Below are 121,063 nucleotides of genomic sequence, written 5' to 3'. Positions count from 1 at the left end.
TAAAGCACTTGGATATCTTTCATGCATGATGTTGTAGTCTAAGTTTTTACACTTCATTTTTATAGTTTGATATCATATGTTAAATCCTTTTATTACATACTTATAAGTATTTAGCTAGAAGATAAATTTGATTAAACATATGTACAAGATTTGGATGAAAAATAAAACAATTAAGGTAGCTAGAGGAAAAAAAAAAAAAAATCTTTTGGTGTAAAAGATTTAATTTCATCAATCTTTGCCTTTGGTCTTACTATCTATCAAGGCTATGGCTTCAAAATTGACTCTCATGTTCTTGCTTTCTTTTCAATATAATATTAGGGTTTGAGATGGATATCCTCCAAACTGCTACACCAAAACTCAGAGAAGATCATGGAAGAAGGGAGATGCTTGATCAATCTACATGCCTGTTGCCCAAGAGTCGATGTAGTCTCATGATCAGATCATCCTCATCAGCCCCAAAGTTGCCGCGCTTGATATTAGGTCGAAGATAATTCAACCATCTTAACCTGCAACTCTTGCGACACCGGCGAAGCCCTACCCAAATCAAAGGCAGTATTCATGTTGTAATATGAGAAAAAGGAGAGAAACCCTGATGATCATAATTAATGAATATTGGAAAGCCAAGATTTATAACATGTGGGTAACAATATTAACATGCCTGATTTTGCAGCGATGTGCTTCCAGTTCTCTTCTCCAAACTCCTTAACATATTTCCTGAGTAAGCTGTCTTCTTCTTGTGTCCAACACCCCTTTCTAAGTGCAGTTGGACAACCCATCGTCTTCCTTTATGGCCTGCTCTCTCTCTTCCTCTCTCTCTCTGATCTTCAGTCACAAAACAATACGGGTATCCATTACCACTACCATATATTTACAAATGCTGACTGTGACAGAGATATTTGTTTTCTTGATTGGGTGAATGTCTGGGTATTTCTCCATTGCCTCTCCCCTCAGTCCCCACACTCTGAATTCGAAAAAGAAAAAGAATATATATATATATATTAAAACAAAGCTAGAAAAAGTTAGTTGAGGAATCGAGAAATTATCATGCAAGGACAATGCAAACCAACGGTGGGAAAGCCTCAGTTTCAGGATCTCGCAGCTATCATCATCTCTACTGTGCTCTTACCAGCAAGTCTTACCACCCAAGTCCAAATCATATTCTCCCACAATTCATCACCCTTTGACCCTATATACATATAAAATGAGAAATTAATTATTCTTTTTGTATTTTAATGCATATAATATGATTAAAAAATATTTATCGTTTTATATATGTACTTTTAATCTAAGATAATAATCCAACATATATTATCTTGGAATTTACACCATACTACTTTTAACACGATAGTATATACAATTTTAATTATCTATAAGGGATTTATGTATATTTTTTATTTTTTTTAAACCCATGCACCAACATATATGTATATATATTTTTTCCCTTACCTTCTGAAGTTATAATTATTATCAGTTTCTGTTAAGCTACAAAATGGTATATAAAATCTTAAAATCTTTTAAATGATTTAATTTTTTTATTTGACAAGAAAAAAGATTTTAATTTCAGTAGGCAAAGTTTCAAAATGGCTAGTCCACCATGTCAGGATTAAATCTCCTCCCAAAGATGCAGCAGATGACGATAGACATGGCCAGACCGGACGGCCCGGCACGGTCCGGCACGACTTTCATTATCGATCCCACAGTTCCCGCTGGCCATGTGGTACATGTGCCCTTTTTTTTATTATCATTATTAATATTATATTTATTTTCTGTGGTATTCAGCCCACAGACCCAGAACGTACGGTGCCCGTGATGAGCCAATAGTGACACTTGAATCGGCGTTTCAGACTCACCCATGTTCCGTGCATGTGTTTTGTATTACTTTCTACATTGAAAGAAACAGGGCATGTACGTGTAATTAAAACTGTTAATTTTATATAAAAATTATACTATTATAAACCGAATGTCATTATAGTCGGTTAACTTATGCATTGGTTTTCTCGTGTTTGATTTTATAATAAAAATTATCAAAACAAAATCAAATATTATTAAAATTAGATAAAAATTTATATAATTTTAAATTATTTATTTTTTAAAAATAACTTATTTATTTTAAATCTGTTTTTTATTTTCTTTATCTTAAATAAAATATCTCAAGTAAATATGGATAGAAAACAAAACAAAAATATGGTAAAGAATAAGTGTCATGTACTTTTCTATGTTAGAAAATAACAGCTTCTATATTAATGTAGTGGTGTTACGCTTATGGTAGTACAATGAAAATGTGAAGTAAGGATAGGCCTCAAGATGGTCAGTGAAATTCTCTGAAATACCATGAAAAACAACAGTAAATGATGGAGTGAGGATGAACTTGCACAGGGGGAACGCTATATAAGTATGTACTTTTTTTAACCTTATAAACGTATTTTAAAGCTGAGAGGATTCATTTGGGTCAAAAGCGAGTAATATATATACGATTGGAAGTAAGTCGTTATAATTGGTATCAAAACCAATCTTCGATCTTGGTATGAGAGTTTGTTTGGCCCCGTAGGGGTGTTCGTCTGTTTAGCCTCACAATCCTATGGGACACAACGTCCTCGTTGTATCTGCATGAGGGTGTTTGTGACATACCCCATATTGGATAGGAAGGAAAGTTCCTAACGCTATATAAGTATGAACATTTCTTAATCCTGTAAACTCGTTTTAAGGCCACGAGGGTCCATTTAGATCCAAAACGGACAATATTTATATGGTTGAAAGGGTTGAAAGGGAGTCATTACATAACCATTTTGTCATTAGAGCTATACCCATATTTTAAAAATATTAAAAACGTTCATTGAAATTACTAATGAGTAATTAAATGATAATTAAAGGGTCAAATATATTAATTATTTTTTCCTTTTCTTAGTATTTTTTAAAACTACAATGTTAATTTTATTTGAATCATGGAAAGTTGAAGAGAGCTACGAGAAAAAAATATTTAAAAAAATTAAAACATCACCACTTAATGAAAATTTTCATACATGTTTTTCTAAAATATTTTCTTATTTCCCATTTTACAGAAAAAATAATTAAGTATTATCATTCTTCTTATATTTGCATCTTCTTCCCAACCCTATAATAGAATCTAATGTTTAATTTTTTTATCAAATAGAAAAAAAATCAAAATATTTTTTTTATTTAATTAAAAATAATTTATTGATATCAATCAATATAACTAAATTAAATTTATTGATATTAATAATAAGTTCACTTTACTTATATAAGTTGATATCAATACATTATTTTTATTCTAATAAAAAAAACTAAATATTTTTATCCTTTTTATTTATTTAAAAAAACAAACTTTTTTTTTTATCATTTTCCTTCCCATGTAACCCTTTAATGACCAAACCTATGCTATAGGTGACATTCTCTTTCTTTTCCCTTTTTAAATTTCTTTAATTTTTTTATTAAATCGTATACCTCACTCTATTTCAAATCCGGATGATTCCAACTTTCAAGTTTCAACTAAGAATAAAAGTTAAAAGTTAAAATTTAAAATTTTTTATTGAGATTAATATCACAAAAAAAAAAAACCAAGATCGTACCAAAGAAAAAAAAAATCATGTTCCCAATTTCCCATGCCTAGTCTTAAAAAGGAAAGAACAATAAAGAAAGAGCATACAAGGATACAACTCACACGGCAGGCCGAAGCATCCACAGACAGCACAGAATTCAAACCATTGAAAGTTTGGTGGCATCCAACTCAACACTGTTGCATTCCATTTCCCAACATTTATTATTATTATTATTATTGGTGTCACCATTAAAGAAATCCAGCGGACAATTTAATAATTATAATGACAATAAATATTGTTTGATCAGAAAACTATTTTTTTTTCAAAAAATAAAAATTGAGTTTTTAAATTTTTTTAAATTTTTTTATTTGTTTTTTAAGAATTATTTTTAAAAATAATACAAATATAAAAAATGATTTAAAATAAAATACTACCCATAAAAAATATTTTTAAAATATATTTTAAAGATTAAAAATATTTTAGATTCTCCAAATAACTTTTGTTTTATAAAATAATAGAAAATAATTTTTAAAATTTGTTCTTAAAAATTGTTTTAATAAGCCATTATTAAACAAATCTTAAAATTTTTCTATTTCTCCTTGTTCTTTAAAATATTTTAAACTGATTACTGTACCTAACTGTTTTAGCTAGTTTTTAATTTTCAACAATACTTCCATTTTTTGTTCTTTTAAAGCTAAATTAGATGTTAATAAAAGAATTAAGATTTTATTTAGCAACCCTTTTTTAATTAGGTTTTCTCTCTTGAGAATGAAATTTTTTTTCTAATTTTAAAATCGATTTGATAATTTTGCAATAAAAATTAATTTTTTGAAAATTTATTCAGAAAATGTTTTTTTTTTTTATTATTTGTAGTCTTTCAAACAATAACTAAAAATATTTTTTTATTATTATTCGTGTAAGCCCATAAAATTATTTTGTATATTTTATGAGGGAATGACACTGCAGCCACATGCGTCTCGAAGTCAACAGCAGTTTTTGTCGGTGTGACACCACCGTCATTGATCACATGCAAAACCCTAGAGTTGAAGACCTCGGTCTCTTCTAAGTTCTAACTAACAAATCCAAAACCAAATTTAATAGAACTGACTCTTCGTTGATGTGACTTCTTCCTAAAAAGACGAATCATAGAAAATATTAAAAATAATAAAATATTATACAGAATTAAATTTTAAAAAAATATAATTTCTTTTAATAAAAATCTATTCATCCCCTTTATTTTGAAATTTAAATCATTTCAATTTAAAAATAAACAATATAACACACTTTATATCATCGATTCGTAATCTAACCTATTTATAATAACAATATGTACAAATGGTGAGACTTATATTAAAAAACTAGCATTGATTTGTTTCTCTTTCTGATGGATTGAACGTTCTCCCATCAATGATATGCAGAAGTTAGGGTTGTACTATATTATTATAATGAAGGTTACCAACTTATTTTTTGTTGACCAATACCACTGATAATTAAGGTTTTCGAAATTATTTTAATTAATTAAAAAAGTAAAATTTATTTACATAACAAATAAATTATATGATAGCCTAATAAGTGTTTATATATATACATGGAGAAAGTTTGGTGGCCACCAGCTAAGTGAATAAAGGTTGTTGCAGTTCGATACTTATCTTTTCAACATGGAAAAGAAATAAAGAATAGATCCAGCGATGGACATTTTTTTTGTCTCCACTGTAAGCTTTGTTTTGAGTACCCCAAAAATTCAGGTGCTAGGCCCCCAGGGCTGCTACTAAAGCCAAGGGAAAGAGAAGGTTTTTTTTTTGGTAAATCTTTTGTGATTTCCACGTCTTGGGAGAAGCACAATAATTTTTGTTGTGAATCAAGAAAAGAGTCAACATATTGCAGACCAAGTTGAGATCTTGCATTGAATATTTAAATTTAATGAAGGAGAATAATATTTTTTTTAAAGAAATAATTAAACTAATAAAAAGTGCACGAATTATATATACAAAGTGAAAAGCAAATGGAAGGAAAAGATAGAAAGTAAAGTTAGAGAAGAAAAAAAAAACACACACACACACACATGGGCCATAATATCAATCCTAGGTTTACTACTATTAATTTTGTAAAACTCCAAAAACTATTAGGAATTGATTAGGTTGCTTCTAATTATGTTGATATCCTTCCTCAACCATCAATCATGTGAAAATGATCATTTTTCGTACAAGTTTCTTTCTATTTGTGAATTCGAGTTTATTTGATATTAATTTTAGAAAACATTTTAAAATTTTCTAATATTTGAAAACAACTCTCTTGATATAAATTTTTAAATGCTATAAATATAAGAAATGTTTTTTAAGACCATATATTACAAAACAAATTCTTAATCATGCAATACAGTTAATATTTGACATCAAATCAAGACTTAGTAACTATAATTATAATATGAAAAATACTAAGTTACAACGATAGTATCTACTAAATTTTAAATTTGGATCATTGAATATATATGCTGTGACTTAAATCATTAAACAAAGATACAAATAAATGAGACTAAAAATATAGAAGTATAAGAAAATGAGATTATGATATAAATTATGAACTTGAAAATATATATATGATATCATTTAATTGATAGTATCTTTTTGAAATATATGATATTAATTGGTAGTATCTTTTTTAAACCTAAAAAAAAAAAAAAAAAGTACCATTCACAACCATAAATGAACCCTTGTACCATTCATTTATTAACACAATCACACACAATAAAAAAAAAGAAGAAAAATAGTAAGTTTTAATCAATATGATTTCTATGTCTACAAAACTAACCAATACGTAAGAATCTATTAATCAAACAAAAATAGAAAGGTTATAATGACTAAGGTTTATTTTCTCTTGTCAATTGCAGTCATACACTAAGATTGATTTACTTCAAATCCACCATCATTTTCATTTTTTCACAACCATTCATTGCATACATTTAAGCATGATCTCATCACATCAATGAGGCATATTCATCTTATTACAAGGTAGTATTTTAGTATATTACATATGATGTCTTATACACTAAGTACATTTTTTTTTGTTAAAACTTTTTTTTTTCTATCCAAAATGTTCGGATACCTAGTCAACTGAGGATGGATTCCCCCCTTAGATATGACAAAGAAAGCTCTCGCTCCAGTACTGGAATCTGGGCCTTATGCTTCCCTACTCAAAGATGTCCGGACGGGTTGTCCGAACACACCATCCGAAACCTAAGTCAGATGTTAAGAAAAATGGAAACCTTTGGGGAGAGAGAGATATAGAGAGTGGGTATGAGAACTTACAGTGTCCCCAAAGGTTTTCATTCTCCTTAATGTCTGACTTAAGCTTCGGAGGGTGTGTCTGAACAACCCGTTCGAACAACTTTGTGCAGGGAAGCATAAGGGCCCAGATTTCAGTACCGGAGCGGGAGCTTTCTCTGTCACGTCTAAGGGAGGAATCTATCATCTGTTGACCAGATATCAACAATCATCATCATCATCTTCAACCAGCAATATCTCCTCTCTATGGCTAGCTCTACCTTCCCCCTCTCCAGATCATGTTTTTGTTTTGAAGACAACTCAAAGTAGTTGATCACCTCCCCATGTGTCAAAGTCATGTCTTGAAAATACACCCTCATTTTGTTGTGTGTTTAGTTGGTGTTTGATGTGCATTTTTATTTTTATTTTTATCATACTATGATCTATGCCTACTATTCATTATTTATTTATATTTTATTAATTTCTTTAAGTCATTTTATATGGTCTTTTTGTTTTAATTAATTATACAAAAATAAACTCAATGCTCCAGTCGGGTTCCCTGTAAAGATAGGTTGAAGGTTACGTGAGCTTTCTATATGCATACATAGGTTGAAATTTTGGTGGCAACGAACTGAATGAGAAAAGATTGTTGCACTCCCGTTCCTAGCTTTCCAATCATGGAAAGGAACCAATCATAACAGACTTCTTGTCTTTACCTCAACAATTTTTTTTTTTACTCTTACTCAAAATAATAATGGATTCTGAAGAAAGAATTCAAAAGAAGATGAGGTGTACGTATCAGAAAATAAAAGAGATTCATACGGGTGTGAGAACTGCATGTAGGGTATATATGGTAATGGAACCATGCGTCCACTGCTGATAAATTGATAATTATGAGTTTCAATTTACATATTTTCTCAAGTTAATTATTTACATTCATGCTTATATTCGTACTTTAAATTATATAATAATTCGTATGTAATATGCAATTTGCATGCAGCATTTGTTTGGTCAACTTGCATGATTTAGAAACATGTTTTATGATTCATATAATTTAGAAATATATACATATATATATTACATTTTTTTGGTATGAAAATTATTGAAATTATTGATTTTTTTAAAAAAAATAAAATTCCTGCTTACATTTCTGTTTTTTTTTTTTTTTTTTTTTTTTTTATACTAATTATCTAAATTATTGAAGAAAAAGGATTTTTTTTATAAAAAAAAATCCCATTTTTGAGGTCTCCAAGTTGGAGGACTTGGGAGTACAAAAGAAGAAAAGCAAGGGAATTATTCAAGGAAAAACCATTCAAAATGTCCATATCAAGATCCAAATCATCCAGCCCTTGAATCATCTCCAACCTGCTGCAGTATCTTTTTGTTCTCCGCTCTCACACTACTTTCCCAATATTCTGCCTCTGACAAAAGTCTCCGATTCTATATCTTCATCTTCCTCATCTCCTCCTCCTCTCCTTCTCATCATTATTATTTGGTTGAACAAGAAGCTTGCACCCAACACAACCATTGGTGAAAGGGTGTTCAAAAGTATTTAAGTCTTTCTAGATCATTATTGTATGTCCAAATTGTGCAGGAGAGGAAAATTACCCAAAAGGACTATTTTGAGCTTTTTACTTTAGCTATAGTAAGAAATTCTAGTTCAATAATCTTCAAACTGTGGATGATTATTCTGATTGATATTTCTTTGCCTTTTGAGATTGTTCAATCTGATTCATACTTTTTTGCCAACTCAAATAAGTGAGCGAAATCAATCCTTAATTTAGATAAACTTGCAATATTAATAGATAATAGATTTTAAGCATGCATATATATATATATATATATATATATATATGATAAAATATCTTCACTATTGGCAATATGCATCAACAGGTCTAATATGTATCCATATGTTAATTGAGAAATTTTTTACGGGAAAAAATTCAATCAATAATGATATTATTAGGAAATTATACATGTAGCAATAATTCAAAAATAGAGTAAAAATAAAACATTAAGTAAAAATAGTTACATGGTAAAAGCCTCAGAATTACGAGAAAACCTCTATGAAATAAGATTGAAAAATTGTCCATTATAAAGATAAAATTGCAACTTTTCTTTTAATCAGAAAGAGAAAATATAAAAAAATTCCAAAAAAATAGAAGACATTTTAGAATGAATAGTGTAGGTGTAGGGGTAGGGCTTCATTTTATAACATAAGAAAGTTCTCCTTTTGTTTCATTGTGATGTGGGATGATTTCAACCTTAATATATGCTTATTAAATATCAAGATCCCTATTATATTTGGATAGTGGATATATATATATATATATTTTACCTTGAAAATTGATTGGAGAAAATGAAAAAAGTGAAAACACTTATTTAATATTTTCAGATTTTTAGTGAATCATTTCTAAAAAGTTGAAAATAAAGAAATGAGTAAAATCATATAAAAGACCTTGTGAAACCTATAAGAAGGAATATGAACATTATAAATATAGATCAAATATTATTTTAGAATTATAATATAAGAATTATAAATTATTACAAATGGATATAGTTATATCATATGTTAATTGATTTTAGTGGATTTATTACAAGTATATTATAATATTTTATTACATGATTTTAAAATAAAAAAAATAAAAATAAATGTAATATAACAATAACAATGTGGCATAATGTGTATAATACATAGATGTAAGCTTTCTATATACATAGGCAGAAAGGTTGGTGGCAACAAACTATATATATATATAGATGTAAGCTTTCTTATACATAGGTAGAAAGGTTGGTGGCAACAAACTAATGAATAGTTAACGTTGTGCAGTCCTATTTCCAACAGTCCAATCATGGAAAGGAACAATTAATAACAGACTTGTTTTCTTCACTTCAATCATCTTCAACCTGCTGAATTATTCTGCCTCTGACAGAAGTCTCCTCCAGAATGTTCATAATTTTCACCTGCAGTTGTGAAGTGTAACTATTTCAAACTTGTATAATTGATATTTTTCTTTGTACTTCAGTTTTTTTCTTTGTGTGTATGTTAGTATTATTATTATTAAATAAGTTTAGGGTGTAAAATGTTATATTTTAATAAATTTAAAGAGTAAAGATTAAGTTTTGAATGTGAGAGAACACGTCAAAGGTTGAAAGGATAAAATATATCTGATCCTTCTTCTTCTTCTTCTTCTTCTTCTTTTTTTTCTGTTACTTTACTCTTGCTGCAATTTTGCTTGAAAACCAATTGTATTTGATTTAAAGAAAATTTTTAGGTTTTCGGGAATAAAAATATGCATTCTATTTTTATTTTAAATACTCTTTTTGATATGAGGGTATGATATAAACCTAAAATGGAAGATACTTTCCATTATTTTGAAATTAAAAAATGAAAACATATTTAATAAATATTAGATTTTAAATTATTGTTTTCTTTTCAAAATTTCGCCCAAAAGTCCAGGAAGAAATTGGGTTTATGAAGTGAGATAAAAGAAATTAGACCAGAAAGAAAAAATAAAAGAAATGAATTATTTAAGCAAAGCAATCTAAAATGTCCACATCATGAAGCAAATCATCCAGCCCCTGAAACAAGTCGTCATCATCTTCTTCGTGTTCAACCTGCTATATCTCTTTGTTTTTCACTCTCAAATCAAGTTCCCTATATTCTCCCTCTAACAAAAGTCTCCTCCAGAATGATACTGTATCTTCTTCTTCCTCATCTCCTTGTTTTTGTTCTGGGCAGGTCTCAAACTCACTTCCCAATGTCTCAGAATGCACGGCTGAAGTACAGGTGTTATGTTTCACCAAGGCTGCACTTTTGTCGGCCTCTGATTGAATCTTCTTGCTCAAGTAAGTGTTCCAATAGTTTTTAATGTCATTGGATGTTCTTCCTGGAATCCTTCCTGCAATTAGAGTCCATCTGAACCCCAACAACCCATTCACAACCTGTTAGAAACATCCCTCTTCCCATCCTTTTATATATATAACTTTCTCTTTCCAAAAACATAAAATAGATTATTTTCTTTAGAAAAAGTGATGATTACTATTTTTTACATGTAAACTAGGGTCAAGGTTCTCGTGATATCACTGAAATAATCAAATTGGAATTCTAAGCTATCTCACCAAATATAAATGGCAACGGTGTGGGTCCGGGACGGGTCGTCCCGTGCCAACCCCGCCCGCCCTGTATATTAAAAACAATTCTTATCCTCACTTGTTTTGGTTTTTTTTTTTCTCTTAATATTTTTTTAAATTACTTTTAAAATTTTTAATTACATTAAAATAAATATATTTTATAAATAATAAAATTATTATATTTTTTATAACTTATTTTATTAAATTTATTATTATTATCTATATATTAAAAATAGTAAAATAAAATTTTAAATTAAATTAATTTTAAAATTAAAATTTAATTTAATTTTAAAATTAAAATTTAATTTAATTTTAAAATTAATTTTAAATATAATCGTAACGGGGCGGGATGGGGTAATACCCGAACCCGTCCTAGGTTTAAAAAAAAATCTCATACCCGTCCCAAACTTATTTATTAAATTTAAACCTCGTCCCATTAAAGATGGGACGGATACCTGAAAAAACCCGCTTCATTGCCATCCCTAACTAACCTCATAAAGTTTATGGGTATATCATCTAACGATTTCAAATTTTTTTCTACTTGAAAACAAGGGTTAATGCTCTTATGTTATTAGTGAAATAATCAATCGAATTTTTTTGGATATCTTACGAAGTATAAATGATGTACTAATCTCATGATATTTATGAGCATATAATTAATCTAAAGATTAATTTTTTTTTTGTTGCTTTAAGAAATATATTTGAAATGGTCGATTTAAAGTGTCAAAACACTTTCCTATACCACACAAAAAATTTCACCCAATTAACATAAATTAATAGTGTGTTTAGAAGCAATTTTAAAAACCGTCTATAGTATTTTTAATATTTAAATAATAAAATTTTAAAGTATTAAAAATATTAAAAACACTTTTTAAAATCACTATCAAACGGGTTCTAAGTTAACAAAATATATAAAGGGAACTTATATGACTAAAAAATTAATAAGAGAACAAAAACAAGTATACATATAGGATGATTACGTGCAACATAACAAATAACTCAAGTTTGCTATATGATGTATCATTACAAGGGTTGCATTTGAAATTAAAATCATTTGAGGTTGTTTCTTTTAACTCTAATGTCTAAGGCTATGTTTGGTTCCCGGAAAGTACAAAGGAAAGAAAAAAAATGTTAAGGAAAATGATTTTCTTATATTTGGTTATCCTATGAAAAATACCAAAGAAAATCAAATATAATTAAAACTAATTAAAAACTTATGTATTTTTAAATTATTTAATCTTTATATCGATGAGTTAAAATAAATAAAATGAGTTTGAAGTAACAAAAATAATAATTTTTCAACTTTTAATCTATTTTTTTATTTTCCTTCACTTTTTCTTTCCTTCTACTTTTCCTTTGTATTTTCTTTCCCTCGCATTTTCCCTCAAATTTTCCGGGAACCAAACATAACCTAAGTCTTTTACTGTAAGTTTGGAGGCTAAAACTAGAAGCAAACTTTGCCTTAGAAATAATAATAGAATGCGGTGTTTACTGGTTTACATGCCTGTTGCCCAAGAGTCTATGGAGTCTGATAATCAGATCATCCTCATCAACTCCAAAGCTGCCGCGTTTGATGTCTGGTCGAAGATAGTTCAACCATCTTAACCTGCAACTCTTCCGGCAACGGCGAAGCCCTGCCATTATCAAGTTCAAGTCTCGTAGCTTTCTTGGTAGGATAAAATCATAAAAGCAAAAGAAAGGAAGAAAAGAAAACCCAGATGATGATGAAGGTGACCACATGCCTGTTTTGGAAGTGATGTGCTTCCAGTTGCCTTGACCATACTTGTCTACATATTCTCTGAGCAAGCGATCTTCTTCTTCACTCCAAGTGCCCTTTCTAAGTGCAGTATTGCCATGGTGATGATCTTCTCTCTCTCTTCTCTTCATTGATGATTCAGTGGCACAGACAGACACCGGCGTATATTGCTAATGTATGGAGAAGGAATTAATCAAAGTTGAACGGGCATGAGACCCTGATCAATGTGTTATCAATTACGAGAGCTGTGAAGAGACAGGGGCATTTATTTCTTAAATAGTATTTCTCAAGATCACAGACTTGTCGGGTCAGGGAGGCAATGATTTGGGGATTTTTATTTTATTTTTAATTTTTCACGTTGAGGTTGGACAAAATAAATAATGCAACAAGCCAACAACCCTTCCGCCCGCCCTATGCCAGAAGTTGCCACCCATTCTAACCCTGGTTTGACCAACTTTAGAATAATTTTTTTTCTCTCTCTTCAATTTATTCATTAATTATGTCCATCTGTCTGGCTTTGGTCAAGCTTTAATCAGGGATTTGATCATCAAAATACTATGGTAGGGATCGGACACCACACCAAATTTACAATTGAGGTCATTCAAATATATATGATTAAATCTGGATTAATAATGAATAAAGATATCAAGAAATAATACTTAAACCAAAAAAATAATACCAAGAACTGGGATTTAAGTACCTTTTGGTCATATGGGAATTTGTGATTAGAGGGCACTTCTTGATACGGTACCTAGAATTATTCTTTTGATATTATGGAAAGTCTAACAATTCACATTTTTTTTTTGGACTTTTTTGATATAGATATGTAAGTGAAAAAAACTTATTAGAAAGAGATTTGCTTGCATTGGGTTATTAAACTCTTCAAAGAAATTCTAACTTATTGAATAGCAATTTTAATTTACTCAAAATAAATAAATAAATAAATTAAGGTTCTATTTTTTAAAACAATTTTTAAGAATAATTTTTGAAAATATTGTTTATTGTTTCATAAAATAAAATTTTGTTTGAGAATTTGAAATATTTTTAATTTGAATTTAATATTTTTAAATATGTTTTAAAAATAATTTTTATATCTAATACTTTATTTTTAATCATTTTACGTGTTTATATAATTATTTCTTAAATTAACTCTTAGAAAGTAATTAAAAGATGTTATCTAAAAATATCTTATTTGCTATTTTAAAAGCAAAAAGATAAAAAATAATTTTTTAATTATGAAACACATTTTTATGATTTTTTTTTATTCTAAAGAATAGAAAACAATTCTTAAAAACAATTGTTAAACAAAGCCTAAGTCACAATATTATTAACTTAATCACTTCTTAATTAAAAATAAAAACTCTCGCAGGCGTATTAGCTTTCTCCTCATATAAAAAAGGTGAAAATGATCATAATCTTTTTTCCTTTTTCCTCATAAATCTAAATATACAATATTTTTAATGACAAAACATATCCACTTTCATTCTCATTCCTTTTTACATGCTTTCTCTTATGGTGTTTTTTTTTTTTTTCTGGCTTTGATTAAGCTTTTAAATATTCAAAGTTGATATGGGGAATGGGACGATGTCATGCAGGCGGAAAGGTAAGTTTCATTGTTATAAGCCCTTGTGCCCTATCGGGCTGTCACAGCCATTGACCTCGCTTTGTTGTTATTCCTCCAAATTGGTCTAACAAAGGTGCATCTCATATTGTTGTCTAGCTATATATCTCTCCCTCTCTCTCATATATCACTAAGTAATGGCAGGAGTGGCTCCCATTTCAAAATGACTCCCTATACTTCACTAGAGACATTTATCACTACAAGCTCCATTTGTCTATCAATTTAAAAAATTTTAAAAAGAAAGAAAAAATTCTTAAGAATTACATCTCAAGAGAACCTTCACGGGTGACTCAAGATGTGATAAAACTCCTATAAAATAATATTTTTGGAATCAAGATAAATTATTATTTTAATAGAATTATTAGTTTATTGATAAATTAATAGTTATTTGTTAATTTAGAAAGAGTATTATTTTTCTATTGTATAGTACTTGTACATATATGACTTATAAACTTAGTACTTGTACATGAATGACTTATAAATTAAAAAATAATGGAATTAGTCCAAATTTAATATATAAAAGTTTAAGACACTTTAAAAAGGAATGAATAATCATTAATTATAGAAGATAAAAAAACTCCTAAATAAAAAAGATATGGCGTAAAACTTAATGCTATTAAAGATAAAAAAAGTTTTAAGTATGTGATGATTCAAAGAAAAAGAATTGAATTAAGAAAAAGTATATAGAAGTTGTAAAAAGCTACTTAATACTCTATTATGAATTTTTGTTTGCTAATTTTTGTGAACCACCAATTATTAATTTATATTTCCTTGGACCCTTAAAGATTTCTAAAAAAAAATTAATGTCTTATATATTTAGTGAGGGTATTAATTTAGTACCCTAAGTTGAAATAAAAAAAATTTAATTAATAATTTAGTCGAGATTATTAATGTATCAAATATTTGTGTATGGAGATTTTGCTAAATATAAAGTTATGTATTTTTCTTCCTTTATTGTAGTGGAATATATTAATTAATGCATGATCAGACTATACTTTTTTCAATGAAACACTCTTAAAATTATTGAAGTTGAAAAAATTCTAAAATTATGATACAAATGCTTACTTAAAAGGAGTCGACCTTTTTGCATGCTTGTAACAAATATTAAAACAATATTTTTTTAAAAAATTGTTTTGACGATTATGTTCTTAATCATGTGTTTAGAAAAAAATAATGCATCGACGTCTATTATTATAAAAGAAAAAGAGGAATTTTATGGTGCTAAACCAGTTTCATACCCCCCTCAAAATTTAAACCTTATGAAGTGTAAAAACACAAGATTCAAATATAAATAAATAAGAAAAAAAAAATACAAAGAAATGGAACATAAATACAAAATAATAACATCATTATGAAAATGCAAAATAAAGACATTTTTATTTTATTTTATCATATGGCATCTTGTAATGGGATGTCACTTTCCCATATCATTGGTTTACATAAAAAGGGCTAAAACATTGATTCCTGTTAGAGCTAGATTGATAATTTGTCAGTAGAAAAGTCAATATGGCTAGACAATATTGTACAACTATAACTTTTGGTATATATTACAAAGGTGCATGTATTACTTCTAATGTCTGCTTTCTAGAGATAACAATCCCATTGAGAATGTACATCAATTCTATCTTGTCCTTGACTGAACGATTTCCAAAATAACGGCTGCCCCACCGGTGGCTTTGCTACCCTACAGCTGTCTTATTGATTCTTCCTGCATGCACTGCCCTTCGAGATGATGCACCACCAGTGGGGATTGACTTGAAATTATAAAATAAATCTAATTTAGAAGCTTTTGAAAAACAAAAATAAAAAATAAAAAATCTCCAAACGAGTTATCCTTCTTTACATATTCACTTATATTATCTTTATTTTTGTGGATTTCATGGGATTGACTAGAGACTTATGTTTGAGAAATAAGGGAGGAAATAGAGAAATTTCCTATCTTATATAATTTATTTTTGATATAAAATATTGATAACACTAATTAAGAGGAATATTTATATTTCCATGCTGACTAATTGCCTTGGGATGGACTTTATCTTGAGGGCTACTTCTTTGATTTCATTCACAATACTTTTGGTTTAGCCTGGACTTGTACCAAGGCCATGGCATCAAAATGAATCTTGTATATGCTCTTGCTTTTTGTTTAGTGATTAGGGTTTTAAATATCAAAATGTACTTTTCTGAACAACTTTCCTTTCTTTTGTAGGATTTTGTTTGGTAATTTTTTTCTATTTTTAAAAATAAAAAATAAGAATTATCATCAAAAAGGTAATTTTTGATTTAAAAATGATGAGAAAGCTCTTGAACCAAGTTCTGACAAGATAACACAAATTGGCAAGCAGTGATCTTCCAAGGCTCCAACCGTTGTTCAAACTACTAGAGAACCAAGCCAAGGAGTTTAGTTATAGGTTATTATTATACAGAACCTTCCAGGACCCTAGCAGAGAGACACCAACAACTTTGCCACTTGCTATGGGGCACAGATTCCATCTTCACCATTCCCAAAGCCTGTGGTTCCAGATGATGACCATCTAGAATTGACCCTTGAAAACTGTTTGGTTGTTGAGAAAAATTACAGGAAAGACAATGTTACTAAAAGCACAGCAGCTTCTTTCAGATCTTTAAATCGAGTCCGAAGCCTACCCAAAATTTAATAAGTTGGGATCAAGCTAAGAATCTTTTACATAGCCCAACCCACAGCCCAAACCAAGTTTCCCCTGCCTCGCCCACAAATCATGTTTTTAAAATCCCCTCATAACCATCGTCTTATATTTTACCTCATATACATCATAATTATGTATATGCATATACGATTTTGATGTAATTATGTGATTAAATACATTTTTATTGTTATAAGTTAATTTCATGTGTATGGTTTAATATGCTATTTCATATGCATGATTAAGAAAAAGTATTATAATTCCAATTTCTAATGAAATTAATGAGGTGTTTTAGATAACTACACATTGAAGGTAGAGTGAAGAAAGGAAGAAATAATTAGAAGTTTGAAAGAATTCAAGCTTTAATTAGATAAATTCACTTTATAATGCTTAGAAGCTTTCTAGTGTAAGAGAACTCTTTATACCTTGATGTTCCACAAATTTAGGATTCTCTATGGACTACAACATACAAGTTATGTACAAAACTTCTCAAGAATTTGATGATTCTAGAATATTGTTAAATTAATTAATGACATAAATCAAGTGAAAAGTTGTAATATCTCCCATCGAATAAGGAAGAAAGTTTATGGTATTATATAAATATAAATTCTTTCTAATCATGTAGACGTGTTTTAAAGTCGCAATGGGTCATTGAGACCCAAAGTAAATAATATCTACATGATTGGAAGCGAATCGTTATAAATAGTATCAATTATTGACCTCAATGTAGAGGTTTGTTTGACTTCGTGAGGAGTATTTATTTGTTTGACCTTGTAATTCCTTGGAACACAACGAGGACTCGCATGAGAGGGTGTTGTTCTATATAAATATAAACTCATCTTAATCATGTAGACACATTTTTTTTTCCCTTTCACTTTTTCTCTCTATCTTCTTTCCTTGTTATTTTCCAAAATATAGCCTTAAACAAAAGGGGAAACAAAAGTTGGATTTTTTTGGTCCTTTGTTTCATATTATTGGTCGACAACACTCAAACTTAACATATTTTTCACAAATTTGTGTTAAGTATAATTAGGTTTGAATTAAATTCCTATTAACCTACATACCTTTTTTAATAAATAGATAGTTCTTGGATTAGCCTCTTAGCTATTATTTGGATTTATATTTTTAACACAATTACTATTCGTTTCATGTTTAGATTGACTTATCTAGTAAAATACCTAAACTTTGATGCAACAAACAGAATTTCCATTCTATTCCTGAGATTAGACAAGTGCAAATTTTTGGACATTATCCTTTCAAGGCAAGAAAACATATCAATCAGTTGTAATAGTCCAGTAATACCTCTTCATATATAGCATTACAAGAAGCCAAAATCTACTGTGACATATTCCAGTTGTTCAAACAATGGTCACAATGGCTAAGATTCTCAAAAGAAATGGGGCGGTAATTGAGAAAAGTAGGAAGTCATTTCCTTTTGATCTAAATCTTCATATGTCTTTTTGACACAGATGGATTGCCTATCTAATAGAAAAGCTTAAAAGTTTTCAACAGAGCTGCAATGACCAAAAAAAGTTTGAAGTAGGCTTGAAGCAATTGAAACGGCGTCGTTCGAATGCAAATAAGAGTTGCACTGTTGAACCTCCCTCCCAAGTTTCTCAATTCAGTTTCTGAGGAAAAGAAAAGGAAAGAAAAGGAAGAAAATGCCAGTGGCGAAACCCGAATCGTCGGATGCGAGGATCATCGCTCACATCGACATGGACTGCTTCTATGTTCAAGGTTCACTCTCTTCTCTCTCCTCTCACTCCCTGTGTTCTGTTTATATAAGAATATTTCAGTAATTATCCCTTTTTGGGATAATTTTTTGGCTTGACAGACTGAATGATTTTTTTCCCTAATTTAATTGTTAATCTGCATCCCAATTAAGCTATCACAACATGGAATTAGGGGAATTCGATTTCCATGGCGGGATAACACAAGCTATCGATGGTTAGGTTCTTTCTTAAACGCATTTGCTCTCTGTCATTGTAGTGGAGCAACGGAAGCAACCCGATTTGAGGGGTTTGCCTACCGCAGTGGTGCAGTACAACTCCTGGAAAGGCGGGGGCTTGATCGCTGTCAGCTATGAGGCGCGTAAATTTGGCGTCAAGCGGTAATATTGGAATTTATTTTATTTTTATTTTTATTTTTGGGGAGTGCCCTTTTTTTAGCATAATTTGGTAATGCAGTTCAATGCGAGGTGATGAGGCAAAGCAAGTATGCCCGCAAATTCAGCTGGTTCAGGTCCCGGTTGCCCGTGGTAAAGCGGACTTGAACGTATACCGCAATGCCGGTTCAGAGGTTTATGGAATTCAAGTTATTGAATCTGAGTGGTTTTATATTTGGGTGCTCCTGTTGAAGGTGGAAGTTGTTTTGGATTTTGATTGAACTTGCAGGTGGTTTCTATTCTTGCAAGGAAGGGGCGATGTGAGCGGGCTTCAATTGATGAAGTGTATCTTGATCTTACTGATGCGGCAGAAGCAATGCTAGCAGAAATGCCTCCTGAGAGCTTGGAAGCAATTGATGAAGAGGCTCTAAAGTCACATGTTTTGGGGCTTAATGAGGTAGAGACAATGCTCTATTGATTTTCAGTTTCTATAACTATTTACAGTTTTAATAATGGTAATCAAATAAATGACGATAATATGACAAGATGTGAACTTTTTGTATGTAAGAGTGTTGTCATTCTTATGATGGAGATTATAGGGAAAGCTACAGAAGTTAAGGATATAGGAAGCTCTATATTGTGTTTCATCCAAGATTCTCTAAACCAAGTCCCTTGACATAGGTCATCATCAGTGGTGTCAATTCTTTTCATTTTGTGTTTCCTCTCAGATAATTTTCAAAGACAAACTGGATTTGGAATTTTAGGAGGAGGTTCCTTTGTTCCTGTTGCTGACACTTTGGTAGGAACATCATAGAAGATCTTTTGAAGTAGGAGATTGTTCGGATCTCTCATTTTCTATCTTTTACATTGGTCTTGTCATCATCTTCAAGTTGGTCATTCTTGATCTGTTGGGTTGTAAATAGTGGATGAGTGTCCATTGGTGTTGTTTTTTGCTTCCTCATGCACCCTATGTACATTGACTGCATCCCCTCTTCCTATTGAGCTATTTTTGCTTTAATCCTTTCCTTGCCTATCAAGAGAAAAGGTTTGGAGGCTATGTTACTTTTTATTTTTATTAGAAACGCACTCATTGAAATGAATTAAAAAGTCCCCCCCTATATAAGACCTCAACTAGCTGGTTCCTTGATCGGCTAAGCAACATGATTTGCTAAGCAAGAAGTTTGAGAGAAAGAGCAATCCAAGTATTTAGCAATATCTATTGTTTTTTTTTAAGGTACCAATTTTACCTAAAAGCTGAGTTTTTAGATAGTGGACTATGTATACTACGCCAACATACATGGGCTAAAACCCTACAAGAGAGGCGTTATTGGGGTGGTTAGGGCCTTGTGTGGGAAAGGAAAGGAGGAAAGTGTGGCGTTCAGCACCCTTGTGCCTTTTTTTGGACTGTTTGGAAGGAAAGAAACAGTAGGGCTTTTGATAATGTAGAGCATTCGATTCAGGGGTGTAAATCGGTTTTACTTTGTAATCTGTGGGCGTGGTCCAGGGGTTTTTTTGTTTCTGGTCCCACTTCCGTTGTAGATTTTGTTGATTGGTTAGGCCATGGGTAAAGGTTTTTTCTTTGTATACTTCCTGTATACGTTGGGGTGCTTCCTTGAAGTGCCTCTTTTTATTAATATATTGTCTCTTTATTCATCAAAAAAAAAAAAAAAAGGGCTAAAACCCTAGCACCTCGCCTCATGGGCAGTCTTCTTTTACACATGGGCTCAATAATGAGAAAAATAACCAGTGGGCTTTTCTTAGTGGCCCAAGACTCCTATGTTCTTCCATTGTGATTCTCTGGAATCTTGGCATATATGTATTATCTAGTAATTACCATATCTAGGAGTTATATTTATTAAGATCTACCAACCCAAAAGCTCTAAGCTCTATCACCATATTAAATAACCATTTTCTCTTAAAGCTTAAAGTTTCAGGATAACTGGTAACTTTAACATGGTATTAGAGCTGTAATTCCTAGAGATCTCTAGTTCAAACCTCTCTCTTTGTTCATTAATCTATGACTGGTTTTCTACCTCTCTAACACACAAATTGGAGGTACAAAGCTTGTTAGCCTGATATACATTATTGGCTCATTCTCTAATACGTTAAGCTTTTAGAGTAACTAATTATTTAACAATATTTGCTGCTATAAACTTTGAGATTCAGTTTTTGGCTTTGAGATCTAAGGGAGCTGAATCAGTATCAGTTCCAAATTTGCATTTTACACAGCAATAACCATTAATATTTGATTTGTATTGGTTTAGGGTGGAAATGATATCAAAGAAAGTGTGAGGGTGTGGCTCTGCAGGAGTCAAGCAGATCACCGTGACAAGTTGTTAGCTTGTGGGGCCCTTATTGTTGCAGAACTTAGGATGCAAGTTTTTAGGGAGACTGAATTTACATGTTCTGCTGGCATTGCCCATAATAAGGTAGGAAGTATTTATTTTCTTTATTTCTATTTTTAGTTTTTTACTAGCATCACCTTACAAGAAGGTGCCCTTGAAAACTTGGTCATTGTATCATGAGCTCATTATATGACTTTGTTAGCAGATGTTGGCCAAATTAGCAAGTGCCATGAATAAACCTGCTCAACAAACCATTGTGCCCCTCTCATGTGTTAGAGGATTGCTTGGTTCCTTGCCTATAAAGAAAATGTAAGTTTTGGTGTTAGATAAGGTATTATGCTCATTTTGAAAATTTCAGTCTTGTGTTGAAATGCTATGACAGTTAAGATTCATGTGATTTCTCAAACTTACCTTTTAATCATTTATTATCTTGTACTTTGTGCTGGTGCATTTGTTCACCTGAGTACACTTGTACGATGGAATACAATGGAATGCATTTGTTTAATATGCTCTGAAGCAAAATATTTCAGGAAACAGCTTGGAGGAAAGCTTGGGAGTTCCTTACAAAGTGATCTTGGTGTGAACACCGTTGGAGATCTCTTGCAGTTCTCAGAAGAGAAGCTTCAAGAATGTTATGGCATAAATACTGGGTCATTCTCTATCATTGAACAAAATTCTCTTGATGTTTAACTTTTTTGGATTATAGACAATTTTTTTTTTATTAAATGTATGTAATACAATTTTTTTCCAATATATTATGAAAGTTCAGAGTTTACCCATCCCTAAAATTTCCCTATAATTTCAAATTGCATAAGCTTCAATTGCCTGGCTTATTTATTTATCTCGCAGTTTGTCAAATTATTGCCAAATTCATGCCAACTATTGTTGTCACCCCCCTTTCTCTTAGACATTATCTTCCCAGTTTATTTCTGGATCCTCATGTTTTTTAAGAACTAGAATCATTCTCCATCTTTTGTGCTATAGGATGTTTGTGTGACCTCTCTCCATAGTTGTAAGACTTTCACACAATCTAATTGTCTCAAATTTTAAGATATTTTAAAAAAGTTTAGTGGATTATTATTTGAGTGAAGCATGTTGGGAAAGGACTTCTAGCATCATTTGTTTCAGTGCATTTTCCATTTGCATTGTCATTCGACAATTGTCTAGATGTATTCTGATTCCTACTCTTATTTTGCACTCCAGTACTTGGCTATGGAATATTGCTAGAGGGATCAGTGGGGAAGAAGTTGAGGGTCGTCTGCTTTCTAAGAGCCATGGTTCTGGGAAGACATTTCCTGGCCCCAAGGCTCTGAAAACAATTGCTTCTGTAAGAATTTTTCTTACACTATGATGAATCTCCTAAAGAATTACATGTTGAAAGTGCTAGTGTTTTTATGTGTGTGTGTGTGTGTTAAGCAAGGATTCAGTCACAAAGGATATTTGGTAAAAGATGGAAGCTTTATTTGCTTTGCAGTTTAAGTTCCTAGATGAATTTGGCCATAATAGATGTGCTTCTAAACTCTGACTTTGTGAGGGTTTTCTCATTGGGAATTGATTTATTTATATCTGGGGATCTGTCTGTGTTTTATCCCTACAAAATGCTTTGAAGTACTTATATTCCACTAACAAGGAAGTTTATGTCATTATTTGTCCCTTGCACCTGGTCTGTGGTTCTTCTTCCAGGTTGAACACTGGCTCAATGAACTTTGTGAAGAACTGGATGAACGACTCCGTTCTGACTTGGAGCAAAACAAGAGGATTGCACACACCCTCACGTTGCATGCTAGAGCATACAAGGTCCCTATTTTTTCTTCTGCACTGCTTTTGTAACTCTCTTATCTTAGGTATATTTAAGCAATCTGGGTCTCTGCAGATCTTTCCATTTCTGATTATGTGTTAATGCTGCAGTCCAATGACTCGGATTCACATAAAAAATTCCCTTCTAAGTCATGTCCATTGAGGTATGGGATTGCCAAGATTCAAGAAGATGCCTTGATTTTATTTCAAGCTGGATTGCGTGAATATTTGGGATCATGCAAAGTAAAGACTCAAGGAAATCAGTGCAGTGGATGGAGCATAACAGCTCTTTCTGTTTCTGCAAGTAAAATAGTTGCCATCCCAACTGTAAGTTTGAAGTTACTTGGTTTCTATTATTCTATTGCTCTGCAATGTTTTTTGGATTCTATTGTTAATACTTTTTTAGTCTTTCTTGTCCAAGTTTAGCCTATGTGCGAGGCTAGGATGAGGATTTTATGACTATTCCCAAGCCTACACCCTACCAGCTTTCACCTGCTGGCTAAGTGAAAGATCCATTCAGGGCTTAATTGAATATTTGATTATATGCTGCCTTCACTTATTTCTTTTTGTACTGAAATATATACTTTGGCATAGCCTTGTACTCCTTTATTAGTTATGCTGCATTAACTTGGCTAGGCTAGTGTAGTTCTCAATGTAGAAATGTGGCATGGATACATTGTGAAATAAAGTAGCTGCTACTGTAAAAGAGGCTCAGCAACATCTGTTTTTATGGTTTTGATAATATAGTTTTGAAATAACATCTTTAATGCCCTAGAAAATATTCTGTTACATCTGAGTGCATATTTGGAAAAATGCTTTTGCTAGGGAACACGTTCAATCATGAAATACTTCCATGGCCAAGACCTGTCATCCTCTTCATTAAAGCAACCACAGGACAGGTCCACTGAAGAAGCTGCATCATTATCACATTCAGGTAGTTTCCAGTCATAGCAGCTGTCACCTCTCCTTGTTGTTCTTAGATTATCCATCTTCTCTTTCACAATTTGATCAGACTGGGGTGTTTATTCAGGAAGTGAGAGCTGTCTGGGATTGAATCCCAGAGAAACACAAAAGCAGTTTCCTGGTGAAGAAACTAGGATAAATTATGATATGCCTAACCTGGATCAGCAGGAAAAGAAAAGAAAAATGTGGGAAGACCAGGTTTGGTACAAATTTAATTTATTTTCCCTTCAGTGATTAATTGCTTTCATGGATATTAGTATGTTACTTAAAGAATGTTTAGGCAGTTAGATATTTGCACTACCAGATTTATTACATACGGTAGATGATGGGGTTTTAGGAAGTAAGTGTATATATGGAGTTTGGATCTCTTAATTGAATCCGTGTTCCTATAGAGAATGAGTTGGACAAAACTTTGTCCTTTTTCAGATGCATTCTGGTTCAATAAATGGACCAAGATGCAAAGCCTATCCTTTTAACCCACTTACATGGACATGAATTTGGGAAGGTACAGACATGCTGACCCAGAAATTCCAAAAAAAGGGACAGGGGCCATGATGAGGACTTGGAAACAAGTACTTCTAAAAGTAATCTTGCGTAGTTTGGAATTGGCAAGAAATTTGGAAAAAATTGAACTTTTTAGATTAGTTAGCTTATTGTTTAGACAAAGGTTGCATAATTTGATGGATATTTGACTAGGCCAAATGAATCACATTTTGTAGAACAATCACTATCCTAGGTTGGGTCATGATTTCATAAATGTGGACTCCATAAGATGCACCCTTTAGCTGATTAAGAAATGCGTACAAAAATGCTATGCAACAGTAATGCCCCTTCTACTCAATCTGCCCTCTCTAGATCATAATTGTGGCTTTTAGATTCCTGTCTTAGCTTGTTTCTCCATCTGCTGTGGCAGGGAACACCGTCAATCTTGAGATTCTTTAAGAGGCACAATCCCACTTCCTCTTTGTCTGAGCAAGAGCAAGTTGAACCCATCCAAGATACCAAAGTGTCATCATCCTCAGGTAACATCCAGAAGACCACCCCAACTTCCGGTTCCAGGACCTATCTCCCTTAAACCTTTCTACTCACCCAGGAGTCAATGCTTGGTTGCAGGTTTGTGGACTACAAGTGAGAGCTGTTCAGAAACAGGTCAAATTCAGCTGCCAAAAGAAATGATGGTTGCTGAAACTGAGTCCAATGCTAGACGCGATAGTTCAGCCGCCAAAAGAAATGATGGTTACAAGATTGATGACATCGACTGCTCTGTGATGGATGAGCTACCGCCAGAAATTCAAGAAGAAGTCCAAGCTTGGAGCTCAGAAGAACTAAATCAAGTTCAGCTGCCAAAAGAAATGATGGTTGCTGAAACTGAGTCCAATGCTAGACGCGATAGTTCAGCTGCCATAAGAAATGATGGTTACAAGATTGATGACATCGACTGCTCTGTGATGGATGAGCTATCGCCAGAAATTCAAGAAGAAGTCCAAGCTTGGAGCTCAGAAGAACTAAATCAAGTTCAGCTGCCAAAAGAGACGATGGCTGCTGAGACTGGGCCTAACGATAGAAGGTGTAGTTTAGGCGGGGGTGCAGAAAGAAGGGAAACATGGAGTTACAAGATCGATGAGATTGACCCTTCTGTGATGGATGAGCTACCCCCAGAAATCCGAGCCGAAGTCCAAGCTTGGCTCCGGCCTCAGAAGCCGGCCAAGACAGGAAAACGAGGTTCTAGCATTGCCCACTATTTCTCACCTATGAAAAACAAATAGAAAACCCCAAGTAATCTCATCATCTACATAGTTGGTTATGCTGTATGATTATGGAGCCAGTCTTACAAAACCTAAAAATCTCTTGGTTTTCAGGTGATATCTAAACAAAATCTGTGTATGTGTACATAATATTTGTTTCACCCATGAATGCCATAAGGGTTTAACTATTATGCTGTTTATGTTATTGCTATTGTTATTGTATGTTTGGTAGGGAGGAATAGGAAGGGAAAATGAACTTCATTTAAGCCATATTCTTTTTATGAAAAGTATCACGAAAGAAAAGAGATGTTAAAAAAAAAAAAATGATTTTCTCTTATTTGATTTTATTACGAAAAAGAAAAATTAAATATAATTAAAATTAATAAGAAATTTATATATTTTTATATAGAAGTGTTATATAATTAAAATAAGTTAAGAGTAAGATATAAAAATAATTTATTAATTTTAAATATATTTATATATATATTATTTAAAAAAATTTCTTATATTCCCGACAAACATAGTTTTAATTATCATTACATGGAAATGTTGAAATTTTGATTCTTTTAATAAGATGTTCTTGCTCCAATTTTCTTCTTATACGTGACACGCACCCTTAATGTACGTCTTTCATCTCATATCAATGTTGGCTTCTATTTATAAAAATTTGCTACAAGCGTTTGTTTTGCAGTATAATAATTTATTCAAAAATAGAAAATATAATTAGTACATAGACACCTTTGCATTATCTATTTTTATATTTGATTTCTTAAATAAAATTTTATTTGAAAGCTATTTTTAAAAAATGCTTAATAAAAAATAAGGCATAATTGTAAAAGTATCTTTTGGGGAGTATGCCATAAGTTCATAATCCAAGGACAAAAGAATCACTTTATTTGAACCCGGTGGGCGCCCCTAATTTTTAATGAGGAACCTCGGAACACGAGATTGACTCCCACAACCACAGTTTTGGAGTCTGGAGTCTGGACCCCACGACGTCGTTTTACATGTGGAGTTTAATCTCCACGCACAACCAACTGCGCGTGACTGCACATACTTTCTGTGTAATCCAATTCCACGGGCAAGCTTCCGCGGTTTTTCTGATACGTGGTTTTCGGTTCTTTTTATTTGCATTCATACCCTTACCTTTTCTCCTATTTACCCGGATATTCCGTCTCTAAATATTTATTTTTAAAATTTTCTCGAAATATTTTTAATTTTTTTAATGATAAATTAGATAAATTTAGTATGTGTTTTAAATCAACTATTAAAAAAATTAGTTTTTTAAAACAAATTTTACTTATTTTTAGGTATAAAATTTTATTTGAATACTGAAATATCAAATTAGTTTTTTCAACTTAATCTTAAAAGTTAATTAAAAATACTTAAACTTTGTTTTCAATTTTTTTCAATTTTATAATTATCAAAATCCAAGTTAATTTATTAAGGAACTTGGAGGACCAAAAAACAAAAAAAAAAAAAGAAAAATTATAATTTGTTTGTGTAATACTTTTCTTATTTCTCTTTTATACAATATTTTCAGAAATTAAAAATATGTAAAATTTTAAGTAATTTTTATAATATTTTATGTTTTTTTTTTTTATCAATTTTCAATGACATGTCAAATAAAAAATTTAATATATTTTTTGTACAATATTTTTCGTGATGGAATGAAAATTATGAAAGGTTGGATAATGTGATATTATTAAAATTGTGGGGACTAGCGAAAAAAAAGACAAGATCCTCCAAATAAAGACTTGGAGAAGACGTCTCGTCTGAGTGAATATATATGACACGAGATGGGGTCCAATTCCAAACCCACGAATGTGCTGCTGAAGCTAGCTCCAAAGTTGGCGATTTCCTCCGATTAAACTCGGATTTCTATCAATTTCAGCTTCTGGGTATGTTCATAAACACCTTTTTCTTTATGGGTCTTTGCCTTTTTTTTTATTTTTTATCTCTTCTTGTGTACTTATTTCTGCAAAACCTGCATTTCTGCCTCCCTGTACCTACTGCTTTTCCCCTCTCTGATGCTGGTGCATTCACTTGGTTTCTGTTTTAATGCTTTGAATCTGAATTTCACATGTTTTTTTTAGAGTATATGTGTAAGTTTTAAGGGGGTTTTCTGGCTGAAAATTGATTATTTTCATAAGTGGAATGAAGTATCTACATTGTGCTGGCTTGTACTGAAATTTGAATCAAAGAGCTTAATCTCTTTCCTTTTTGAGGCACTGATAACTCTTTGACAGTTGTATATGTACACAACCCATGCCTGTTTCTTGATAATTTGGAATGAATTAAATTTGATGTTGAAAATGAATCCGATGGATAAGTTTCTGGGTCGAAGGATTGGAGGTGTTGATGGTTGGTACGGGTTCATTGATTTACAGAATTGGGAATCCGGGCCAATAGGAATTGGATTGGGAAAACTCTGGAAATTGCTTATTTGTTGGATCAAGACACTTGGGGTTTCAAATCTCAATCTAGGAATGTAGTGTTGGAAAGGTGTATTTTGGTCTATAATTTGATGGTTTAGTTGCATGGTCTTGCAACATTTCGGGGTTAAAGAAGAATGCTTTCAAGGAGGGAATTAGGGTCGGCTACAGGCACATCAAGGAAATAGATATCAGTACCCGAAAGAGAGAATTAGAAAGGCTTTGTTTGAGAGATTCAAATCATCTGACAGATGAGAGTGAAGCATTTGTGTTCTTTTGTTCAATTCAATAATCCATAAACACACAGAAGGTCTTTTTTTCTTTTGAATAATTAATCCCTCTCGACAGTGAGATGAATTAGTGCATATATACCTAAAAGATAATTAAGTTATCTCATGAGAGATGCTTGAGATATGAGAATTCAGATGTGATAGTTCAAGGGTTGCAGTATCTGAAAGAGATGCTTTGTGCATAATCTGCATCTAAAACTATTTTTGAAGTGGGTGTTTTCTAATGCTTTATCTGTTAATCTTGTCTGAGATATGGATACAACTTCAAGAAAGTCACCACCTTTATGACAAGGAAACATCATAAGGCCTAATGTTTCTTTTCTCTTAAAACACTTCTTTGAGGTTTAATATATTTCTTCCGAGAACTTGTCACTTGTAAACCATCATTGGTAATAACATGCACGACTAAGGAAAACATTCCTACATCTCTCCAAACTGTTCTTGCCTGAGATTATATATTGAACTTCACAGAGCAGGCTTCATGAGACAGACATGACTGGTTTATCTTTTCTAGATCTATCATCTGATTCCTCTTTTTTGCTTCCTTCTATGTGCAAATAAGTTCCTCTTATGTCATAGTACTTTTGAAGGTTTCTGACCTTTTTCTTAATCACCACTAGTAGATGTGTGTACTGGCTCAAGTCCCTTGAGCAACATAGCAGATGTTTTACAGATTCTAATGATAGGACGACTGGTTATTATTGCACTTCATCTTATTCAGAAGTGAAATCCCCGTATCAATTCAACTCAATCAAGTCATTTTCCTTGACAAAAGAAGGTGTTTCTCTTCTGTTGTTTTGTCAGGAAAAGCTGCTGTCTCATCTTTTTCTTGTAGATTGTTAATAAAACCATCGATCTGATTGCCTTTTTTTATTGAACTATTTGACTGGTAATAACTCCTCTTTGTTGCTTGTTATGTCATCTTCGGTCAATTCTTATTTTCTATGAAGCTTCCGTTCTTCCCTTTTTCTAGGGTTAAAGTGTTGTCTCTTGATCAGTTTAAGCCACATTGTTGATCAACTTGAGCCATATGAACTAGTTAAGTCAGAACACTACCATTCTGCCATTTTCAGATTAGAATTACCATTTTTTTTTTGCCAGTAGAGAGTATGTCTTAATTGTATTTTATCTTCTGGTTCAGCATCACTTGTTCCAATGTGCTTGGTCAGATGGTTTGATCAGATAGCCTATCAAACAAGTGTCCAACTGATGAGTTGAGTCTGCATGCATTTTAATTTTTGCTTCATTCCTTTCCTTAATTCAATTTAGTAATTGCATTGTGTTTTCAATAGTGGAAATTGGTTTGCCCTTTCTGACCAATTAGTGTTTAAGAGGTAGGAGTTGAGAGTAGAAAAAGAGGAAAAATCTCTAGCTTTTCTGGGAATTATTTGATCACTTCGATTTCTCTCTTTTTAGATGCAAATGCTATTATTGATGTTGTGGAGACCCTTTTTGAAGATTTGGACCTGACTTGACTTAAATTCTACTTTTATTTTATTTTATTTTCTCTCTCTCTCTCTCTCTCTCTCTCTCTCTATATATATATATATATATGGGAAAAACCAAACTAATTATAAGCTGGGTCTATGAAACTCTATGGATTATATGATTTCAATACATCTTAGGCCATTTGGTTGTGGAAGAAACTGGTAAGTGAGCTTAGTTATGATAAACAAAAGAACTTAGGAGGTGTTTGTTTTTTTTACTTAATTCTAAATAGAACTTTAAGGCTTGATAGTGTTAAGTATTAGATTGTTTTTTTTTTTAATATTTTATTTCTATTAAACATTAAAAAGTAAAGAAAAACCAATATGTTAGTTTTTCCATTTAGAAAAAGCCAAATGTTTCGGTTTTTTCTATTCAACAAAATGTTTATAATAAGTCATGAAAAAGTAGAAAAACAAACAACCTAAAGTTTGAAAGCAAATTGCTTTAAGCAAAAAACTGAAAAAACAAGCGCCTTCTTAGTATATGCTTAAAACTTGGAATTCAAACACCACATTGGTGGAAGTTGTTGATGAGAAGGATGAGATCACAACCAATAAATAGGAACCAACGGGATTGTACGCCACTTGGAATCAAGGCCTTAGCTTGAAGTCATGATTAAACATGGGTTGCTTGTAGACTGTAATTAATTCATGGAAGCATGTGAGGAGGTATGGAAAAGTAGAATTAAAATGTCAAAAGAAGTCAAAGTCTAAAAGATAGAGGCCACATGAGCTTTGGTCACTACAAATGTAACATTAATCTATGAAAATGTATTACAGAAGTTTAAAACCATGGTTGGGATGCAATGCTACCTATCACAGCCTCTCTTTCCTTTCACTTTGTTTATCCGTTGGGAAACACCCAGCAACTTGACTGGGAGGGCCTTCTCTATTTGTAACATCATTATAATAAAATGCACTAAGATATAAATATTGTAGGCTATTTACCTGTAGTCTGCGATTTGACAGAGGTCTTTTGTTGTTTCTGTAATTATTTCTAGCCCTAATGTGAAGGCAGTTATGTCGGATTTAAATTGTTAATTACTGTTAGCATACTCTGTTGTTTTTACTTAGAACACCTTGTTGCATTTGTAACCATGCTGTTAAATATTCAAATGCAGGGACTGTTGGATCTGTTGAAGAAGCTCGTTTTTCCATAGGTTCCCTCAGCACCTTGATGATCCTACCCAGTTTGCTGGAGTTTCCCTGATATTTTTGAGTTTGTTCAGTTCCCAGAACTTGCACCACTGCTATAATGTCAATGTTATCAAAATTACGCTGTATCACCTTCGATGTCACGGGTACACTCATAGCTTACAAAGGTGAGCTTGGTGACTACTATTGCATGGCAGCCAAATCTATTGGACTGCCATGTCCTGACTACAAAAGGGTCCACGAGGGCTTCAAACTTGCATACACAGAGATGGCAAAGAAGTATCCATGTTTTGGATATGCAGCAAAAATGCCTAACATTGTGTGGTGGAAAACTTGTGTTAGAGACTCTTTCGTCAGGGTAAGCTACATAACTTTTCCTTTAGATCTTTAGGCACAATTTATCATGATCATCAGCCTGTCCTAGTATTCCTTGCATGACACAAGGGGATAAGGACATTAATTATTTCTTTTAAAATGTGGGAAACATGCTAGAAACGTACCTACTTTGGTTTTCAGTATTTGGGCAGTATTACCTGTCACTTCGTTATACTAATTGCCGTAAGTTTAAGAGCAAATATGGAAGAGCTGTGTCCAGGATTTTTTCGTTTAAATATTTTTTATTCTTAGCTTTGCCATGAAATGGAAATCTTGTTTTCCTGACAGGCAGGATATGATTACGATGAGGAGACATTTGAGAAGGTGTTCAGACGTATATACTCAACATTTGGTTCATCTGCACCATATACCATCTTCCCTGACTCCCAACCATTTCTCAGATGGGTACATGAAAAGGGTCTTAAAGTTGGGATCGTTAGCAATGCAGAGTATCGGTATAAAGATGTCATCCTTCCTGCCTTGGGTTTGAACCAGGTAAATGGATTATTTAGTTCAACCATGTTCACTGCTCTTCATTAGACCCTCTTCAACTTAATTGAAAATAAATACAAAACAATGGCCTATATCACCACCCTGTTTTATCCCAAAGTTGTATATATGCCATATCCCTCTGTATTGATTCATAAGGAATTATTACTTTCAAACAAGAGGGGAGGTAGATTTCAGGGTCTTTCTGGCTTCATTATCATTCTAATGAATGTCTATGCACTGAGCATGGTGAAATTCTGATGGTTTCATTCATGATGATTGGAAATTCAGGGAACCGAATGGGATTTTGGCGTGTTCTCTGGTCTTGAAGGTGTAGAGAAACCAAACCCCAGGATTTATGAGATTGCCCTTGAAAGGGCTGGAAACATTGCACCAGAAGAGGTGTTGCACATTGGTGACAGCATGCGCAAAGACTATTTGCCAGCGAAGAGTGTGGGGATGCATGCACTTCTGTTGGACAGATTTAAGACCCCCGACGCCATTGAGTGGTCCAAATCTGGCGCAACTGTGCTTCCTGATTTGGCGTCGGTGCAGGAATGGCTCACTTCACAGAACTAAACCTGCCTGCTAATGACTTCCCATCCTTCCCAAGAACTCACCCATCCTCTGTATTTTTTCCCCCCTTGGACATGAACATGTCATGGCTATTACTTACCAATGGGTGTGTCCCTCTTAAGATTTGTGGGTTTTGATGGGAGAAACAGATACTATTACCATAATAGCCAAATGTTATGAGCTTGATCTTAAAGAAAGTTACAGATGTTCTTCATTCTGTTTTCTTTTCCTTTCTCTGCTCTATTATCATTTGTGTTAATGACTTGAAAGGTGAAACAATGGAGGTTGAGCTACGTTTGGATTAAAAAAAAAAAAAAAAAAAAACCCAAAAAGAGAAAAAGAAAAATTCCCGGCTGTTTGGCAAATGAATTTCTATTTGGAATTCACTTATGAAAATTTGTTTTTATGATTTATTTTTCATAAGGGTATTACACATTTATCTATTATACCAAAGTTTTCAAAATATTTTGAATCTCGCCAATTGTTGTTTAAACCATTCTTCACAAAACAATCGAAAATATTTCAAATTGTTGCAAAAAATTACCTGTTTTCATAACAAATTCTGAAAAAATGTTTTCAATTATGTATTCTGAAAAAGGCCCTTTTAAATCTTATACTTCAATTATCATAAAATATACGAGGAAAATAAAACACTAAAAACATTATTTATATTAAGAAGAAATAATATTGGAAGAATTTTTGAAAATTTATTTAGTTCAAATTAATTCTAAAATTTCCCCCTTTTTTTTTTCCTATTTCTACTTATTTTTATAAAAGGAAAAAGGAAAAAATTACTAGACTTAATTTTTACTTTCTTCTCCGCAAAAAAATTTGCAACAATAAAGATTTTGAATATAAAATAATCTTTTTTATGCACTTGAATTGCCAAATTAAATGATTTTTTTTCTTATACCAAACAAAAGGATTAGAAGTACATAGTAAATTTTAAATAAAAGATATTAGTTTCATTTTACTTGAAATAGAAAATATTTTGACCCATTCATGTAATTTCACATAAAATCAAAGAAATTTGAAGCCTTTATTCAATTAAGGCTCAGTCTCGTTAAAATGTTAAAAACTAATTTCTGTATTTATCCAATCAAATCTTACCACGTGTACCCCATTGGCCACCGTAATGACTTTTTTACCCTCTCACCGCTACTCACCCAAAATAGTGATTAGACGATTCAAATGATCATAGAATTCCTAAAACCCTAAACCCTCTCCCATCCCAAAATCATGTGAGTTCTCTTCTCAACTGTAGAGGAAAAAAATTGGATTATGCTGTGTTTGGTTGCTGAGAAAATGTAAATGGAAGTTTCAATCTTTCAAATTTTGCATGCCCTTAGTGGTGAGGGTTGGGCCTTCTAGTTGCAGTTCACCTGTTTGATGAAATTCCTCTCCGGAAGCTTTAACTGATAACCACATGATTTGGGCTGGCTAGACACAATTCATTCGATTGATATAAATTCTTATTCACTTTCACCTATCTTGTCTATATACCGCTGTCATTGATGATTTCTTGAATTTGAGAATCAGTTGATCATAATTTTTTAGCACATTTGAGCTCGTGTCATCTGTGTACGATCATCAGCAAGTCCCCCTTGACCTATTTTAATTGTGGCTCTGTTTGCTTTCTGGGAAAATCTACAAAATGAAACTGAATTTCAGAACTGAATCTTAAATGTTCCACCCAAGTGATGTTATTGTTATTCAGATATTTAACTTAGTTAAAGCGGTGACCAGAAATGTTGTTTTTATTTCTGTCTGTCTTTTGAGCAACAAATGGAGAGCATGGTTATTGTTAATTAGTATAGATTATCTCTTTACTTTCTTTTGAATAAGCATTATATCTACTTCATGGGTTTGCTGCTATTGCTATCTTAATTATCATTAGTTGCAATTACTAGAATTTGAAATGTAAAAGATGGGTGTGTGCACACTATGTTCACATTTTGCATATGTAAACTAGGCTAATTCGTTTTCATGCAAATGTTGAAGCTACAAGATTTCGAATTTACTTGCTATTTGCTTTTTCTGATATACATGTTCGCATGTCAGTATTAAGCATGAGCATGGAGAAGGAGAAAAAAGCTGAGCTTGCAAGTCTCCTAAAATTTCTACCCCCTGTAGAGTTCTGCTGTGTTTATGGCTCAGCTCTCCATCCAAACAATTATAACAAGGTTATTTAAATATATTTTTCCTTCAATGTTTACATTTATTTTACCTTGACTATATCTTCTTTGATTGTTTGACTTTTACATTCGGTATGTGAATTTTCAGTCAACGATGGTGGATTACATTCTTGGTGTATCAGATCCCATGCAATGGCATTCTCAGGTAAGTTTGGATATGGATGTTTCTTCTGGTCTCCTGTAGAGAAAGGAGCTCTGAAATACTGATAAAACCCTAATATTGTTTACTGTACAACCAAGAATCTGAAAATGAACAGAGATCACTATGCCTCATCGATGGTGTACCTTGGAGGGGCAAAACTGGTGCGGTTCTAGTAAAACTGTTTTTGTCTCTCTTGTATTTGAATATGTTTCTTATGAACTCTAACACTTTATATCTTGGTTGGTTGTATTAGATTACTCAAGTAGCAGATGAAATTGGTGTAGGAGTACACTTCAACCCATTTGTTTCTGTGAATGATGAGGTACTGGCTATTCAATGACATGAAATATGGTGTGTATGTGTGTGTGTGTGTGTGTGTGTGTGCACGCATGTGAGTGAGTGAGACAGCAAGAGAGCTGGATGTCCTACTTATTGTGCATTAAGATCTTTTCTCCATATCTTAATTTACTGCATTTCTGACTGTCTCCCTAAAATCCTTCTCCTCTAAGCAATTTTTGGCAGATGTTCAAGTATGGAGTTGTTAGGATGCATGACTTGGTTGAGGACGTACTGAACTGGGAGACATTCTACTTAAGTGGTCGTTTACAAAAACCTGTATGTCTTCATACTGCTTTTTTTGTACTTTTCTTGTTTCTTTCAGCATCTCTACCTATCAATTTCTTTCTTTCTTGACAACAGAGAAACGATCCTCTACAAAACTTGCTTCTTGTGAGAAGGTGCTGCAAGCTTCATGTGAAATTCTACATTTTAAAATATAGAATAATTTGATACTGTTGCCACCCTCTGATAGGGTTTCGAACTAGCCATTTCTTTGCCTTGTTTATGTCTGTCAACCATTAGAAGCCTTTTTCTCAGTGCACGGGAAATGGATAAAATCAGTATAAGGGTTAAACTATGTTTCAAGATTGTGTTCCGTGCATAGTGAACTCATAAAATCATAATGTGTAAAACAGTGTTAGATGTGGGTCTTTCCCCAACCATATTTCTCATACTACTACTACTGGAGAGCTCCTTCTAAGGTCAAGGAAATGTAGGTAACCAAATCTTGCTATCTGGAAATCCTGGTATCTTCCTAAAGGTGGAAAAAGGGTTCTCATCAGAAATTCCCTCTGTATTTTGCCTACATATTTTCTCTCTCTTTTTCTTGTTCCATGGCTACCCCAAAAATTTGAAAAATTCTGTGACAAATCATTTTCCCCATTCAAATTCATTTCATTTTTTTTTTTTTTTTCTGAACTTTTCTTAAATTCCTCCTATAACTTCTTAACAAAATTTTAACTTCAAAATATTCCAGAGTCAGAACTTCTGAGATCCAAATTTATCATATACGCTATAAGGTTATGCTTTTAGGCTCACAGTCATCTGTGGATATTACTTGCCAACTTATTGGTTGATATATGTTGGTCATTGGGAGATCATGGCATTCCTCCTATTCATATACTTCATTTGTCCATGTTTGATGTTCTCTTTTAAAGTTCCATCAATATCTTTCAGGTCCAAGTACTCGTGGATAATTTGGATATTGGAAATTTAAATTCTGTTAATTTGAAGGGTGCAATCTCTGCTGCCCTCCTCCTTTTGCCAGCCAAGTTCACTGAGGTTTGTTTATTGGTCACAGCCTAGTCATTTAGAATTGATAGACCATTTTTATTTATTTCATGCTCATGCAGGAACATCTGTATGCCAAAATATGTAGCCTCTCATATATGGGTGACTTGCGGATGCTATTTGCAGAGGACAGAAACAAGGTAAGCTTCATGACAGCTTGTGTAGATCTGAGGAGGGAAACATGTAGATTTTAATAGGTTTGACAAGCCTGATATTGCTGACTCTCTGCATCTATTAGATGGGTTTCAATGAGTTATAGTTGGTTTCGTTTCTTAGAAGTTAAGATATATTTTTCAAAGTTGTGAACTACTTTTGATGAACACTATTTGCCACCAGATATAATATTATAATGTTACAACATAGATAAACCTAGCTAACTTGAGATAATTCCCATCATCAAAGATAATTTCTTAAGGTCTAGATTCCTCCTCGGCTGGGTTGCATGTTTTCAGAACATAACTGCTAATGGCATACCTCTATAGTCTTAAAGCTTTCACCTGTGGCTTATGTTAGATATTGCATTTCCTTAGCCTAAGCAGGCTGAATAGCAACATTGTTTCTTTTGTTCTCTTGAAGTACTTTTTTTTAATTTACGCAAGCTGTTTCAGGTGAAGAAGATTGTACAAGTGCAGTTTGATTTATTCCAAACAATGTACAAACCATTGCTAGAAGAGTATGGAGCCAAAGGGTTATTACGATTCTCCTCATCTGATGGTCATCAAGCAATTATATCTCAGGTCTGTCTGGAACCCTAAGTTATTCCCAAATTGAACTTTCTTCTTTGCTTTCTTTAACAATTTTTTAAGAGAGCTTGACATTCCTTGTTTATTGTTCCAATAATCAATCTCTCTTGTCTGCCCTCTGACTTCTTCATGGAGTATCTTATGTTAGTACAGTGGAGATTCTTGAAACATTAGTTCCTTTTATCTGATGATCATTAATAGAGAAGCAGTGAAGAGTATGTTACGTAATGAACTTGTTTCTTTTATTATGTAAAAGATAATGTATAAATGGCTCCTATCAAAACTTGGGGTGGACCTCAAGTACTCAGGAAGCATTGAAGGATAATGTTTCATTTGTGATAGGTTGGTAGCAGGTGGTTGAACATAAGCTAGGATGACTAATGAAATAATTTATCCAACTTTCACATAATATACAATAATCAAATGTTATACATCTTATGGATCATAATTTCATTCATCCCATTTTTTTCTTCTCTCTTTTTTTTTTTTTTTAAAAATATATATTTTCTCATATTACCTCCTTTGATTTTAGTTTTAAAAAAATTAAAAAAAAAAAAACAAATTTTGAATAGGTCATGATTAGCCAGCAAGGCAAACCAATATATTTGGATTTTAGGAGTCACCATTTTATAGGTGAACCCCACATTCACTTCAAGAATTTTCTTTCGTAGGGAAAGGGAACTGATGAAGATAAGAACTGGAATCTTGACATTTCTTAACAATTCCGTGTGGGGATTTTGCTAGGACAACAGATTTGACTCCCCAAATTACCCTGCAATAATCTGCTTCCAAAGGCACTCCTATCTTTGGTAACTCTCCATAACTACTTCCCCAAAAAGGCCTTATTTAGTAAAAGAAATTTTCCTAACCCCAATTCACCATTCTCCTTACTCAAACAAGCAGGTACCCAATTAACCAAGTGATACTTCCTCTCCAAAGGACCTCCTTTCATTAAGTAGTCATGCTGAATTTTTTTCCAGCCTTGAGCACACTGCTCTAGGGATCACAATGAGATACAAGAAATAGATGAACTTATTATTGGCTAGCTTTTAGTTTTATGTTGCGGAAAGCTTGGTCTTTTCACTATCTAGTATGATATGATTTTTCTCAAACTTGGCTCCAAAATCCAAATGTTCTGATATGTTTTGACCTCTCAACCCCAGGATTGTGGTTTATCTGTAGCTCGTTCCCTTGTTTCTTCTCTTCCTTCAAAGGTTCGAAGCCAAATGGGGATGAAGCTAGGGGAGAAAACGAAACTCAGTGAATCAGGTAGAAACTTCAACCTGTACATAGTGGATTCATAAGTATGGTTTATAAATTACAGTCTCTATTCCTTTACCTGATCTAAAGCATCATTTACTCTGAAGTATCTTTTGAAAAAGATAATATTTGAAATTCTTGTACAAACCTCCAATTTTGCTTATACCAAGGTAAATGTTTAGATGTCACCAATATGATGCTTCCATATTTTTTTAACGACATTTATGTTATGCTGTAATTTCAGGACGAGTAATACGTAAAGTGGTGGTTGGTTCAAGGGAAGAGGCTGCAGAATGTATGCGGGGAGTTTTGAGGCGCAAGGTTATGGTTTCAAGTGCAAGGCAGGCTGTATCTGGTCTAGTGGCTGTTGGTGGCGTTAATGCCATTAGATATCTTGCAAATAAAATGGAGAAGGCCTGGAAATCCTGGACATGATACAATTGCAGCTGTTCTTTTGAAAAAAAAAAAGTAGAATTCTAACACAGGTAAGTTAAGCACAAGCATCATAAATAAGAAAGCACACTGATAATCAACATTAGTTGTTCTATCACATTGCCAAATGGACTTGTCTGGATTTGCTGATGAACCATTTTTTTTTCCACAGAACTGAGTTGTTGTTTTTTTTAATATTTTATTTTTTAATTTTTGGTTTTGTAGGAAGTGGGAAATGTAAAAGGAATGCTGAATGAGGGTTGAAAGAATAGTTTTCAACTGGAGGTACTCATGATGTATGAACATTCTCATCTGTTGCTAATTCCTGCTGCATTTGTTGGTTCTTTTTCTTCAAAAGTATTTTTCTAAGACTTCCCAAGAGACAAGGTGTTAAAACACTAGTACAAATAAATTTGATATGCATTGTTGATTTAACGCCTTATAGTTTTTTTATTTTATTTAAATTGATGACTTTGTGGAGCCCCGAGTTAATCGCTAATCCAACATTTCAAGTCAATGCTAATCCAACATTTCAAATCAATACATCTGGAGTCAATGCTAACCTAACATTTCAAGTCAACACATTTAAATCATGTTTCCTTTGTGATGGTCCATAATGTGTGATAACAAGGGGTTGAATATAAGTTAGGATAAATGGGATAAATAATGAAATAATTTATCCAACTTTCACATAACACAATTACCCAAATGTTACGGATGTCTTGGATCATAAATTGGTTCATCCCATTTCTTTTTCTCCCATTTTTTTTTTTTTTTTTTAAAAAAAAATTGAATTGGTCATGATCAGCCAACAAGGCAAGCCCGTGTATCTTTGGATTTTAGGAGTCACCATTTTCTAGGTGAGCCCCGCATTCACTTGAAGTGGTAGGGAAAGGGAACAGATGAAGATAAGAAATGGAATCTTCAACTCCGTGTGGGGATTTTTCTAGGAGCCAAGTGGTACACATTTTGGATTGTAGTGAGTTTTTTCCAACGCATTGGGCACTCATGAATCTTTTCTGACGTAATCGCCAGAAAGTTTGAAAATCTTTATCCAACTGGCCCACTCCCATTCACAACCAAGTCAACTTACATGTAAGGGTTTCTGCCAAATTGATTGAAATATTAATAACAATAAATAAATAAAGATTTGATATGAGATGGAAAATATTATAATTACTAGAATGGGATGGAGCCATTGGGGGCATGTGGGTTGTCTCTGTAATGCCACAAGGAAAGCCCGAAACTCTTGCCAATTTGATATCAATAATAAAAATATATATATAAACTTGTCACAAAGGTAAAAGGACTTTCCAAAAAAGAGATCTTAATTATTAAATTTATGTTGATTATATCGAGAAATATTTACATCAAATTAGGTAAGACTGTACCTGAGTAATTTTAGAATGATTAGTAATCTTCTTACAATTAAAAAGAAGAAAAAATCCCTTGATTCTCTTGAATTATGAATTCAACTTCTCAAGCTAGAAGCCAACAACCACTTTGTCCAAAATCTTGTTCTAAAAAATATCAGACAAAAGACAAAACTGCATCCAAGCATTGCCACGGGACTCTTAACTTAGAGGATGATTTACCATATCTTATCACAATATTGCCTTCATTCTGGTGTGGAGGGGAAGGCAGGCTTGGAGAGAAACCATGGAATCTCCTCATTTTTGGTAGAAAAAGACAAATATAATGAGAAAACCAAGGGGGTATCTTCACTTTCAACTGAAAAAAAGAAATGAGATCCAGGATTTTACGATAAGATATCGCATCTCATCTGTCATCTGACTAGTCTTTGTGCTATCATCCAAGCCATGTGCCCCCACCACCCATAGAAAATAAGGCGTTTATTTTGTCTCAATCTCTAGTATCTAGCCAACTAGAAATTCACAACAATTCAAAAAGTCTCATCTTCATTGCTCAATTAGTCAGAGGTAATCTCTTACAGAAGAAACATTACATTCCAGAGTCATAAAAAGGCTTCTAGCAGCAGTGGGTCTTGCATTCATCACTTGTCTTCATTACCCATTAGAGAAGCAGTGATGGGTTCAATGGGAGAAGTGGGTGATGAGATCCAACCAAGAGGCTATTGGAGATGGAGCAAACAAGATTTCTTACCAGAGGAGTCATTCAAAAACTGGGCCAACTACCGCTCAGCGCTTTCCCAAACATGTTTTCGGTTCAAGGACCGCCTCACAAGCAGATCTGAAGATGCCAATGAGATTGGGGAGATGCGTAAACAAAGTGAGAATGACATGAAACGTTGCCTAACGTGGTGGGATCTTACCTGGTTCGGGTTTGGCTCAGTCATTGGAGCTGGTATCTTTGTGCTTACTGGCCAAGAAGCTCATGACCATGCTGGACCAGCCATAGTCCTGTCCTATGTGGCTTCAGGTGTTTCAGCACTGCTCTCTGTTTTCTGCTACACGGAATTTGCAGTAGAAATCCCAGTAGCTGGTGGGTCATTCGCGTACCTGAGAATAGAATTGGGAGACTTTGCAGCATTCATAACAGCTGGTAATATACTTCTTGAAAGTATTGTTGGAAGTGCAGGAGTTGCCAGGGCTTGGACTTCTTACTTCACAACCCTTCTGAACCGTCCCACCAACTCATTGAGAATCCACACAAATCTCACAAAGGGATACAACCTGCTGGACCCAATTGCTGTTGCAGTTCTGGCTATTGCTGCAACGCTTGCTATGATCAGCACCAGGAAGACTTCAGTCTTCAATTGGATCGCATCTGCTATAAATACTGTAGTGATTTTGTTTGTTATCATTGCAGGGTTTGCTAATGCTGACCCTTCAAATTTGACACCCTTTTTGCCTTACGGGGCTAAAGGGATCTTCCAAGCAGCTGCAATTGTATACTTTGCTTATGGAGGATTTGACAATATCGCCACCATGGCTGAAGAAACAAAAAACCCATCAAGAGATATACCATTAGGATTGCTCGGATCAATGTCAATCATCACTGTCATATATTGCTTAATGGCGCTTGCGCTCAGTATGATGCAGGACTACAGGGACATTGACAGACAAGCAGCTTACTCTGTTGCATTTCAAAGTGTGGGTATGAAGTGGGCCAAGTACCTGGTAGCTCTGGGTGCCCTGAAGGGGATGACCACTGTTCTTCTGGTTGGGGCACTTGGACAGGCACGATATGTTACTCATATCGCACGAGCCCACATGATCCCTCCATGGTTTGCTCTGGTGCACCCAAAAACAGGAACCCCTATAAATGCTACACTCTTGATTGTCATTTCAAGTGCCCTCATCGCTTTCTTTTCAAGCTTGGATGTCTTGGCAAGCTTGTTATCTGTGAGCACACTCTTTGTCTTCATGATGATGGCAGTAGCACTTCTTGTGAGGAGATACTATGTGACAGGGGTTACTCCACGTATCAACCTCTTGAAGCTAGTAATTTTCTTGCTGATAATTGTTGCTTCCTCCATGGGGACTTCAGCTTACTGGGGATTGAATCCCAATGGTTGGGTTGGTTATGCAATCACCATTCCTCTCTGGGTCCTGGGGACTGCAGGGATCTCAGTGTTTCTGCCCCAGCAGAGGACGCCAAAGGTTTGGGGGGTTCCACTTGTTCCATGGCTTCCATCCTTGTCGATTGCAACAAATCTCTTTCTCATGGGATCTCTGGAGTCCAGGGCTTTCATAAGATTCGGTGTCTGCACTGTTTTAATGCTGGTTTACTATGTCTTCTTTGGTCTCCATGCAACTTATGATGTGGCCCATCAACAACAAAAGCCAGAATCCTTGAAGTTTAATGATCGAGACATGGGAAAAACAGGGCCTTGAATCTCTGAATTCCCTCATCTTCCACTGTTAAAGAATCCTTCTTCAGAATTCTTTCTGCATCTGTTTCAAACTAGTACACTACAAGCTCCTCATATTAGTGATCTGGAGTAGTGAAATTATTCCAACTGTAACAGTAGTAACTGGAAAAACTCATCTATTTGTTAGTAATGGAAAGAGGGATCATTCCTATGAATGTTGGAAGTGAGAATCTGTGCATCTTAGAAGGATATTACAACTGGCAGATAATAATGACATGAGAATGATAATAGACTGAAATTTGACATTTTATAGACAGAATATCTTGTTATTTGGCAGACAAGATACAACTCTCAGCTTCCTTTACATGGTTACACCTCTTGGGGCTAGCAGATCAATAAAAATTGCAGTTATATAGAAAAATATTTTCAATATGTTGCATGACTGGGAGGAAAAGCAAACACAAAAGGAAAAGAAGGGAGCGGCAAAGGAAAATTGCATCTAATAGGATATGATAAACCTACCATTGAAGCCCTCACCACAGCATAAAGCAAAGTAAAGAAAACCCTTATTTCGCTCAAAATTCCAAGAAATGAATATTTAGCAAGATAAAGAATATGAACTACAATCCATTCCCTTGAAGGAGGTAATTAAACTCCATTCAAGCTAACTCAGATTCTCCGCTAAGAGAGCAAATAGCTTTAAATAGTCAATCTGCTCTATCAGTTTAAATTTCTGTTATGATAAAATCTCGTTTCAATAGTTGTGATTCCAGGAGCAGATGAATCCTCATGAAACAACTGCAAAAATAAATAAATAAATACGGCTTTAACAATTTCTTTTACGTCATTATCAGTTTTATCATACAACCATACGACCTAATGAAATTGCAGAAACACATGTATTAAGTTGGGGATGCTCAAAAGTGAAAAAAAGACCGTCAAGGACTTTCTATGTTAGAAGAGAGATTACTGTTGCCTTGACTGCATGGAGTTGAATACTCAGGTCCTCCACCAGCTCTGAGAATATTCCTCTGTTCAAGTGAGCACTTAAACAAGTCCTGCTCAACCTGTTACTTGTCTTAAACCTCAGACCATCAAAGTTCCTCAGCAAAGAAAGAAAGCCTCCATGGATTAAATCCATATTTTTACTTGGGTTGCAACACAGACAAAATCAAGGTACCCACTGCTTGAGGAACGGCATCAACAACCATGCTACTGCTTGCCTGGGTCCAAAACAGTCATGCTCTTGGCACAGACAAGATCTATATGCACTTCAATTTAAAAAGTGATTAATATTTTTAGGGTGGTGGTAGATTAATTTTTACTTGCAGCCTTTGCTTCAAGAATACTAGCTTTCTTCTTGCTTCACCACTTTTGCTAGATGAGTTTTCTGGACTGGATAAAGTCGTGTCTGGTCTGATGATTAAACCTCCACCTCCCCATCCTTCATGGTCTGGCCAGTACAACCTGGTGACTCGACCACACCACTATCAAGGAAAGCATTTTCTTCTGTTTCTTAACAGGTATCTAACAAGCCACTCTTTGAAGTAGCCTTGGAAATGGAATTGGCATAATCATCAATGAGTCTTTGAAATCCCTGTCTAGCGAATTACAGGCTTGACCCCACTATCTGATGCCTCGTGATGTTGCAAGTGCAATCTATCAGGTATTCTACACATAAGCAGAAAAACGTCACTAAAAGTTAAAAATCACCATCAATGAATAAAGTAGGGTTTAGCGGAAATGACAATGTCTTCACAGTTGATACAGAGAAAGCTATCCTGATTCCTCCTATGGGATATAGAATCACAGGTGTTTGGAGGACTGACAAGATTAGAAATCCCTTTTTCAATATTAAATAAAAATTATAAAATTAAAAGAAATTAAAACAAAAAATAAAAATGGTTGTGAGACTGGTTGTTAGCCCAAAGATGTAATCCCCAGAAAGACGTGCTGAAAATTCTCCATAAACACTGAGGCAGATACACTAGTTGCCACTGGAAGCCGGATTAAAAGACTTGACAATAGAGATTATTAAAAAAATTTGATGAGATTGGTATCCTTTGAGCTCAGGCCAAATGAGCACTGGAGGGGCCATAAGAAATCATAAGGATGTTCTTAATCAACCTTATTCTAAGCCTGGATATGGGCTTGCCATAGAAGCAGAGAGTTCAGCCTCTTTTTGAGGGTGCGTGAGATCATGGAAATTTTCTGCATTTTATTGTAAAGGAAGATTCTTTTATCCTCATGCTTTGGGTCTTATCTGATTGGAGAAGTTCTTGGCATTTTAGTTAATAGATCAACAAAATTAAGGATTAATAAGGAATATGGTGGTTTTCTATAACCAGAAGCCTACATCAACTAATGAATTTGGTGACAAGTTTAGCTAAAAAGGGAGCTCAGTCTAATGATGTTTTTTGTTGGGAATTATGTGTTCCCTTGTCAAGCTTTTGGGGATTAAGATTGTTTATAATTTTGCTCTTTCTGTTTTCCTTCTTCTGAGGGCAGGACTCCAAATCTGCCCTTTTCTTATATGCTTTTGTTATTCACATCTTCTCTCTAATCAATACATTTGCAGTTTTCCTATAAAAAAGAGTAGTTAAGTTTTTCAAATTAATATCTTGACAATATTTGTTTCTAATATAATATAAGAAAACATATTTATTCCCATAGGAACTTGTTTTTTGGGAACCCCAGCCTGGAAGGAGCTGGTTCTAAGATTTAAGTTCCTTCTAATCTGGATTCACATAATGATAATATTGAGGCCTCATTATTGATAGTTGATTCCACTCTTGGGAATTCTTAGCTATATAGAGGTTTTGGACAGTGAAATAGAACAATTGATCAGGAAACTGGTTCACTTTGGCATGAAAGACATAAAAACATGAGTGAAGTCATTTTCTCAGTCAAAAAAAAAATATATCTTCATTGAAGATTTCATAGGTTGGCTTCCAAAAGATTACCATTGTGATTGAGATGTGGTGCAAAATAGAGCTCTCAAGAATGGAAAAGATTCATGTTCTCAATGACAACCACTCCTACCAGGCTGTACATCAATATATAAATTTTTTTCATTGGAAAACAAAAAACTATGATATAAAGCCCATAACAAAAAGGGGGTGTGCCTTATTTACATATGAGATATACAAGAGGTACCCAAAAAAAAAAAGCACCCAATTCCCCACCAATGAAACCAGCAAAACTAAACTACCTATCTACAATTTAGACTTGTGCATCAGTAGTTGTGAAGCCCCTCAATAAAATATGTGCTTTATAGACATGTGCGGTAGAAATTTCACTGACATAATCAATCTACTCAACTCAAATCAGTAAAGCCTGAAACCCAACAAACTTGGTTTGGCTTCTTTCAAATAATCAACCATTCTTCCCAAATCTCATAGCCCTTTGGACTCCCTTCAGTATTTCAGATAGGAAGATAGCAAACTTACCTTTTCTCATGAGATAGCATGCTGACCTCAAAAGAATTGAGAAACAAGGACAACAATGATGACACTCTTAGTTGATGAGAAACACAATTCCAGAACATTAAGAGGCATTGTCGCACTTTTTTTTCCTTGTGAGTATCATTTCATATTATGTATTAATATTTTCCTTCCTTTACATAATTAAAAATAAATATTAAAAAAATTGTGTATACTATGTGACCACATATGCATTGCAAGAATAAGTATAAAGCAATACATAACCAATTAATGAAAACCCTTGAGGCCTAGCTCAAGTGGTAAAGGGATGGGGAGGGTTTGTGGAAGGTTCCAAGTTCAAGTCCCAATGGGGACAAAATTTTGCCTATCAAAAAAAAAAATTACATAACCAATTCATAGAAGATAGTAAGCATACAAGATGTAAATATTGGTCAAGATAAAAAATGTAAACACATTGAATGCTAGTGTCTCATTGAAATCAATTTAACAAAATATGACATTTTAATAAACATATTCAACATAAAATCCACAAAATAAATTTTTTGAATTTTTAACGACAATTCTTATTTCGAGATAATCTGCTAATAAATGTTATTATATCAGAAGTTTCAAGTGCCTATAAGTTCCTAAGCAAATACACCAAAAAGGAAAGTGTGATCATATATATAAATATATAATTGTTAGACTGTTGATATTTGTGTGTCTATGTGTGTTTATATGTCATTTTCAAAGTTATAACTATCTAAATTCATATCATTTTGTTCCCTGAAGGAAAAGCAACAGTCAAAATATAAAAAGTATAAGAAAACATATTAAGCCAAAGTACACATTCATTGTCTCTGACTCTCCTCAAGGTTAACATTCAAATTACTCAAATAACATCTCTCTAATATTCAAAAGAATAACAATTACAAATAAACTTCAATTTTCTATGTGTCTTTACCAACACAAGTGTAGCATTTTCATGTAAGATCAGATGCAAACTTAGACTCCCCTCCCTCTTACCATCTTGGATAACCAAGTAGAATTATTCCCTCTCTTCAACTCCTTCTCACAAACTCTAAAGAATTAATATAATAAGCATTTCTAAGAAAATAATTTTCAAACTTGATTTTTAGAGAAAACTATTGAAAATAGTCAAACATGTTTATGTTTAATATTGTGTATCAATTTTTTACAGTTGTGTATCTTATATGTACTGTAAGACACAGAGATACTTATTAATGATATGCATCATTGCGTAAGAAATATTTTATGTTACACATTCCATAATCATATCATATACATTATACCAAATATCATAAGTTTTTAGGGGACATTTAAAAATTAAATGTAAATTGAGTCATTAACATTTCCTTTTATATAGCAATTGGAATGTGTCTCGTGTACAGGGTGATTATTCAGGAAAAAACATGAAATTGTTTCATTTACGGGTGCCATGTAAACAACCTCCTACAAAATGATGCATCATTCATTTCTCTAGAATGCCTAAAATTGACTTATTCACAGACAAAATATATAGGGCAGTGAAAATGCTTCTTACCTGTATTGAAATGTTATAATTCTGTCATCCCTTCAATATGATGGTAGTGACAACACAAATTGCATACCCTAATTCCCATTGTTGTGCTTACTGACAAGTGCTTCATCATCTCATCTGATTATTTTCTTCATTTTTTTCCTAAGAATGGACACCATCTCACCAAACCATAGTGTGTATGCACGGTAAAACATCTGTCTTTCTGTTTTTTTAAAAAAAAGAGAGAAAGGAAGTCAAAAAATTAAATCCTTCTTTCTATTTGCTTAATCAAGTTTATAGTTGCATGCTTTACATGTATCTTCACATTCATATTTCTTTAAATTTAAATCAGCAGCAGTTTAGATATATTTTATTATTTTAATTTTTTATTTGCTTTGTAGCAGAAATTTAGTCGCTAGTCTTGTCTGTTAATTTAGATTGCAAAGGGAATTTTTATGGTCAGGGGTTGGGGAAGGAAAAAGAGATCATCTTGTTAGTTGGGATGTAGTGTATAAACCGAAGGCAATAGGGGGTTTGGGTTTTGGGAAGATAGTTCTAAGGAATGTCGCACTCTTAGGGAAATGGTTGTGAAGGTACCCTAGGGAGGGTTCAGCTTTATGACACAAGGTTATTTCAAGCATTTACGGATCACACTCTAATGGATGGGATGCCAACACAATAGTAAGATGGTCACATCGTTGTCCTTGGAAGGCTATTTCACAAGTTTTTTAGGAGTTTTCCAAGTTTACTCGGTTTGTGGTAGGAAATGGGGATAGAATTCGATTCTGGGAAGACTTGTGGTGGGGGGATCAATCTTTGAGTTCCCAATATCCAATACTATTTAGAGTAGTCATGGATAAAAATATTCTCATTTCTTCAATTCTCGGATCTACTCGTCCCTTCTCTTGGAACTTTAACTTTCGTCGCAACCTATTCGATCCTGAGATAGAAGATTTAGAAGGTCTCATGCGATCACTTGAGTGTTTGCAGTTGACATTTTCGGTTCCAGATGCGAGATCCTGGTCTTTATCTTCTTCAGGGCTTTTTATAGTCAAGTCTTTCTTTCTTGCCTTATCTCATTGCTCTAATTCTCCTCCAGTTTTCCCTACCAAGTTCATTTGGAATTCTTAGGTCCCTTTCAAGGTTAAGTCCTTTGTCTGGTTGGTGGCACACAAGAAGGTAAATACTAATGACTTGCTACAATTGAGAAGACCTCACAAAGCCCTTAGTCCGGATATTTGTAAGTTGTGGAGGCATGGAGAATCAGCAGATCATCTTTTCCTACATTGTTCTTTGACATTGGGGTTATGGCACAGATTATTTCAGTTAGCCAAGACGGATTGGGTTCCCCTGACGAGCATTTCCGACATGCTATCCATCACTTTCAGTGGCTTTGGTTTATCGAGGAGAGGGATAGTTTTATGGCAAGCTGCGTGCATAGCTTTAATTTAGGTTGTGTGGCCGGAGAGAAATGTGAGGATTTTTTAGGATAAAGCAAGGAATCCAAAGAGTCTTTGGGATTCTATTTTTTTCCTTGCTTCTCTTTGGGCTTTTTGTTCCAAGGTTTTTAAGGGAACCCCCCTTATTGTGTTACAACTTGATTGGTTAGCGGCATGTAGTTCCGATGGGTTGGTTTAGCCTAGAGTAGTTGTTCGTTATTACAGTGTAATTTCTGATTTTTGGTTTCTTGTAGACTAGTTTTCTTTGGTGGGAGGATTCCTCATCCTTCTCTTGTACTTCTCTTTTCTATTAATATATTACTTTGTCGTTTCCTATCAAAAAAAAAAAAAAAGTCTTGTCTGTTAATAGTTTTAATGGTATAAGAATAAAGTCACCAGAGAGAATATTACCACAACTGAAAGTCTGGCTCATGAAATTAGAAAAACAGGCTGCTCCAACACTTATCAATGATTGCTTGAACCTTCTTAGGTTTGCAAAGTTCTGGAATAACCCTTTCCCAAGTGGAGGCATTTGGAGGAAGAAACTTTTGCAGCATCACTTCTATAATTTTGGCAGCACCTACAATTCTCTGCCGCTTATGTAGCCGGACCACAAGCTCATCTAGGAATTCTCTCCCATCTTGAGGTGGGTTCAGCTTCTCTCTCAAAGCGTTCAAGAAAATATTACACGTAATTAAGTCAGGATCGCAACCTCGATCCAACATACTGTTTAGAAGATCAATGGCATGAGAGATGCTATTCTGCTTACACAAAGCTCTGAGAAGTATATTATAAGTGACTACATCTGGCTGAGAATCAGACTCCTGACAGAGCATCTCATTGAAAAGCTTTAAACCCACTTCTACTGAACCAGCATTACATAGGCCATGAATCATTGAACTGTAAGCCACAACATCAGGTCTAAGTCCACGGCCCAACATGTGTGTCCACACCATCATAGCCTCCCTCAGCTTCCCATCCTCACATAGGCCATGGATGAGTACACTATAACAAATCTCATTAGGCACACAATTATTCTTGGCCATCTCTTTCCACACATGAATTGCTTTTTGGCTATTACCCGTCTTAAAGAAACCCTTTATCAAGGAACTATAGGTGAAAGCATTGGGTGTACAACCCTTATTCACCATCTCACAAAGAGTTTCCTTGGCTTCATCTAATTTTCCTTCTCTACACAAACCATCTATTAGAGCACTATAAACAACAATATTGGGTTGGCATCCTTTTTCCACCATCTTCTTCCACAATCCCATAGCCTCTTCGGACTTTTCCTCCTTAAACAACCCACTAATAAGGGTTGAATATGCATATTCATTCGCATGATGCCCTCTTTCCTCCAAAGAACTCAATAAACGGACTCCATCAACAGATCTTCCTTGCTTAACGAGTCCATTGATGAGTGTTCCATAGGTAACATCATTAGGCACACATTTACTTGCAACCATTCGATCCAAAAGACTAACCGCCTTGTCCAACTTCCCCTTGAGACACAAGCCATTGATAATCGTATTATAAGTCACTTCATTTGGAACACACCCTTTGAGGAACATATTATCCACAAGCTTTGTCACACGGGCCATGTCCCCCTTCTTGCACAACCCATTAATCAACACATTAAATGTCACTGAGCTTGGGAAGCAACCTTCGATTTGCATCTCATCCAGCAGCAAAACCGCCTCATCAATCCTATCCTCCTTACACAACCCATCCATCAAAGTACAGTAAGTGAACACATCGGGTTCACATTTCTGAATGGGCATTTCTCTGAACACTTCAATGGCTCTATCAACCAATCCTAATTTACACATAGCTTTAATAACCAAATTAAAACTAAGCACATTGGGGGAAATATTCGTCTTCCCACCAACCCCACATTCATAAAACTCCAAAGCTCGGTGAAAAAGACCCTCTTGTATTATAACATTAAGAACCGAGTTAAATGATCGAACAGTTCGCCTACATTGAAACTCATCCACCATTCTACCAAACAACTCGATGGCTTTCTCAGGTAAGTGGGCTTTCCCATAAGCCCTAAACACTAAAATGAAGTTCTTTTCAATAAACACCCTGCGCTCGCGCTTCATTCGATCGAAAACCTGAAACAAAGTCCCAAAGTCGCCGGAATTGGCATAGTTTTCAATGAGGGAATAGAAAGTGGAATCGCCTGATTTGTAAGAACCCATTTGGGAAGCCGATTTGAAGATCTGATCAGGAATTGGAGCGTCGCTTTCATATGGGCTAAGAGTCGTTTTGCTGCGGAAAGAAAAAAACCAACAGAAGTATGGGAACTTACACGAGTTTCGGATTGAAGAAAGCTTCCTGAGACTGAGACTACTCTTCGTGATGGGCATTCGGAGATGCTCGATTTCAGCAGAAGAAGAAGAAGAAAGGGGATAGCTGAGGAGAACAGAGCAGCTCCGGAGGACAAACGCGTCAGTCCAAAATCAGAAGAAAAAACACCGAAGCAGCTTCTCGGCCGATCAGACATAATTTTAAGAGAGAGAAAATTGAAATAGTTATGAAAAATAAATAAATAAATAATGGCGAAATTAATATTTATTTTCTCAAATAATATCCATAGTTAGCAATTAAGTATTTATATTTTTCCTTTTTCTTAGGGTAAATATTTAAAAAATATATATATAATTCAGTTATTAAACCATTTTTTATATCAATGTAAATTTTAAATTATATCTAAATATTAAATAAATTGATAAATCATGTGACAAGTGTTAAACATTTATGTGATTTCTATATAATATTTATTTATATGTTTGTGCTAAGATTTTGTCCATCAATTTCAACATAAAATCTTAAAAGGAAGATTTAGAGTTAAAAGGCATTTGTTATATAAGGCTCTTAGTGCAAATTTAGTGGGTAGGAATAGTTGTTGCAATATAATTACATAATTTAATTCTATTGAGAAAATGAGTTTGATATTATATTTATGGATCCGATTATTAAAAAGTGTAGTTAATTAAGTCAGATTATATATACATTTAGGTCTCATTATGTCTTATTATTTTATATTTTGATCCATTAATTTATTTCTTTATCGCATTCTATCTATATGTTTGCTCTTATTATTTATATATATTTTTTTTGTTCTAAAGCCTAGATTTTATTTGTGTATATTCAATCATAGAGATCGAAAGTAAAAAATAATAATAATAATAATTTTTAAAAATTGTTTCATGTCTATTTAAATGGTAAGATCATTATTATTCACGTTTTAGTTTTTTTTTTAATTTTGTTTCTAAAATTAATTGAAAACTGTGTCTAAAAATTATTTTCAAAAACTATATTCCGAAACATTGTCTAACACCTGAATGAGTAAAAAGGACACATCCTATATATATGGGGTGGGTAATGGGCCTGGATGCTTCTGGCAAGTACCAGATCCCAGAACCTAGGCCCCTTTTTGACAAATGGGCTGCGGCTTGCAGCTGACCCATTATGTCATGTCAAAACAGATCAAACCGGGGCCGTTATCAAGAGGGTTTAAAGTAGTGATTTGATTCTCTATCAATGAACCCCGGGCAAGAAAAAGGGACACGTCAGAGGACGAAGAATCCCAAAAGATATCCGGGGGCTTTTTGCACGAATAGTATAGTTTTTTTTAAAAATATTTTATGAAATATAATTCTAAAACTATCGCACTTAAGATAAAAAATAATAATAATAATAATTCTAAAATTGTAGCATTTAAGGTCAAAGTGAACTTGTATTTTTAAATATTAATTTTCAATATTATATATTAATTAATGTCTAAATTTAATATAATTAATATGTCATCATGTTAATTTAAAATAAATATACTAATTTAGTAAGAAGATTCCAAATCTTGATTTTTGCAGGAAGGAGATTTGGTTTCTTTGGGTAGCCTGCAAGGCCGATTCTCTATTTTGGAGGAATGGATTTCCTCAAAATTAGGTAGAACCTATACTTATAGTGCGTTTGATAATGATTTTAAAAAATATTTATAATATTTCTAACATTTAAATGATATATAATTTTTAAGTGCTAAAAACATTAAAAATACTTTTATAAATCACTATCAAATGGATTCTTATTTTAATTCCATAATTACATTAAAAGTGAAGTAAATATCAGACTGCAAAGGAAGTGGAATGACTTGCTTTTCATTTAATTTATTTTGAATAAAGTAAACATGATATTATTGTGTAGAGGAAATAAAAATCATTTTATTCTTTGAGGTACAAATACTTAGAGAAATTGGTTTGACCTACTCGGTACCTTGAGCGAATAATATAACACTACTCACTCGGATGCAATCTAGGAAAATCCAAATGGACCTATCTTTCTCAAATGCTTCTAACCCATTCATTGCACATAAGCTTCCCTCGTGACCATTGGATAAGAAATTCAACTCATATATTAAAATTTTAAATTTCCAGCCATTCACCTCCTTTGACTATTAAGACAAAGGTTTTTCAAGTTTGAACAATTACCATATGATATTGTTAAAGCCACCAAATAGTAGACCAGGCCTAAAGGTCATGCAACAAAAATTCTTTTCTTCTATGACATGTTTACTAATTGAAAGTAGAATGGAAGGAGAAGATCTACTAACCATCAAGCCAATATATTTAATGGTGTGTGTTTTAAGGCAATTACATCAACTTTACTTTTACAAAGAACCTTATTTTGTATTGTCATAAATTAAGGTATAAGATAGGAGTTAGCAGCTTTATACCTTTTCTTGTTCTTTGGAATTGTGGTAGGCATGGAATCATGAACTTGTTTTATGTAGAAGAAGTAAATGTCATTCCATTTTGTTCCATTCTTCAATAACATGTTTACTAATTGAAAATGGAACAAGAGGGCTTAGTAAGTATTAAGCCAACATATTTAATAACATAAGCTTATTAGGCAATTTAATGAATTGTTCATAAAGAATTTTAATTTGTATGGTCGAAAATTAAGCAAGGTATAAAGTGGGGGTTAGTATCTTGATAACAAACATGGAATAAACTTATTTTATGTAGTAAAGTTGTTTGGTGAGATGAAGCCAATATTATTTCATTCCATTCTTCAGTAGCATGTTTATTAATTGAAATTATGATGGAAGGAGAGGGACTAGTAAGAGGGTGTTTGGTAAATCAACTTAGACTTAATATTATTGAATAACTTAATTTAAGTTATGAAGTAGATTAAACATATTTGATAAAATAATTTAATATCATAACTTAAAGTAAAAAATAACTTTAAGTATTAAGTTAAAATATTTAACTTATTTTTAATCTCAAATATTTTTTTATTTATTTTACCCATGTTTGGTAAGAGTATATTTTACAAGTATAACTTTACATTCATAACTCATATTTTATAATGAATATTTTTGTAGTTATCTTATATATTTCTAATACTTTAAATATGAATCTTTAACAAATAAATTTATTGTTTAAGATTAATAAAAATAAAAATATTCATTAAAATTAATGAGGGTAAATATGTTAATTTAATAATTTAGAATAAATATTAAGTTAATTTTACCAAACAACCTTAATACTTAAAGTAAAAAATAAGTAATATGTTTTAAGTCAACAACTTCAAAATAATTTAACTTAAAATCAATTTAAGTCATTAAATAATAAGTATTAAATTTTATTAAGCATCTATTAAGTATCAAGTTAATCCATTGAATAACATATATATATATATATTCCTAGAAATTCCTTAACTTCATTTTCACAAAAAAATTTAAATTTGTAGCATCATAAATTAAGCAAAGTATGGAGTAGGGGTTAGCACTTTTATACCTAACCTTGTGTTCCAATTGTGATAGATATGAAATGAGCTTGGGAAGCTTTACAAATTTCATTCCATTCCATTCTTCAATGGCATATTTACCCAATTTTTTAACAAATGAAATGGAAGGAAAGAGACTAGTAAGTATCAAGATTTTTTCAAGCATTTCCATCCTTATTATTATTATTATTATTTTTAATTTAGATTATATTTGGTTTTTGGAAAATTTAAGGAAAAATACGAATGAAAATAAATAGATTGGAAAAAGGGAAGAAAAGAAAAAGTAAAAAACGAAATATATAAAATTAATAAATTATTTTTATATGATTCTTCAAATTTATTTTATTTATATCATTTCTTACATAAACACTAAATAATATGAAAATGTATAAGTTTTTAACTAATTTTAATTATAGTTTTTTTATTGTTAAATTTTTCATAATGAAACTAAATATGATAAAATTATTTTTCTTAACGTTTTCTAAGAACTAAACATAACATTGATTATCTCTTACACAAATTTTAGTAAACATGTGTTTAAGTTTTTTTATTTTTCATTGAAATAAGTAGATAATTTAAGAGGTTTATTATCGTCCTAATATATATTACATGTAAAACATAAAAGTATGACTTTTTATATGTAATGTTCTTGCAAATTTGTTTCATTAAATTAAAGTTTCTTCTTCAGTTGTTTTTAAATGAGTTTAAAAAATTAATATATATATATATATATATTATCAAATTAATACGGAGATGGTAGAATAGGATAAATTTTGTTTCTTCACTGAAAGAAAAGTTTCTTTGGCTTCCAAAGAAGAAAGCATTTACTCTATTTGAAGGAATGAGTAAGGATGGTGCAAGGAATAAAGAAGAATGTTAGCTGCATTCACTCCAAATCCTAAACCCTTTTCGTTGCATTTTCAATATATACTTGAAGTCATGGTTAATTATTTCATACCTCTCCACAAGACCCTCAACCTAGTTCCACTTTCTCCTCAACTCTTCCCTATTCCTTGATCCTTCTTGATATCATAACATGGCTGAATCCTTTGCATTTAACATTGCTGATAAGCTTCTGGGGAAGGCCACCTCCCTTGTTGTCGAGCAAGTCTGCCTTGCAGGGGGTGTCTACAGCGAGCTGGAAAATATCAAGGCCACCTTATCCACTGTCAGAGCCGTGCTCTTGGATGCGGAGGAGCAGCAAGTCAACAACCATCAGCTCACTGATTGGCTTGGGAAGCTCAAGGATTGCTTTTATGATGCAGAAGATGTGCTTGATGAATTTGAGTATGACTCTTTGCAGCGGGTAGTAGTGAGTGAGGGAGGCATTAAAAGAAAGGTACGCCATTTCTTTTCCAGCTCAAATCCACTTGCATTCCGCTTTAAGATGGGTAATAAGATGAAGGAGATTAGAGAGAGATTAGATAAGGTCGCAGCTGATGCGGATAAATTTAATCTCAAGAAAATGGGTGTCAATGTGCCTGTGCCTGTCCTGAATAGGAAGAGGGAGAACTACTCCTTTGTGCGTGCTTCCGATGTCATCGGAAGGGATGATGATAAAGAAAATATTATACAGCTTCTGATGCAATCAAGCGATGAGGAAAATGTTTCTGTTCTTCCCTTGGTTGGAATCGGTGGTCTTGGCAAGACTACTCTGGCCAAATTAGTATATAATGATGGGAGAGTAGTTGCTGATTTTGAGAAAAGAATGTGGGTTTGTGTGTCAGATGAGTTTGATGTCAAAAGGTTAATAAAAGAAATCATTACTTCTGCCACTCATGGCAAATGTGATGATTTACCCATGGATGAGTTGGCACGTCTTCTTATAAATGTATTAGATGATAATAAATTCTTACTTATCTTAGATGACGTGTGGAGTAAGAATCGAGATAAATGGCTTGAGTTAAAAGCCTTGCTAGATGGCAGTGCTAAGGGAAGTAAAATAATTGTCACCACACGTGATAAATTGGTAGCCTCGGTCATGGGTACTCTATTTATTACACGTGCATTCAAGGATGGTCGAGATAAACAATATCCAAAACTTGTGGGGATTGGGAAGGATATTGTCAAAAAATGCAAAGGCCTTCCTCTGGCGGTAAAAACTTTGGGTGGCTTGCTTTATTTAAAGGCAGAGGAAAAAGATTGGTTGAGAGTGCGAGATAGCGAAATTTGGAAACTAGAGCAAAAGAAAGATGATGTTTTGCCCGCATTGAAACTAAGCTACGATGAATTGCCATTTTATTTAAAACAATGTTTTGCATCTTGCTCACTTTTTCCAAAAGATTTTGAATTCGAGAACTTTGAATTGATTGAAATGTGGATGGGGCAAGGCTTGATTCAACCATCAGAACAAAACGAAGAGATGGAAGATATTGGCAATCGATACATTGATGAGTTATTACAAAAATCATTCTTTCAAGATGTTGAGGAAGGTCTTGGGGGATTCGTGTATTGTTTCAAAATGCATGATCTTGTACATGATCTTGCTTTATTGGTGGCACAGCCTGAGTGTAGCATGTTAAATTTTGATAGTGAAAACATTTCTACAAAAGTTCGGCATGTTTCAATTTTGAAAACTGATGAAACAAAGGAAGAAGCGACAATTTCAAGATTCTTTGGGAAACTGAACAATGTAAGAACCATTTTATTCCGAGATCATGATGTTGAGCCAAAATATGAATCATTTGTCATTACTTGCCTCTTAAGATTTAAATACATGCGAGTGCTGGATGTACAAAATTCGAGTTTCCAGGAACTACCAAATTCCATTTGTAATCTCAAGCACCTCAGATATTTGGACCTAGCCAACAATCAAAGCATCAAGAGACTCCCAAATTCTATTTGTAAATTGTACCACTTGCAAGTATTGCATCTAAATGGATGTGATTCACTTGAAGAATTGCCCAGAGATATTGGGAAGATGATGAGTTTAAGGCATTTAAGTGTAACAACAAAACAAATGGATTTTCCCCACAAAGAAAGAGAGGTAGGGAGGAGATGCTTCGACTCTCTTCGGATTTTGGGCATTGGGGAATGTCCTTATTTGGAATCTCTTATGGAAGGGATGCGAAGTTTCACTACTCTTAGAACATTGATTATTGTGGAATGTCCACGTCTATCGTCTTTGCCGAAACACCTACCTGCATTAGAGAACCTGGTAATTGTGGATTGTGAAATCCTTGATTTGGGGAATAGGAATGGGGAAGGGGAAGAAAACATTCAAGGATTTGGAAGCCTACGAAATTTGGAGATTTCTGAGTTACCAAAGCAGGAGATTTTGCCCAGGTGGCTATTTCAAGTACCTACTTCTAACACTCTGCTTTACTTGTCCATCGACGATTGTAAAAACTTTAGAGGATTGTCGGAGGAGGAAGAGTCACTAAGTCTCACGCAATTCTCAATTCAGCCAGAGGGAATGGGTCACCTCACTGCCCTAAGACAACTGAAGATTACAGATTGCCCTCAACTATCATCTTTGCCAGAAAAGATTCGCCACTTTCCAGCCTTAACACACTTGACGATTGAAGGTTGTCCTGAATTGGTTGAAAGATGCGAACCAGGAACAGGTGAAGACTGGAACAAGATTGCTCATGTAAAAGATATATATCTTGATGGCGAAAAGATTGAATCAACAATCCATAATCAAGTAAGATTAAAAAATACCATCTCTTATACTCCTTTTTCTTTTTATTTCTTCTTCACTCTGTTGCGTGCATATATCTAGTTGTTGTAATTAATTATCTTCTTTGTTGTTTCTTGTATTGATATTGTTTATTTACTCTTTCCTCAATGAAAACCCTCTTTTTTTTTTTTCGTTCTTTTGGTTTGGTCAATTCAATTTGAATTTGTTATTTCTTCTTCTTGATTCATATAAATCAATATCTCTCTCTACGTTTATATGATACGTATAAAACTGATGCTGCTCCAGGTGAGGGCAAGCGGTCTGGATGAAGCAGGGGCTGGAACAAGCGGGGAGATGGAGGATTAAAGCTTTATCCAACTCTACAAATCACAATCTGGAAGGATGGAAGCACTACTAAATAACTTGGTAGCACAACCAGTCTGAAAAGGCCTCAGATAGTGTTCCCTGGTGTGGCACTGTAGCTTCACTTCATTTCTCTATTTGGTTGGAAATTGGAATGCGTGCTTGCTTGCTTGTTGGATTGTGGAGCTCCTTTTATTCAGTATTCTAGGGTAGTTGTGGCTATTTGTTCCTGAACTCTTCACTGTCCATTTGTTTCTTTAATTTCATTTCTCATAGATTGGTTTGTGTTCATCAATACTTCAAAGCATGTATAATTAAGATGCGCAAGTGTCAAAGATTTGGTTGTGTTTATTTTATGAAGTTCAGTTGTTTTTCCTATCATTATTTGTAATCTCACACATTATGCAATCAAGTTACAAATGATTGATCAAATAAACAATCTTGCATGGGACATGCCTAACTTCCTTACCCTTAAGGTTCATAGCTATTCTACCAACCACTAACTAGCTCCCTGAAACCCATTGCCTTGAACCACTTATTCCCAACCTGGAAAGGCAAAATTAAGGAGTAATAGCTGCCTCTGCTGGAGAAGAGGCCTTGCCGAGTACATACACATTCTCCCACACTAATTGCCTTGCCCTTCCCTTGAGTAAGAGAATCTTGGCATACTAAATTCTGTCCAAAGAAGACCTGCAAAATCATTGAACATGTTATTTTGTGTATCATTTACTATGGATGATAGGGGTCAAAATTTTGTGGTACTAGGGTGGTGTTTGTTTTTCTAACTTACAGTTTAATGTCATTTGCTTTCAGATTTTAAGTTATTTGTTTTTAACTATTTTTTTCAACTAATTACTTATTTTTAAAAATTTTCGACTGAATAAAAAAGAAATCAAAATATTTGACTTTTTACTGAATGCTAAAAATAACTTTTTGAAACAAACAAAACACAATCTCAATACAACCTTCATCCTAGTAATACTTAATATTTAATACTATTAAGTTGTATTTAGAGTTAAGTTAAACCAAGTTCTATTTAAATTTAAGTAAAAAAATAAAATAAACACCACCTAAGTCTTGCATTTCCCTTTTTTTTTATTAGAGTGCAAGACTTTATCTTATCGAATTTTCTTAAGGGTTTCACTAGGTTTGGAGTCGACAATCTCATTTACTAATTGATAGTGGATATTTGAAAAATATTAGGAAAGTTATCACAACCATCATTAGAAATCTTTTAATACAATCAAACTATGTGAAGTCAAACAACTCTAAATGATAGTTATGAAGATTTAGATATGGGTAGAAATCAATTACAAAAAATTTTAATAAATGATCATAACTTCCTTTTTTTTTTTGTGGGTGATATTTGAATAGTAGATAACATTTTTCCTATGCAACACATCTTACAAATAAAAACTTAAAATAAAAAAAATAAAAAAATAAAACACCCAAAAGGGAGCACCTTCAATATCTAAATATGAAATTTTGGGTCTTAACGGCTTATTGGTAGCACAAATGAAAATAGTTTTTCAAGAAAATAATTAAAATGGTAGTTTTTAGACTATTTTCCATTGTTAAGGTGCTTAAATTTTTAAAACGCATATAAGTATATTAATGTTTTTTGAAATGATTTGTTTTAAGGAATGTTTTCAAAACAGTTGCATAAAACTTATTGCCAAAAGATTTTTTGTGCCATTTTCATTTTTTCTGTTTTCAAAAGCTGAAAATAGATTTTGGATTACTCAAACTTCTCATTCATTTGGATGGACATTTAGAAGAGAAAAATAAAAAAATAAAAAACAAGAAACTGCTAAACAATTTTCAAGAATCCTGAGACTATGATCATTTGGTGTAGATAATCTTCAAAAAAAGAACCTTTTGAGTGTCCCTCAACACCAGAAACATGTTTTATTCCACAAGTATGAAACAAAATACTTTCAATATACTAAATTGTACAACTAAAGAAATTATGAGTTGTGAAAGAAGCTGTGTGGTACATTGAGATTCAGATGAAAGCTTAGCTGATTGTTGTAAAACAGGTACAAAATTCCAGAGATGATTATTTCGTACCTTGCACCGGGAGCATAGCTTGACACCCTGGAATTTGATCAGCCCGTTTATTCTGACAGTAGGCATTTAGTGTATGAATCCCATGCCATAACCATTCATATTTTCATGTAACATAGCCTGCATAGGACTTGACTATCCAGGAGCTCTCACCACTGTAAGACAATGTCAATGGCAGATTATAATAAAATCACATCTGGAGATCTGTGTCCAAGTATGAAAACAAAAATTCACATGATTCATGTACCAGAAGAGAGATCACTAAATTTCTTACAACATATCTAGTAATCCACAACCTAGGAACAAAAAATACCCAACAGTAAAGGTCACAACTAATCAGTGCCTAGTCACATATTTAGACTCTGAAATTTAAGAGATGGCATTCATTCCAAAAATTACCCAACATAGGAGATTAGAATTGAAATAACATATAAATCATTGGAACAACGCACCCAAACCCCGAAAATACTTGCGGTAATTTAGTAAGAAAAACTAGTAGGCAGAATTCAGATTCAAATACAGTGCTTGAATTCAATCAAAGAGGAAAAAACCTGCCTTCTTTTGTTCATATTCTGGTCAAACCAAGAAAAAAAAAAAAAGTCTTTTAAAATCTGCCATTCAATTTCGCCAATCTTGTTGAAAATTCAAACAAGAAATTGGCTGAAATACAGGAAATCAAAACCTTTAAAATCAAAATTACCAAATAAAATTCGTCACAACAAAGCCCCATTCATTTTTTTTTTTCTCAATTCTAACTAGATTTCAACGTTTTAGTAGCCTTTAACCCTTTAGGTTAAATCCTATTTTCAGTTATTCTCTGAATAAATAAAAAAAATTAAACCCATCAAAACAATCATCATACTCACAAAATTTGAGTCTTGGACCGGTCAAGGAACAATTTCTTCATCTGGGTGAATGAAACAAACTTGGAAATTCAGCATGCAAACTGATGAATGAATGAAAAGAAAAGAAAAAAAAAACCTTGTCTTTTATCTCTCCAAATTTTAAAGAAGATTCTACATTGTCTTTCAGGTATTAGTTGTTTCAGTTTAGATATGGTAGACAGTGCATAATATATAGTAGAAGAGAAAGATGATGTTTTATAAATCCAACTTATTAACTTAATGACTTCATCTAGGTTATTAAGTGTATTAAATGAATTTCATGAAGTATATAATATTGTAATTTAAAATAAAAAAAATGATTTTGGCCAATCAACTTAATGATTTAATAACTTAAACATAATTTGGTTTAAAGTTATTTTAAGTCATTAAGCTTTTAACTTAAATTCTACCACATATCTTCCAAGCATCAAGTCAAATAATTTAATAGCATATTTTTCATGTAATTTCATTAATTTTATTTCTTCAAAGAATATTAATTTGTATTGACATAAATTAATAACATAGTTTTACGAGCTTGATATGCCACTTTGCTTTGGTATTGTGGCAGACATGGAATGAACTTATTTTATGTAAAACATTATGACATATTTACTAAACTTTTTAGGAAAGAGAATGAAATGAAACATCATCAAAATAATAAGAAAATGAAATGAAAGAAATCAAAATAGAATAAATTTTTTTATTGAAGCATTTACAAAATTATCAAAAAACTAAATAAGAATGAAATTGATTCATTTGATATGTTTACTGATTGTGAAGAAATAGAATGAAATATGTGTGTTCACTATAGTTGGCTTAATAGCAATGTTATTTAAAAATAATAATAATGATAAACCTTGATTAAATGATATATTTTCAAAAATTATACCTTTTATCTTGTAAAAGTGAAAGAGATTTAAAATTAGCCACACAAAAATGTTAAACTTATGCAATTAAAATGAAATTTGGATTAAAAATATCTATTTTTATTGATTAAAAAAATTATTGTGAAGATGATATCTAGTTTAAAACATTTGAATTTAATAAGAGATTATTAATATTTATATAAATAATATAAAATGAATAAAAAGTATTGTCTGTTTAATTTTTAAATAAATATTTATTTTAAAAATTTATATCAATATATAAAGCCGATCTGCTCTTCATATCTCTATATATAAGTTTATTATTAGATATTCCTTCTTCTGCTCATATTCATAACCAACATGAAATGTCGGGTTTCGTAAGTCAAGTAAATTAAAAGTACCAATGTTACAAAGCATTGCAATGGACAGCATTGTCTTCAACGTAGAGTGGAGGGGAAGGCAGGCTTAAGAGAACCATGGAATCTTCTTTTTGTTTTGGTAGAAGTAGAAAGATAGAATGAGAAAACCAAGAAAATCTTCACTTTCAACCAGGAATAAGAAATGGGATCCAAGATTTTACCAAAGGATATGACATCATCCTAGGCATGTGCCCCCCACCACCCATAGAAAATAAGGCCTCTGTTTTTCCTTAATCTCTAGTATCTAGAAACTAGAAATTCACAACAATTCCTTCATTGCTCAATTATTCAGAATATATATATATATATATAAATCTTATAGAAAGAAATATTACATTCCAATAATGTATTTACATTTCCCATTTTTAAGAGTAAATAATAAAAAAAATTCTATGCTCGATAGTCTCTGAACCATTTTTTTTATGTTAATGTAAATTTTAAACTATACCTAAACGTTAAATAAATAAGTCGAGAAGTAAAAAAGTATTTGATAAATCAATTTAATAACTTAATATAATTTTGTAACTTAATTTAATTCATTAAGTAGATTAAAAATATTTGTTAAAATAACTTAATATTATAATTTAAAATTAAAATAATTCTAAAATATTAAATTAAAACAAATAACTTATTTTTACTCTCAACTTTCTTTTATTTCATTTTCCCATACTAATAATAGCATGTTTCAGTACAATGATTTCATATCTTTGATTCATTTTATAACGTGTATGTCTCTATAATATTTTCAATATCAATGTTTAACAATAAATTTATTACTTAAAATTAATAAAAATAAATATTAGTTAACATCAATCATCATAAATATTAGTTAACATCAATTATCATAAATATATTATGGTAATATTTAATTAACAAGTATACTTGGTGGTTTTTGTTGTATTGTAATTTTTCAAAAAAATAATTAAATATGTTATAGTAATACTTAATTGACAACCAGATAAACATTAATGACATATCAAGAGAAAAAATTTCATAGTATAATTGGTATTTGAGAAAAAAAAAAAAAGAAAAAGAAATTACTCAGTGTTTAACAACATTATTTGAAAGCTAGTTCCCTATCTCAATAATGTTGATAGTGAAGTTTTTTTAAAAAATCTATATTTTTAATTCCTTCAATGAGAATCAATTCATCTCGGTTATATTTGGTTCCTGAAAAGTACTAAGGAAAGAAAAAAAATGTAAAGGAAAATGATTTTCTCATTTTTGGTTTCACTACAAATTTTTTTTTTAAAAATAAAATATAATTAAAATTAATTAAAAATTTATACATTTTAAAATTATTTAATCTTTATATAATTAAGGAAATGAAGTGAAATGAGTTTGAAGAAACATATAAAAATAATTTATTAATTTTGAATCTATTTTCTATTTTCTTTCATTTTTTTCTTTCCTTCCACTTTTTCTCTCTATTTTCTTTCCCTCAAATTTTCTAAGAACCAAACATAGCACTCAATTTTTTTTTTTCCTCTTATCTTACCATTTTAATTATGAAAATAAAGTCATATATTTAATAATAAAACAAATCGGAATAATGATGGATACATATTTTCAAAAATTGCCAAAAAATAAAAAAGTGAAATTAGTTGGCTCTACAAAATTTGAGGATGAGTATTATTGAGAATTAATTTATTTTAAGCTCTAAAATAGATTATTTGACTGGAGATTCAACTTGAAGATGGATTAATGAGGTCCCATAAAACAAGTTAGATGAGCCATTCCCAGAATTCAAAGATAAATAAATAAAAACAGAAAATTGGATCAATAATTATTAATTAGTAAAATTGAAAATAAACAAATTTAAAATTTACGCACCACCCAGTGCCACTGCTTTATTGACTACTTTATTGACTGCATCACCGGCTTTAAAGCGTGGATGCCATTCCCATTATCTTCAGACTTCACCTTTACCGTTCCTCCTCTCTGATCCACTGCACTCAGTTTCAACATGGTTGAATCCTTTGCATTTAACATTGCTGATAGGCTTCTAGGGAAGGCCACCTCCCTTGCTCTCCAACAAGTCGGCCTTGCGCGGAGTGTCTACAGCGAGCTGGAAAATCTCAAGGCCACCTTATCCACCGTCAGAGCCGTGCTCTTGGATGCGGAGGAGCAGCAAGTCAACAACCATCAGCTCACTGATTGGCTTGGGAAGCTCAAGGATTGCTTTTATGATGCAGAAGATGTGCTTGATGAATTTGAGTATGACTCTTTGCAGCGGGTAGTAGTGAGTGAGGGAGGCATTAAAAGAAAGGTACGCCATTTCTTTTCCAGCTCAAATCCACTTGCATTCCGCTTTAAGATGGGTAATAAGATGAAGGAGATTAGAGAGACATTAGATAAGGTCGCAGCTGATGCGGATAAATTTAATCTCAAGAAAATGGGTGTCAATGTGCCTGTGCCTGTCCTGAATAGGAAGAGGGAGAACTACTCCTTTGTGCGTGCTTCCGATGTCATCGGAAGGGATGATGATAAAGAAAATATTATAGAGCTTCTGATGCAATCAAGCGATGAGGAAAATGTTTCTGTTCTTCCCTTGGTTGGAATCGGTGGTCTTGGCAAGACTACTCTGGCCAAATTAGTATATAATGATGGGAGAGTAGTTGCTCATTTTGAGAAAAGAATGTGGGTTTGTGTTTCAGATGAGTTTGATGTCAAAAGGTTAATAAAAGAAATCATTACTTCTGCCACTCATGGCAAATGTGATGATTTACCCATGGATGAGTTGGCACGTCTTCTTATAAATGTATTAGATGATAAAAAATTCTTACTTATCTTAGATGACGTGTGGAGTAAGAATCGAGATAAATGGCTTGAGTTAAAAACCTTGCTAGATGGCGGTGCTAAGGGAAGTAAAATAATTGTCACCACACGTGATAAATTGGTAGCCTCCGTCATGGGTACTTGTCCCATGTATGAATTAAAGGGTCTTTCTGATGAGGAGTGTTTGTCTCTATTTATTACATGTGCATTCAAGGATGATCGAGATAAACAATATCCAAGACTTGTGGGGATTGGGAAGGATATTGTCAAAAAACGCAAAGGCCTCCCTCTGGCGGTAAAAACTTTGGGTGGCTTGCTTTATTTAAAGGCAGAGGAAAAAGATTGGTTGAGAGTGCGAGATAGTGAAATCTGGAAACTAGAGCAAAAGAAAGATGATGTTTTGCCCGCATTGAAACTAAGCTATGATGAATTGCCATTTTATTTAAAACAATGTTTTGCATCTTGTTCGCTTTATCCAAAAGATATTCAATTCAATAACATTCAGTTGATTGAAATGTGGATGGGGCAAGGTTTGATTCAACCATCAGAACAAAACGAAGAGATGAAAGATATTGGCAATCGATACATTGATGAGTTATTACAAAAATCATTCTTTCAAGATGTCGAGGAAGATGTTCCGGGATTCTTTTATTGTTTCAAAATGCATGATCTTGTACATGATCTTGCTTTATTGGTGGCACAACCTGAGTGTAGCATGTTAAATTTTGATAGTGAAAACATTTCTACAAAAGTTCGGCATGTTTCAATTTTGAAAATTGATGAAACAAAGGAAGAAGAGACAATTTCAAGATTCTTTGGGAAGCTGAACAATGTAAGAACCATTTTATTCCGAGATCATGATGTTGGGCCAAAATGTGAATCATTTGTCATTACTTGCCTCTTAAGATTTAAATACATGCGAGTTCTGAATGTAGCAGATTTGAGCTTCGAGGAACTACCAAATTCCATTTGTAATCTCAAGCACCTCAGATATTTGAACCTAATAGACAATAATAGCATCAAGAAACTCCCGAATTCTATTTGCAAATTGCACCATTTGCAAACATTGCATCTATTTGGATGTGATTCATTTGAAGAATTGCCAAGAGATGTTGGGAAGATGATGAGTTTAAGGCATTTGTCTGTAACAACACAACAAATGGCTTTTCCCCACAAAGAAAGAGAGGTAGGGAGGAGATGCTTCAACTCTCTTCGGATTTTAATCATTGGGGGATGTCCTAATTTGGAATCTCTTATGGAAGGGATGCGAAACTTCACTGCTCTTAGAACATTGATAATTGCGGAATGTCCACGTCTATCGTCTTTGCCGAAACACCTACCTGCATTAGAGAACTTGATAATAGGAGATTGTGAAAGTCTTGATTTGGGGAATAGGAATGGGGAAAAGGAAGGCAACATTCAAGGCTTTGGAAGCCTACGAAATTTGTTAATTTCTAGGTTACCGATGCTAGAGATTTTGCCCAGGTGGCTATTTCAAGTACCTACTTCTAACACTCTGCTTTACTTGGCCATTGGCTATTGTGAAAACTTTAGAGCATTGTCGGAGGAGGAAGAGTCACTAAGTCTCACATCCCTTGACACACTTGTGATTAAAGGCTGCTCAGAACTCTTAGCTCTACCTGAGGGAATGGGTCACCTCACTGCATTAAGACAACTGCAGATTGAACGTTGCCGTAACTTAGCCGCTTTGCCAGAGAAGATGCGTCGCCTTACTGCCCTAACACAGTTGAAGATTGAAGACTGTCCTGAATTGGCTGAAAGATGCAAACCAAGAAGAGGTGAAGACTGGAACAAGATTGCTCATGTACAAGATATATATCTTGATGGCCAAAAGATTCAGGTAACTAAAAAAAATACCATCTCTTGTACCTTTTTTGTTATCATTTTTTATTTTGTTGGGTGCATATTCTATTTCCTGCTTTTAATTTACATGCCCTGTTGCTTTTTTTATTCAGCGTGTTTATTTCCTTTTTCCTGAATGAAAACCCATTTTTTGTTTGTTTGGTCAGTTCAATTTCAATTATTATTTTTTCTAGACTCAACATATATCAAAATCCCTCTCTTCGTTTTTGTGATACATAAAAACTGATCTCTAGGTGAGGAAAAGTGGTCTTGATGAAGCAGCTGCTGGAACAAGTGGAGAGGTAGAGGACTAAAGCTTTGTCTAACTCTACAAATCACACTCTTGAAGAATGGAAGCATGTACCACTCAATAACTGTCACTATTGAAGCAGCATTAAACTTTGTTCTGATCTGAAGCAGCCACAGATGGAGTTCCCTGGTGTGGTGCTGCAGCTTTACTTCATTTCTCTGTTTGATTCCGTTTTCTAGGCTGCTTGTAGATGTTTATTTCTCTGTATCTTCAAAACTGGATTCTTCGCTGTCCATTTGTTTCTATATTTCGTTTTCATAGATTGATTTGTGTTCAATGTATGTTTAATTTAAGATGCACAAGTGTGAAAGACCTAATTGTGTTTGTTTTATGAAGTTCAGTTGTTTTTATAAGTCATTATTTGGTATCTCACACATTATGCAATGAAGTTAACAAAGATTGTGTATGTAAATGATGACATTTTCTCTCAAAGGACTGGGTATAGCGAAGAACAGGAAGACCATGATCAAGGCTCTGGAATCCTACGGGTATTGGTGATTTGCTCCCTGTTCCAATTCTTCATATTCATTTTCAGGTTTCTCAGTTTACAGCCTCTACATTCAAAGCTATTCTACAAACCAGCAACTACCTCGAAACCCATCACTGAAACCACATATTCTTGAACCTGAAGAAGCAAATATTAATGACAAATATCCCTCAATCTGAATGAAGTTAACGAGTGGTTATGGAGCTCAAGATTCATACCTATAGACTGATACCTTATTCATTTAAGACCCTGCTTCTAGTCAAATCAAATAGATGCTATCACAGATTAGCCAGAAAACCACTATTTATTCTATTAAAGAAGTGGTGGACACGAGATTATGCGGTCCATAACATAGTTTAAACACAAGTAGATCATGTTCAAAGCAAGTTTTCATCATACTAGAATGACAATAGATTGTCTGGTCCATGAGGCACTACCAGACACAAGAAGATATTGTTGAAAGTTTAAGCTGCCGCCTCTGCTGGAGAAGAGGCCTTGCTCAGGACATACACACAATCTCCCACGCTAATTGCCTTGCCCTTCCCTTGAGTAAGAGAATCTTTACATACTAAATTCTGTCCAAAGTAGACCTGCAAAATCATTCAGCATGTTAGTTTGTGTATCATTCACATGGATAATAGGGCGGAATCTTTTTGGTACTAAGTCTCACCTTTCCCTGCTGTTTTTTATTAGGGCGCAGAACTTTATCTGACCGGAATTCCTTTAGGGTTTCACTTGGCTCAGAGCCTGCAATCCCATTTTCCTGATTGATTGTGGGTACCTGGAAAACATTAGAAAAAGTTATCACAAACATTGTTAGAACTTTTAATGCAATCAAATTATGTGAACAAACAATTCTAAATGATAATTCTGAAGATTTAGATATGACTAGAAACCAATCACGAAAGCTTTTAATAAATGATCAGGACTTCAAATCATTTTTTTTTTATGAATGATATTTGAATAGTAGATTTTCCTGTTGGGCTTGGCTTACAAATAAATTTTCTAAATTTTAAAAATAAATAAAACACCCAAAGTGGGAGCACCCTTGGATATCTGTTTAAATGTGAAATTTTGGAGACTTTTAAGAGCTTACTTGGTAAATAGTTTTTTGAGAAACAATTTTATTTTGGAGATCAAAATAACGAAAATGTTTGTTTTTAGACCATTTTTAATTGCTAACGTGCTTATGTATTGTACAAATCAAATAAATAAATAAATGGGGGCAAAATTTTAATGTTGTTCAAACAATGATCAATTTTCAGGAATGTTCTCCAAAATGGTTTCACAAAACTTGTTGTCAAAAGAGTTTTTGTGCCATTTTCATTTTTTTGGTTTTCAAAAACCGAAAAAAATTCCCGGACAGTTATCAAGAATCCCACAACTATGATTATTTGGCGTTGATACTTCTCAAAATAAGGAACCTTTGGAGTGTCCTTCAAAACGTGTTCTGCTTTACAAGCATGAAAAAAAATACTTCCATATACTAATTAGTGCAACATTAGAAAATATGAGTCCTGAAAGAAGCTGTAAGATACATTGATATTCAGATGAAAGCTTAGCAGATTGTTGCAAGACAAACACAAAATTCCAGAGGAGATTATTTCTTACCTTACACCGGGAGCATAGCTTGACACCCTGGAATTTGAACCCGTTTATCCTGAGATCCTTCCATAAGTCTTCAGAAAATGGTTCACAACCATCGACAAGAATGCTGCAACTTTCAAGTGATCAATTTAAAAAATTTGGAAAGCAAGTGGTAAAAAATTACTAAATACTAGATGTGATTGAGAATATCTGAATGCTTTTAAATAAAATGAAGTCGATATGGTTACTTGGGTCTAAAACGGTTGATTGGTACAGATTCCTTGAGAAGCTCGTTTAATGCATCCAATGATCCCTGAAAAATATATTTTCATGAAATCCAAATTAGATATTCTATCCAAAACCAAAGAATATCTAATTTAGTGTATGTATCCCATGCCCATAACATACAGTGTCTACTTCATATTTTTATGTAACATAGCCTACGTAGGACTTGACTAACCTGAGATATCAGCAGGAATGGATACTCATCAGAAAACATGATTTTGAATCCAGGAGCAAATTTGGGATCCACAGCCCTAGTTTCTGATGCTGCATAAATAGCAGTTACAAATTACTTCACATTTACTTCTATATTTTGGAAACGGAGACTGGGAATTAAACTACAAGTCAGGAAGTAACTAGAAAACATAAATGAAACAGAAACATAACAAATTATTTTGTGGATTCAAAAAGAACTAACAATTAAATATGGAACTCAGATAGCCTTCACCAATATCAAAATCATTTGGTCACAGTCAGATTGGAAAATTTGAAATTAGAAAGAAAGAATTGAGGCTCTTTTTTAGGCCATGGAAATCATTTCTTAAACAGCAAGCCTATGGTGACACCCTGAAGCATGTGCTTCTCATCAAGCTGGACAGAAATAACAGAAACAACTTGCACACCAATATTTTGAGATGATTTATTCCACTAGATAAAACAAAATGACAGAGAGCTAATAACTCATCAAACAAGTTTTAGCTTCGTTCAATGTGGATGTAAAACTAGTTATAACAAGTAATAAGAGCTGTCTGACACGAAGTTATTTCAAATGAAAATGAAGCTTAATGAAGTTGGGTTCAGTTTAATAGACAAGAGATAACCATATCACTTTTAAGCACCATAACTTTTCATTTCAAGTTACTTGACACCCACCAAAGGATTTGCATTTTCTGGATGCATTAAGTCAAGCTCTACCTGCATTAAAGCGCACCAGTCGACTGGGTTTCCCTAGATAAGTTGAGAACCATTGCGCTGCTTCGTCTCCTTCATCCAGTGCAGAGCCAGACCACTCCCATACAGAGACCCCATCTGCCTTTGCACATTGTTTACCCAAACAAACCTTTAAAGCATCCATTCCAGGGGCTCTCACCACTGTAAGACAATGTGAATGGCAGATTATAATAAAATCACATCTGGAGATTTGTGTCAAAGTATGAAAACAAAAATTCACATGATTCATGTACCAGAAAAGATACCACTTAATTTCTTACAACATATATAATAATCCAGAATCTAAGACCAGAAAGAACTGACCAGTAAAGGTCACAACTTATCAGTGCCTATTAACAGATTTAGACACTGATATTTAAATAAGACTATGCTTCCCATAAAATACATACTTGCAAGCACAAAATCTCTAGCAAGATGCAAAACTGTAAATGCCTTGATGACTTGATTTAGGATGAGCTACCTCATTGGTGCCACATTCTGTTTGATCAATTTTTCCACAAAAAAAGCCCATGTCCTTGCGTTATTTCCATTCATATAGGCTATGTTTGTTTCCCATAAAATTTGAAGGAAAATGCAAGGGAAAGAAAATAGATAGAAAAATTAGAAGGATAGAAAAAGTGAAGGAAAATAAAAAACAGATTTAAAGTCAATAAATTATTTTCATATGCTATTTCAAACCCATTTCACTTATTTTAACTCTTCAATATAAAGATTAAATGGTTTGAAAATGCATAAGTTTCTAACTAATTTTAACTATATTTGATTTTCTTTTATATTTTCCATAATACAATCGAACACGAGAAAATAATTTTTTTTTTAGCATTTTTTTTCTTTCCTTAAATACTTTTTGGGAGCCAAACATAACCATAAAAAAATTCAATAGGAAACAATCAGCATCTATAGATAGTACCATAAGCAAGTGAAAAGCATAGTTTCAAGCTAAACCCAAAACAAGGAACCCATATCCGTAAAAAGCAATTCACTCACAATAAACTAAAACACATTGAAGAAGGTTTAAATAAAAAGTAATGTTTTACCTAAATATGAGCTCTTTGTAGGTTCCCAACCCTCAGTAAATGCCTCCTTTTGCAGCTCCACCTCAACTAGAGCAAGTTTTGGTTCCACTCTCTGGGTATATGCCCTTCCCTTGGAATTCACTACTAACCATTGTCTGTCCCACTGAAATCCTGTATACTCAAGCAACAAAGAAATTGAAATAATTTCAGGTATCTAGTTGTTATCCACACAAAATTTTACCTGTCCCCTTGCATGAAAATGTTGAAAAGATGTGTCACCATCTTTAAGCAGGGTTTCGATGTTACATGAATATTTCAAAATGTGTGAAATACTCCGTTGTCATTAGCATGGTTATGGGTTGTTTTTCTAGCCTAAAGATACAACCAACAGCTATATTGCCCGTTTTCACTATAAGTTCCTCAGATACTTCAAAATCTACCAAAAAATGATACTTTGTTAATCGGTTTCCCTATGCTGCAAGTTTATCATCATAGAGTAAAGTAACTCTTTGCAGGACATTCTGTACACACACATCTCTCACTCACATCTTCATTTGATTTTTCTCTATGAAAGAAACCGAAATGGATAATTTCAGCAATGCAGTCATGCTTCTGTATCATAAGATTTGCAGATTACACGACTCTAACACCCAGACATGGTGTGATATCTAAGTCCAATAAAAACAAGATCAGACATTTATCATTTTTGCTATGTTTATATGACAAAACATCATATAGAGTGGTTATAAACATCAAGTGATGAGTATCATCTAGAGGCTATAGCCATTGTACATTCATTGTTCCTAAAACATGATAAGAGGTAGCATTGATTCCGAAAATTATGCAACACAGGAAAATAGAATTGAAACAATGTTTAAATCATGGGAACAACACACCTGAACCCCCAAAAAACTTGTGGTAATTTAACAAGAAAAACCAGTTAGCAGAATTCAGATTCATACATAGTTCTTGAATTCAATCAAAGAGGGAAAAATCTGCCTTCTTTTGTTCATATTCTGGTCAAATCAAGAAAAAAAAATAGTTTTTTTTTCTCAAGTCTTACTAGATTTCAATGTCTTCAATTTTTTAGGTTAAATCCTATTTTCAGTTATTTTTTTAATAAAAAAAATTAAAATTCTAAGTATCGATTTTTATTCTTCATTTCAGATTTTACACAAATTCGGACATACTCATACTTCAGAGAGAAAGAGTAAAAAGAAAAAGAAAAAGAAAATACAAATGCCATCCAAACGTCATGGTCTGACCAGCATGGATGAAAACCGAAAAGGAATCAGCCAGCAGTTCCCAACTAAAAGCCATGAAACATACTCAATTGTGGTGCTTAACAATACAGAAGGGTTCAAACATTGATCAAAAGGTATTTCCCAAAAAAGAGAACCCATCAAAATAAACATCATACTCACACAATTTGAGTCTTGGACCAGTCAAGAAACAATTTCTGCATCTGGGTGAATGAAACGAACTTGAAAATTCAACATGCAAACTGATGAATGGAAAGGAAGAAAAATGAAAAACAAAGAAGACCCAGAAATGAAAACTGGAATATATGGTTTAAGAAACAAGTGAGTGAGACGAAAACTGATGAAATTGACCAAAAAAAAATCATGGAAAATGGAGGAAGGAAAGGAGTGGGCCGGTGAGGAGTTACCAGTAGGAGAGATGGGTGCTTGAGAAACAGAAATCCCACGACATGATTTGATGGGGTAGATGAAGATTGAAGAGATTTTCGCTGTGGGCTCTTCAGATGATGACACTCTATCCATTTTCTCCCCCTCTCTCACTCTAATTCAGGAATGTTGGTAATGATTCTCAGAGTTGATATTTATTTATATACAAAAGTTTGTCCATTACCTAAGATGCTTGGCTTCCTCTTACAATATTTGTGTTTTTCCATTTTTTTTAAGGAAAATAAAGTTAATCGTTAAAAAAGATAATATCTAGAAAAAGATTTTCTTCCTTTAATGAAATTTTAAATAAAATAATTGAATTTTTTGTTTAATGAAATAATTTATTATTTTATTTATTTTCACACTATATATGGTTTGAATTAGCTTGAGAGAAGCAACAAGTTTTTTTTTTCAAAGAGTTAATGTGAAAATTTTAAAAATAATAATAATCGATTTGAAAACTATTGTTTTTTTTAAAAAAAAATTTGAAGTACATTTGTTAACTTAAAAAAATATTCATTTGATTTTAAAAATAGTTTTTTGATTATTTATTTTAAGCATAAATTAACATTTAAAATAATTTAAAAATATTTTCAAGTGTTTTTATTAAAATTCTAAGAATGTGTATGATAATAGTCTTAGGAAATGTTTTTCGTCTTTCTAAGATAAAAAATTTTAAATGCAATAAAAACTAAAAAAAACTTCATAAAATCATTATTAGACGTATTTTGTGTGTATGTAAAGTACATTTAATAGTAATTTTAAAAAATATTTTAAATCTTTTTAACATTTAAAGTGTTTAGTGGGAGTGTTTTTAAAAAAATTATGTATAAAATGTTTTTGTAAAGAAAAATTCAAAACTAAAAGTGAGTTTTTAGATTTTTAAAAGTGTTTTTAAAATTTTATCAAACACCTATTTGTTTCACTCCACGTACATAGATTCTAATTAATGCCTATAAATAGAATTATATATATATATATACCATTTTCATCACATGATGATTTTAGTGGCTTCAAGGATTATTTAATCAAACCTAATAAAATGTTGATATGAACAAATAAAATCATTTATATCACATATTCACTTCCACTTGGCTACCAACATTTTTTATTTACACGCAATAGATTCTCATGATTGAAACCATATAATTGAATTTTCAAAATTTCTCAATTTAAAAGGAACTTTCATTAATATGGTGACTCACACTTTGCTATATCCTTACACACCATGGCATGTATAGCCCACAATGCTTGATTTAATGTGTTATTAGATAAAATCATTTATAATTAAACTTTATAATATCTTCTACAAAAATTTAAAATTTTCCCCTTAGAATTAAATTTATTAATTTTCAAATGTGTTGATAAATTTATATATTATGAGTAGATAATGTTATCATATTTTACTATTAAACAAATTATGATCCCACCTTTGGGGCTAGTGGTTTCAAATTTGGCATCTATCATTGCATGTATTTCTCCATGTTTTTGTGTACAATTCAAAACTCCACGTGACTTGATTTTGAAAGTGGGGCATGTAGATGATAAAGACACAACATGAATGAAATTAGTGAATTGTGGTTTAAAGCCACACTATATGTTTTCACACTTTATTCCCAATTTGTGTAAATATGAATTTTATCAAAAACCCAAAAAAAAAAAAAAAAAAAAAAAATTCAAGAATGATGTTTGGTTATGAATAAATCTATGATCTTGACAAAGCATTTCTCGATACCATATCAAAAGATGTCATCAAATTATAATATGTTAGGGAAAGAAACCTAATTATAATCTATGATCTCTTAATCCATTTAATTAATTTTAATGAAAAAATACGTAGAGTGGTCCCCTTTTTTGCCGGTTTCTTTATTTACTTGGATTTTGAACGAGAATAAATCTGGTGAATCAAATTTTATATTATCCGCACCGTGGGCCTCATTACTTGTGAGACCTCACCTTATAATAAGATTCAAATTTATTCGTATGCGAGCATGTGAGGAGGCGAGGTGTGGGGATTTCATTTTTTAAGCTTCAACTACCTCTTCAACTGTAATAACTACCAAATGTCCTCCTGTAACTGTCACCAGCTCCTCTCTCCTCTACCTTTGGCTCTTCCTTCTTCACACTCTCCTCCTTCCCTCCAAACTCAACCGCCACCTTCAATTCAGAAACCCACCGCTTCTCCACTCACCTCCAAAACCCCTCCAAAACCCACATCCCCATCGCGCTCCACCGCCTCATGGGTCGACGCCCTTCGCTCCAGAACGCGATCAAATGATTTCCGTGAAGCCATTTCCACTTACATCGAAATGACGGTGTCGGGTGCTCGACCCGACAACTTCGCTTTCCCGGCGGTTTTGAAGGCGGTGTCGGGCCTCCAGGACTTGAAAACCGGGGAACAGATTCATGCGGCTGCTGTGAAATTTGGGTATGGATTGTCTTCGGTGACTGTGGCGAATACACTTGTTAATATGTATGGGAAGTGCGGTGGGATTGGGGATGTGTGCAAGGTGTTTGACAGAATTACTGACAGAGATCAAGTGTCATGGAACTCTTTTATTGCCGCATTGTGTCGATTTGAGAAGTGGGAGCAGGCGTTGGAGGCGTTTCGGGCGATGCAAATGGAGAATATGGAGCTCAGCTCGTTTACTCTGGTGAGTGTGGCGCTTGCGTGTTCAAATTTGGGTGTAATGCATGGTTTGCGACTTGGAAAACAGCTTCATGGGTATAGTTTGAGGGTGGGTGATCAGAAAACGTTTACAAATAATGCATTGATGGCAATGTATGCGAAATTGGGAAGAGTTGATGACTCAAAAGCTTTGTTTGAATCATTCGTGGACCGTGATATGGTCTCGTGGAACACCATGATAAGCTCATTCTCGCAAAGTGATCGATTTTCTGAGGCGTTGGCCTTCTTCCGCCTCATGGTTCTTGAAGGGGTTGAGCTTGATGGGGTTACAATTGCGAGTGTTCTTCCTGCCTGTTCCCATTTGGAGAGGTTGGATGTTGGAAAGGAAATTCATGCGTATGTCTTGAGAAACAATGATTTGATTGAAAATTCTTTTGTGGGTAGCGCACTAGTCGACATGTACTGCAATTGCCGTCAGGTTGAGAGTGGCCGGAGGGTTTTTGACCATATCTTAGGACGGCGAATTGAGCTTTGGAATGCCATGATTTCAGGTTATGCTCGAAATGGGCTTGATGAGAAGGCCTTGATTCTCTTCATTGAGATGATAAAGGTAGCTGGGCTTCTCCCGAACACCACCACAATGGCAAGTGTTATGCCAGCTTGTGTACACTGTGAAGCATTCTCTAACAAAGAAAGCATCCATGGGTATGCGGTAAAGTTGGGTTTCAAGGAGGACCGGTATGTCCAGAATGCACTCATGGACATGTACTCAAGGATGGGGAAGATGGACATTTCAGAGACTATATTTGACAGCATGGAGGTTAGGGATAGAGTGTCTTGGAACACCATGATCACAGGTTACGTTCTTTCTGGCCGCTATAGCAATGCACTTGTTCTGCTACATGAGATGCAGAGAATGGAAAACACAAAGGACGTGAAGAAGGATGATAACGACGATGAGAAAGGAGGTCCTTATAAACCAAATGCAATCACGCTAATGACAGTCCTTCCTGGTTGTGCAGCCCTGGCAGCAATAGCAAAGGGGAAAGAAATTCATGCCTATGCCATTAGAAACATGCTGGCATCAGACATCACTGTGGGAAGCGCATTAGTTGATATGTATGCAAAATGCGGCTGCTTGAACCTATCTAGAAGGGTGTTCGATGAAATGCCCAACAAAAATGTCATCACATGGAATGTCCTCATCATGGCTTGTGGAATGCATGGAAAAGGGGAGGAAGCTTTGGAACTATTCAAAAACATGGTGGCAGAAGCAGGCAGGGGTGGGGAAGCAAAACCTAATGAAGTAACATTTATTACGGTCTTCGCAGCATGTAGTCACTCTGGGCTGATAAGTGAAGGCCTAAACTTGTTCTATAGAATGAAACATGATCATGGAGTAGAACCCACATCAGATCACTACGCTTGTGTTGTAGACTTGCTTGGTCGAGCAGGTCAACTGGAGGAAGCTTATGAGCTTGTTAATACCATGCCTGCTGAGTTTGACAAAGTTGGTGCTTGGAGTAGCTTGCTTGGTGCCTGTCGAATTCACCAGAATGTGGAACTAGGGGAAGTTGCAGCCAAAAATCTGCTTCATCTAGAACCCAATGTGGCTAGCCATTATGTTCTACTCTCTAATATCTACTCATCTGCTGGGCTCTGGAACAAGGCCATGGAAGTTCGGAAGAACATGAGGCAAATGGGAGTGAAAAAAGAACCTGGGTGCAGTTGGATTGAGTTTAGAGATGAAGTACATAAGTTCATGGCCGGGGATGTATCTCATCCACAAAGTGAGCAACTCCATGGGTTCCTGGAGACATTGTCAGAGAAGATGAGAAAGGAGGGGTACGTGCCTGACACTTCTTGTGTTCTTCACAATGTTGATGAAGATGAGAAGGAAAATCTACTATGTGGGCATAGTGAGAAACTGGCAATAGCATTTGGTATCCTGAACACCCCTCCCGGCACTACCATTCGAGTAGCTAAGAACCTTAGAGTTTGTAATGACTGCCATGTTGCTACAAAGTTTATCTCAAAAATCATGGAGAGGGAGATCATTGTAAGGGATGTTAGGAGGTTCCATCATTTCAAGGAGGGAACTTGTTCCTGTGGGGATTATTGGTGAGGAAGCATTCGAACCCAGTTTTCATTTCTGATTCTTTTCAAGTCCAAATACCTAATACAACCGTATAATTCCATGTGTCTCCATAAGTTACCATTGTTGTATTAGAAAGAACTGAGAAGTAGCTCAGTGCATATTTATTTCATTGTCAAATACTTTTTGTAACTTCTCAATAATCAATACACCGAAATTCTAGGAGGCAGTCTGCTTCCTTGTCCACATGTAGCTCTCTTCTCATACCCATTGAGCTTTTTCACAGTTGCACACCAATTCAACTCATCCTCCAGAATGGTATTGCTCAGACCTTATTAGGTCAGGTAGTCTGGTCTATCAATGGTTCTCTTGAATTATCTTACATGAATACTGTGTGTATATTCCTCTTCGAGATTTTTTTTGATCAGCATGAGCCAGGCTAACCAGTAGGCTAGTGCCAAACTACAGCTGCCCTCTCCCTAACCAACTTAGGTTAATAATAAGCACCCCTTATTCTAAGAAGAGCCGTGCATGGCAGCTTAACGCACCGTCTGCATGCTGTGCATGTGAGTGAAATAAGAAGTTTCAGAGCACACTAACATGCGCTTGAAGACAGCCAAATGTGTATTGGGAAGTGTAAAATCGGCACGATTAGTGGTGCTGAACTTGTCTGAGCTGAATTTATAGTGCAAGACGTTACCATCTACATTAATTGGACTTCTTTTACGCAGAAAACCTCTCTTCTTACAAGAAAATAAGAATCAGATGTTGCAACTTCAACAAGAGATGTTCTAAGACAAACCTAAACTGAAGGATTAAATTATATACCCCATTAACCATAAATGGAATACCCAATAATCAGTTTGCCATCCAATTCTCATTCCAACAGTTGCACATGTCAAGGAACCCAAGACTGGGAATCTAAATTTTGTAACATGCTTATCACTTCTTCAAAAGCATAATCTCAATCCCAAGGATGCACTTACCTTTCTTATAACCCATGTGGGCAAGCTCATTGTATCAGATTGTTGTAAAGGAAACAAGCTTATCATTTCTTTTCACAAAAGCCAATCTCTGGAGATCACTAGCCATTTGAATTAGAACCAAAAACCTAACATACTGTTTTCGTCCAAAATTACTGAACACAGAGGAAACAAGTCTACTGTTTTCGTCCATTGAATAGCCCCATACAGCAGGGCAGTACATGGGTCCACAATTCACATCTCAGAGAACTACCAGGAATTAGTACTTTGCCAATCCACAGAAGGCACTTCAATGGATGGGGAATTGGAATCTTCTGAACTAAGTGCTAAGTTTTAGGCATTTAAGAAATTCATGTGTCAGACTGAGGGTAATGAGGCATTCAGCTTCTGTATCCATTCTTCATATTTGGATTAAATAAAGGATTGATTTCTGGCTCATGCTTTCTCACATCGTAACATCTTGCTTATAGTTACAATCAGGCTGCATTAGTGAAAGTTCTCCTTGCAAGACAAATTATGTATTCCAAAGTTTGAAAGGAAAAATAAAGGAAAGTCATTCAATCACATTAAAAAATGTAAACTGCTGAAAATTGTTTGCAGGAAGTACACCTGCTTAAACTCTATGATACTCAAAACATCAATCATCACCCGACTATAAAACTGCTTACCATGATTTCCTCTACTTGTTACGCTTAGCAGCACGCTTCCCCTGCCCTTTCTTGGGAGGTCCCTTCCCACGACGCTTCAACATTTCAAGCTTGGACAAACGCCTGCCAAGTACAATTTAACAAATGTCAAAAAAATTTCCAATGCCTGTGTCCACTACATACAACAATTTTCTCTATTAGCATGAATTTGACAATTGATCAAGCATAGTGTTGGTGAAATCTTCACCACACGAGTGTAAATACTAGACTAAACATATGTACCCAGACACGCTGTTCTAGTTCCTTCTCAATTCACGGTGTACTTCATACGGACTACCATTATAAATAAATCATTGTTGTAAACCAAGTAAGCAGTACACTGCATTATGGTTCCCAACCCACTTGCCCGACTAATCAATTTGCAATAGTAGCTCAACACTCATCAACATAATGCAAATCCCAACCAATTTCAGCGAAAAAAAAGTCACCCAAAAACAAGATTGGACCGAACTATACCGTTGAATGCTTAAATATCACAAACATAATGCAATTTCCAATCAATTTCAGTGAAAACAAGGTCACCCAAAAACAGGATTGGACCAAACTACACCCTTGAATACTTAAAACAACATGAGTTTCATTCAGAAACAAAATCAAACAGTTGGTGGGCATAAAAAATAGAGGAAAAGCAAATAGCTTTTAGAAATGAGAAGGGTTTTTACTCTTGTTCCTGGCGAGCCATGACGAGAGGGTCGTCTTTCTTGATGTCATAAGGGTACCATTGAGCGACTTTCTCACCAATAAGCTTCTTGCGGAGAATCTTGTGGGGAGATCTCTGTCCAGTTGGGTTAAGTACGTGACCGAATATTCTCGCCCGTGCCTCCGTCACGCCTCCCTTCACCGCTGCCGATAGCAAGCTCTTCAAGCCCAAGCTGCTCATCCTCAGCTTTCCCTCCGCTGGAAAATTTTCTGAATCTTTCAGAGACAATAAAAATCGGTGTGTGATTCACCCTTTCGGTTCAATTTTGGCAAATTACCCGACCCAACCCTAATTTAACCCGATACCGGTGGTATTAGGCAAATTCGCCCGACCAACCCGAACCCAATCCGAAATCAGCCGAACATGGTTGGCCTTGGGTGCGGAATAATTCATTTATATTATTTTCTATAATAATTATAATATTTATTTATTTATTATTAAAGAAATATAAAATGTTATCATTTATTATTTTGCTTGAATACTTTTTATTATTAGTATAAAATATTATTTTATTTTCTATTTGAATATTTGTATAAATATATAAAATGGTCATAAGAAAGGTTGTGAGAGAGAGTTTAGCATCATGGTTTCAAATATATTATTTTCTCCTATATAACAATATTCTTTGAAAATAATAATTTTGATTTCACTTTAACTCCTAATTGAGGCTGAAAATAAAAACTATTCCAAACAAGACCCGGAAACAAAAACATAATTTTTTTTATGAAAAATATTGATATTATGAAAATACTTAATAACATGAAATAACTTCTAGCATAACCTAAAATAAAACTTATACAAAAAGTAAAAATTTCTAAATTTTTAATAAAAATTAGCCAAACATAAGCCAAAATAAATCTCATACAAAAAGTAAAAGTTGCCTAACTTTTAATAAAATTTGCCAAATAGCTACTGAAGCTCTTATTGAGTTTACAGAAGAGCTTTTGGCTTTTTAATCCAAAGTGAGGTATTAGCAGCTTTCATGTGGGCTCATCTACAGTATTCGGAGTTGATACATGAAGCTCACACTAGGGAAACTCCATCATGAATGGCAAAAACCCCACTCCTCTTTGCAGCTATGAATGCATGAAAATGCTAATGTACCCAAATGAACAGAAGTTATCAAAACAATGGCGATTTTGGAGCATTACAACCAAACAAAACTGTCTCATTTTCCTGGAAAATCTGAAAATTCCAGGATCAAAACAATATCCGCTCTTGGTAAATGTCCAATGCCTGGATGACCTTCTCTATCAGCAACTTCCTGTGCAATCTGTACCTGCAAATACCCACATTGTTTACAAGTGAATAATGAATTATACCAAAGGTGGGTGGGTCTTGATTCTCACTGCACAACAAAGCCAGAAGCTCTGGAAAAATGTAGATGAGAGAGTGGTACATACTTGATTGCAGCTTCAAGTGTTCTCCTTTCTTCTGTCATAGAATCTGTTGGCAGTAGAAAGAAAAAAGAAAGTCAGAACCAAATATCAAGAAACCAAGTTTCTGAATTTAAATCCATTCATTATCATCATGACCAGTCCTATTGTGTTTAGGGGTTACCATATCTTTTATTAGAAAGCATCCCAACTCCTATTTAATACATATTCCGCTTGGTAAAAAATAATGCAGAGAATGAAGGAGAAAGTTATGAAATTAAGATGAGTTTGTAGAGACTATATAAAGTAGATATTTGAGTAAGAGTGAGCGACGGTCAGCAGAGAACGGCCCACGATTTAAAGTGTAGATGCTTGGGGCTGAGGCTTAAGGTTTCTTTCTATTTTCTCTTTTCTCTGTAGGTCCTCTATGGTACAATCAATTAGTTCTCTCATTCATGGATATAATCATGATTGACTGAACTGCGTTAAAACCTCGTATACCTTTGTGTATGAATTTATATCTTTATGCTATTGCACCAACACATGACTTTAAAGCCTCTGATGGCACAAAATATCTATTAACAAAGTTTTATAGCCATGAGGATGATGTTGTAATGTGAACAAGGAAAAAACACGAAACCCCTTTTAGGCAAGCCCTTATGACTAGTGTTGGATCCTAGATATTTAGAGTAAGGATAGTTGTGTTAGTAACTGGTGAGCCAACTCAAAGTGGTTCAAGTTTCTCCTTAATTGTCGGACCGATTTCTGAATTCAGCAAAAATTCAAGTGTCAAAACTTGAGTACATTATCATCAGAGAAATTGAGGTCCTGTTTGAAACTGTTCTTGATAGAAAATATTTTTATAACTCCAAAACTACTTTGGCAAACTTTTGACTAAAAACAGTCTCTTAGGAATTTGTTCTGAAAACAAGTTGTTTTTTTATGGTACCTAGAATTTGTTGATCTTGCTCTGAAGTTGTGGGGAATTCCAAAAGCATCTGTTGACATTCTTCTTGTAACTGCTTCACAGCTTTCCGCTCCATGCTTGGCATTGGAGGCACATCCCCATCTGACCAAGTGGGCAATGTTCTTGCTGCTGCTATTACCGCTCCATCAACAAAACTATCTCCATTATTAGATAACCGACCTGCTACAAAATTTTATGGGATTCAATGGATAAAAATGCTAGGGCTTAATTACAAGAAAATGTGATATATATGAACTGCATTTATGAAGAGAAGATTCGTTGACCCATACTGTTATGATAATATTCTTCAGGAAGGCCAGATATATTGAAGACTGACAAGAAGGAGTCCAAATGAATCTGTGCATTTCCAGAGAACTGGATGACATCCCAAGGATTCTGCAAAATCCAAGTCAAACAAGACATGGAATCAATTCAAAAGAAAATCAAGAATTGAATTTAAATGTCATATGAGGAATCCCTCAAGATTAGACAAGATTTTCTAGAGCTCAGTCAGTTGATATACAGTATAGGACTTGAACCAGAACTCAAGTTGATTGGCCCTAAATATATAAAATAAAAAAATATAAATATAAAAATTATCATTTCTCATATATGCACACCACATACGAGGTAATATTTAAAACTATCAGTGTTCTTTTCATCATGTTTAATTCAACTTCAACATTATTAATTCTTCCATTTTTCTTTCAGAGTCCAGCCAAAATCACAAATGACTCCCCTACCCCCTCCCAGGAAGAATAAAGAAAAAAAATGGAGTCCTCTGTGAGTAGTAGGCTGAGGAGATAATTTTTTCTTTAGTAAGCAAGAATGCGAAAATTGCAGGTAATGAAGATGATTGCATGAACAAAAACTCACTTAAAAGAATAAGAGCATTGACCTACTCCTTATCAAAATAATTAAATAAATATAGTGATTTGTCGATCCAAAAATCCATATATCCTGATCTGTTTTTCCACTGGACAAAACAAATTTCATGTAACTACAAACTACCTACAAGAAAACCAAATCTGCATTTAAAACTGGTAAAAAAGCAAAGAATAGTAATAGTACTACCACCACTAATAATAATAGTACTAATGATGATAATAATAATAACATATTTTGGGAAAGTGTAGAGACTTGAGCAAATTACCACAGGGGACGAAAAACCATATCTTTGCATTAACATGTCATTTTTCAGCCCACTCATGTAATTGACAGTCATCTGCAAGCACAGCCAGTTGAAAAACCGGACCAAACATTAGATTATTAAAGTTAAAAGGAATTCAAACCACATTTTTCTTAGGAACCTTGTGGAACATTGAATGACGACAAAATTCAACCTAAAATACAAATACAAACACACATAGAATAGCTCCAAATGTAATATGAGATTTTTGGGACTTCATCTTATCAAAAGATTTAAATTTTCCTATGTATCAGTCAAAGATTTAGAACAACCAAACTAGTCAACATAGAATCTGCAGAGGTTGGAGAGACTCAAAATAACATTTGTAAATTTCTTATATATCAGCATGGTGTCCAGCATAACCAATCAAATTTTATGATCAGAGTTTTTCACTGCTAGTAGTTTGAACTATTTGGGAGTCAACAAGAATGATAGGAATGAGAGGTGGTGGTTCCTACTTGTCTGGTTCTAGAAAAAGATACAAGGACATCAAATAGGACAAGAATTGGCAGAGGTTAAAATCAAGCTCAAATTTCAGCTTCAGTTGCGTATTTATTAAACGATTCCATTCATCCCAAATCTCTCATTGAAAGAGAAATGTCTCATAATATTTCCAAGTGCATAGGTTCCATTTTTGGAGGAACTGTTGATCTTTGTATTCCAGTTAAATTAGGAACAGAAAATTGCAGGCATGTGTGAATAACTTCTTCACCAAGTAAACAGAATGTATTATGCATTGCCATACTGCACAATTTTCCCTCTTATTCACAAATTTTCATTTTCTAATTGCTATCATCCTACTATCATATTTTTTGTTTTCATAAAATTGTAGACCCGAACACTCTAACCAAATCAACAAACACAAGACATGGAATATATCTGAATTTGTGAATTAGCTGGACTTAAAACAGAAAGAATAAAAATGCCAGTATATAAGCTTTCCCCTTTGTTCATTCTGTCATCAAGTAACATGTCTGCCCTTAAATTTGCCATCATTCCCTTGTGCTAAATCATATCAAAGTTCATGCAGAGATGATATTTGAGAAAATCTAAGCCTTAGCAATGAATATTGAGTACAGAAAGATGTGAAAACACATTGGGCTAGAGAAAATATCATATCTGCATCTCTTCTTATATCCAATATCCTCTGGCCCTCTTAGGTTTTGGATCAATTGCAGTTTTTCAGTCAGGTCAAAAACCATGAAGGTTTTTAATATGATTGGGACTTTCAAGCTGTGCTTTTCAGGTTGGACCCAAACCAGGTAGTGGACACAATGAGTGATGGGCCTAATGGCTAGCATGAATATTGAGCATCATTCTGTTTTATGACTCAGATATTGCATAAGATTTTAAATTATTTGGCACATGGATGCAATTACCAACATGATGGACAATGCTGAATTCTTGTTTGTCAATCATTTTGCAGTGGAAATGCGCCCATCAATCTTCTGCAAATTCTTCAACAGAAGTTCTATGCATACATTCAATACATTTTCCTGTATATAGAATATTAAAAGCAAAGAATCAGCAAAAGTATGAAAAAATTTACCTCCTCCCCTTTCTTAATCCTTTGTCCAGCATTTATCATCACCTCAAGCATGCGGTCCTTGAAACGCCAATGAAAGAAACAATTTGGCTGAAAGGAATGGTTTAGCATGTCTGCGAAATATGACTAAGTTTATTTAATACATGTGCAATAAGAAACTAGTAAGGATACCTAGTATTGAAATGACTCTCTTAAGAAAATTGAGATGAAAAACGGGTTAGATACATAGATAGATATGTGTATACATGTATACATACAAGATCAGCAACAATCTTCCAAAAAGGGAGGAGAAAAATATTAGCTGATTATCATAAAATGATTCAACAGACTGCTGATTGAAAAATGGTATGGTCACTGTAATTTGCATGCATGGTTTCCATGCACACCACCTTCTTGTCATTCACAATCATATAGGGGGGTATTCATAAGAGATTTGTCTGTGTGTTTCATTGAGGCCTATTGTAAGGTAATGTGCTCTCAGCAAAAATTTTTACTTTTAACTATATTTTTCCCTAGATGGTTAGAGGAAGATAAAATGCACCAGGGCTCATCCTGGACACTTTATTTGACAAGTACAGTTTTGTATCATGCATTGCATACAGATAGAAACCTGTCCTAAGCCACGTTTAGTAGGAATCCAAAGGCACAAAACAATCCAATAATTCAACGCAACTACCCCATATGACCAAAAATCAAGTTAAATACAGAACTTCTATACCCATTGAGCATAAAATTCAAAGATCATAGTCCTCTCCCTTCTCCAATGAGCAAGTGGGTGATTTTTGTGATAGAAACCCAAATAAGAGAGAATTTACATCCAACCACTCCTAGCTTGAGGAGTCCAAGAGGTTTCATGCATTACTATAGGACCTAAAATTGATATACCAAATCAACAACAATCAACTTAAATAAGAAAATTAAAAATGAATTTCACACACAACATCACATCACTTCTTGATAGGTTGCATGCCATATAAATTGAATGCTGGACAAATGCAATGAGGATAAACTTAATATTTTCTAGTAGTATATCACAAGGTGGATAAATTTACTAAACTCAACTCCAGACATACACATGAGGTAATAAGGTTTTATTTAATTGGGGATAAAATATTACTCAATGTAATAAACAAGAATTTAGGTGTGAAAAACTCACCAGCATAAGGAATTAGCATATTTGCATCTTGAACTAGTGCACCAATCCTCATTTGCATGTTTATGCATCGTGATTGTGCTATACTCACTGCCCAAATGAATCTATTGGGATCACGAGCAAGGCGCTTTATTTTAAGGGGGACACCAGAGTGCTGTATGTGGTTTAACATATAAGCATGTGTTAAAAAGGAGAGAACAATGGATCATAAAAGTAAAAGTATGGAAAAGCATACAAAAATTGCTCAATACCCAATTCTTTTCCCAAAATTCTGAAGCTCGGCGTTGCTGATCTCTCATAGTTGAAGCCAATTTCGGATCCTGCAGCTCCAAAAGGTCCTCCTATAACAAATAAAAATCAATAGAGAAGCATGGTTAAACATATATAAGGTGTATAGCAAAGAGATATAAATAATAAAAAACCTAACTTGTGGCAAAAAGATCATTGAGCACAAAGCAAGTGATTACTCGAATAAAAGATCTATAAATTCAACATGACCACTCATTCAACTTCATGTTAAACTTGTCTTTTTTTTTTCTCCCTTTTTTCCCTTTCTGGATAGCCCAAAGCTCAGTTGTCAACAGTTAATATGCCTAATATTCTTCTCTCTGTTCATTTGATTGATGGCAATGATGAGTGGAATTCAAATGGCTCTGATATAAACACTTCTAAGAGGTGGAGGGATAAGACAAGGTGAAATAATCTCTAAAAGAGTGATGGACAAATAGGAGGGATAAAACAGTTTCTAAAGTAGGTTGGACCAAGAAAAAAGAGGAAATATGTAAAAAGGATATGACAAACCAGAGGGATAAAAGCAACAGTTTCCAAAGTAGGTTTGGCCCCCCAAAAAAAATTATAATGAAATATAGGCCTTGTTTGATAACTATATTTTAAAATATATTTCTGTACTCTAGAACAAAAAATTGGAAAAACATATTTAACAATCAGGAAACAGAAAACAATTTTTTGTTTTTAAAAATAGAAAACATGGTGTTTTTCAAAGAATATTTTTTAGTTGTTTTCAATTGATTTCTGAGAATTATTTAAAAATAATAATTAAACAAATATGGAGAATTATTAAGAATAGACACTATATATAAAAATAATTTTTAAAACATATTTAAAAACATTGAAAATAGGTTAAAAACATTTTAAGTTCCCAAATAGATTTTTATTCAACAAAATATCAGAGAATAGTTTTTAAAAACTATTCTCAAGAACCATTTTCAAAAACACTTATCAAACAACATTATAAAAAACAGGATAACTAAAAATTATCATAAAAAGTTTAAGAAAGATTGAAATCTCATATGTAGACAAACCTCTGTAGCTAGAAGCAAGCTAGTGCACTCTCCTTCACTAGGTAAAAAATCACCATATAGCTGCCAGAAGTTATCCTCTTGATCAAATGCAAACAAAAGAAGGCATGCTAACCGCAGATCCCAATCTGTCTGCCACAGTCAAATACCGAATTTAAGAACCAGTGACACAAAAAGAGCCATCAACTTCATTTCAGAATTATATTTATAACTTTGTGTACCCATCAACCAAAATGAACAAACAATTCATTAGGGAACACGGAACAAGAAAGAGATTTGTTTTCCTTTTTTACTTTTCTTGTCTTTGTTTTTTATTTTTGCAGAAAATGGACCTGCATTAAGAGAAACTGAGAGAGAAAAAAAGAAAAAAGAAAAGAAAAGAGGAAAGACAGAAAGATACCCTCTAATCAAACATTGATCAAAACTATCAGTTAGTAATAAGCATTTTTTCAGACAATAAGAAGGGCACAATTACCTCCGGATTGGTTGAGTTGATAATATCAAATATAGGATGTCCCACTGGTACGATGTCTGGGAAAAACATCCATGGGAGCTTTTTTCTTATTGTTAACATCAATTCCAGTGGAATTTCCATGATCATCTGTGGGTACAAGTGCGAAACCAGGACATTAGTGTTGTTTATATAATGAAGTTGATTTCTTGCAATGAATACAAGAAAGAACAAATACCACACAATGGAGAAACTACAATGAAAACATCAATAGAAAAAACAAATAGGTAAAAATCGATAAAGCCATCAATTGCAAAATCTTTAAATGGAGAAATTCATTCACCCTTGCTCTGCGAAGTGGTTCAACATCTTTAGAGGCATAGACTCCAAATCCATCAGGCCCTTCCTTGAATTCAACACCGTATGCTCGAACACTCCGAACATACCCTATCTTGTAGAAATCAGGGTCTGCAGGCTCCAACTGTGGATAATCTCAAAAATAAAAACAAAAGAAGATTGAAAAAAAAACAAAAATCAATGCCTTCAAAGGGCTATTTCCAAAACAGATAAACAAATCGTTTGGTTGCTCTGAAAACAAAAAACAAAAACAAAAACAAAATTCTGGATTCCCTTCGGCTTAACCCAACAGTCGTATTGGGCAGTCTCAGGACCCAAACAAAGAAAAACCCGGGACACAGAATTTCAAATTTTGTCATTTTCCCAAAATTCTCAGAGAAACCAAGCATAGCATAAAATAACAATTGAAGGAAAAACAAAGAGCGAAAGGAGGAGAATAATGGGCATGGCACATACCTGAGAAGGTGTGTCACTTTCAATTTGTGGAGGTTCAAAGAGTGGAAAAGGAGGCATCTCTACGGCAGCTTTGATGGGTCTAATGTTATTTCCAGAGCCGCGCATCCAAGAGTAGTTGGGTCGTGATGACGACAACCCATTGCAGAAACCCTTCAAGAACAACTCCAAAATCCCAAATCAGATACAAGGAAAAAACAAAAAAAAAATCCCAATACCCATACATATATTGATAGAGAGACCTGGTTACTGGAGATGAAGCAGTGGGTTGGGTGGTGGAGAAGAGGAGAAGAGGCCATTGTAAATTTCAATTTTCCATGTAGTTTTCTCTCTTTCTGTAACACTGGGAGTAGTAGTACCAGCAGCAGCGAACGTTATCCACACTTCACTGGCTGTGAACTTATAAAACCAAACCCACTGAAGTTGTCAATGGAGTTCTGAAAATTTTGTCCCTCTTTTTTTAATGGCTTTTTTAGTCTAATGATAATGATTGAATTTTCTGGAAGGGAAAAAAAATTAAGGATTGTTTATAAATCGGTTCTCACATATTAGATTTTGCAAAAGTGTAGTAAAAATAAAATTTTATTATTAATAATAAATTTTGATTGATAACATCAATATTAAAAATAGTTTTTGACCTATTTCCAGCATTTTTAATCGTTTATCAGAATATTCCATAAAAAAAAATCTTAAATCATTCTAAATAATCATCTTATTTTTACTAAAATAAATTCTTAAAAATTATTTAAAATTTAAAATTCATCCGACATTGTTTTAAACTAAAGAATATTTTTAAATAGGTTTTTAAGTATTTATTTGTTAATATTTCTTATTCCATCAATGAAAGTTTTTATAATCTAGGAATACACTTTAAAAATAATTATTTTTAGAAACAAAAACAGTGCTTTCATGTTTTTAAAGTATATATTTTAATTATTTTTAGTTATTTTTTTATATATATATATTTAAAAATAATTATATAAATATGAAGAATAATTAAAAATATATCAGACATTATAGGGTGTAGGAAAAATACAATGAAACCTACCCAAAACAATTCATTTCTTTGCAAATTTAAGGCTCCTCTCAAATTTTTATTAACAAAAAATAGAATTTAAATATTTGAAAAATATTGCTGCTTCAGTGCTTCTGTTCCTCTATTTTTAAATGTTAGATTTCCTGTTGTTTATTCTTATAAGCAAAAAGAAAAAAAAAATGAAATAGAATAAAATAAAAGAATCATAAAACCAGATCACAACATTATATTATCAAGTTTGAGATCAATGGAATTGAAGATCTCAATTCAAATTGCAAGATAATCAACAGATTGTTTACAGTGCTCTCCTCTTCTTGTAAACTTTCTGCACTAACACCAGTCTGGAACACTTCCTTCTGACATATAACAGTGGTCACTTGGCTGGCTCTGCACCCTTGCATGAAGCCCTGGAACTACACACCCAGATTGAAAATAACAGCTAAATAGATGGAAGATCATTTCCCAGAAAAGTACAGACTACAGCAAATGGGCGGGCATTAAAAACCAAAATGGACTGAGGATCTTTATGATGCTCTTACTCCAGCATGCTGGGGGATAGGTCGTCTTCCATGGAGCAAGCTGAAGACAGCCATATTTGTCAAAGATACTGTAAAGATTGAATAGATCATCGTCTTGCATGTTTCTGAAGCCTTTTACTGGTTATGGTCTTTGAGAATAAGCACGTAAAACATTTGACACAACAGCTAGAATTCAGCATGGTCTTCCTCCTGCTGTGCATATACCTTCACTTAATGTCACTTCTTATCAATAGCCCTTCATGGAGACCTTACTGCAGCCTAACATGAAGAACAGGGAATGAATAAAAACCCATTCAACAAAATTACTATTTCAGGAAACTGAGGAAAATAGAGCAAACAGATTAACAGATGGATCACATAAAAGATTTGAGTAAAAACTTTTATCAATGAAACACTACTGACATTTCACAGAGATCTCACAGGTGAGCTTAGGATTGAGTATCGGATAACCCACTAGGGCATTTGAAATTTAGTTTAGTTTTTCCCAGTCGAGATATGGTCCTGCCCAAGCAGAACTGGTTCACTCAGCCCTCCATGCATACACCCATCATTCCTTTACGTATAATGATGTCAATAAGTTTTTATTCTCAAGAACACCTGCTATTACTTTGCACCAATCCAAAACAATTAGCCACCACTCAGTCCCACGGACCGATTAAGTAAACAGATATTTCTCTATAAACGGGTTTGGAATATCTCACATCAGATAGAGAAAAAGTTTCTAATGCAACATATCTATGGATTGTTCTTGACTATACAAACAAGTATTAAAACCGTGAGGACCCAAACTAAAAATACCTATACAACTGGGAGCGGGTCTTTACACTGTTTCCCTTTGGAAGCAATTATACAGGCACTATCATCTACCTTTTTGAAGAGACTCCAGTTCCCAATAGAATCAACTGGTACCGGGGATTCCACCAAGGAAGTGTACTACGAGTACCTCCAAATGCAATGACAGCCCAAGATTAATTCCTGCAAATGGGATCACTCCTCATATGTCCAACTTTTAAGCCAATCACTAACACTTCCCATATTTCCAACTTTTAAGCCAGTCAATAAACCCTAAAATGGGAGACACTAGTCCTGAAGAGCTCTAACACAAGATGTACTCACATTCATGAAGGAAGGAAATGAGTGTCTAGGGCCTCTGGACTACCACCAATTCTTGTTAGTTATTGCTTTGATTCTACACCCAATTCCTCGAAACGCAATTTTTTTTTTCAATCAATTAAATCACATTTGATATGACAGAATTAAACTAGAAGAGGTACACAATCTCCTGAGAGAGTAGAATTAAAGAGAAATCAAATTATTACCAGCTCTACTCCACCCAATTCCCAATCATCCGATCAAGCAAATTCACCACCTTCCCAAAACCCTCACCGCCATCTCCAACACATCTCAGAACCGCATCCAAGTCCTTAGCTTCCCCAATCCGCGCCTCCCTCAACAAACTCCTATAAACCCGGGTCCTCAAATCCGCCGCAGGCGCCATATCCGCCCCCACCATTGCCCGGAGAACCTTCAGGGCCTCGAGAACAAACCCATTTCTACAAAACCCATGAACCAAAAGGGAGTACGCCGCCACGTGGGGGGTGCAATGAGAATCAGGTCTGGACATCCAATTGAACACTTTAAAAGCCTCTTTGGGCCTGCGTTTCTTGAAGTAGGAAGAGATAAGCAGAGTGGTGATAGGTCGGAGTGAGTAGTGCGCAAATTGGTTGTGCTTGAGGCGAGTAAGCAGTGCCATGGGTTGGGTCATATCGGGTTCCGAGGTGAGGCGATCAATGAGAATGCGCAGAGAGAGGGATTCCAGAGGTGGGTTTGCCAGGAACGATGCGTCGACGAGGCGGATGGCGGTTGGGAGTTGGTTTGAGGAGCAGAGGCGTGGGATGAGAAGGCTGATCTTTGTGAGCTCTTCTGGGGTTAAATCGATATGTTTCTTTGCAGCAGCCGCCGCCGCCACCTCCGCAGCAGCAGAAGAAGAGGAGGAGGAAGAAGAAGAGAGGGTTGAGAACAGGAGAGAGATTGGGTTTGAGGGGAGGGAGGGAGCAGAGACGAAGAGACTACGTTGCAGTGGTTTCATCTCCGGCTCGAATGGGTATTCCGGGAACGAATCGTTATTTCACGACATATAAAATTAAATATACAAAATTTAATTTAATATTTCCCTTTTTTTTCTTTTATATAACGCATATAAAATAAAATTATAAATTTACTTCTCATAAAAATATTATATAAATAAAAAAATAGTTAATTCAATTTATAATTATTTCTCTATAATAAAAAATTAAATAGTAATTCAAAATATTAAAAGAGAAGTGTAGACCTCCATTTGGGGATCGTCTTTCAGCAGCTCAATTTTGTCAGGTGTCACTATCCCAGTGGGCCACGTGTTACATCCTTAGTGGCCATAAGGAATCAACCTCGCTTTTTGAAGCTGCAGTAGGACTTTGACACGTGGAGGAGCTTTCTAGAAGGGGGTTCCGCAAGCCGTCAGGAGGCGCAGATGAGAGAAAAGGAAAGGTGGCTGCAGAAGGGGTGGTGCAGGAAAAGGTGGCTACTGCAGAGATCGTTGGAGGTGACAGCATTGCAGAGAGAGTGGTTGGGCAAACCATGCTTGCTGACCAGTGAACAGGAGTGCAGAAGAGTGGCTTGCAAGAGAAGACACGAAGGAAGAACAGAAGGTAGGAAGCCATTCATGTAGAGGAGAACGGAGAGAGTATAGTAGAGAAGACACCAAGGAAGAACAGAGGGTGAGGGCATTCACGGAGAAGGGGGGAAAGAAAGGGAGAACGGTGGGAGAAGAAGACAGAGGGAGTAAGGGGGAAAGCATTTTTTGGAGAGGTAGGAGAAGAATCAGTCAGGTTTGATTATCTCTTACTTTATCTTATCTTTTTTTGAGGATCACCTTACGTTTCTTGCTGATATTAAGACGATTGCTTTGTTTACCTAAAGAGGTAAACATGTCTCTGACTTTTGTTTATTTGATCTTTGTTTTCTCCCGTATGAGCTGCATGCTGGATGTATTCTATGTTTGAGTGTTAAGTTCATCGAGATCCTCCCACCAGACTCTTTTGAAAGCTCTTTTGGTCTTCGTGATGCAGAGCTTGGTTTTTAGTGGTATTATCTCCCCTTGTGCATTGCTCTGTTCTTTTTTTTTTTTTTTTTTTTTTTCTTTTTCTTCGTTTTTCCCCTATATTCTTGGCATTTTCTGGAGAGGAGATTCGTTAGCTTGCAGAAATCAAGCATCCTCCACCACACCCATTTTCCTCTCATTCTTTCTCCATCCCACTCCCTCACTTACATGGAGTCTCACGGGTGCATGCTATCCTTCACATACCCAATAAAACCACTCACCTAAGCTTTCATATCCATACAACCCATATCCATCCTTCATGCTATTCATAACCATGTTCTACCATACCCGTGTGTACATCCATTTAACCATACCACCAAACTTATTTCTCTTTCTAAACCTTCACCTACCTGCGGAATCCTATCCGGCCAACACCCCACCTTATCCGGATGTCTCACGTCTGGAATCCTGTCCGGCCGACATTCCACCTCCTCCGGATGCCTCACGTCCGGAATCCTATCCGGCCAACATCCCTCCTTATCCGGATGTCTCACGTCCAGAATCCTATCCGGCCAACACCCCACCTTATCCGGATGTCTCATATCCAGAATCCTATCCGGCCAACGTCCCACCTTCTCTGGATGTTTCACATCCGGAATTCTGTCCCGCCGACATTCCACCTCCTCCGGATGCCTCACATCCGAATTCTGTCCGCCAACATTCCACCTTCTCTGGATGTCTCGCATCCGGAATTCTGTCTGGCCGACGTTCCGCCTTCTCTGGATATCTCACATCTGACGCCTGACGCCGGATGGGAGAAGAAGGCGATCCAACTTCCCCCGTCAGACATGTCCGGATCCTCGTTTTATAACTTTTTTTTTTAAACCATTCCAAAGCATCCTATCTTTCATCCTTAGAGTTTTTAAGATCACCCAAGAGTCTCATTTCCAATAAAATTTTGTTGTCTTCTTTCTTTCTGGCAAGCAATTTTCACGCCTCCTCTATTTTAGAAATGTTTTGAAATAAGCAAAGAATCAAATTTTGCAATTCTGAATAATGGAATTTACGGATTTGGTCCATGCAAAAATAATCGGGCTTTGGTGGGAGCCCCACATACATGATCTTATGATCTATTGATTGATCTGATTGATTGACTTGGTTATCATACATGATTTATTTACCTTGCTCTCTGACATGCATGCTATTATTCCTTAATTGTGCACTAACCCTATCTTGATAACGCATAAAGGTTCTTTGCCCAGGTACGTATCTATTCCCATTCTGGTATTTCTATATGCATGTTTTGATTTTCCTATGTGCATGATAGTTCCAGGTATTCACTGTTTTACTCATCCATTGCCATGATTGCTTCATTTTATTAGTAGAGACCCGACTTTAGAGGTGTAGAGGGGTGCTACGGTCTTTACCGTACCTTCCTAATGAGTAACCTGACCCCCGAACCCGATCCGGTTTTTCACAGACCACCTTTTCCAAAACAAGGAGTCACACTTAGGGTTTTTCTTTCTTATTGTGTTTACCCTTTAAAAATAAAACAAAAATAAGTGGCGACTCTAAGTCATTTTTTATTTTATAAATAAAATCATTTTTCAAATTAAAATCGAGCTCGCCATCGAGTGGGAGACGCATTGAGCCGAAATGCGGGGTCCACAAGAAGGTGTGACCTATCTCAATGTAAATTGAAACCTGGTAAAGGAAAAAAAAAACGAAGAATTTAAAGTGTAAAATAAGTAAAATAAATTTTGCTTTTTTGAGAATTGTTTTTTGAAAATAGGTTTTTTTTTATAACAAATTTTATATGTTTTAAATTATTTTTTGTTATAATGCTTTGAACAAAATATGAAAAATCGATTAAAAAATTAGACTTTTTATATAAGTGCAAAATATAAAAATCTGACACAATTATTTTTGTTTTTAAGTTCTTTGATAAAATTTTAGTTCTCAAAATAAGTTTTTTTTAAGAAATATTTTTGAAACTTTGTTTTCCATTTTTACTTTTATTTTTATTTAAATAAATATTTTGAAAATGTTGGTGTTTAAATTATTAAAATTTTTATGTTATGTTTGGTTTTAGAATTTAGAAGAAAATATGAGAGAAAGAAAATAAAAAGTAAAACTAGAAAGAAAGAAAATAAAAAATAAATTTAAAGTTAATAAAATGGTTTTATATGTTTTTTAAAATCTATTTTAGTTATGTTTTAGATTAAATAATTTTAAATTTATAATTTTTAAAATAATTTTAATTATATTTAATTTTTTTTATATATTTTTATGATGAAACCAAATATATAAAAATAATTTTTTTTAGTAGTTTTTGGAACCAAATATAACCTTATGATATTTTTTATTTAATAAAATGTGATTATTTAGACTTCTATTTTTTAAAATTAAGTTAAATTGAATTAGGGTTTATTTAAATTTAAAAAAATACCATAAAAAAATTCTAACTATTTATTAATTTATGACTATGTAATTAAATTTATTATATTGATGTTGTTAAAAAAAATTAGAGTTTTTGTTTTATTTTTTTTAAATAAAGATATATGATTTAATATATTAAATTTACTCACAAATCATAAACTGCAGGAAGGGTGAGAAATTAAAGAATACAAAGAGTTCCAGTGAAGCCGAAGCGGTTTAGCAGCAGCCACTCCCCCGTCGCCGACGAAGCAGCCGTAACACCACCGCCAACAAACCTCCACTGTCACCGCCGCCTAAATTTTCGACCACCTCCTACACCTAGGTTTACTTTGAACCAAGGAAAGATGTAAGTGTTTTGTATCAAAGAATTTTCGATTATCTTCCGTTTGTTTGATAACAAACTGCAGGAAAACACAAGAAAATCGAACTTTCCGCTGTCAGAATTTTGATTTATTTCGCCAAATTCTTTGCTTAGTTCATTATGATCGAAATTTATGATTTTTTGTTTCTTTTTTGTGCATAAGGTCTCGGATATGTGTGAAGAATTTGCCAAAATACGTGGCTGAGGACCGCCTCAGAGAGCATTTTTCTCAAAAAGGAGAAATAACCGACGCCAAGCTTATGAGAACCAAGTAATCCTGATGTGTTAACTATGTTGTTTGGGTTCGTGTTCAAAAAATTGTTTATTCTCCGATTGACAATGGAAATTTTAATTTGGGGGTATTTTTCAGAGAGGGTAAAAGTAGGCAGTTCGCATTTATTGGGTTTCGGACTGAGCGGGAAGCTGAAGAAGCTCTGAAATTCTTCAACAACTCGTACCTTGATACTTGCAGAATTACCTGTGAGGTTTGCTGTTTGAAACTCTCCTGTCTTGTGGAAATGTAAATTTGAATTTTTCTTTTGCTATTATTAGGAATAAAAGAAAAACTTCTATGGTAGTTTTTTTGTCCGAAGACATTAGTAACTCGGGAAGCGGAAATGATTAAACCCTATAAGTTGGATCTTCAAGAGTTGAAACACGTAAACTTGTTTGAAGGCAATGATTTTACATTAAACTACTTAGAAAATTAGAGCCTTCTTGTTCAGTTCTGGATTAGGTGTAACCTATGACATATTGAATACTCCAGAGCTTAAAGATATGTAATGAAAGTGGAGTGATGAACTAACAATGCGCTAAGCTTGAAATGAAACTCATTCTGAATTTCAAAATGCTTATAGCATCTGATTGCTTGAAAGCACAAAGTGGCAGACTTGGGATGCAATACTTAAAGCTTGGAATGTGAAGAAGAGTTAATCTGCCCAAATGCATTTAGAAAGACATGCACACAAAGATGAACAAGACAATTATTTTAGCTTGGAATTTGAGAGGCAAACACTCTTTGATTACTTTAAGCACACGTTTAATATTTAGCTAAAGCCACAGGGTTATAGCTTGGTGATAGTGTTGTTTAGTAATGAATTGGAGGTACCGAGCTCTAGCCTTCCTAGTATTTAAGTAGTGTAGGGTGAAGGGGCAGGCCCATATCACCAAAGGGTTGCTTTACCTACAGTTTGAATAAATGCTCACTGTCGGTGGATTCCCCACCGAAAAAAATATGCATGCCCTAAAACACACATAGAGACAATAAGAACAAATAAAATATGGTTAGAAATATAAATGGAATTTGCTCATGTTCAGAATATTGTAAACTATTGAATACCTAACTGCACATAAATTTATAAGCAGACACATAACAGAAGACAATGATTTTAGCTTGAAATGTTAGGAACAGTGAGCCCTATTCTTTTACTTCCAGATTGCTCGTAAGGTAGGGGATCCAGACGTCCCTCGTCCATGGAGTCGATATTCTTTGAAGAAAGAAGATAAATCAACTGAAGTGGAGAAGAAAGATATGGGTGCTAAAAATTCGAGCCATGTGGGTTCTAAAGGAGAGAAATCGAAAAAGGGCAGTGAGAATGATGATCCTCAGCTTCAGGAGTTTCTTCAGGTTATGCAACCAAGGGTTAAGTCGAAAATGTGGGCAAATGATACATTGGGAGTTCCCCCTCTTGATCATAATGGGAAAAACAGTGACAAGCAGACTCAATCTATGAGGGAAGGCAGAGATGAGGCAGTTCAAATGCAAGCTGATTTAGATGAATCTGATGAAAGAGAAGATGAGTTATCAGACAGTCAGATGGATACGAAACCTAACAATCTAGCTCATGATGAAGTCATTTCAGACATGGATTACTTCAAGAGTAGAGTGAAGAAGAAGTGGTCAGATTCAGAAAGTGATGATGTTTCAGAAAGTGGTGATGATTCAGAAAGTGATGACGATTCAGAAAGTGGTGATGATAATGATGACAACATTGATTCTTTTAATAAGAAAAGCGTTGAGAGTCAAGATGTTCAACAAGTATGTCAGCATGGACAGCACAACACCATTAAAAACGATGTTGCCCAAGAGAAGGTTGATGATGATGACCATTCTGAAGAATCTGATGGTGAAAGGATGGACTCAGGGAACCCATTGTTAAGTTCAAACGATGGGAAAGATGTTCTTGAGACTGGTCGGCTTTTTGTCCGTAATCTGCCATATACTGCAACGTACTGATCCTTGCTCCCTTTTTGCTTTTTTCTTTTTTCCTTTTTCTTTTTGGGTGTATACTGCAATATATTTTTGGTAAAGTGTAAGATAAATTCATTTGTGTTGCCATTTTTTTATTCTAATTGGATTTATGTTTTTCTTATAACTACTGAGTTCTGATTCCTTAAATGTTCTTGATGTTATTCAGTGAGGATGAACTTGAGGAGCTTTTTAGCAAATTTGGCAATGTATCACAGGTTCATCTTGTTGTGAATAAAGATACAAAACGATCAAAGGGAATTGCCTATGTTCTTTTCACACTTCCTGAATCTGCAGTGAGGTAATTGTTTGTGTTATAGATTAACTGTTCATATTTTCATCATACTGAATTACTTCTTCATAATATTTAATAAGTAGTTTGAGGGTGTTTTGGGACGCCCACCTTGACACTCTTTCCAGTTTGAGCTTGGTAACGTGCTTTTGCTGCACATAATGTGGATACCCTGATGATCACACTTAAAAATGTGGCATTTGCTTGAGGTGGACCATGATCTGAGACTTGCTTATCTACCTGGATCAAAGATAGGATTCTCATGAAAATGGTGCATTAGTTTGTAGATTTTTTTTTTGTTTTTTTACAAAAAAACTTAAATTATGAGCTACATTTCATCCTTCCTTTCTTTGATCTTAGTGTTATAGACTATTTAATATTTTTCATTTTGTTTATGTGTGTGTGTCAGATCCTGGGATGCTATACGAGCTCCTTCCCTTGCTTTTAGTTTATCATTTTCAGTCTCTAGGTTTATCCCTCTTAATATTGACAATAGTATTCAACTGTGTCTTGGATCTTGTCATTTGCTAACAGTATTATTTTATAAAGGCCATTAATAATTTCTTGTCTTATTCAGGGCATTGGAAGAATTAGACAATTCAATTTTCCAAGGCAGATTATTGCATGTCATGCCAGCGAGAGAAAAAAAACCTTCTGAGAAACAGGAGTAAGTAGCATGAAGACATTATCAGAGCCTTTCAAGTTCACCTTGTTCTTGATCTCTCGTCATCTATTTGCATAACATAATGATGGAACTGTTTTGACGTCACTACCTATCTAGGGCCAATGCTTCTGCAAGCCAATCTTCAAAAACTTTAAAGCAAAAGAGGGAGGAGGAAAAGAAGGCATCGGAAGCTAGTGGTGATACACGGGCATGGAACAGTTTGTTTATGCGCACTGATACAGTATGTTTCAAGTCTTACACCACAGTACACATTACTCATAGTCCACAAAACTTCATTTCATTCAATGTTTTTTTGGTTTGTCGCAATTTGCAAGAATAAAATAATAAATTTATACAATGGGGGATGGAAACTTCCAATCACAAATATAAGATGTGTCCTGAATGTCATCTCTGAGTCCAATGCAGAAGGAAATGGACATTTAAGGTAAGGAAAGAATCAATGGTTGTTTCCGTATGACATTTTGCTGGGACGTGCAAAAAATCATGAGTATTCATGTCTGCCTTCCTTTAATAAGTTGTTTCTGCATTCACTTGATGGTCTATTCTAAAATTCTTTGCCCTGATTTCCATTTCTCTGTATATTAATAGGTTGTTGAAAATATCGCTAGGAAATATGGTATAAGTAAAAGTGATTTACTTGACTCTCAAGCCGATGATCTCGCCGTACGTATTGCATTGGGAGAAACTCAAGTGATAACGGAGACAAAGAAGGCTCTTATAAATGCTGGAGTAAATATAGCCTCTTTAGAGGAATTTGTTGCTGGGAAAACTGAGGGTGCAAAGAGAAGCAACCACATTCTACTAGTGAAGAACTTGCCTTATGGTTCATCTGAAGGTGAACTAGCTAAAATGTTTGGGAAATATGGGAGTTTGGACAAAATTATTCTTCCTCCGACAAAAACATTAGCCTTGGTATATGTTTATTCTTTATAATCTTGAGTTATATTGCATTTTTTACATGAAATATTCATATGCATAAGGTTTTATATGCCATTAGGTTTTTAATGAGTTCCAATTCTTGAATCTTTTTTCTTGAACAAACTGGATATATCTTCTGCCCCTTTTACATCCTGTTTTGACACAGTTGGACTAAATCTGCTCAATATTCATGTAAAATTATCGAATGAAACAATGATTCTCCTGTTGGTGGTTTCATATTTTACAGGTGCAAAATATAAACAATCAGTGTTACCCTTACCAATATGTTCAGGGGTCATGTGTATATTATATTAACAATTAGTTGGTTACCTTCTAGAAGATCATTAACACACATTCGGTGCCCTAAATCAGCCTCTATATCTGGAAAATTGATTTTCTAGGATGAATTTTTATTTTGATCCACAGAATTTGTTTTACTAGTCTGCTACTATATATTACTGCTTTATTCGATGGACGTGTACTTGGCCCATGGAAGCTAAAATTTTCCTTAAGTTCTGCATTACTCTATGGTTATAGAATATATGATTTCTATTTTGTGAGGTTGCTAATCTGGAAAAGCAGTGTAGCTGCATTCAAAGGCCTTGGGTTAATTTATGACCCATCAGCTAAATGACAAGCCTCAACATAATCTTATAGATTAGATGCAGTTGATAGCTAGATGAAATTATATTCAATCATATTTTGACCAGGTTTTTGTAATTGTGGGGGAACCCTCATCCTTCTCATGTACTTTTTATCTATAATTAACACCTCTTTTGTTTCTGATAAAAAAAAAAAAAAAAAAAAAGCTAGATGAAATTGATGGTGATTTAATAATCAATTTTCTTTTTGATCTTTACTTTCCTTACTCAAGTTTTAATACTGCAAAGTAAAAGAATATCCTGATAATCAGTTGAGTGTGTTGAAATTACAATACTTGATTATCTATCAAAAAAAAAAAAGAAATTACAATACTTGATTGTTTACTAGTACATTTACATGTACTTTGTCATTGATATTTTTTTTTTTCAGGCGGTTTTCCTTGAACCAGCGGAAGCTCGTGCTGCTTTCAGAGGTTTAGCATACAAGCGTTACAAGTGAGTTCATTCCTGTATCTCCTGTTGTTCTTCATAACTTGTCACAAGCATTTTGGAAAACCTAGTTCCGAGGTAACTATTGAAATGGTACCAGTGTTACTGTTCAATACCTCCATTAAAGCTGGCAACAAGCCCAGTCAATCTTGAGAAATTCCAAAATAATAATTTTATTGATAAATAATTATAACCTTCCCCAATCTTAACCATGGGCAAGCATTTTTAAGCTTTCTAGTTCTTCAATTGATAGGAAAGGAATTGTTAGGTCTAGCTAAATAACATAAGAACAAAAATTGAACATGGATTACTAATGTTGCAAAAATTCTTCATTTCTGGACTGTGCATCACCTAGTCATTTTTCTGAGAATCAATGCCAGGCAAAACTAGAAATGACTATTTTAACAGGGACTCCCCACACCAAGCATTATAACAAAACTTTGTTGGATGAGCTTCATGTTCATTATGTTACTTTCTTATCTAAACCACTTCATAGACATCATTTTAGGAGCAATATTTTGTCATCTTATATTGTCTCTGGTTGCTATCAAAATCCTATTTTTATCTTTCCTTTTTTTTGCAAAGAATCAACTTTTATCTTTTATTTTATAGCCTGTACTCCTTTTTTTTACCTTTTGTCTCCTTACATCACTTTCTAACTTATATGTTTTCATGCATCTTTGTTTGAATGATTGTTCTCTCATTCCTTGACGGTGATGCATTCATCAGCAGAATTTACTACCAATTGCTGCATCAGAGGTCTATGCTAGTAGGCAAGTTTGATACGACATTAATGTTAAACTTTGTTTTTTCACTTTAAATAGGGATGCACCATTATATTTGGAATGGGCTCCTGGAAATATTCTCAGTCAAAATGCACCTTATGAGAATGATGCAAGTAGAAGTGTCATTGTTGGTGAACGTGATGCCAAGAGGATGTTACTAGAACAACAGGTGGAAGGAATATCAGATGTGAATATTGATCCTGATAGAGTTGAGGTCTGTCATTTTCTTTTCGTCACACATTTCTATTTCTTTTTATGCTACTTGTCAGTTATTTTCATATATTTACTTGATCTGTATTTTTATTTCCTTTTTTTTCTTTGTCCATTTCATAGACTCCGCCATGTAGTATTACTTGCTAGCTAATTGTTCCAAAATGCTGGAAATTTTCTTTTCTAGAGTAGCAAGCTTTTCATCCAAGACTTTGTTTCCCTTTCTCTATTGCCTCCATTTTCCTGGTTGACACAAACAGGACTTATCTTTGATCGCAGATCTTATTAGTTATGTAACTTGGGTGGGTTAGAAGGCTAACCCATGCTAAACCCATCTATCAATGTGTCAAGCTCATGCTAAACCCAACTTGAGGTCAGGCTAAGAATGCCCAACCCATACCCTGGGGTTCCCATGGGTTATCAATTTTCTTCATGGTGAACACTTAAGGTCATCAAATTTTTTCTTTCTCCCTGCTACAAAAAGCCTGTATCATAAATTAAATGGTTCCATTTTAAAATTTACAGATTGACAGTTGATACATTAGTGGGAGTGGATTGAAACGTGTGCTATGTTTTTTAGTATCATAGAAGCCTAAAACTTGTCTTTTTATGGACAAACTACTACTAAGAGAAAAAGGCTATTATGGGCGATTCCTAGTATATGGCCCAAAGGAAGCCTCAATTCTTGATTAGGAGTTGACTAAGAACTTCTACAATGCTGACTAGACACTTAACTTTACTTGAAATGATAAAGCATCTGTGATTTTATGGGGTTTGTTGTTCATTCTCAGATCATCATGAATTTTGCATAATTTCCTATTACATTTTTTTTGCATCATTAGAAGAGGGTTTTCATTTTTTATGGTGATCATTTCTTACATACTTGATGTATCTAAATATTATGATTGTTCTTCAGTATTGAATAACTGTTTTGATAAGTCATTCTTTAATTCATTGTCTTTCATGTAACAGTCGCGGTCCCTGTTTGTCAAGAACCTAAATTTTAAGACGTCTGGTGAGAGTTTGAGAAAGCATTTTAGTGAACACATGAAGGAGGGAAAAATCCGAAGTGTCAGGGTAATTCTTTTGCACTTTAGGACCTTTCCCATGTATTATTTGACCACATTACGCTCTTATGTTATGATTCTGACTTGTCCATGTGCAGGTGAAGGAGCACTTGAAAAAATGGGAAGAATGTGTCAATGGGTTTTGGTTTATAGAGTTTGATTCAGTTGAGACAGCAGTCAATGTTTGCAGCAATTTACAGGTATTATTTCATGCATCATACCAATCCATATCACTTGCTTGAAACAATGCATTTCTAATGTTCTCTCTCTCTATTTCAGGGTACTGTTCTGGATGGTCATGCTCTCATCCTGCAACTATGTCGTGCCAAGAAGGATGAACAAGTGCTGAAAAAGGTTGATAAGGATAAGAGTTCAACAAAATTAATTGTGAGAAATGTTGCTTTGAGGCAACAGAGAAAGATCTGAGACAGTTGTTTAGTCCATTTGGCCAGGTAACTATTGGTCATTGCCATCACATTGTAAAGGTGTACTTATATCTTGAGAATGACTTAGAAAGATTGAAGGGGCAAAGATGAGAGTTGTTTAGTCCATTTCTTAGACTATTAAAAACCATTTTCCCTGATTCAATCTTCATTTGCCTCTTGCAACGATTCTCTATTGTGGTGATTCATCTTTATCACAAATTTATACAATTGATCTTTCTTGCTTTAGGGTCCAGACTCTGCTTCTCTGATTAACTCTCAAATTCTTGTTATTTGCAGATCAAGAGCTTAAGACTTCCAATGAAGTTTGGAAGCCATAGAGGCTTTGCATTTGTTGAATTTGTCACAAAGCAAGAGGCACAGAATGCTCTGCAAGCTCTTTCAAGCACTCATCTGTACGGTCGGCATCTGGTAAGTTCTCTACTTGTTTTTCTGTGGCTTGCATGCCATGAGAATACAACTATAACTTCAATTACTGTCAGGTCATGGAGAGAGCCAAGGAAGGTGAGAGCTTGGAAGAATTACGGGCTAGAACAGCTGCTCAGTTTACAGATCAGAATCCGACCAAGTTATCCAGGAAAAGGAAGCACATGGCCGCATTGGATGAAGGCACTGTTAAGTTTGAGAGGATTGCAGATTAGTGCTTCAAACAAAGTTTCATGTATTGTGAATGAGAACTGTGTTTTTTCAACCACATGTTTTATGAAATGAATATGTATCTCTTCATTAAATCATACAGGCTCCATTTTTCCTTGTTGGGAGCTTCTTGCAGTATCCTTTCAGTATCAACACCAAGTTTGTTTATTTCATTTATTATAACTATGCTGGGCGATGGTTTGCCTTTGATAGCTGAAAAGCTTAAATTGTTAGATAATGATGATTAACAATTTATATTAAACTGGTTTTGGGTTGAAAATTAACATGCCCACTGTTGTTGGGGCTCTCAAGATTTAACGGGAAATGAAGTTTTGATATTATGTTAAACTATCAACTTAAGCTGTCAAGTAAAATTTGATTTTGGCTACAACCCTAACATCCTACATAAAAAGGGTATAACTTTAGCTGAATGAATAGGGAGATGAGTTTCTGTTGATGGGATGATATGGATGCAGAATCCACCTAGACCAAATAGCAAACATGGAGCCAGTGATGCGATGAGGACCCTGCAGTGCCCCAAAATCTCCATCTAATCCAACTGCAACTTTAGGCTTGATAGCTGAAGCCACTCGGTTGGAACAGCAGCCAAAAATAAACCCAAAAAACTTAACATTATAGTTCAGCCAAAGGACTCCAAACTAGAAGATTTGGACGCGCATGCATGCATGCAGCTTCTCATTTTATATATATATTTTTTATTCTTTCACTTTGTCTGTTCATATGGATTGTCATATAAAACCCTATTATTCGCTACACTAGATTTGCATCTCAACAATTTATCTACAGGAGGGAGAAGGATTCTGTAAAGTAATTCTGTGTACATGGATGACACAAAGTCCTAAGGTGGTATGGGAGAAGGAAGAACTTGGCCATTTCCAGCTGCATACAGGAGTTGTTGTTGGTTTTGAAACCAGATAAATAAAAGAAAAACGGAAGCCAGAAAAATTTTCTCAAAATTTTTTCTCAATGATCAATACTTGTATTAATTTAATGAAATAACAAATATAGGTAATTTAGAATTGTACCTTGCGATTAGGCTGATAAATTTGAACTCCACCAAAAGGATCTTAGAATTCCAAATCCTCTAAAGCACCATGGATCTTTCTCTAACGTTTCTCCAAATAATGATGAACTCAAAACGAGTGGGCGTCTTTTTTTTTTTTTTTTTTATCACTTGGGTTTTTATATCACACAACTTAATATCTAGAAAACTTGTATTCTCATCCCATCATCCGAAAAACATTGAGAAAAAAAAAAACTTTTTAATACCACGAAAAAAAAAATAACTGACATATTTTGAATTTTGAAAAACATGGGAGAGAATATCTCTCCCCATGATCCCCACTTAAAAAGTGTTTCTTTGAATTTTGAAAAACATGGGAGAGAATATCTCTCCCCATGATCCCCACTTAAAAAGGGTTTCTTAGGGAATACAAGTAAGTGTGGTCTTCACCACATTGTATCAAAAAATATTTTAAATAATCAAATTATAAAATAAATAAATCAAATCAAGATTGTGTGAAATTAATTTAGAATTCAAAATTCCAAACTAATAAAATCAACCCAACATAAAAAATGTTCATATAATTTTAATGGAGCCGTTGAGAGGAACTATGGACATTATAATTTTAAGCTCCAATAATTTTGACAATTAATTAACAACTTAATTAAAAAATCAAAATTATTAATTCCAAAATTACTCCACTAAAAATTTGGAATTGCACTCTTAAAATTATAAAATTAAATATATTCAAAGGATTTGAATTGCCCATTGATATAGTCACTACATATGAGTCAATCCTCCATAAACGGTTCATAATTAAAGCTAGGTTTTTCCGTTAACCTCTTTAATTATATCTTTCTCCTTAAGTGCCATTGGTTCTCTAATGAATAATATATTTATGGTCTAATCATAAATTGAGCGCTCTTATCATTCAAGGCCCGAACCAATACTTATGGGAACCGTCCATCTGACTTCTTAACGAAGGAATGGATTTCATCTTGTATATTAATATTCCCGGCTATTTATTTTATTATACTTCCAATACACCAAGAATTTGACACTATGTATTTGTGTCATTACCCGGTATGTCAAAAAATACAATACAATAAATAGGAGTCTATTAATCACTCAGAATTAAGATCAATACATATATGACCATCATTGATTAATATTGAATGCTCTATATTATAACGGAATTTATCAGAGATTCATAATTAATCGTGTTCCAGTTCTATATAATCAAATTATATAAAGCGCTTTCATTCCAATAATCTCATTATTAACAATCCGGATAAGATCATTTCATTCAGAATGTAATGAACCGCGCTAGTAATTTTAAATTAAAGATCCCAACTTTAATTTTTAATTACGAACATTTTAGATTATTTTACTTTAAATATTATCCTCCTGTATATAACACTTATATACAATATTTAAAGTTACAATTAAATAATCTAGGGTTTTCGATATTTATAAAGCATCTATAACATGCATGCAACAATAATATTGAAATAATTCCTTAAAAAAAAATATTAATAATCAGCAAAATAAATAAATAAATAAATCTCATTTGTTTATGGGCACATATTCCAACAGTTGTAAGATTGATCTGAAAATTTACAGGCAGCATACTTCATTCCTCTCGTGGAAGCTTTCGCGGTATCTCATTTGCTTCTACTTTCTTTTCTGCAAATGCTGAATGTATATACATGAAGTCAGTTAAGAAAACATTTGAATATTGAGCATGAGGGAAATTGATCTGCCCACAGAGAGAAAGGACCATCATACCTTCCTCATACTGATGAGCCTGGTCGCAGAGCCTGGGCCTCGGTTGGGACTTCGTTGTTGTTGTTGTGGTTGTCAAGAGGCATGTACTGTGACATCATGATCTCTGAGTCCATGTAAGACTGCAAGAAGATCTGTTAAGTTTATGTTGTTCCAAGGCTGGTATATGAATATGATGAATATATGATGAATGCAATTTCTTAGACATTACCCGGAGCCTGTATTTGTAGAATATATAACCAGCTATACCAGCACCCACCAGAGAAGCTAGGACCAAGAAGCCGAGGGACCATCCGAATTTAGAACCACTTCTTTCTGTACAATGGAAGGACAGGTACCAATCAAACGTCTTGTATATAACTCATTGATGAAAGGGTACATCTTATTTGTTTCAGGTTTTTCCATTCTTATTTTTTCAGCAGATTGTTCATTTAGAAGGAGGATAATCTTATGCAGAATCAAGGAAACCATTTTTGCCATATGCAGGTGGAGGTTGACTTGGTAACTTTCTTTTGTAGACACATCATATGATAAGAAAACATACATTTTCTCTAGTATCTTGAAGGGGAGAAAGGTACCTTCACAAGAGACGTAACCATCTCCTCTGTACTGAACACCATCCACAACTGGGCATTTGCAAACTCTTCCCCGATATGTGTCCTAACCAAATTTGAGATCCCAATATTAGCAACAAATAAACAATGGGATTTTCATAGTGTTCATTGCAAAATGTTACAGTCTCTACTATGTACCTTGCAGGCAGTTATGTTAGAACGTGAATCGTGCCAACAGCCACCATGCCTTTCAAGGCACTCATTGGTCTCAAGATCTGCAGAAACAACATAAACCCAAAAAAGAATCAGTGCATTCCCAAATTTTGAGTATTAGTCATCAGTACAGATTAGAGTATGACAGGGGTAGACTTACCTCCACTTGAACATACTTGAGGTTCAGTGGTCTCCTTAAATCCAGCGCAAATGGCCTTCAGCACAGCAGTTCTCTCCAGTTTTCCTTCAAGGTACACAAATCAAGAGCTTCAAGATTCTGATGTGGTAAAAAATTGTACTACACTACTACGGTGTTGGCAAGATGGTAACATTGTATAACAAACCTCGGTATTGGATGTTATTAACAACCAGTGTTGGCAAGATGGTAACATCACCAGGAGATCCTCGGCCAACCTAAGTTTCAACAAAAATGAAAAGAAAAGAAATGAGGTAACATGATGCTGCAAATCAGAAACAGCACAAGGAGAATAGGGAACAAGTATTACCTGGAGTTCTTTCCCGGTTTTCAATACCTCATTATCCACATCAGCTTCAGGATTGCCCATGCATTTTTTGATCTTGTCAATAGGCAGATCTGGTGGATCAGATTACTAAAACTATTAGCAAAACAATACCAATGTGATGCCATATTATAGCAAACACGAGAGGTAGCACTTACCAAGTGATTTCATGACATCCTCAGCGCATTCTTTGCTATATCTCTTCTCCTTCATTGAACATCTGATATGAAAATCAGTGACATAGTCCCACCAAACCCAAGACCGGTTGCTCTCATTGGCAACCCTATGCACACAAAGCTGTCTCAAGTTCTCAAACACCACATCTTTTCCTTGGTACCCTTCTCCAAAATTTTGCTCTGGATCAGGTGCACAGTACCTTCCATGGTTGATGCATTGAGACTTGCATTGGTTGCTAAGGACAAAAGCTTGAGGACAGTACCAAGTTATATAATGTGGTGTGAATTGAGTGTAGCCCAGCTTCTCGAGAATCTGGGCGTGGCCCTTGAAGTTCTGCACAAAGTTCATCAGCTCATCACAACGAGTCCCACACTCATCATTGCTGTTAGTCCAGAGCTCATACTCGACCCTCTCATCTGGGTGGGGCATTGACTCTGTCAAGTCTAATTTTACCAAAACATCTTGACCTTTCTTCAAGGCCTGCTTCAAATTTTCACCAAAAGCTCGGTCTATTAAGACTAATCGGATCGTAAGCAGAACCGCATAGCCGTCTGAATCAGTGCTCTCCTGTGGAGAAGAATCCATGGTTATGAGAGGCTCATCTATGCTATCAGCCACTAGAACTGCTGCAGCTCCTGCCTGTTGAGCATTCCATGCCTTCAAGGCAAAGGAGCACTCTGAGAGTGCAAGAGAAAAAGGAAATTAACATAGAATTCAACCATGGAAGTCATCTACTGATAGTAGACTGGTCTTTTAATTGATTAGTCATCAAACAAGCTAATTTAAGTTTTGTAAGATGAAAATCGAAACTTTGGATTAATGTACTTTTTCCAGATGTCATCTTGTATTAATCTAGAATTGGGTAGAATCACTCCTTTTTCCAGCGTATGCATGTATTGATCTTTACAGTTCACAAACCAACACTTTCCCACCTCCAACCCCAGAAAACCGAAAAAAGCAAAAGAAAACTGAGAAAAATATTTCAAACACAAGAACTGAAGACAAAGGGGGCAAATTGCAGAGCTATCCATCAGAGAAGACTACCTTCTAGCTTAAAGAAGGTACACACACATAAAAGACAATAATAGGAACTAGAGCTTGAAAAACAATGAGAAGAGAGACACCCACTTGACCAACAACTTCTAAAGACTCGTGAAATTATTCAAATAAACTGATCATTCTTACAAAAAACGCACAAATCTGTATTCCACTTGACATCATTCAAACAAGAAATCCAAAAGAGTATTTGACAAAGAAAAGGGAGAGTTGTGAAGTTGAAGGGAAGGTCCAAATACATGTCTAATTCTTTTCAATAATCCAAATTTGTATCAATCAAATACTATTCTTCCGACCCCATAATAAATGATGGATTACAAATATCTCTGATCTATCTTATCTATAAAAGACAGCAAATCTGTTGCCAACTTACCATTGAGAAGTGAATCAACCAAAGCTAGTAAGCTATAAAGAGGGGTCAAAATGGATTGTCCCAACTAGCACTCCTGCATAATAACTCTACCAAAGGTGATCCCATTCAGGAATGGCTTCAAACACACCTATTACAATCTTTTCTACTGAATAATCAATTTGGTCCCGAGGTTAAGAATAACCGATTATACCAAAAGATGTGATCAATACAACCAGAACCACACCCATAACCCTAGTCAATTCGCCAGTCTGCTAACTTGATTTTGCTCACAGGAGATTCAAAGGGTTAAATAAGAGGAAAAACAGAGGAGATACAAGTGAGCATACAGCAAAATTCAAATTCAAAGCATCCAAAACCCAAATCCAGAAGCCAAACAAAATACCCATTAATGTAATAACTCCATACAAATTCAGCTAATATAAGGGCAAACGAAGAAGGAGAAGGAAAAGGCAAGATCCACCCATCACTGAGAAATGGATTCTCTTATAGTACTAAATCAAAATCTCAACAAACAAACAAGAATTAAAGAAGAGGGATGAATCTGGAATACCTCCACGGTCAAGAAGAAGAATAGTGGTGGGAGAGGAGCGAGACTTGAAGGGCTTGTCACCCTCAAAAGGCACACACCCAAAAGAGCCCTTTTGAGGATAAACAACAGACCCCACCATGGATCCTCCATATTCAGGAATACCAAAGTTCCCAATCGCCCCATCATGCTTTGAACGCATATCAAGGGGAGCCAGAACACTGATGCTGTTCTTCTCCACCACGAACCTCCCCCACGCACACCTCATCACCACCATACCCACCACCATACCCACCACCAGGAACAGACCCAGCTGATGTCTGAGACCCGCCATGGAAGAAACCATGCAGATTGAAGAGAGAGAGAAACAAGAGAAGAAACTACTCACTGCCCAATGCTCACAACCAACTACCCTACAGGTGGAGAGAAGAGAAAGCTCCAAAGACTTTGATTATTAATGGACTTAGTTATATGTATATAAAAATACAGTATATTATTTTTTTAAAAAAATTAAAGGCTCCAACGGTCATGTGACCGTTGGAGCCTTTAGCTCCATCCCATTATTCCCATATGACCGTTGGAGGCTCCAACGGTCACATGTCAATTTTTTTTTTTTTTTTTAAAAAAAAATCTTCCTATAAATACATCTTCTTCCATTTCATTTTTTCATCAAATTCTCTCTATTTCTCTCTCTATTTCTCTCACATTCTACAATATTTCAAATTCTTTTATTTTTCCATCAAATTATACAATATTGTTGGTGGTGCAAAACAAGCATTGGTGGCTCCAAGAGTTCAAATTTGCTAGGAATTTCTGCATCGGTTCTCTAATTGAGTAACATACTTCACCCCTACTACTTTATTTTTTTGTTACATTTTTTTTTTATATTTATTACTTTATTATTTTTGGCATAATATTTTATCAATAATTATAATATGACAAGTGCTTCTTCATCTAGTCCATGTGATGAAATATCATCAAACAAAAAATTTACTTCAAATATATGGAATTTTTTTGATAGAATAGAAATAATTTTAGAAAATAATAAAAAAGAAATAAAAGCAAAATATAAAATTTGTAATAAATTTCTTACTGGTGGCTCAAATGCAGGCACAAGTCATTTAAAAAGACATCATGAAAATTGTAAAACTAAAAATAATGTAGATATTAGAAATTATATGCAATTAGGTAAAAATGAAAGTGGAAATTTAAAAACATTTTCTTATGATGAATCTAACTGTCGTGAAGAAATGATTGATTATATAATAAGAGCAGAACAACCTTTCAACATGATGGAAACTCATGATTTTGTAGGAACAATTCAACGAGGTATTAATCCTCAATTTAAAGGTTGGTCTGGAAATACAGTTAAAAGAGATATTATGAAAAAATTTTATACACAAAAAGAAATTTTAAAAATTTTTTTTGCAAATTTTGAAGGAAATATTTGTTTAACATCTGATATTTGGACATCTTTAACTCACACTGGTTTTTTATGTATAACTGCTCACTACATTGATAATGAATGGAAATTAAATAAAAGAATAATTTCATTTAAATTAATAAATGCTCCACATAGTGGTAAAAATATAGCATCTTTAATAAATGATGAAATTATAGATTTAGGCATTCGTGATAAAATATTGACAATAACATTAGATAATGCTGCTAATAATGATGCAGCAATACATAGATTAAAACTATATTGGCAAGTAAAAGAAGATCATGCTAAAATATTTCATGTGCGTTGTTGTGCACATATTTTAAATTTAATTGTAAAGGATGGATTAAAAAATGTTGATAGTACATTGGAAAAAATTAGAGGCATTGCATATAGTATTAATAGTTCTCAAGCAAAACATGAATTATTTTTTCATTGTTGCAAAATGTTAAATATGAAAAGAAAAAATATAAATTTGGATATGGCCATTAGATGGAATTCCACATATAAACTTTTACAAAATATTACAAAATATAGAAAAGTAGTCGAATTATATGAAATACAATTAATTAATAATGATTGTGAAGCAGATATTTATGCATTAAATGATTATGATTGACATATTGCGGATCTTTTAAGAGATCTTTTTGAAGTTTTTGATATTTCAACAAACATTTTTTGTGGTGTATATTATCCAACTTCAAATCGAGTTATTACGCAAATAACTAATATTTTTCTTGTATTTCAAAAATATTTAAGTTTTGAAATATTTAATGATACAATATTTGCAATGATAGAAAAATTTAGAAAATATTGGGGAGAAATACCTTTAATTTTTTATATTGCTTTAATTGTGGACCCTAGATTGAAATTTGAAGCTTGTGATGAATGGTTAAAAGTTATTTATTTTAATGACCAAATAAAAATTGAAGAAATTAAAAATGAAATAAATTCATTATTATATAATTTATATAACTATTATAAAGAAAAATATGGTAATGATATTAATACTATTAAATTGCCACCTACATCTACAAACTCCTCATCTTTTTATAAAGGAGCTCTAGAAATGTTGAAAAGTCGAAAAAAGACAACAAATAGTTCTCCAAATAATACATCTGATTTAGATAAATATCTTAATACTGATACAATTTCATTTGAAGATCAAGAAGATTTTGATATTTTAATATGGTGGAAATCACATCAACACAAATATCCTGTGCTTTCTATAATTGCTCGTGATGTACTAACAATTCCTGTGAGTACAGTTGCATCAGAAGCTGCTTTAGTGCAGGTGGAAGAGTAGTTAGTAAAAAACGATGCAACTTAGCGCCAGATGTTATTGAAGCAGGGATATGTGTGAAAGATTGGGAAATAGCAGATAAAAGGATGTATGATTCCATTCGAGAAACAGAGATGCTTGCCGATATGGAATCTTTAAAATTATCAAGATCTTCATGGATGCATGATAGTTCGCCATCACCGCCAGAAAATAATGACTAAATGTATATTATATTTTTATTTTTATTTTTTGTGGTTGAAAAATACAGATGATTGACAAATAAATAGGTGCCAACCTAGTTGGGATGTATTTATTTTGTAGTGATGTAAACTTTTCCCACATTTTCAAATGTAATTATATATTCAATGAATAAAATTTTGAAATGAATATTTTTTTAATAATTTTTATTTTTGTAATTTTTTTTTAAAGGGGCGGGCCTACGGGCGGGCCGGCGGGCCTACGGGCCGGGCCTAAACTTAGGCCCGCGGCCCGGCCCGCCCAAAAACGGGCTCGGGCCGGGCTTGGGCCGGGCTTTAGCCCGTCGGGCCGGGCCGGGCCTAAAGCGGGCCACGGGCCGCGGGCTTTTTGGAGACCCTTACTCTTGACCAAGTCATTTTTCATAAATTATATTTATTTTGGATTTAATTATGGATGTATGATTGTATTTTTGTTTCTTAAACCTCGAAGTGATCGTGATATCTCAATCAAATAAGAAATAAATTTTTTCACACGGTACAACTATGAGATTCTTTTATATGACGTGTTTTTAAGTTATAATGACTTATTTAAATAAAGTCGTGAAAACCTATTTTTTCAAAATTAAAATCATTTTTAACAAAAGTATAAAAAAAAAAAATAGCACCAATATCTTATTAATATTTTGGTCTTCTTTATCAAACAATAAGACTAGTATTTCATTCTAAACATTGAAAAATCATCAAAACTTCATGAAAAACTATAGAAAAATGATGAAAGAAGTATGCTTACTTCTTATTGTATAATTATTAAAGCTAGAAAATGAAGATTTCTCTCTTTTTAGAACCAAAATTTTGCCATTGGCCCCAACTTTTGGGGCTTATGATTTCCATGGGATGATTCCAAGTTGGATATATTCTTGGCAAACCAAATTATGACTAGTGATAAATAAGGAGATGATAGTATTATGGCGACCTTCCTAGCTTCTTCAAAATATTTTCTCCAGAAAAGCCATTCTGAAGGTTCCACGTGAGCCCTCTGATATTGACCTCAGTGAAATGTAAAATGGTGTCATCCTCCATGGTGAAAACTTCCTATTTGCTGTGATTTTTGGATTATATTTGGTTTTCAGAAAAAAAAAAAATTAAATAAATAATTTTATTGTGTTTGATTTTATTATAAAAAAAATATAAAAGAAAGTTAAATATAATTAAAATAAATAAAAAAATTATATATTTTAAAATTATTTAATTTTTATATGAAAGAGTTAAATATAAGAAAATTTAAAATAATATATAAAAATAATTTATTGATTTTAAATTTAAATTTTATTTTTTTCTTTTTACTTTAAAATTTATGTGCAGGAGACTAGCAGTGTTGGATGGATGCCATATTCCAAGTCAAGGCATAAAAAAAAGGAGCCGATCAGTCTACTCAAATCACATAAAGCTTGAAAATCTACATTGGCGTCTTGGACCAGCCTTCTCCATACTGCTGTTGCTTGGAAGCTCAGCATAGGACCCTTGAAAACATTGGTTTTAACTTCTAATGGATGCCACTTGCATGTACGGTATAGAACTAATTTCATAAATGAATACCATACGAGTCAATACTATAAATAATATGAAAGGCCCCGTATACAACCTAAGATAATCTTAGTAGAGGTGGTAATTTTGATACAAAATGATAATTACACAAATTTTAAGGGGTTTGGATTAGGTATAATCATGTTTGTATTGAGTTTGGGTTATATATAATCATATTCTTATTGTAATCATATTAAGCCTTAAAATTCTTTTAATAAATAAGATGTATTTGGATTTGATTGTTTACTTAACTTGTTTAACCGGGTAACTTATTCATGTCAATTGATATGTTTATTTAATTATGCAAAAATGATCCGTTTACTTAATTGTATTAAAATGACATGATTCAATCTATTTATGATCCATTTACTAGCCAACCTTTTTATCAGTACATGTTTAACTCATATAAATTTATTAATTTGATATAATTTGGAATTGTAAAAAATTTAAAATAAATTTTTAAATGCAAATATTAAATAGTTAAAAAATTATTAACTAAGTATCCGTTTGGATACACTTTTAATTTTCTATTTTTACTATAACAAAATAACAACCTTATATAAAATCCAAGCCCTCTTAAAGACTTGTATTGACAAGTTAATGGTTTTAAGAACAATTTAAAAAATTAGTTAATTTCACTTATTTGGACTTGAAAAAATGAAGTATTTGATAAAATTTCAAAATAATGCAAACTAAGCATATTAAATCCAATATAAAAAATGAGAGTGAAGTTGACATTTAAAAAAAAATGAAATATAAAAAAATTATTACTATCACAAATTTACATTTTTTTAAAAATAATTTTTAAAAAAATTATATATATTTTTGTAAAAGATGTTCTACTTTTTATATAAAAGTAACTATAATTTCTATTTTTAAAGATTAAAGCTTCAAATCTTTTAGTACTTAGTTTTCAGATATTTTAGTTGAAGATGATATTTGAGTGAAACATTTTCCTCCCAAATGAATTGATTGTTTCCTATTCCTACTCAGTAAAATCCTAGTGTCTTTTTACTCGGACATCAAATGGAGGCTGATATCATTCTTGATGATGATTCCAAATATGATTCATAAGAAGATGGTGTGAAGTTAAAAGTTTAGAAAATACTTTGTCATGGATGTTGCTATTATTGGAAGCTTATGGATTTTAATCTTTTCCAAAATTTTCTATGTTAAGTCTTTGTATCTTTGTCCCTTATCCATCTCTATACTCTAGGCGAAAATTTTAAGTGTGATTATTACTTAGTTTGCCCTATTTAGGATAATGAATGTAGAACTTATAAGAGTAGCATGTGGAGTACTTTTATTGCATCAATTTTGCAGTGAAGGGGTAAGTGTGGCTGCGTCATTTTTTTCATAGATTCTTTAGAAGTATCCAATCATCCCCACTTTAGGTGTTTGATACATGACCGAGATTCACTTAAAATATGACATTCAAGTCTTAAGAGTTTACAAATCGTATAGAATTGTAAGCCTAGAATTCATATTTCTTACAAACTTGCTAGATCTTGAGATAGAGCAATCATGACATTTCAGATAGGGTCGAATATATGCATATCAGGTAGTAAAGGAATAGCAATCCAATAGTACATTTTGAGGAATTTGAAAGAAGCAAATGATGAATTCATGTAGTTATACAGACCTGATTCTTGATCCACTGCTGCATGTCACAGAAGTAGTATATATGGTCATGAAAGATCTTCCACCAACTGGCCCTGCTTATATGAGCCAATATGCGGAATATGGCGGACCAAATGGCGAAATTTACCCCCGTTTTTTTCCAGCGCGGTCACAAATGTTTGGGGCATATCGAACAGGTGCAGCTCTTGGAGGTCCCTGCACCTTTCGATACCTATAGGGACACACGCCAGCTTACTGCAGAGCGCTATGATCATCTTTTGTAGGTGAGGCAATGTGCCTTCTTGCATTATGATATACGTCAGCTGTTCCAATTTCTGAAGGTCTAATATCTTAAGCTTCTGAAAATTTTCCGACTTGAACACCAACTGGGTTCCAGTGTATGCATCGAGTAACTGCAGTTCCACCAGATTTTGGAGGTCTTGAAGAGCTTCAATCGGGTTATCTCGTGTGAGTGAAGACCATTTTAGGCGTATTCTCACCAGGTCATGTAGAGAAGATACCCACTGTGGAAACCTTTCCAAGGGCCCTTTGAGGTACAAGCGTTGAAGAAGGGGCGGGGGATTGGTCATTGCATCAAGCTCTAGAGGCACCTCCATATTAAGAGATGTCACATTCAAGGAATGGAGTTTTTCCATCTTCCCAATTGCATGGCACAAGCTCGTCCCATCTTCTTTTGCCAGCTCTACAATGCCCAGCTTCCTCAACTGCGTAAGATTTTCGAGCCCTTGTATCATTCTGTGCTGCCGACTCATTCTGTGCTGCCCGCTCGCCTTTACAAATGATAGCTTTTGTAGGTTCTTCAATGCGCTGAGCCTCTTTGGTGCCTTGAACCCCTGAACAATATCAAAAGGTAGGACACTTTCCATATTGTAGTGATAAACCAGCAGATGACGAAGTTTCTCCAATTGTAGGACTGCTTTGGTACCTTCGTTACCAGAGTCTGCTTAAGATCCAAGGTCTCAAGGTGCCGTAGGTTCCTCAGAGAATTGGGGATGCTCCTTATATTTGTATTCCTCAAACTCAAGTACCTCAGTAGCAGAAGATCTTTAATTACACTCGGAAATTCCTCCAAAGAAGCACCCTGTATATCCAAAACCTTCAATAGTTTTAAATTGGAACCAATCTTCACTCTGCCTCTACTGGAACTGATGAAGGTTCGAAGATGGGGCAGATCCTGAGGCGCATCAATGTCTTTCTTCTGGATGGATAATCGCCGGGTTTTGGCAGTAAAGTTTCCTTCTGGTCCTGTATAAACAGTACAGAAGTTCTCCTCATGTGAGACTGAGAGAATCATCTTCATCATGAGACTATGAACTCCTACATTTTTTGGCCTTCCATCGAAATCCATTTCATTGACCTTTATCAGACTCCTGTCAATCAGCTCATTCAGATACTCTTCCCCAACCTCTTCAACCGTTTTGCTTGCTTTCTCTGTTACAAACCCCTCAGCTATCCATAGCCGAATTAGTCTTCCTCGGTTAACTGGGCTATTCTCAGGAAAGATGCTCATGTACAAGAAACAATACTTGAGATGGTAAGGTAAATCGTTGTAACTTGCAGACAACACTTCCATCAAATATGAAAGGCCACCACTGCTCAATTCAGATTCAAGGCTATCATGCAATTTGTGCCACACATTTGGAGTTTGAGGCTTAGTAGACAAGAATCTACCGATTTCAACAATCCCAAGTGGTAATCCATCACATTTCTGTAAGATTGATTTGGACATTTCCTCCAAGCCTGAAGGACATCTGCCATTACTTGAGAAAGCTTTCTTATAGAAGAGTTCCTCAGCCCTTTGCGGTGACAGTGGCTGAAGCTTGTGGATATGAATAGAATCATCATATCTGCAAGAATTAGCTATATCGCCTCTCCTTGTAGTGATAATTATTCTACTCTTTCTATCCACTGGCAAGACACATCTAATGGATTCCCAAACATATTTTGCCCATAAATCATCAACAACTATAATATACCTTTTGTCGCAGAGGACTTTCCGCAGTTTTTGAGTCAGAGCAACCGTGTCTGCCCCCTGTGTGATTGAACATTTGAAGTTCTCTACTAACAAACTCCAAAAGATTTCACGTTCGGTTTTGGACTTGGAAGCAGTGATCCAGGCATGACGATCAAACTTCTTCTGCACACCCTCATAAACTTTGCGGACTGTAGGGACCCATCCCTGATGACACGTGGCACACGTCCCCTGACGACACGTGGCACGTGTTCCTACCCGGAATATCCACATCCGGATTCCCCCAAGAGTACACGTGGCGCGCTTTCCTATCCGGACCACCTCCATCACTCATCCGGCGACCTTCATGTCCCACACGGATACGTTCATCCCGGACCACCTCCATCACTCATCCGGCGACCTTTCATGTCCCACACGGATACGTTCATCCCGGACCACCGCCATTACGCATCCGGCGACCTTTCATGTTCCACCCGATATGTTCATCCGGATCGCTGACCAGACTAAGCGTGCCTCACTACGTCATTCTGATATCCTGTCACAAATCATATTCTGATACCTGCAGAGCGAAAAGACAGAAGTGACAGCTAGTCACTTCCCGTTATCTCTGACAGCCGTTTCGTAGGATGAGGATGTC

General features: G+C 34.0%; 16 protein-coding genes and 1 long non-coding RNA gene across 25 annotated transcripts in view; 8 read left to right on the top strand and 9 right to left on the bottom strand.

Moving 5' to 3' along the window:
- The window catches only part of LOC117933785 (transcription factor MYB114-like), a 2,289-nt gene extending 1,328 nt beyond the window's left edge, over window positions 1-961 (bottom strand). Inside the window, exons 1-2 of the mRNA XM_034855359.1 lie at window positions 659-961; window positions 405-534 (exon numbers count right to left, since the gene is read on the bottom strand). Coding sequence (XP_034711250.1) covers window positions 405-534; window positions 659-776 — 248 coding nt within the window. The 5' untranslated portion in view covers window positions 777-961. The remainder of the gene's footprint in view (window positions 1-404; window positions 535-658) is intronic.
- Window positions 962-6,457: 5,496 nt separating this feature from the next.
- On the bottom strand, window positions 6,458-7,175 carry LOC117925150. The gene is made up of 2 exons (XR_004652955.1): window positions 6,863-7,175; window positions 6,458-6,743 (listed from the first exon to the last, which is right to left on the bottom strand). It is a non-coding gene; the product is annotated as an uncharacterized LOC117925150 (long non-coding RNA).
- An 11,272-nt stretch (window positions 7,176-18,447) lies between these two features.
- On the top strand, window positions 18,448-26,147 carry LOC117923695 (DNA polymerase eta). 2 transcript variants are annotated; one of them, XM_034842123.1, is made up of 15 exons: window positions 18,448-18,725; window positions 18,978-19,098; window positions 19,175-19,286; window positions 19,382-19,549; window positions 21,357-21,521; window positions 21,643-21,746; window positions 21,968-22,087; window positions 22,641-22,764; window positions 23,121-23,234; window positions 23,346-23,561; window positions 24,060-24,168; window positions 24,265-24,395; window positions 25,111-25,219; window positions 25,311-25,375; window positions 25,556-26,147. In XM_034842123.1, exons 1-15 carry the CDS (start codon window positions 18,650-18,652, stop codon window positions 25,961-25,963), a joined length of 2,142 nt encoding a protein of 713 aa, XP_034698014.1. In that variant the 5' UTR covers window positions 18,448-18,649; the 3' UTR covers window positions 25,964-26,147. The 2 variants fall into 2 exon arrangements, with proteins under 2 accessions (XP_034698014.1, XP_034698005.1); XM_034842114.1 differs by having other exon boundaries at window positions 18,450-18,725; window positions 25,311-26,147.
- A 1,600-nt stretch (window positions 26,148-27,747) lies between these two features.
- On the top strand, window positions 27,748-32,966 carry LOC117925961 (haloacid dehalogenase-like hydrolase domain-containing protein 3). Its single transcript, XM_034845063.1, has 4 exons — window positions 27,748-27,843; window positions 31,276-31,667; window positions 31,973-32,179; window positions 32,465-32,966. The coding sequence occupies exons 2-4, from the start codon at window positions 31,410-31,412 to the stop codon at window positions 32,750-32,752; spliced, it is 753 nt and encodes a 250-aa protein (XP_034700954.1). The 5' UTR covers window positions 27,748-27,843; window positions 31,276-31,409; the 3' UTR covers window positions 32,753-32,966.
- A 921-nt stretch (window positions 32,967-33,887) lies between these two features.
- Window positions 33,888-39,608, top strand: LOC117911063 (phosphatidate cytidylyltransferase, mitochondrial). Of its 3 annotated transcripts, none has more exons than XM_034825241.1 (12): window positions 33,888-33,990; window positions 34,811-34,932; window positions 35,033-35,089; window positions 35,185-35,247; window positions 35,340-35,408; window positions 35,609-35,701; window positions 36,602-36,706; window positions 36,778-36,855; window positions 37,324-37,452; window positions 38,622-38,727; window positions 38,963-39,203; window positions 39,376-39,608. In XM_034825241.1, exons 2-11 carry the CDS (start codon window positions 34,819-34,821, stop codon window positions 39,151-39,153), a joined length of 1,005 nt encoding a protein of 334 aa, XP_034681132.1. In that variant the 5' UTR covers window positions 33,888-33,990; window positions 34,811-34,818; the 3' UTR covers window positions 39,154-39,203; window positions 39,376-39,608. The 3 variants fall into 3 exon arrangements, with proteins under 3 accessions (XP_034681132.1, XP_034681124.1, XP_034681142.1); XM_034825233.1 differs by lacking the exon at window positions 33,888-33,990 and adding an exon at window positions 34,023-34,100; XM_034825251.1 differs by lacking the exons at window positions 33,888-33,990; window positions 34,811-34,932; window positions 35,033-35,089 and having other exon boundaries at window positions 35,223-35,247; window positions 35,596-35,701.
- A 1,418-nt stretch (window positions 39,609-41,026) lies between these two features.
- LOC117912898 (cationic amino acid transporter 5) lies at window positions 41,027-43,161 on the top strand. Its single transcript, XM_034827693.1, has one exon. It carries the CDS (start codon window positions 41,199-41,201, stop codon window positions 42,966-42,968), a length of 1,770 nt encoding a protein of 589 aa, XP_034683584.1. The 5' UTR covers window positions 41,027-41,198; the 3' UTR covers window positions 42,969-43,161.
- Window positions 43,162-43,369: 208 nt separating this feature from the next.
- On the bottom strand, window positions 43,370-51,851 carry LOC117912882 (pentatricopeptide repeat-containing protein At4g20090). 3 transcript variants are annotated; one of them, XM_034827670.1, is made up of 4 exons: window positions 51,662-51,851; window positions 49,759-51,572; window positions 47,933-48,131; window positions 43,370-44,617 (listed from the first exon to the last, which is right to left on the bottom strand). In XM_034827670.1, the coding sequence occupies exon 2, from the start codon at window positions 51,549-51,551 to the stop codon at window positions 49,785-49,787; it is 1,767 nt and encodes a 588-aa protein (XP_034683561.1). In that variant the 5' UTR covers window positions 51,552-51,572; window positions 51,662-51,851; the 3' UTR covers window positions 43,370-44,617; window positions 47,933-48,131; window positions 49,759-49,784. The 3 variants fall into 3 exon arrangements, with proteins under 3 accessions (XP_034683561.1, XP_034683571.1, XP_034683552.1); XM_034827680.1 differs by having other exon boundaries at window positions 49,759-51,464; window positions 51,662-51,725; XM_034827661.1 differs by having other exon boundaries at window positions 49,759-51,848.
- A 4,291-nt stretch (window positions 51,852-56,142) lies between these two features.
- LOC117917013 (disease resistance protein RGA2-like) lies at window positions 56,143-68,662 on the top strand. Its single transcript, XM_034833250.1, has 3 exons — window positions 56,143-57,109; window positions 66,261-68,000; window positions 68,257-68,662. Exons 1-3 carry the CDS (start codon window positions 56,177-56,179, stop codon window positions 68,314-68,316), a joined length of 2,733 nt encoding a protein of 910 aa, XP_034689141.1. The 5' UTR covers window positions 56,143-56,176; the 3' UTR covers window positions 68,317-68,662.
- Window positions 57,120-59,503, top strand: LOC117917023 (putative disease resistance protein RGA3). The gene is made up of 2 exons (XM_034833256.1): window positions 57,120-58,786; window positions 59,069-59,503. Exons 1-2 carry the CDS (start codon window positions 57,122-57,124, stop codon window positions 59,126-59,128), a joined length of 1,725 nt encoding a protein of 574 aa, XP_034689147.1. The 5' UTR covers window positions 57,120-57,121; the 3' UTR covers window positions 59,129-59,503.
- Window positions 68,663-69,084: 422 nt separating the features above from the next.
- On the bottom strand, window positions 69,085-74,451 carry LOC117917031 (mitochondrial amidoxime-reducing component 1-like). Its single transcript, XM_034833263.1, has 8 exons — window positions 74,305-74,451; window positions 72,657-72,806; window positions 71,584-71,760; window positions 70,847-70,935; window positions 70,635-70,699; window positions 70,411-70,513; window positions 69,470-69,580; window positions 69,085-69,389 (listed from the first exon to the last, which is right to left on the bottom strand). The coding sequence occupies exons 1-8, from the start codon at window positions 74,417-74,419 to the stop codon at window positions 69,264-69,266; spliced, it is 936 nt and encodes a 311-aa protein (XP_034689154.1). The 5' UTR covers window positions 74,420-74,451; the 3' UTR covers window positions 69,085-69,263.
- Window positions 74,452-76,284: 1,833 nt separating this feature from the next.
- LOC117925366 (pentatricopeptide repeat-containing protein At3g57430, chloroplastic) lies at window positions 76,285-79,295 on the top strand. Its single transcript, XM_034844370.1, has one exon. It carries the CDS (start codon window positions 76,387-76,389, stop codon window positions 79,075-79,077), a length of 2,691 nt encoding a protein of 896 aa, XP_034700261.1. The 5' UTR covers window positions 76,285-76,386; the 3' UTR covers window positions 79,078-79,295.
- A 1,140-nt stretch (window positions 79,296-80,435) lies between these two features.
- LOC117925374 (28S ribosomal protein S33, mitochondrial) lies at window positions 80,436-81,703 on the bottom strand. The gene is made up of 2 exons (XM_034844381.1): window positions 81,400-81,703; window positions 80,436-80,800 (listed from the first exon to the last, which is right to left on the bottom strand). The coding sequence occupies exons 1-2, from the start codon at window positions 81,615-81,617 to the stop codon at window positions 80,710-80,712; spliced, it is 309 nt and encodes a 102-aa protein (XP_034700272.1). The 5' UTR covers window positions 81,618-81,703; the 3' UTR covers window positions 80,436-80,709.
- A 596-nt stretch (window positions 81,704-82,299) lies between these two features.
- Window positions 82,300-90,649, bottom strand: LOC117925938 (protein PLASTID TRANSCRIPTIONALLY ACTIVE 14). 4 transcript variants are annotated; one of them, XM_034845042.1, is made up of 14 exons: window positions 90,491-90,649; window positions 90,252-90,401; window positions 89,782-89,919; window positions 89,463-89,588; window positions 89,320-89,334; window positions 88,991-89,119; window positions 87,920-88,009; window positions 87,672-87,822; window positions 86,519-86,628; window positions 84,934-85,005; window positions 84,071-84,176; window positions 83,763-83,963; window positions 82,841-82,883; window positions 82,300-82,716 (listed from the first exon to the last, which is right to left on the bottom strand). In XM_034845042.1, exons 1-14 carry the CDS (start codon window positions 90,545-90,547, stop codon window positions 82,638-82,640), a joined length of 1,467 nt encoding a protein of 488 aa, XP_034700933.1. In that variant the 5' UTR covers window positions 90,548-90,649; the 3' UTR covers window positions 82,300-82,637. The 4 variants fall into 4 exon arrangements, with proteins under 4 accessions (XP_034700933.1, XP_034700936.1, XP_034700939.1 ...); XM_034845045.1 differs by having other exon boundaries at window positions 83,763-83,960; XM_034845048.1 differs by lacking the exon at window positions 89,320-89,334 and having other exon boundaries at window positions 90,491-90,648.
- An 830-nt stretch (window positions 90,650-91,479) lies between these two features.
- LOC117911247 (pentatricopeptide repeat-containing protein At4g11690-like) lies at window positions 91,480-93,934 on the bottom strand. The gene is made up of 2 exons (XM_034825550.1): window positions 93,143-93,934; window positions 91,480-92,081 (listed from the first exon to the last, which is right to left on the bottom strand). The coding sequence occupies exon 1, from the start codon at window positions 93,910-93,912 to the stop codon at window positions 93,148-93,150; it is 765 nt and encodes a 254-aa protein (XP_034681441.1). The 5' UTR covers window positions 93,913-93,934; the 3' UTR covers window positions 91,480-92,081; window positions 93,143-93,147.
- A 3,588-nt stretch (window positions 93,935-97,522) lies between these two features.
- Window positions 97,523-106,292, top strand: LOC117915245 (multiple RNA-binding domain-containing protein 1-like). Its single transcript, XM_034830806.1, is given in 16 exon segments — window positions 97,523-97,690; window positions 97,869-97,976; window positions 98,076-98,190; window positions 99,141-99,934; window positions 100,123-100,254; window positions 100,823-100,912; window positions 101,027-101,150; window positions 101,519-101,842; window positions 102,881-102,945; window positions 103,764-103,938; window positions 104,907-105,011; window positions 105,100-105,201; window positions 105,281-105,398; window positions 105,401-105,453; window positions 105,724-105,855; window positions 105,927-106,292. Coding segments are annotated over 16 exon segments (2,598 nt in total). The 5' UTR covers window positions 97,523-97,688; the 3' UTR covers window positions 106,086-106,292.
- A 2,331-nt stretch (window positions 106,293-108,623) lies between these two features.
- Window positions 108,624-112,758, bottom strand: LOC117915254 (vacuolar-sorting receptor 6-like). Its single transcript, XM_034830814.1, has 10 exons — window positions 112,334-112,758; window positions 110,336-111,031; window positions 110,163-110,251; window positions 110,001-110,070; window positions 109,817-109,900; window positions 109,642-109,718; window positions 109,468-109,549; window positions 109,101-109,204; window positions 108,893-109,011; window positions 108,624-108,799 (listed from the first exon to the last, which is right to left on the bottom strand). The coding sequence occupies exons 1-9, from the start codon at window positions 112,653-112,655 to the stop codon at window positions 108,898-108,900; spliced, it is 1,638 nt and encodes a 545-aa protein (XP_034686705.1). The 5' UTR covers window positions 112,656-112,758; the 3' UTR covers window positions 108,624-108,799; window positions 108,893-108,897.
- Window positions 112,759-118,501: 5,743 nt separating this feature from the next.
- Window positions 118,502-120,575, bottom strand: LOC117914461 (disease resistance protein RPM1-like). Its single transcript, XM_034829813.1, has 3 exons — window positions 120,540-120,575; window positions 119,380-120,486; window positions 118,502-119,287 (listed from the first exon to the last, which is right to left on the bottom strand). Exons 1-3 carry the CDS (start codon window positions 120,573-120,575, stop codon window positions 118,502-118,504), a joined length of 1,929 nt encoding a protein of 642 aa, XP_034685704.1.
- Between the last annotated feature and the right edge of the window lie 488 nt (window positions 120,576-121,063).

The sequence above is a fragment of the Vitis riparia genome, chromosome 1 (genome assembly GCF_004353265.1).
Source record: "Vitis riparia cultivar Riparia Gloire de Montpellier isolate 1030 chromosome 1, EGFV_Vit.rip_1.0, whole genome shotgun sequence".
Lineage (NCBI taxonomy): Eukaryota > Viridiplantae > Streptophyta > Magnoliopsida > Vitales > Vitaceae > Vitis > Vitis riparia.
The sequence above is the reverse complement of the archived record's forward strand: the minus strand, read 5'-3'. Positions and strand labels throughout refer to the sequence as shown.

Bases quoted from the DNA above. Each gene is read 5' to 3' on its own strand.
- LOC117923695 (XM_034842114.1), top strand. From the start codon at position 18,650: ATGCCAGTGGCGAAACCCGAATCGTCGGATGCGAGGATCATCGCTCAC. The intron at 18,726-18,977 runs GTTCACTCTCTT...CTGTCATTGTAG, and splicing joins GGACTGCTTCTATGTTCAAG to TGGAGCAACGGAAGCAACCC. The intron at 19,099-19,174 runs GTAATATTGGAA...TTGGTAATGCAG, and splicing joins CGTAAATTTGGCGTCAAGCG to TTCAATGCGAGGTGATGAGG.
- LOC117925961 (XM_034845063.1), top strand. From the start codon at position 31,410: ATGTCAATGTTATCAAAATTACGCTGTATCACCTTCGATGTCACGGGT. The intron at 31,668-31,972 runs GTAAGCTACATA...TTTTCCTGACAG, and splicing joins TTAGAGACTCTTTCGTCAGG to GCAGGATATGATTACGATGA. The intron at 32,180-32,464 runs GTAAATGGATTA...TTGGAAATTCAG, and splicing joins CTGCCTTGGGTTTGAACCAG to GGAACCGAATGGGATTTTGG.
- LOC117911063 (XM_034825233.1), top strand. From the start codon at position 34,061: ATGGAAGTTTCAATCTTTCAAATTTTGCATGCCCTTAGTG. The intron at 35,409-35,608 runs GTACTGGCTATT...AATTTTTGGCAG, and splicing joins TTGTTTCTGTGAATGATGAG to ATGTTCAAGTATGGAGTTGT. The intron at 36,856-37,323 runs GTAAGCTTCATG...AAGCTGTTTCAG, and splicing joins TTGCAGAGGACAGAAACAAG to GTGAAGAAGATTGTACAAGT.
- LOC117912898 (XM_034827693.1), top strand. From the start codon at position 41,199: ATGGGTTCAATGGGAGAAGTGGGTGATGAGATCCAACCAAGAGGCTAT.
- LOC117912882 (XM_034827661.1), bottom strand. From the start codon at position 51,719: ATGCCCATCACGAAGAGTAGTCTCAGTCTCAGGAAGCTTTCTTCAATC.
- LOC117917013 (XM_034833250.1), top strand. From the start codon at position 56,177: ATGGCTGAATCCTTTGCATTTAACATTGCTGATAAGCTTCTGGGGAAG. The intron at 57,110-66,260 runs GTAGCCTCGGTC...CGTGATAAATTG, and splicing joins TCACCACACGTGATAAATTG to GTAGCCTCCGTCATGGGTAC. The intron at 68,001-68,256 runs GTAACTAAAAAA...ACTGATCTCTAG, and splicing joins TTGATGGCCAAAAGATTCAG to GTGAGGAAAAGTGGTCTTGA.
- LOC117917023 (XM_034833256.1), top strand. From the start codon at position 57,122: ATGGGTACTCTATTTATTACACGTGCATTCAAGGATGGTCGAGATAAA. The intron at 58,787-59,068 runs GTAAGATTAAAA...ATGCTGCTCCAG, and splicing joins AATCAACAATCCATAATCAA to GTGAGGGCAAGCGGTCTGGA.
- LOC117917031 (XM_034833263.1), bottom strand. From the start codon at position 74,419: ATGGATAGAGTGTCATCATCTGAAGAGCCCACAGCGAAAATCTCTTCA. The intron at 70,936-71,583 runs GTAGAGCTTGAC...CTATTTATGCAG, and splicing joins ACTGGTGCGCTTTAATGCAG to CATCAGAAACTAGGGCTGTG. The intron at 69,581-70,410 runs GTAAGAAATAAT...AATGTTTTCCAG, and splicing joins AGCTATGCTCCCGGTGTAAG to GTACCCACAATCAATCAGGA.
- LOC117925366 (XM_034844370.1), top strand. From the start codon at position 76,387: ATGTCCTCCTGTAACTGTCACCAGCTCCTCTCTCCTCTACCTTTGGCT.
- LOC117925374 (XM_034844381.1), bottom strand. From the start codon at position 81,617: ATGAGCAGCTTGGGCTTGAAGAGCTTGCTATCGGCAGCGGTGAAGGGA. The intron at 80,801-81,399 runs GTAAAAACCCTT...TGTACTTGGCAG, and splicing joins ATGGCTCGCCAGGAACAAGA to GCGTTTGTCCAAGCTTGAAA.
- LOC117925938 (XM_034845042.1), bottom strand. From the start codon at position 90,547: ATGGCCTCTTCTCCTCTTCTCCACCACCCAACCCACTGCTTCATCTCC. The intron at 89,920-90,251 runs GTATGTGCCATG...GATTATCCACAG, and splicing joins AAAGTGACACACCTTCTCAG to TTGGAGCCTGCAGACCCTGA. The intron at 88,010-88,990 runs GTTTGTCTACAT...TATTTGTTATAG, and splicing joins GCTTGCTTCTAGCTACAGAG to GAGGACCTTTTGGAGCTGCA.
- LOC117911247 (XM_034825550.1), bottom strand. From the start codon at position 93,912: ATGAAACCACTGCAACGTAGTCTCTTCGTCTCTGCTCCCTCCCTCCCC.
- LOC117915254 (XM_034830814.1), bottom strand. From the start codon at position 112,655: ATGGTTTCTTCCATGGCGGGTCTCAGACATCAGCTGGGTCTGTTCCTG. The intron at 110,252-110,335 runs GTAAGTGCTACC...CTGATCCACCAG, and splicing joins GGATGTCATGAAATCACTTG to ATCTGCCTATTGACAAGATC. The intron at 109,719-109,816 runs GTAAGTCTACCC...TTGTTTCTGCAG, and splicing joins TCAAGTATGTTCAAGTGGAG to ATCTTGAGACCAATGAGTGC.
- LOC117914461 (XM_034829813.1), bottom strand. From the start codon at position 120,575: ATGCCTGGATCACTGCTTCCAAGTCCAAAACCGAAC. The intron at 120,487-120,539 runs GTGAAATCTTTT...TCAATCACACAG, and splicing joins TTCCAAGTCCAAAACCGAAC to GGGGCAGACACGGTTGCTCT. The intron at 119,288-119,379 runs GTACCAAAGCAG...GATATTGTTCAG, and splicing joins AGCAGACTCTGGTAACGAAG to GGGTTCAAGGCACCAAAGAG.